Source organism: Tasmannia lanceolata, unplaced genomic scaffold (genome assembly GCF_043159265.1).
Source record: "Tasmannia lanceolata isolate RefF3 unplaced genomic scaffold, GAP_Taslan_0.1 ptg000011l, whole genome shotgun sequence".
In the NCBI taxonomy this organism is placed as follows: Eukaryota; Viridiplantae; Streptophyta; class Magnoliopsida; order Canellales; family Winteraceae; genus Tasmannia; species Tasmannia lanceolata.
In genome coordinates, this window is record NW_027518688.1 from 24844541 (window position 1) to 24988719 (window position 144179).

General features: G+C 38.4%; 5 protein-coding genes and 2 long non-coding RNA genes across 10 annotated transcripts; 2 read left to right on the plus strand and 5 right to left on the minus strand.

Annotated features, from left to right (window-relative positions):
- Nucleotides 1-31128: 31128 nt before the first annotated feature.
- Nucleotides 31129-33112, plus strand: LOC143886307 (phytoene synthase, chloroplastic-like). Its single transcript, XM_077390248.1, has 3 exons — nt 31129-31364; nt 31690-31882; nt 32659-33112. The coding sequence occupies exons 1-3, from the start codon at nt 31141-31143 to the stop codon at nt 32926-32928; spliced, it is 687 nt and encodes a 228-aa protein (XP_077246363.1). The 5' UTR covers nt 31129-31140; the 3' UTR covers nt 32929-33112.
- Nucleotides 33113-36738: 3626 nt separating this feature from the next.
- Nucleotides 36739-39792, minus strand: LOC143886761 (glutathione S-transferase F12-like). Its single transcript, XM_077390873.1, has 3 exons — nt 39552-39792; nt 39144-39192; nt 36739-37594 (listed from the first exon to the last, which is right to left on the minus strand). The coding sequence occupies exons 1-3, from the start codon at nt 39696-39698 to the stop codon at nt 37149-37151; spliced, it is 642 nt and encodes a 213-aa protein (XP_077246988.1). The 5' UTR covers nt 39699-39792; the 3' UTR covers nt 36739-37148.
- A 2406-nt stretch (nt 39793-42198) lies between these two features.
- On the minus strand, nt 42199-43473 carry LOC143886762 (uncharacterized). Of its 2 annotated transcripts, XR_013253912.1 has the most exons (4): nt 43126-43473; nt 42859-42913; nt 42700-42781; nt 42199-42595 (listed from the first exon to the last, which is right to left on the minus strand). It is a non-coding gene; the product is annotated as an uncharacterized LOC143886762 (long non-coding RNA). The 2 variants fall into 2 exon arrangements; XR_013253911.1 differs by having other exon boundaries at nt 42199-42781; nt 43126-43470.
- A 3283-nt stretch (nt 43474-46756) lies between these two features.
- Nucleotides 46757-66692, plus strand: LOC143886308 (uncharacterized protein At4g15970-like). Of its 2 annotated transcripts, XM_077390250.1 has the most exons (6): nt 46757-47122; nt 48992-49357; nt 64387-64868; nt 64976-65086; nt 65775-65865; nt 66212-66692. In XM_077390250.1, the coding sequence occupies exons 1-4, from the start codon at nt 46862-46864 to the stop codon at nt 64995-64997; spliced, it is 1131 nt and encodes a 376-aa protein (XP_077246365.1). In that variant the 5' UTR covers nt 46757-46861; the 3' UTR covers nt 64998-65086; nt 65775-65865; nt 66212-66692. The 2 variants fall into 2 exon arrangements, with proteins under 2 accessions (XP_077246365.1, XP_077246364.1); XM_077390249.1 differs by lacking the exon at nt 66212-66692 and having other exon boundaries at nt 65775-66155.
- A 935-nt stretch (nt 66693-67627) lies between these two features.
- LOC143886309 (uncharacterized) lies at nt 67628-68267 on the minus strand. Its single transcript, XR_013253735.1, has 2 exons — nt 68088-68267; nt 67628-67939 (listed from the first exon to the last, which is right to left on the minus strand). It is a non-coding gene; the product is annotated as an uncharacterized LOC143886309 (long non-coding RNA).
- Nucleotides 68268-70129: 1862 nt separating this feature from the next.
- ARC3 (GTP binding protein) lies at nt 70130-105559 on the minus strand. 2 transcript variants are annotated; one of them, XM_077390875.1, is made up of 16 exons: nt 105202-105559; nt 102367-102425; nt 99794-99858; nt 94027-94161; nt 91618-91666; nt 84839-84951; nt 84684-84755; nt 84233-84343; nt 78187-78368; nt 76867-77154; nt 76681-76763; nt 75719-76095; nt 74280-74435; nt 73762-73899; nt 71940-72106; nt 70130-70811 (listed from the first exon to the last, which is right to left on the minus strand). In XM_077390875.1, exons 1-16 carry the CDS (start codon nt 105522-105524, stop codon nt 70739-70741), a joined length of 2391 nt encoding a protein of 796 aa, XP_077246990.1. In that variant the 5' UTR covers nt 105525-105559; the 3' UTR covers nt 70130-70738. The 2 variants fall into 2 exon arrangements, with proteins under 2 accessions (XP_077246990.1, XP_077246991.1); XM_077390876.1 differs by having other exon boundaries at nt 74331-74435; nt 105202-105558.
- Nucleotides 105560-128372: 22813 nt separating this feature from the next.
- Nucleotides 128373-132873, minus strand: LOC143886764 (protein indeterminate-domain 4, chloroplastic-like). The gene is made up of 3 exons (XM_077390877.1): nt 132062-132873; nt 131475-131871; nt 128373-129908 (listed from the first exon to the last, which is right to left on the minus strand). Exons 1-3 carry the CDS (start codon nt 132204-132206, stop codon nt 128603-128605), a joined length of 1848 nt encoding a protein of 615 aa, XP_077246992.1. The 5' UTR covers nt 132207-132873; the 3' UTR covers nt 128373-128602.
- Between the last annotated feature and the right edge of the window lie 11306 nt (nt 132874-144179).

The window sequence follows — 144179 nt, forward strand, 5'->3', positions numbered from 1 at the left end:
AGTAGTGTCTACAGAGACTTGTGCCGAGTTAAGCTCTTGAAGAACTAACTTTCTATGCTTAGATGAAGCCATGAGTAAACCCCATACGGAAATATTAGCTTGAGTCTTTTTCAGCTGCTTCAACAAGCTCTCTTCTTCCTCATCTACACTGACCTTGCTCTGCCTCGGATTCTCCGCATTTCGCGCAACTTCTGCAGGATTTTCTACACATAATTCTTGGGGCTTGAATACACGCCCGCCGCGGGTCATGTGACGCATCTCGTCACAATGGTTATCCAACAACAATAACTCATCTTCTTCAAAATCTTCAGCCCTTAAGACATAAGGAGCTGCCCTTGCATTTCTAACACCGTCAATCTGAAATGTACCCATCTGAGACGAAGACGATTCAGCCAATTCATCATCGTCAAATGAAATTACATAAGGCTTCCTCCTTTCTAATGCTTCCAGCTCCCCATCATCAAACGTCATGACGTAGGCTTTTTCTGGGGTAATGGTACAAATGAGAGTTGAAGGATCAAGCGAAGGCTCATCAATAAAGATGGCATTGGTAGTAGAAGGAGGCATGGCATGATGGTTGGGAAGTGGGTTCTGAGTGACGTTTGGTCTCTCCACTGCCAATTCATTTTTGTCAATCATATTTTGAATGGCATGCTTCAAGGCCAAACAATTCTCAGTCAAATGCCCTGGACCTCTATGATATTCACAATATTGGTCCATCTTCCAGAATGTGGGTAAGGGATTGGGTGGAGGTTTGATATCCGGGAGCCGGATCTTCCTGTCTTTCATAAGCCTTTTGAATATCATTATTATAGGATATGGAAGAGGATCAAACTTTCTGTCAAATGTACCTCTCCTGGGTGCTCTGGCAGCTTCTGCAGCAACTCTGGCCACAGGCCTGGTGTAACTGACAGCATGAACTTCTTTGGGCTGGACCATAGGTCTTTTCCCATCTCGGATCTCTGTAGAAACCTTTGCTCTCAGACCCTTTGCTATAGCATCTTCTGTCTGAGTACCCGTCTTGATTAAGTGATCAAAACTCGGGTAATGCTGAGGAGCGAGAAAATGAAAGTATTGGGGAGACAAACTCTTCAGAACCAGCTTTATCTGCTCTGATTCAGTCATTCTCTGGCTTAGCTGGGCAGATTTGCGTCTCCAGCGCCTAATAAAGAAAGTGAAAGTCTCTTGAGGACCTTGCTTCAGCTGCTTTAGGTCCCTCTTCGTGACCTCTATGCCTTCTTCCATCGAGAATTGTTCTATCAATTTCTCAGAAATGTCTTCTAAAGTTCTCACTTCTTCGGGCTTCAACCTCAAGAACCATTTCTTAGCGATTCCTGTCAGAGAGATCGGAAACAACTGCGCCATCTGCTCACGGCTCAGACCGTACTGCTGGGACAAAATGATAAACCACCTCATGTGGTTACGCGGACACCCGGTTCCGTCATATTTGTCATAATCAGGAGCTTTGAAGTTGGGTGGCAGAGATACTGTCGAAGACAGTATCAGTTCAGAGACATCAAACTTCTTAGGCCCCTGGACCTTCATCTGCTCCATATCATGAGCCATCCTGCTAAACTTTTCGGACATTTCTTTCTCAAATTTTTCAAATTTCTCTTTTTCTTTATCAGCCCCCGGAGCACAATACTCTGCAGCATATTGGGCGTCATCTATATCAGCCTCAAAGGGCGAGATATCAGGCCTACGCGCTTCCGGAGATGCAGCGCGAGTATTCTGAAGTACCGGTCTAGAGGTGGAAGTCTTATCACTTATCTGGGTCTTCATATTGGCCATCTCTTCTTTCATACCCGCCATGTCCCGAGTAAGGTTTTTCATCATCTCTTGCATACTGAGCAGAAGGTCAGTCGAGTCAGTCATTTGGTTCACTTCAAAGGAACCGGAAGACTCTGGTGAAGGAGGTAAATGTACTGCGGATGACACAGGAGAATCAAAATGACGAACAAGTCTAGACACTGAAGTAGGTCTAGACCAGGCAGGTTTAGCTTGGGAGTCCTTTTTGGGAGCGATGGTTGCTATCTTTCAGAATCCTGATTGGAAGTTAACAAACTAGATTAAATGATTGACAAATGAAATAAGATAGTTTGCACCAATAGAGAGAAAAGAAAAACAAACATCCTTTGTATTGATTATATTGACAGGTTACAACACCAGCGATTGGTTACATGAAAAAAATGATGAAACCCTGAATTGCCAGCTGTCTATAACATGTATCAAGTAAAATTCTTTCTTTAAATTTTCATCTATAATGAAATCAGATTTACAATTTTTGACTCTGATTATATTCAAGTAAAACAAATGAAAACAATAAAAGAAATGACAATCTCGATCCAAAGATCCTTATGGTTCACCAATTCGAGCTCTTCGGAATGCAGGCTCTCCAAATACTCCTCCCTTTCGGAGCTTAAACATGAAAGCGGATCTCCTCTCCGCGATTTTGTTTCTCCAAGCAGCTACTATGGATGCAATGAGGTCAGGAGTAAGGTCTTCACAACAAGGTAGTGTAATGACCTTAGGAGGACACAAAATTCCAATAATCTGGGAAGGAAAACACAAAGGTGCATAGAAAGATGATTTTTCTAAACCCATAAGATGGACAAATGAGTACGGGCAAGTACTGGTAATAATTTGTGGACATGATTGACTCACCCAACGAATTTGATTTTCTCCTATGGTCTGCAACCAATGGTGCCATTCATTAAGCTGAGGTTGCTTAATCTTTACCTTCCAGGAATGGAAACTCTTAAGGGTGTATTCAATGCGGTTTGATGGTTGAAGGATAGTGAGTTTTTCACATAACCACACGTATAACAGTTTGGCACATCCAAAAAAGTTATCCTGCACCTTTCTACTAGCGATAAAATCTAACCCATAAAAGGTTTCAGCCAGCATAGTAGGGACAGGATTTCTCCCCTCATTTATCTGATCTATTATTGTCAACAAAGTGAAAGGAGCGGCACTAGAGTCTCTGCGAAGGACATGACGTGCAAAGACAGCAAATACTAAGGCGCTACGTCGACACTGCTGAAAACGGGAGTCAGTAGGATCGACGTTTTTAGAAAACAGTTCGATGAGGGCTTGAAATTGTACATTTTTCTCAGTTAAGCATGGCAAAGTTTTCACGATCTTATTTTCAAAAAGTTTGCAAAAAAGATCATGAGGGGAGTCTGTGCTTGAAGGTCGGATCCAGAGTCCCTCGGGAGGAAGCTCTAACAAGGCACACCAGTCTTCAAATATAGGACAGAGTTGAAAGGACCCGAATCGGAAGACATGGAAAACAGGATCCCAACATCTAGCAGCTGCTTGAAGAAACTTCCAATTTATACCGCGACTATTCAGATGAGCAAATGAACCGATGAAACGCTCAGCCACACTCCATTCTTCACACCTCAGCGGAAAAGATTTAATGGTCTCGGCTATCCACTTGTCTAACAGATTATTCGCCATGATCAGACCTGACACTCAGATAGAACAAGATTATAAGGGAGAGAAGATAACCTTTAAGTAAACAATAAGAATGAATTTGACAATCAAATATATGGGAAGGATACAATCTGGGACATGGAATTTTTCATCAAAGATGAGAGATCATCAAGAGATCAGACAATAGACCACGGCCATAAAATGACAAAAGTAGGTCGCAAACCGGATCTAAATCTGGCGATGAATATCATCAACTATGCGATCAAAAGGATCAGAATGATAGATCATGGTCATAGGGACAACGGACAAGCCATCAACCAGATCTAAGACATAACAGGTTGACAAATAAGGATCTAATCCTACTGAATGATGTATACATGGGAATCCAGATAAGGTAGACCGACTCCAAAGGATAGCAATCATGCTTAACATATTTTTGGATAAAATCCAGCAGCATAACGGCTATACAAGGAGGTCAAGGTCCAAACTAAGTAAACTGACTCTAAAGAGTAGCAGTCATGCTCGAAATGTTCTGCGAAAAAAAATCGACAGCATAACAGCTAAACAAGAAAGTCAAGAGAAGGCAAACTCACGGTTTTCCTAACTCTAAGAAATAGCGATTATGCTCAAAATATTCTGTGAAAAATTCGGCAGCATAACGACGCTAGACAAGGAAGTCAAGAAAAGGCAAACTCACGGTTTTCCTAACTCTAAGAAATAGCGGTTATGCTCAAAATATTCTGCGAAAAATTCGGCAGCCTAACGACGCTAGACAAGGAAGTCAAGAAAAGGCAAACTCGCGGTTTTCTTAACTCTAAGAAATAGCGGTTATGCTCAAAATATTCTGCGGAAAATTCGGCAGCATAACGACGCTAGACAAGGGATCCTCGTAACTCAATCAAAGATATATGAATAATGATTACCAGAGAAAGGCGATCAACTGAAAGACTGACCAAAGGTGAGAATATACAACAACAGGTCAAATCCTATAATGAAGAGATCAAGGACCAAACCTGGCCAAGGAAATGGCAGTAAAAAAGCCATTGACTAGATCTAAATCTGAATAACGAATGGATATAACCAATTGAAATGAATAAGGAACTCTACCTAAGAGGAGAACCCTAATATACATAATCAGTATATATAAGTATATACATATACACACAAATCCTAACCAGGGGCACCAGCCCTAATTCTAATCTAGCGGAGTCAAGAAAATGTCGACTCAAGACAGACTGATAAGTGTGCTAGGACCGTGTTGTAGCCATATAAAATGAGCTACCCTAGTCTATAAATGGGGCAAAGCTCCTAACTCTAGGCTCCACATGTGTGAGCAACACATGTTCGACCCTATATGAATGCAATACAGATGTATATAAACACAGGTATTTCCTAGTTGGATTTCACTAGGCCAGTAAGTATATACATAATATATAAAAACAAAGTAGGGCTCCGGACTCAATCTAAAAGGTACTATGCGTATGAAACATACTTAACATGTATAACACAAGTACGCCCCGTGTCATACATAGTATGCTTCATTGCTCATCGGCTGCTGTAGACAAAAGTACGCCCAATGTCTACGACTGCAGCTCTAGCGCATAGCTTGGAAATAGATTCAACAGTACCATCAGGGTGAAGACATCCCAGTCGGGTACGCATTGAATCTATCCCGTGGAGCCAAGAAGGAAAAACAATGAAAATAAATAACAAATATGATAATGCATGATGTGTAGTGTGTGAATCCCTCGTTTTAATTACGCACCTGTCTGGCGCCCCTGGATTCTAACGATAGAATTCCCATTTAAAATGATTTTAACTCAAATTTCTCCAAAGTTAGTAAAAATGGCATTTTTATAGAGTTAGGCAATGTTTCAAAAAAAAATCCCCAGCAGAGTCGCCAGCCTGTGGACCCCGATCCGAGATAGGCGACGAGGGAACGGAGTCCCTACACACCCTCTGGATCATCCACAATGTGAAGGAGAGCTCTACCAAGGAACTCTCAAAACGGATGCCACCCTCATAGCATAGCACGAGTGGCGATATAAAAAGAAAGAGATATGTCTCGATCCGGAACCGAGGTTCGAAACCGAGACATACCTGAAATAAACTCAGAGTCGCCATCCATGGATATGCCATGGAACCCTAAAATCAAATCCTCTGTGCAATGGATAACCAGAAATATATATGGGTTCGTGCCTGGTTACGAATGGGGAAGGTCTGAGAGCACCCCCAATTCGTCCGAGTGCAAGCACTTGGTCTCTTATGCCATTTTTATTAACTTCAAAGAAGTTTGGGTAAAAATCATCTGAAATGGGAACAATCCTCAAGAATCGTCTACCTAAGCATGCATTTCCTGAAGATAAAGATAATAAACACATATAAAATAAAATGAGAGATGTGCCACCTAAACATAGCTAGGTTATGAGTGACAAACCTAATGGGTGTCTAAGTTCTGATGTGCAAACACATGCAAGCTACAGCAAAAGGTATAGGATCAGTACAAGAAAGTAAGAAAACACATCAAACATATAATAACAACATAATAAATCCTAAGACTCTAAATTATTAGCCCGAGTCCTCGGATGGTCTGGTATTCATCCAAAGAAGCCTACGTATCCCCGCCTCCACGAGAATCAAGGCAACGTAGTTCTTCGCGCCTATTCTAAACTATGATGCCTAAGACACCTAGCCCTCTATCCTAGACTCGATCTAAAAGACCGGACTAGTTATTAAAGTTTCTTGTACGATTATTTAAATTCCAGTGAATTGTGGATTTTTAGGACACCCTATATGCCCTAACTAAATGCATGTTAGCCCTAGGCTAATGCAAGTAATTCCTACAACCTATGTGTAACTAGGCCGTATTTCCTAAGGAAAACCAAGGGTGGACTAGCGTATCCTACTCTAGTCATCAGTCGGCGATGTGAATCGCCAACTGACCGGACGGAGGCGCTCCTATAACTCTAGGACAAACCCCTAACTCTAAAACAAACACAAACAAGCACACAACAAATCCAAGACAAACTCCTAACTCTAAAACAAGCACACAACAAACAAACAAACAAACAACCTATCAAAAGACACGACCTAACTCTAAAACTCTCTATCTAGGAGAAACTCCTAACTCTAGAGGAAGATCTTTTGAAAATAAGATTTTAAAGGTTTTTGAAGAAGGTTTAAAACATTTATTTACAAAAAAAGTTTGGCTGGACTTGGGATGTAAATCCCAAGCTGCGCTACGTACCTCGTGTGAGAGGATCAAGCCAACGTAGTTCGAAACGAACTCTCAAAATAACAAACACTTACAGCAAATCAACTATTTTTTATGTTTTAAATTTCTAATGTTTTTGAATTTTTAAAATATTCAATGTTTTTGGATTTTAAAACTTTTTCCAATGTTTTTGAAATTTAAAGAGTTTTCCACCCTTTTGGTCAAAGACCTAAGGGAATATACAAAGCAAAACCCTAGGGCTAAACCCTAGGGCAAATAGGGGAAACCCCTAAGCAAATAACACTATCAAAAGCAAAGGTAAACGAATCAAAGATTCTCTAATAACACTCCTAAAAGGACAAATGAGTCAAAGACTCTCTAATAACACTATCTAAAGGACGAGCGAGTCAAGGACTCTCCAGCAAAATCATCCAAAGGACGAATGAGTCAAAGACTCTCTAAAAGGAAAGAGAACATGAGTCAAAGACTCTCTAAGAGAGAAAACACGAGTGAAAGACTCCACTGACAACAACTAAAGGATATACGAGTCAAAGACTCTTTAAAAGATGGAAACACGAGCCAAAGACTCCAAAAACACCGACTAAAGGATAAATGAGTCAAAGACTCTCTAAAAGAGAAAGATTGAGTCAGAACTCTTTAATAACAACACCTGAAAGACAAATGAGTCTAAGACTCTCCTACAACACTACTGAAAAGACAAATGAGTCAAAGACTCTCTAATAACGCCACCTAAAAGGCGAATGAGTCAAAGACTCTCTAATAACACCATCTAAAGGATGAATGAATCAAAGACTCTCTAATCAAGGCTGACTCCTATGCGAATGGACTATCGACTAAGGAGAAGCTTACAAGCAAAAGGAATAAGAGACCTTGTGCATATTTGGTAAAGGTAAAACACCCAGCCAGGCCGGACAGCTACCTAGCCCTAGGGTGCAACAAACGTGCAACCCAATACCCATAAGGGTAGGGGTATGAAGCCAAGCCGAGTAGGGTGTTCTTCCAAAACCAAACGGCGCACTCTAATAACACCATCTAAAGGATGAATGAGTCAAAGACTCTCTAATCAAAACCGACTCCTATGCGAATGGACTATCGACTAAGGAGAAACTTACAAGCAAAAGGAATAAGAGACCTTGTGCACATTTGGCAAAGGTAGAACACCCAACCGGGCCGGACAGCTACCTAGCCATCAGGGTGCAACAAATGTGCAACCAGATACCCATATAGGATAGGGGTATGAAGCCAAGCCGAGTAGGGTGTTCTCCCAAAAAACCAAACAACGCACAAAGAGGAGATCTAACGAGAGAATGAGACCAGGCGGGTCTCCTAAACACACACAAAGATGAGCTCTAAGCGACGAGGCTTGCCTCCAGAGGAGAACTGCCCAACGAGACAAAACGTGTCTCCTAGAAAGGACATCTCTAATAAGACCAATTGGTCTCCTAAAATAGGAAAAGAAACTACCATCTAAAGGAAGAATGAGTCAAAGACTCCCTAACAGTGCTATCCAAAGGACGAGTGAGCCAAAGGCTCTCTAATACTAGACTTAAAGGAAGAATGAGACAAAAACTCTCCAAAAACACCTGAAAGGAGAGTGCTTACGAGACTAAGTAAGTCTCCTAAGAAAGACTCCCAGTACATCCATCATTGTCCTGGCAATGATTAAAGACAAAGGCAACTAACAGACCTAGTTGGTCTCCAACTAGCGAGGGTATAAGCTGAGATACAACTTAGAGAAGAACTCTATAAATGAGGCAAGGCATGCCTCCTATGGGTACACCATCCATCAAGATCAAGGTGATCCCCCGAGATTAAGCTACAAATGAGGCGTGCCTCCAAAGGAGGATCGCCTAATGAGACAAAGTATGTCTCCTAGTACAGGTTCTAGTATCTAAAAAAAGTCTAAAAGAAATATAGAAGACTGCATTAGTCTAATCAAAATAGAGAAGAAAAAAGCTACCAGGTAATCTCAAATTTCCATTCAATTATTATAAAAACAAATCAAGTATTAGCAAAGTATGATTTACAACTAAAGAGTGCACAATCTGTAAGAACAGCAATCATAAGATGATAAACAACATTGAATTAGTCCAGACCAGCCGCTGGATAGCCTAATAAAGTAAAAACAATATCAAACACTTCAAAGCCAACCACAAACCCCAATACGGGGACTCAGCGAGATCAGATGATGCCAAAGTAATCATCTGATTTCAATACACATATAATATTCCTACAAACCGCCTTGAAATCAGACAGTACTCATGTCGATAAGATCGAATAGAGTAGTCATCTGATTTCCTCCTTCAATTAAACAATTTATTGAAATAAAATTAATTAGCCCAGACCAGCCGCTGGGTAGCCTAATGAAATAAAAGAAAGTATGATAAAGTTTCAAGATAATCTCACCTGAATAATCCATTCATCACCATCTTCAAAACCTAACTCAAAGCTTAGTATAAGAAGAGAATATATATAAAAAAGAAATCAAAAGATTATGATAATTCTAATTTATACAAATTGTAGTGCGTAACATGGGACATCAACTTGTGCAGATCCAAGTGCAAAAAGAACGGTGAGCCCCAAAACACAAAGACGGGTCCAATATGAGGCTAAGTAAGCCCCCTAAAGGGGGGGACTCTCTAAATGAGACCAGGCTTGTCTCCAAACAGGGACTCGGTAAATGAGGCAAAGCCTGCCTCCTATGGGCAAACTCTCTACCAAACTAAAAAGGACTCTTAGAAGGGAGGCTCTAAGTAACAAGGCTTGTCTCCGAGGGAGAAACACCTTAATGAGACAAGGCATGTCTCCTAGTGCAACTCATTATCGAGACCACAGTGATCTCCTAAACAAAAAGGTTCCTCTATCTAAAAGATATCTAAGAGACTTAGAAAGTCTTCTAAATAAAAGAGGGGGACGCTACTAGGACTGAGCTAGTCCCCTAAGGAAGGGCTCTTCTATCGAGACATAACCTGTCTTCAAGGAGGGAGTCAGAAACGGATCTACCATTGAACCAGATTACCTCTGCCTCCTAGCTCCTCAATGCGAGCTGGAATGGTTTGGGAAGAAAGAAAGGAATGAGAGCTGCTAGCAAGGATCCTTTTGACATAAGCTTCATTTTAGGCTTTGATTTGAAAAGAATCAAGGTGGGAGTCTCTAAAAAAATTAGGATTATCCTTCTCAATTGCACAATTCCCACCATTAGGGAGGGAGTCACAAGGAGAATTTAAAACTCTGAGACTACCAGCAGAGCCACAAGGTAAACAATTTAAGAAAGATTGCGGTTTTGCCTTAATAACAATGAGAGCTGAAATTTTAACAGAAGAATCAACCGATATCGAGAAGGGAGCGTCAAGGGGCTAAATTGCAGAGGTAAGAGAGGCATGTTCAAGGTTCGAGCCGTTTAAAGTAGTTTTTCCTTGTAAAACTCGATTTGGGAACCTTTTAATTTCATTAAAGGGGCAGGATTTAAGGAGATTAAAGAATTGCATGAGAGAGAAGGCTCAGAACTGCTCCTATTGCTAGAAGGATGGAAAACTAAAATTGCGGCCTTGGAAAGAGAGTAGTTCAAGGTCTTTTTGTATCTGATCAACTGCAATTGAATAGTTCCAGCGGAGCCTTTTGAGTGCTGTTTCCGAGGTGATAGCCCTTTGTTCAAGTTCCTTGTTAAGAGACTCCAGGTCACACCTGTCTTCAGAAAAGCTTACAAACTGCTCATTCATGTCTTGTTGCATTTTTTCCATCTGATTTTTTAAAGTCGAAATGATGAAGAGACAAGTGGAATGCTCGTTCCTGAGGCTCTGCAACTCATCTATCACTTGTTTCTGACTTTCCTCAAGCTCCTGAATAAGAGCTTCATAGTAGCACTCCATCTGGTTCATTTTTTTCGTCAGACCTATGCAACCGGCTTTTGACTCTTCTAAGTCACTTAAAAGTTCACAAATTTTTGCTCCCATCGCATCACTAGTACCCAGGTTATGTTCTACAAGGTCAAGCACTGGAGGAAATTGATCAGGTCTAGGTCTACCTGAAGAATGAACCATGACTTCTAAGGGATATAGATCTGCGTCAGAGCCCTCCAGCCCTTCTTTTGGGGTAAATTGCTCAGACTGTACAGACATAGGTCCAAGCTTTCTCACATCTGTTACTTCCACTGGTTCTACATTTAGTAGAGAAGTTACTTGTGAGGTTCCTTCTTTAAGATCCTGCAATACATATTCCAAAGCCTTGAGGTCCGGGTGAAGAAAACCCAAGTCTCTTTCATTGTACCCCAGGCTGGTCTTATTTTGAATTGCTCTCACTTTCTCCTCCATTACTAAAACACCCTGCACCCACCTTGTCTGCAAATCATGCAATAGGCAATTCAGATTGTTTCCATTAGCATTCCTCTCAAGCTGAACCTCTTCAGAACAACCTTCTATATACTCCTCAAAACATAGTTGGGAAGCTTCTGTAAAGGCCTGCCTTGCAAGGTTCTGATTTGTCTCAAACATAATTCCTCCTCAGCCGAATTTAACCAGATTTGATTAAAAGGTCATATTAACATCAAATCTATAAAATAATGCCATACTCTTAAAAGAAAACAAGGTAGATAATCTGAGACAGAAATATCAAAAATCCTTTGATGAAAACTTTGAATATACAAAGAAAATCTTTGTCATATACCATCGAAATGATTATCAAAACAAGAAATCATCATCAGTCATGAAACATTTCTACACAATAGTAATCACGAGTCATCAGAGAGTTCTCGGAGAAGAACACCATCATAGATAATTCGCAATCATCAACCAAACTGTAATCTCATGCTATCAGATATGCCTCAATAAGAAAATTACTACAGAACATAAAGAAATGAAGTGAAACACAAGAAAAGAAAACCTTACCTTCTCTTTTAGAACACTAGAATGAAAAGAGCTACTTCGAAAACACCAGAAACGATGACATTCGCCCACGAAATTTATTGAGATCATTTAAATTTCAATGAGACCAATTAGAATACACGAGCAGCTCAAATCTATTGAAAAATCCTCCGGATCTGAGATTCTCAACTCGAATTAGGGTTTAAAAGGGTTGATCAAAAGACTAAAAATAGAGATCAAGGATAAGAGGAGAGATCTGATAACAAATGGGGTACAGTGAGAGAGAAATCAACCGGATCTCCGACGATTTCATCGTAGAAGGAGATCGAAGAAGAAAAGGAAGAAGCTAAGGTTTCGGCCAAGGATTTTTAGATCCAGATCTATTCCCTCTCTCTTAATCTCTCTTCTCTCTTTCCCTCTCTAAAATTAGGGTTTGGTAGTGGTGTACAGAGTTTAGATCTGAGAGAGTGAAGAAGGATCTAAGAAATGAATGAGCTGACCTAATGATTTTTGCCGGATTTAAAGGAAATCCGCCGGTGTTAGGGTCGGAGATGATTTGCAGAAATGGGATGGAGGTGGAGATGAGGTGGCTGGGAGAGAAGGTTTGATGGAGGTGGATCTGCAGAGAGAAGGTTGGAGGTGTTACCGGAAAAAGAAGCTACCGGAGAAGGTAAAGGAGATGGCCGGCGGAAATGAAAAATTTGCAGAGTTGATGGAGATCCGATCGGAAAATCCGATCGGAGAAGACGCTTGGAGCCGGAATTGGCCGGTAGAGGAAGGTTGAAGGAGGTGGATCGGAGAGGAGGAAGAGGCGGAGGATGAGGCTGCCGGAGAATGATCAGATCCGATCGAAAAATCCGATCGGAGAGGATGATTGGTGAAGAGAAAAACCCGATTCCCTTTCTCTCTCTCTCTCTCTCTCTCTTTCTGTAGAAAAGAAAAAAAACGAAAATGAACAGTGATCTTGATTTTTCTGATTTTTTATATATATATAAAAAAAAATGTTGTTGATAATGGCACTACTCTTACGGATAAGGCGCGCGAATTTGTAAGCGCACCTCCGCCGCTTTGTCTTATTAGACAAAAGGCAAAACTTCAGCTATTTTACAAAAAGACACCCCCCTGTGTGGATAATTTGCCCCCCTTCTGCATTTACACAACGACACTGACTTGGTCCGTTCGCAGGGCAAACCAACTCGGATTTCGACGAAATTTTACAGGGACCTATGGGGGACCCTAACCTAGCTTAGGGTGCAATTTGAGGCCCTAACTCACTGGTTTGGCGAGGTTTCGCACCAGCGACACGAACTTGAGTCCGGTCAAAATGGGGTGTCTACAACCACACTTTGTGTAAATGGTTTCTAAAGAAACTCCAGTTTATATGCCATGGTTTAATAGCATATCAAGGGTCGCATGAGAGTGTTGTGTCTTTCTTCTTATTAGGCATACTAGGAATTAATCTTGAATAACACATCATGGGTAGTATTGTTCTAGTTAAGTAATGAACAGATACTTGTCATTTTATTTTTAGTACTAGGAACTATTCTTAGCAAGTATACATTCACCTCAGTTTGATATTGGCAGCCCTAATCCCTTCTAATAATGGCAGCCCTAACATTTGATAAGGGCAGCCCTCACACCCATTTTGATATGGGCAGCCCTCACCCATTTGATATTTGCAATTCTCACAACCCTTTTGATAATGACAACCCTTTTCACTTGTATTTTGGTAGTTATTACTTCAATATTTGTAGCTCTTTTACCACTTTGATGTTTACATCTTTTAGTTTCTAGGCCACCAATTTTGACCGAGCACTTGACTTGGGAGTAATCAAACCTGTTAGTGTTGGAATTGTGTTATGGAAAATGCATTAATTATGTCATCTTCTATTATTTGTAAAAAATGACAGCGGCTAAGAAAATTATACCAAATTTATAAAAACAAGAAAGACATGGTGAGTCTAAAGCAACTATTAAAATTAGGAAATGTTTACCTAATATATTATTCCCTTTATGATTCGTTACTTAGTAGAGATTTATAATCTACTTGCATATGAAAGTCACTTGATGTTTCTTAATGATATAATGCTATGTTTGCGATGCACTCATTATTTTGTGATCAATTTATTTGTATTGTGAATGTCTTGAGTAAAAAGGGAAGGTCAAGTAGTTTATTTATTTATTTCTTTCTTCCTTTATTATTTTGATTTGTGTTGAAAACAATATTAATACTGTGTTGTATAGGGCGATGAAGGCGCTAGCCCAAGCCCACCATAGGGGACTTGCTCAGTCCAAATAGCATTCCCCTCTTTCATTTACAAGACTTGCCCAGTCTTTTAGATGTATACCCTTGAACTTTAGAAACCCATTCATTGCCAGGGCGATGAAGGAGTCATCTAGAGCCCTCTTTTAGGAGACAAGCTATGTCTCGGCAGAAAATCAAACCTTTTGGAGATAAGCTCTGTCTCATTAGTGAGTCGCACATTAGGAGACTGCCTGAGTCTCTCAAGCTGTTGTACCCTCACTAGAAGACCAACTTGGTCTATTAGTTGCCTCTCCTTGCATCATTGCTAGGGCAATGACAAGGATATTTGGAACCCACCTCTCTTTTAGAAGACCTGCCTAGTCTTATTAGCACCTTTCCTTGTCTCCCCTTTCTCTAAAAAGACATGCTTTATCTAGATAGCACCCTCTCATATAGTTATCAGTTTAGAAAGTCTTTCCATTAGCCTTGGAATCTATCCTTAGCTAGAGAGTCAGTCCTATCATCATAGGGGTTGTTAGGATTCTGCCCAACCTCCCACCAAATCATGTGATTTTATCCGCTCTTGCAAGGTATAGGATGCTGTCCAACCCTTGCAAAGTTGTGTTTCCGTCATTTTTCACCTGCAAAGAATAGGATGCTGTCCAACCTTTGCAGGATATCAGAAGTCGGTCCTCCCCTTATGATGATAGGATTCTGTCCTCTTGTGTCAAAAAACATCAAAAACATCTGAAAAACCAAATATCTCAAAAATCTTGAGTCCCTAGGAGTAGTTAGGAAATCTTTTTCCGAACTACGTTGGCTTGATCCCTTTCAACAGGGTACGTAGTGCAGCTTGGGATCCACATCCCAAGTCCAGCCAAACCTTTAAAAATAAACATTTCAAACCTTTCAAAATTACAAAAATATTCAAACCCTTTTTCAAAAAGATCTTCCCCTAGAGTTAGGAGTCTGTCCTAGCTATTTAGGGTGTTTTAGAGTTAGGAGTCTGTCCTGATTTGTTGATATGGTGTGTCCTGTCGTGTGAGTGTCCCTAGAGTTAGGAGGCCTCGAGTCGATCGGTTAGACATGTAGTCGAACCGATGGCTAGACTAGGAAACATATAGTCAGCCCATGGTTTTCCTTAGGTTGCACAGCCTAGTTACACATAGGATGTAGGGCCCACCTGCATTAGCTTAAGGCTAACCAACTTGCATTAGTTAGGGCATATAGAGAGTCCTAAAAATTACAATTCACTTGAATTTAAGTAATCGTACAAAAAGCTTTAAAAATCAGTCGAGTCTAGTGGATTGAGTCTAGGATAGCGGTTCTAGATGGTTAGGCATAATAGTTTAGAATAAGGCATCGAACTACGTTGACTCCGATTCTTCCCGAGGCCGGGATACGTAGAGCAGCTGGGATGGACGGCCATCTTGGTCTGAGTCAGGTCGCATTAGAGTTAGGACTCATTTTGTCCAGTCATGTATAGAATTGAATTGTGTTGTATGTTTTGCAGTGTTTTCTTACTTTATTGCGCAGACCTTATACTTTTTTGGTGTGTCATGCATGTGTTTGTTCATCAGAACTTAGACACCCATTAGGCATGTCACTTATAACCTAGCTATGCTTAGGTGACACATGTTTCTTTTATTTTATCTTGTGTGCCTTTGATTTCATCTCCGAGACATGCATGATTAGATAGACGTCTTCTCGGAGATATTCATTCCCATTCCATATGATTTTCGCCCAAAACTCTTCAAAATTATTAAGTAAATGGCATAAGAGACCAGGTGTTTGCACTTGGGCGGATGAGGTGCTCTTTAGACCTTCCGAATTCGTAACTAGGCACGAACCTTATTTTATATCTCTGGTTATCCGTTGCAACAGAGCATAGTATGGGATCCAGGGCCCATTTGCCTTTTTCCTTGGATGGCGACTCTTCTTTGTTTAAGGTACGCCTCGAATCTGGGCTAGTCCCCGAATCGAGAGGTATCTCACCTTTGTATCGCCACTCATGCTGTGAGGGGCATTATTCTTTCGAGAGTTCCTTGGTAGAGCTCTCCATTCACGTGGATGATCCATAGAGACCTGAGCGCGTGGGGGGCATGTCCCCCACCGCCGCCCCTCTCTCGGATCGGGGTCCACAGGCTGGCGACTCTGCTGGGGATTATCTCTTTCGAGATATTGCCTAACTCTGTTAAAATGCCATTTGTTACTAATTTTGAAGAATTTTGAGCTAAAATCATTATAAATTAGAATTCAATCGCTTAGAATCCAGGGGCACCAAATAGGTGTTTAAAACAAGGGATTCACACACTGCACAGAGACATACATCATTTTGTTCTTTATTTTCTTTTATTGATTTTATTATAATTGGCTCCACGGGATAGAAACAATGCGTGCCACATGGGATGTCATTACCCTGTTGGTGCTGTTGTATCTATTTCCAAGCTATGCGCTCGTGCTGCACCCGTAAACACTCGGTGCACTTGTGTTTACAGCAGCCGATGAGCAATGAATCATACTATGTATAGCACTCGGTGCACTTGTGTTATACATACTAAGTATGGATCATATGCATAGTACCTGATTGAGTCCGGAGCTCTACTTTCCTTTTACATATATTATGTACATGAGTATATTTGCTAACCTAGTAAAAACCCAATTAGGACTTGCTTGTACTTATATATGTATTTTATTCATATAAGAGCGAACATGTGTTACTTACACATGTTGGAACCTAGATTTAGGAACCTTGTCCTGTGTATAGATTATTGTAACTCACCTTATGTGGTTACAATGCGGTCCTAGTACACTCACATGTCTGTCTTGAGTCAAGTATCTTGATTCTGTTTGGATATATTTAGGGCTGGTGCCCCTGGTTAGGATATATATGTATATATATATATATGTATTGATTTTTAGATTAGGGTTCTCCTCTCTCCCTTTAGTTAGGGATCCTTATTCATTTCAGTGGGTTATCTCCACTCATTATCCAGTCTCAGATCTAGTCTATGACTCTTATTTGTCCATTATCATCGTCATGATCTGTTATTCGATCTTTCGGTTATTGGATTAAACCCCGTGTCACATAGTTTTTAGCTATGGTCGAGTTTTCACCCTATTATCTTTTTCTAGTGACACTGTCATTTTGAGGTGTTGGTATTCTTTTCAAGAGTGCTGCACTACTGTTTCTTTTTACCCATATACCCTTTGTAGCACCGTTATGCTATTGAATTTTACCTAGAACCTTTTTGTGTATGACAGTTATTCTATAAAGTTGGTTAGATCATGAGTTTACTTTACCCTGACCCTCTTGTATAGCCGTTACGCTACCGGATTTTTATCCAAATCATTTTAAGCGTGACTGCTATTCTTTAGAGTTAGTTTGCCTTGTTATGATTCCCATATCAAGCTTCAGTTAGTTTAAAGTTCATTTCTAGTAAGAGCTTCTGATTTGATCAGTTGCGTTTATATTCTTTTAGTTTTCCTATGTAAGTGGCCTGTATATGTCATTTTCGTGGTTGCAATCTATTTGTTACCCTTTTTGGAGGATAACTATTCTTGTGTTGCATCATAGATTCAATTTGTGTATACGTTTGTTGTCTATTAATGGATTGGTTATATCTTTCCCATCTATATCTCGAGTGCATAGTCATTGCTGAGATCAAAACATATTTCGATTATGGGTGTTTATCATTCCTAATCTTTCTTAAAAAGAAAAGAAAAGAGAGTAGCCATATCTAAAGAAAACTCAAATGAGTGGATTGATGACTCTTTGAGACCCTGTGGGTGTAGGTCATGTTATCACTGTATATCTTCTTTTGACCTTCATCGACAGTCTCCTTTTGACATTCCAACTCAAAATATCAATGGATATGCTCAAGAATACTCATATCTCTATTTGTTTAGAATCTTTATCCCATGACTATTGATCTAGTGTGTGTGCTTCCAAGTTAAGAGTCTATGATTAGCGAAAGACCATTCTTTTTAAAGACTGACCATTTTCAATCATACTTGATCCAGGCAGTCTATTGTTTTACCCACATTGTCAACATAAGCCTTTTGTTGCCCCATTTAACCTAGACCTTGTGGAGTTGCATTTTCTGGGATTCCTACTTCGGGATTGAACTTTATAGTTATCATTATCATGAGGAAAGGTTTATCACCTATAAACTTTCAGTGTCAGTTCACTACCTTTGAAGAAGTGTTCTATGTCTTTAGATTTGTCTTTCATTGAGTGTACATCAACTTTCTTCTCTCTAAGTTGAAAAAGTTCAGTTATGTAGATGTAAAAAAAAAAAAAAAAAGAAAGAAGAGAAAGAGAGAAGTGTCATATCTGTCAGTCTTTCTTATATAGAATCAGCGTTCTGTTTTCTATCAGAACTGATGAAAAGCCCATTGAGGTGTGTCAAAAATCATCAATGAACGTACAGTCTTCAATTCTATAAAGTGGTTGATTTCGTATCTTTGATACTCTTTGATTAACTCTTAGATTTAATGTTTAAACAAATTAAGACACCCTTCTAGGATGAGAATGCAGACGAAATTCTCCTCAAGATCTGGAACATGGTCAAATGAGAGGAAGAGCGTCGAGCATAGCCACTCAAAGAGGAAATCGAAGCTATTGATAGTGGTATCGAAATCTAAAACTCGGGAAAGATGGATTGGCAAAACTTTATCTCCCGAAGAGAGCAAAGAATTGATAAACCTATTTAGAAGGGTTTGAGATGGTCTTGCTTGATCTTATAAGGATTAACCAGGTGAATGCCCTGTGTTGTGCAAATCAAGACTCTATTTGTTTGAGACGTTGGGTCAAAAAGCAAAATTCTAGATAGATGAGCATAAGACATCCAATAGAGTTGATGAAGGGTTAAAAGAAGACTTTCAGAAAATGAAGTCCTAGATTTGAGCCCTAAAAAGGACACCTGGGCTGTGTATTTTCATTATGATTCCGAGGTGGAATATTTTAAGAATAAGGGCATTTTTAATGTCTGAAAGCTGAAGAGAATATGAGAAAAAGATAAAGAGAAGGGGATGTGTCTCTATGTTAGTTTTTTTTGGAATATCAAGGACCCAGATGATGGAGTCGATGAGATATATTGAATATGAGAATCGTCTTCACCATTTGGAGACAAATGAGAATTATGGAATCTTGAACATAAATTCAAGATTCTGAGATGAGAATGGAGCACCGTGGTTGAAGTCTTGCCAGAAAAACGCCAGACTCCTCGACAAAAACATTCAAAGTCTTTGAACCTTAAGCAAAAGAGCTTGTATGTCAAACACACCAGGAGGCCATCCTTGGACGCTTGAGCTTTTATAGCCAAAATCCCAACGTATGAAAAACCATTTGCGAACTCTTTGGGCCAACAATTTAAAGCCAATGTTTCTTTTCAAACACATTATAAACCCGGGGCATTATGCACCCGAACTACGTCGGACCTGATCCCTAACTCTTCAGGGGTACGTAGGCAACCTGATCAATTCAGGTTCGGTCAAACCTTTGGGATAAAAGTTAAACTATCCCCTTCCAAAATTTTGAAGCTAAAAAGCTAAACCATTCTTTGTAAACCCCAAAGCGAACTACGCGGATCTGATCCTCCATTTTTGGGGTACGTAGGTAGTCTGGCAAGACCAGATTCGGTCCAAATCGTTTGAACTTTTGATATCTAACCCTTTTGAACCCGAGCCTACCTATAAAGTTCTTCTGGTGAAACGAGCAAAAGTTCTAGGCAATTGAAAACAAAAACAGAAAGAAATGAAAAGAACGAGAGTCTGAAGACCTACTAGGTTGAAAACCCGAAAGGGCGGCCTAGAGTCATGCGTTTGCTAAGTCAACAAGCAAAGGGGTTAGCTTCTGCGAAAGTGAGGGTAGCGGTCTGATGGGTTAAAAATTGAAGAGGCAATCCAGTCAAAGGCAAAGACTTCCCACAAAAAGTGGGCTGATAAGCATGGAAGGAGTTTCCTCGGTTATGAGGAACTCTGACGTTTGAATAGTATGAGAATTCCAGGCAAAAGCTGAGGCAAATGGTTTGCTAGACCAGAAACCTGGAATGCAATAATCATGAGTTCCCACCATATGAGATTCAAAGAGATGGAGAAACAATCACTACACAGGGCAGGATCTTAGAATCCAAGTAGTGTCAGTAAGATTTATTTTGACACCTTTTTAAACTAGGGGCATCAAAACTAAGCAATCCAAGGGAATAATAACCATGACGAAAATCCTGATGGAGGAAATTAGTGCCTTTTGACATGCTTTTCGAAATTATTTTAAGAGTGGCTAGCCTTACCATTTAAAAATACACATTTGATCTAAGGGTGAATCAAAATTGAGTCAAGTCCTTGAATATCGTAAGTCTTCTTTGAAAGAGTCTTTAGGAGTCTGTTCCTTCTCAATATTTGTCCTCTTTTTGAAGTTTAAAGTGTTTGGCACTAGAAAGAATGGGTGTACACCTTCCAAAGTGAAAAGTAAAATCCGAAGTAGATCCTGGTTTAGGAATTAAAGAAGGGCAGGAAACTTCTTTTTCAGACCTGTCCGAAAAATCAAAGCCTCAAGTAATATTTTCAGCAAAAGGAGCAATTCTTAGATTCAGTCTTTGTGGAGATGGTTTTACCATTATGCAAAAGAAAGAACCTTGTGTAAACCCAAATCTTTTCTACTTACCCTGGTTCTGCTGTCTTAAGACTTTACCATGGAAGCATATCATACTAGGGGCATCTTTTATGACTTACGTCATAAAAGATATCAAACATAATAATAAATGAGATAGCTATTCTCAGCAAATAGAAACCAGAGAAGCTTGAGCACAATCTTTGAGCCAGTCTCTTCAATCAAATTGTTTTCTTTTAAAGTCAAGTTTTCAGAAAATCTTATCCCTAGCGGAGTCTAGAATTTGCTCCTGCAATCGTCAAACCCTCAGCAAAATGCTTTTTCACTCATTTTAAAAGGGTCAATACTTGAAATTTTCTTCAAGTTTCTTGAGTTTTATCTTCAGCAAAGATCATGCATTTTCAATCATTCTTGGCAAAGAATGACTTATTCACCTTGTGAAATCGATCAAAGTTGGTCATTTCTTCAATCATTTCAATGAATTTTCCTTTCATTTTTTTTTAAAAATATTTATTTCTGCCAATGGCTCCGCGATTTGGAGTTTGGTCATTTCTTTCACCATTTGAAAGATTTTAAAAGCTGTTTTCGCCAATGGCTCCGTGATTTGGAATTTGGTCCTTTCTTTCACCATTTGAAAGATTTTAAAAGCTGTTTTCGCCAATGGCTCCGCGATTTGGAGTTTGGTCATTTCTTTCACCATTTGAAAGATTTTAAAAGCTATTTTCGCCAATGGCTCCGTGATTTGGAGTTTGGTCCTTTCTTTCACCATTTGAAAGATTTTAAAAGCTGTTTTCGCCAATGGCTCCGCGATTTGGAGTTTGGTCATTTCTTTCACCATTTGAAAGATTTTAAAAGCTGTTTTCGCCAATGGCTCCGTGATTTGGAGTTTGGTCTTTTCTTTCACCATTTGAAAGATTTTAAAAGCTGTTTTCGCCAATGGCTCCGCGATTTGGAGTTTGGTCATTTCTTTCACCATTTGAAAGATTTTAAAAGTTGTTTTCGCCAATGACTCCGTGATTTGGAGTTTGGTCTTTTCTTTCACCATTTGAAAGATTTTAAAAGCTGTTTTCGCCAATGGCTCCGTGATTTGGAGTTTGGTCCTTTCTTTCACCATTTGAAAGATTTTAAAAGCTGTTTTCGCCAATGGCTCCGCGATTTGGAGTTTGGTCATTTCTTTCACCATTTGAAAGATTTAAAAAAAATATATATATTTTCAAAGGTATTCAAGTCCGTTTTCACACGGCATTCAAGTATTTCAAGTCCGTTTTCACACGGCATTCAAGCATTCCAAGTCCGTTTTCACACGGCATCCAAATCATTCAAGTCTGTTTCTGCACGGCATTCAAATCCTTTTTCTTTCTCCAAATTTCACGATCATTTTCAATCAAATCTATCCTTTAATGTTTTGCAAGAGAGGCTATCTCATCCATATATCCATTATTGAGTTACGAGTTGGAGAGAGGCTATCTCACCAGCGTTTGCAGAGTCAGAGTCCGGTGAAAGACTATTTCACCGTGTTATCTTTGTAAATATCATTTTCAAAACCAAAAATCAAAATTTGATTTGCTTCTTTTTTCGGGTCGGCCAAAATGGTTTGTCTGTTCAGCTTTGACATTCGCGCGACAAGCACGCTCTGCCAAAGAGGGGCATCTGTAGACACCCCATTTTGACCGTACCCTAAACCTTCATGATTGAGTAAAACCCTATCAAACCAATGCTTTAGGACCCCAAATTTCGCCCCAAGGTAGGTTAGGGTCCCACCAAGGTCCTTGCAAAATTTCAGAAAAATCCGTCGAGGTTTGCCTAGCACACAAGCGTAGTTTGTGAGATAGTGTATATATAGTGTAGCAGAAGGGGAGTGATTTATCCTGTTCGGGGGTTGTTCAATTAGTGTCTTTTGCAGAAAGGGGTTGTCCCATACAACTAAAAGAGCACGAATTTATCCTTAATTTTTACTTAAACAATTCTTATAGATCACTCATTTTTCTTGTAAAAAACAAGTTAAATTCATAAGGAAGGGTTGTCCAAGTAACATAGGGGGATAATTAATTTAGGAAATTTTCTATAAATAGAGGGCATGGCCCTTATTTTGAAGACCTAGGATTTTGCTAGAGAGAGAGAGAGAGAGGAGAGAGAAAAAGGGGATCTTGGATTTTCACAAACCCTAGCCTTCTTCTCCGGCAAGATCTCATCGGAATCCGGTCGTTCCGCCGTAGATCCGACCGCCGGAGTTACTCTACACCATTATTACTACGTCCTCTTCCCTCTTTTACACACCAGAGCCCTAAATCTACACCCTTGAACCTTGGATATACACTTTAAACCCTAGAGAAAACCCTAAGTTCTCATCTTCTCTGAGATCCAAAGAAATGGAGAGAAGGAGAGAATAAGATCAGCAGAGAGATATTAAAAGAGAGTGAAGAGAAGGGCTAAGCTCCTTTGAAGAGGCCACTCAGTGTCTTAGTGGTTCAAAGCCTTGTAAAACAAGAAAGAGTTCAGCAGTAAGGTAAGATATCCATCCCAAATTCTAATTTTTTTATGGTTTTGATTAAAATCATCTTACTTCCGTTTTATATTGATAGTTCTTGATGCTTTAATATTTGAAAATTTGTACAATTTATATAGACTCGTTTACATATGTGCGCACTGTGTAACCACACTTTGTGTAAATGGTTTCTAAAGAAACTCCAGTTTATATGACATGGTTTAATAGCATATCAAGGGTCGCATGAGAGTGTTGTGTCTTTCTTCTTATTAGGCATACTAGGAATTAATCTTGAATAACACATCATGGGTAGTATTGTTCTAGTTAAGTAATGAACAGATACTTGTCATTTTATTTTTAGTACTAGGAACTATTCTTAGCAAGTATACATTCACCTCAGTTTGATATTGGCAGCCCTAATCCCTTCTAATAATGGCAGCCCTAACATTTGATAAGGGCAGCCCTCACACCCATTTTGATATGGGCAGCCCTCACCCATTTGATATTTGCAATTCTCACAACCCTTTTGATAATGACAACCCTTTTCACTTGTATTTTGGTAGTTATTACTTCAATATTTGTAGCTCTTTTACCACTTTGATGTTTACATCTTTTAGTTTCTAGGCCACCAATTTTGACCGAGCACTTGACTTGGGAGTAATCAAACCTGTTAGTGTTGGAATTGTGTTATGGAAAATGCATTAATTATGTCATCTTCTATTATTTGTAAAAAATGACAGCGGCTAAGAAAATTATACCAAATTTATAAAAACAAGAAAGACATGGTGAGTCTAAAGCAACTATTAAAATTAGGAAATGTTTACCTAATATATTATTCCCTTTATGATTCGTTACTTAGTAGAGATTTATAATCTACTTGCATATGAAAGTCACTTGATGTTTCTTAATGATATAATGCTATGTTTGCGATGCACTCATTATTTTGTGATCAATTTATTTGTATTGTGAATGTCTTGAGTAAAAAGGGAAGGTCAAGTAGTTTATTTATTTATTTCTTTCTTCCTTTATTATTTTGATTTGTGTTGAAAACAATATTAATACTGTGTTGTATAGGGCGATGAAGGCGCTAGCCCAAGCCCACCATAGGGGACTTGCTCAGTCCAAATAGCATTCCCCTCTTTCATTTACAAGACTTGCCCAGTCTTTTAGATGTATACCCTTGAACTTTAGAAACCCATTCATTGCCAGGGCGATGAAGGAGTCATCTAGAGCCCTCTTTTAGGAGACAAGCTATGTCTCGGCAGAAAATCAAACCTTTTGGAGATAAGCTCTGTCTCATTAGTGAGTCGCACATTAGGAGACTGCCTGAGTCTCTCAAGCTGTTGTACCCTCACTAGAAGACCAACTTGGTCTATTAGTTGCCTCTCCTTGCATCATTGCTAGGGCAATGACAAGGATATTTGGAACCCACCTCTCTTTTAGAAGACCTGCCTAGTCTTATTAGCACCTTTCCTTGTCTCCCCTTTCTCTAAAAAGACATGCTTTATCTAGATAGCACCCTCTCATATAGTTATCAGTTTAGAAAGTCTTTCCATTAGCCTTGGAATCTATCCTTAGCTAGAGAGTCAGTCCTATCATCATAGGGGTTGTTAGGATTCTGCCCAACCTCCCACCAAATCATGTGATTTTATCCGCTCTTGCAAGGTATAGGATGCTGTCCAACCCTTGCAAAGTTGTGTTTCCGTCATTTTTCACCTGCAAAGAATAGGATGCTGTCCAACCTTTGCAGGATATCAGAAGTCGGTCCTCCCCTTATGATGATAGGATTCTGTCCTCTTGTGTCAAAAAACATCAAAAACATCTGAAAAACCAAATATCTCAAAAATCTTGAGTCCCTAGGAGTAGTTAGGAAATCTTTTTCCGAACTACGTTGGCTTGATCCCTTTCAACAGGGTACGTAGTGCAGCTTGGGATCCACATCCCAAGTCCAGCCAAACCTTTAAAAATAAACATTTCAAACCTTTCAAAATTACAAAAATATTCAAACCCTTTTTCAAAAAGATCTTCCCCTAGAGTTAGGAGTCTGTCCTAGCTATTTAGGGTGTTTTAGAGTTAGGAGTCTGTCCTGATTTGTTGATATGGTGTGTCCTGTCGTGTGAGTGTCCCTAGAGTTAGGAGGCCTCGAGTCGATCGGTTAGACATGTAGTCGAACCGATGGCTAGACTAGGAAACATATAGTCAGCCCATGGTTTTCCTTAGGTTGCACAGCCTAGTTACACATAGGATGTAGGGCCCACCTGCATTAGCTTAAGGCTAACCAACTTGCATTAGTTAGGGCATATAGAGAGTCCTAAAAATTACAATTCACTTGAATTTAAGTAATCGTACAAAAAGCTTTAAAAATCAGTCGAGTCTAGTGGATTGAGTCTAGGATAGCGGTTCTAGATGGTTAGGCATAATAGTTTAGAATAAGGCATCGAACTACGTTGACTCCGATTCTTCCCGAGGCCGGGATACGTAGAGCAGCTGGGATGGACGGCCATCTTGGTCCGAGTCAGGTCGCATTAGAGTTAGGACTCATTTTGTCCAGTCATGTATAGAATTGAATTGTGTTGTATGTTTTGCAGTGTTTTCTTACTTTATTGCGCAGACCTTATACTTTTTTGGTGTGTCATGCATGTGTTTGTTCATCAGAACTTAGACACCCATTAGGCATGTCACTTATAACCTAGCTATGCTTAGGTGACACATGTTTCTTTTATTTTATCTTGTGTGCCTTTGATTTCATCTCCGAGACATGCATGATTAGATAGACGTCTTCTCGGAGATATTCATTCCCATTCCATATGATTTTCGCCCAAAACTCTTCAAAATTATTAAGTAAATGGCATAAGAGACCAGGTGTTTGCACTTGGGCGGATGAGGTGCTCTTTAGACCTTCCGAATTCGTAACCAGGCACGAACCTTATTTTATATCTCTGGTTATCCGTTGCAACAGAGCATAGTATGGGATCCAGGGCCCATTTGCCGTTTTCCTTGGATGGCGACTCTTCTTTGTTTAAGGTACGCCTCGAATCTGGGCTAGTCCCCGAATCGAGAGGTATCTCACCTTTGTATCGCCACTCATGCTGTGAGGGGCATTATTCTTTCGAGAGTTCCTTGGTAGAGCTCTCCATTCACGTGGATGATCCATAGAGACCTGAGCGCGTGGGGGGCATGTCCCCCACCGCCGCCCCTCTCTCGGATCGGGGTCCACAGTAGTCATTAATACTAGAGAGAGGTGGACCCAATGAAGACAAGAGGGGGATTATATCGGTGCAACCACCTTATAAAATCTCCCATGGAGAGTACAATTATAAGGTTTTAAATAACATCGGTTCTGAAACAACACAAGAAGATGATATTTACGTGGTTCGGCAATATGCCTACTCCACGGAGAGATCTCTGGTTTTTTCTTTCATATAAAATTCATACACATACATCATTCTTATATAGAGAATGTATACAATAATCATGCTCAATCACAATCAGATCCCAATCAAATCTGATCTTGCTCAATCAAATCCTCTAGCAAAGGCAACAATGGCATAACGGTAAAGAGGGTGAGATGGCAAGAGGCTGAATTGGAAACATGTAGAAATGGCAAGGGATACAAATGGCAAGAGCATCTCACGCTCCAACAGGTTCCTACCATAGTACAGGGTATTTAGTAGCTAAGAAGAAAGTTTCATTTATTTGAAACATTGTAAATGTGAAATTTCCTGTAACTAGGGGTGCAAGTTTGGCCATGTGAGCCCTGACCCACCCTGAGCCCGAACAGGGTCTGGGTTGGATTTTCCAACCCTAAGGGCGGGTCGGGGTTCATTTTTAAGGACCTGACTCAGGGTCTGGTCGGGTTCAGGGTTGATACCTCGGGTCAGCTCGACCCTGTTTTATATTATAGAATTGAACCATCTGTGCATATTTCTTTTGTTATTGTTTTCTATTACCTTGCATTTATGTTCCTTTAGATTATTATTATTAATTGTTTCTGGTGCCCGTCATGTTGTTGAATTCATATTGTCTTATTTTGTTCCCTTTCTTTGTTTATTGATCATTTTGTTCTATATGATATGTGGGTGCTTTATTTTTGCACTCTTAACAGGTATTTGCATTAGGGTCAATTAGGGCTGGCCCGGTCCAATCAGGGCCAATAGGGCGGGCCAGGGCCTCGCTGAGCCCTGCATGGCGGGCATTGGGTTGAGGTTTTTTGGCCCTGACTAAGGTTTAGGGCGGGTCAGGGCCCAAATAATGGGATCCAAGGTTGGGCTAGGGTTTTGAAAAACCCGGCCCAAGCCGACCCTGTTGCACCCCTACCTGTAACTATTAAACAACTTATAAACGTAAAATTCTTTAAACACCTTATACATGTAAATTTATCTATTGCTATTGATGTAAATTTCTTAATAACTATTAAGATCGAATTTTGTGATAAAACATGTCTTTTTTGTGTGAATAAAAATTTATTTAATATAATTGGAACCTTACATTTGTAATATTTTTAATAAGTTATATGCTATTTAATAACATTTATAGGATTTTAACTAACCTTAGAGGACATTAAAGCCTCTTAGGAAGCCATGAACTTCATCATTTCTAAAGCTATTATGACTATATTTTACAAATAATCATATTTAACTTCAAAAACATTTGCATATTTGAAATTTTTGTGGGGCCTGGGATGGGAAAGAGCAAAATAGTGACTGTTAGTTAAGCTAGGCTGGGTTCCCTAGGTTATTAAAATGAATCATACTCTAAACCAAGGAAAGAAGTTGCCTCAGACACAGACACAGAACATCATGACATGCTTATATGTTTATAGAATCAAAGACAACTAGGTTGTTGACCATCTAGCAAAATTTTCCATGGAGAGAAAGTGTTTGGATGATGATGCTTTGGCAAGTTCTTTGCCAGAGTTCAGGTTATGTAGTCTCTCTTACTTCTCTTATTCAAGTGGATGGATAGGAGCCACCTTCATCTATTGATATTTGCGGATATGTCTAAGAGATTCAGGACCTTCTTGAAGGATTCCTAACTCAATTTCAGCATGTTAGGATTTCTGGCTCGATGTCAGCATGTAATTTTTTAAGTATAAATGATTAAATAACACCATCTCTGATGGCTTAAGCTTCTGCGGTTATTGGTTGTTTCACATGGTCCTGGGGTTCAAACCCAGCAACTCTTTGATATTAAAAATTAACGTGTACGACCAACACAGAAAAGAGGGGCCGCATGTGAGGGGTAGTGTTGAAGCATAAATGATTAAATAACACTATCTCTAATGGCTTAATCTTTTTGAGTAATTGGTTCTTCCACAATAATATCAGATTATTTGAATATTAACCCTATGATATATTGATTATCATCTCGAGTAGTAAGTTTAAGCTTGTAAGGCCGTGAGAATTTGAGAGAGAGAGAGACTACAACCTACCTAGACTTGGATATATTACTACAAATAAGATTGCAACTATCTTGTTAAGATAGGGACCTAGGAGAAAGAAACTATAACTAAAAAAATCTAAATATCCATAAAGATCTGGGATCCTCACGATTCTGAAGATCCTAACACCCTCCCTCAAACCCAACAATTAGGGGTGTCAATGATCCATGACGGTATAATGGATCATCCAAATCTAAACTTAAACGGACAAGATCTAAACACATTACCAGGATCCATGGACACATTTTGGGACCTTATGGGATCCAAAATTATTACCAATCAGATCTAGGGAACTAACAAAAGTCTGTGGGATAGTCCTAAATCTGATTTTATTATATTATTTTACAAAAATTCCCTCTAATTTTTATAATTTTAAGTATTATTTTAGAGGTATTTTAGAAAAAATGTCACGCATTTTTTAGAACGATTCCTATTTTTGGTATGTTTTCATTCATTTCTCTCAATACTCAAGTCACCCTCTTCTCTCAAGAACACTCCAAATCCAATCAGACCAATAAGAGATTTGAATGGATCATGACTAAGACATTAGTGGACCCGATCCGAAGTGGATCCGTTGACACCCCTATCAAAGGTGAGGAATGAAACTTGAGCTTGTCACCAAACAATTGTGGCCCTAGCTAGCCAGAAGCGCGTAAAACAAGTAAAAATTTCTCCGAAGAAGAAAGAAAAAAGTTTCTTTGATTTTAGAAAAAAAACACGAACCCTACAAACAACCCCTTGCACATATGTATGTATAAACATCCCAACTCCTCCAAGAAGAAATCAATCTAGGCCATTGATCTAATCGAACAACCATTACTAATTCCCTAACAAATAGCTACCATTCCTAGGACTCAAAACCCACTCACGATCAACCACTTTGACAAAAACGTGAAGAGTTTTTTCTCTTTAGATTTGTATAGGTTGAATTCCTCCTCGCCACATGCAAAAGAGATGTGGGCTGCTTGGCTACGCCACATTGAAAATTATACTGTGGAAAGTCCCCTTAGGTGAAGCTATCAGCTACTTGATGTGCTCTAGGAAAAATGAACTTGTAAGTAATTCTAGCAGCATGGTATTTACTCAAGGGTAATCGACTTCAATATGTTTCATCCGAGCATGAAAACATGCAAGTTGCAATGATTTAGTCGCAGTGGATAGTGAGGCGAACTTCAAACAACAAACCCAATTCTCATATATGGAACTAGTAAAAAAAACCTTGCAATGCACGCAGCTCTATCTGATACAGTTTTGAGGTATCCTGTCGACATACAGCTATTTTGTTACTTCTTTTCATAGCTTTGAATACTTCGAAGTATATCAATTCCATCCATTGTATAATAATAATTTAGAAAATTGAGATGAAAATTTTTTACTACGTTTTCTCAACTGGAATCAATTATTTTTCATAGAGTTCAGGAGTTTTCAAAGAGTGCCCATCTGGGTTTCTCTTTGGAAAGGTCAAATAATTACCAATGGGTTGTGGATTCCAACATATGACACAAAGTTACAAATTTTAATGAAAACAGGTTTGCTCAGTATCATCGACCCGAAGTCCTTTTATTGTGCTGTTGTATCAGGGTAGGTTAGATATTTTATGGAATCCATCACTATTTTCTCAAAACTGCCGGACCAACAATTTGGAAAGACGTAGGACATGTGTAAAAATTTCATGAAAAAAAAAACTTTCTAACCATGAAAAAAATTTCATGGAATAAGTTTTTACCATGTGTAATAGAAAAAAAAAACATAGGGAAGAGAGAGATTGATTTGAGAGGTGGTGAGTGAGGAGAGCAGGGGATGGGGTTGAAAATGAGAGAAAACAAAAATCCTATCTTAAGCAGGGAATTTTTTTTTTCTTTGTTTAACAACCCCATCACATGTTCTCCTCACTTAACAGCTGTTGAAGCCGAAATCTGTTTCACGTGTTGATGGACGGTAGAGCTTAAATCTGTGATAAACCTGTGCTCACAGATAGCACGTTAGGGGTACCGGAGTGCCGACTCCAGGAGACCACTTGACGCTCAAGTCAGAAATTGACACATAGGAGAAGTAAGCAATGAAACTAGAAGGTTATTGATGCAGTGCCAACATGGCAGCCATGTCATGCCTAGGTGGTTTTGGTGGAGTTCCAAGGTGCAATCCATCATTAATGTTGCTGGCCCGTTTTGAACCTGCTTTTTGAGCTTCTAAATGGAAGAATTATGGAAAGTGGTAAACTACAAAGTTGTAGGTCTCTTTGAGATCTTTCCAACAAGTATTTGTGCTTGGAAATTGGATAAGAGAGTAGAAAGTTATGGCAGTTTTGGTGGACTGAATCTGTGGGTTCCCAAAACAGTCAAAGTTAGTGAGTTCCAATGCAATTAATGTTATGTTAGTTCCTAAGCTAGCTAGTGGATGATCTTGAACGAATTTGCTTTGGTTTTCTTTTATTTAAAGAGTTAGAAACCATCTTTAGAGGGGATTTTGGATGTTGATAAACTTATGTAATTGATGGAATATCAATTGGGTTGAGCTTTGCTCCCATTTTCTTCTTCTTCTCTAAGTTGTGTTTTTGTGTTCTAATTTTCTTCTTCTTCCCTCTTAAGAACCCGCATTAGGTGTGTTAGAATCATGAAATTGAATTAAGGCAGCATTTAGCTTATCTTAGAAAATCAGAATCCCAATGTTCATGAGCATTTCATTCATAGTATATATTCCCTACATTCCTTAGAGGAAAATGTCCTAATTTCATTATTTTCCATCATCCTTCGCAACTGTAATGCCCATAATGTAATTGACTTCTCATCAATTCTAAATTTCTTCTCTTTCAGCCATTCGAAGACATGATTGAAGGAATGAGGATGGACCTTGTGAAGTCAAGATACATGAACTTTGATGAGCTCTATCTATATTGTTACTACGTAGCTGGAACTGTTGGTTTAATGAGTGTGCCAGTGATGGGTATAGCTCCAGATTCACAGGCAACAACAGAAAGTGTCTACAATGCTGCCTTGGCATTAGGAATTGCAAATCAGCTCACCAATATTCTTAGGGATGTTGGAGAAGAGTAAGTGAAAATTCATTGAACTATCTTTCTACCTCTATTTGTCCTTATGCTCACCTAGCTAGTTAACAAACTTTTTTTTTTGAAGAAGGATAACTATATTCATAGCAAAAAAGATATTATAGATTCACGTCAATGGGGAGAGAGGACCCACCCTCAATGCCCCAGATTTAGTCAACTGATCCGCTAGATCGTTGGCACTCTGAGGAACATGAACAAAAGATAGAAAACTATCGTTAATCATAGAACTAGTCTCATCCAAAAAACGTAGTTATCTCAATAAAAAACTATTTCTTTTTATTCTTCTTATGGGTTTTTGTGTGTTCAGTGCTAGAAGAGGAAGGGTTTATCTGCCACAGGACGAGCTGGCACAGGCAGGGCTTTCGGATGATGATATATTCGCGGGGAGGGAGACGGACAAATGGAGGAGCTTTATGAAGAACCAAATTAAGAGGGCTAGGATGTTCTTCCAGGAAGCAGAGAAAGGACTAACAGAGCTTAATAAAGCCAGTAGATGGCCGGTAAATTCAAAATACACCTCTGTTTTTTCATGGAACTAACACACTGTAAACTGCACAAGAAAACTCCCCAAAAGCCATTAGAAATCTAAAGGTCTTTATTTACAGATAAAGCTTACTGTCCTATAAACCCAAAATTCTTTAGATTGTAGACTTGCAACCTTAAGTCATTTATTACCAAAGTGCCCTCACCTTTATGTTGCCAATTTCTAGCTCCATTTATAGTTGTAAATGTAACAAAGTTGTTTTTCACCATCTAGACATTATAGGGATGCAAACAAACATACATACATACCATAAAACCCGAAATGTAAGCTTACACATACATACCTACATACATATAGGCCACTGATATTGGCACTACCATGTTTTAATAATTGCACAAACTCAGCCTGTCTTTTCTTATCTAATTGGCTTCTGAAAGCTTTTTGGGAACTGTAAGAACTTTTGACTGTTGCTTAAATAATAAACGACAAGACGAGTTAGTGCAATTATCAAAACATGGTTGTGCAAATATCAGTAGCCTAAATACCCCCACTCAGACTGCAAGTTTTCAATCCTATTTATGAACTTATGTACCATTTGTTTATGAGATTGATCACACACCCATCAGATCTCAAATTTACAACCCAATTATACTTTTGGAGGATCGGAGACTTCCCCAATTCAACATATCTAAGGGGAGCACCAAGTAGGGCAAATAAAACAAGCTTTTTGTATAATATGAACACATATGATGGAATGACTAAAACAACATTTATGACCATCTCTTGCTACAGGTTTGGGCTTCCTTGCTTTTGTACGGCCAGATTTTAGATGAGATCGAAGCAAACGATTACGACAACTTCACAAACGATTGCCTATGCAAAATCTATGATGAGTCCTTCAAGAACACTGTCGAGCCTTGCAAAAGCAGGATCACAGTAAGAAGCAAAAACCAACATCATCACCATTATTATCATCATTTTCTGAAGAAGATTGCAACCCCTCTTCTTATATGCATTACATGGAAATATTCTCAAAGAAAAATAAGTAATTATATGTTGTAGTAAACTAGAATGAGAAAGGAATTTCTACCAGCATTTCTGGCAGTGTTCTATTCTTTATTTTTTACTTGTCCTCTTGGTTATGTGATTTTGAAGGGGGCAGTGAGAAATTGGTCCCATCAATCTAAAATTGTATGTGGGACTGTAAACATCTATTTTTCTTCTAAATCTTTTCTTTAAACATTAACAGATATGAATTCTGTATCTATAAACCCGTCACATGATTTAACAAAAAAAAAATCTTCTCCTCATGAATAAAAACTAGTCACTGGTCAACAGACCCATGTGTGAAACAACCGATTTCTCCAAAAGCTAACGCTGTTATTTAATCGTTTATACTTCAACAGTCTCTACTAGGACTTTTCTGATGAGTTGTTCAAGGGTGTTACAATTTCTAAAAAAAACTGTTAACAAACAATCAGAATTATAGGGGTGCAACTTGGGTCGGGCCAGTTTGAGTTTTTTGGTAAAAAATGAATTGGAATCAACCCGAACCCAACTCTATTTAAAGGTAAAAGCTCAACCTGGATTCCAAATAATCGACATGATCGGAAAAGTGTTTAGTTAAGTGAAGAATGCCATTATCAAAACAAGACAGAGGGATGTCACTTCCCTAAATAGATAATTGTGAAGGACCACATTCCATTCTCTCAACAAATCCTCAATTAAGCCTTATAAATGATCCCCAAGCAGCCTTTCTCCCCAAGCAGCCATTGCCCTGTGTACTGTCTTTTGACAATAGTAACAACTAATAAGTGATCATTGCAAGGCCCTTATCCAAATAGAGGAATTGTTGGGGCTCTACTATATCTTAGGCAAGGTGAGAAAATTCATGCACACACCCACAAGAGAACATTGGGTAACAGTCAAAAAGAATTTTGCACTACTTGAAAGACACCATGACTAATGATATTTTTCTTAGATCATCCTTTACCAATAATCTTCCAAGTTTTCATTGATGCTGATTGGGTCGATTGCCCTGATGATTGATATTCAACTTTGGGCTATTGTATCTACTTTCTCCCTAATCTCAATTATTGGAGCTGTTGTGAAAACCCCTTACGTGGTTCAGCAAAGCCTACATTCACAACAGATGCAACGGGAAAATCCACTATAGAAATAGGAGATTACAAGAGAAGATGTATTTTTTTATGACATAAGGTATCCCCACCCCATTTTAGGGCGGGACTAATCCCTATGGATGCACGCAATCACCCATAAACCATGGGCATCGGGTTTACTACAGGGTATTCGAACTCTTGTCACTAGGGAGCATACCCATGACTTTAAGCCAAAGAGCCACACCCATTCGGGTTAACAAGAGAAGATTAGTATCTCTCACCAAAACCCCAAGAAACAACCCTAATACACCGTTTTTCCCTTTTTGATCTCAACCCTCTTCTTAAAGAACAAAGAAACCAAAAATAAGCCCTAAAACCCCTTTTATATAAATCGGGCCAAAACTTACTCGAATCGGGCTGAGATCACTTAATTAAAACGGGCCATATCGTACTTTTAATAAAATGACCTATTTAGGCTGTGGCCCATCTAATCGACGGTTTGGATCATCCTATGGTGCGGGCCATATAGTACTTTTAATAAAGCGAGGAGTGCCCTCATCATTATACAGTAGTGCTTATAACATTTCCCTATAACAATCCTATTCTTAGTGGGAAAGCTATTGTTTTGGTCTTTTTATATCAAATCTCAAGGTTTTTGTCAGAAAGCCGCAATCGTCATGGCTACTAACGAGATCATCTCCAACTCACTGGAAATCTTATTTTGTTTCATGGGAGAAGAAAAGTGATTTGTGAGGTAATCTTGTATTTCAGTATTTTTATGTGGCCTCTTTATATTTTTGGTAAACCTAAAGTTTTGAGCAAAGAACTTGAGGAGAGGAAAAATGGTACAATATTATGTTGTCTTAGCGGATCCCTATCTTGGATTTGTCCTGTAGTTTTTTTTTTTCTTCACAGTAAAGGGTTTTTCATGAAAATTTGGTGCTATGGTTTGGTTTGTGCTGCGCTTATTATCTTTCTAGCGTTCTGATTTTGCATTGTTTATTTGTGGGTGATTTATTTTCCCAGCATTCTCGCATATTTGTGGGTTGTTTTGATTGTTTGATTCAAACACTTGTAGTAAGGCCTTGATTCCCAATAAGAAATTAGTTTTCCCTTTGTGCAAGAAGTCAAGAACGTGTCACCAATGAGCAACTTTATGTTCAGTTCCCTACAATTCACCAAGTTGTTGAGATCATGATTAAAGGACCCCATCCAACCAGATTCAAATATTTAAGGGCTTGTTTGGATGAGGCATAGACTCAGAGAGAAGTGGAATAAGAAGTCAATAAGGAAGAGACAAGCATTGGATTTGCCTGGAATTACCTCGGAGAATGGTGGTAAGTAGTGTTTGGTTGCACGGCATAGACCCAGAGTAGGGGAATAAGTAGGGGTGTCAATATTTAGAAAGGGAAGAGAGAGAAGGACGATAGAGAAAGAGAGAAAATATCATTCCTAAGATTTTTCAAGCAATATTCTACCTTTTTTGGGGGCAATTTTGTTTGAAAAATATAGAAAAAGCAGACATACAATAATTTCCTAGGAGACATCCCAAGGAGTCTCCGAGGAGTTCAATGCAATATTGGGAAACGAGGAATGACATCCCAAATTCCAACCGAATGATTTTTTGCAACCAAACACACCCGACAAGCTCACCATCGTGGATAGACCCTTTCACTTGAAGGAGTGTGTTAAATTATACATGAACAATAGACCTAGCAGATGAATTTTAAAAAAATAATCTCCGACCTTCCACAAGTGATCTGACGTTGTTATGGACATTTTTAGGGCCCGTTTGTTTTAGAGTCTGAGAATCAATTTTGAGTCCAAAACTGATTTTTGTGCCCAAAATTAAACACAAATTTGAATCCAATAATTAGTATTGGACTCAAAATCGATTCTCAAAATCCAAAACAAACAGCACCCTTTTTTAACTTAGAAGTCATCTTGGAACCCGGGGCAACTCCTTAAATTTTATTAATAAGAATAAAAGATACAAGAAGATGGCATAGAACCTTGCCTCTAACCCATAATTAGGGGTGTAAACGGATTGAATTTGAAGCGGATATGGCTATATCCGAATTCGATAAAAGTATACACTACTCGAATTCGGATTCGGATTCGAATTTGACGGATATTTAATATCTATTACCGAATTCAATTCCGGAGATATTGTTCGAATTCGTATATTATCCGTATTCATTTATCTGGTAAATTTGAACATTTTATTGCAGCACTTTATCTTTCTTCTCTTTCTTACTCCTCGAATAAAAATTGATCTGAGTCGTCCATTTATCATCAATTACCTTGATGGCCCTTTTGCTTTAGAATTCTCTAGAAGCTATGCCATCTTCTTTCAATCACCATCATCCATTTGTCTCTTTCATCCTACAACCCACATCTGTTGCTTCATAAAGAAGCCATGTTAAACTCCAAGAATGCCCTTAAAATGAGAGATTACTCCATTTCCAACCCAAAACACTTTTTGTTTTTGTTTTGTTTTTCAAAAAAGAAAATTTACTTTTCTTTTAGAAATAAAAGATAGTGTGCCATTACTAAAAATAAATTTTAATGATATTATTAACAATAAATAAAAAAGATGTACTTCTCGGATTCAGATGTTAAACGGATCGGATATACCATTTACTAGATTCGCATCCGCTAAGAGCCGGATATCTCATAAACGAACTCGGATAATATCCGCTTGAAACGGATTCAGATAATATTCGCTTTAAACGTATTCGAATGCGGACGGTAATCGAATTTTTGAATATCCATTTACACCCATACCCATAATAGAATGGAAATAGAACAGAAAACCCCTTACCCGAAAAAGAAAGCAACATTACTTATTACATTTATAGGGAATACAGTCGCATCTAGTGCCTCTTCTTGAATCTTTTGGAAGGCTGGCCCAATCCCAAAAAGCTGAGTTTGTGCTAGTGTCGCAGGCATAATTAGCCAAGCTGTCTACCACAAGATTACCTTCCTATACTTGGGTGACTTGCTTTTCATGAATTGTAAGTACAATACATTATAAGATAATATGACATTTATAACAAGAGATCCCATTTATTTTACCTTCACTTGAAGCAAAAACACTTATCACTTGGATTACTAACCCCACAAACTACATAGAAGTTAAAACAAGGTTAAACCCTTAAATTATGTCATTAGCTTCATCACTTTCTTCCAAGCAGGTCTGTTAGAAATGTCCTCCCACCAGGCATTCATATTTCCCCTCTCCCTCACTAGATGACCCATTCCGGCCTCGGTTGTCAATAAACTAATGGCAGGAAGGTGGCTTAAATCGGCCAGGGTGAAGAAGTCTCCAGCCAAATACTTGGTTTCTCCTAGTCGTTGCTCGTAAACATCGAGCACATTCCCAAGCTTTTGCTCGCAGCATCGGACCAAGTGCATGTCCCCTCCCTCGCCCATTCTTGGGAGGACGAGCAATTGGAGCACAATGGTGTACACCAATTCATTGAAGTTGTGGGCTTCCACTTCCAGCCATTGATCCACCAAAGCGCGATCCTCTAGGGTGATCCCCAGTAGGTTTGTCCCCTGGTTTGGATACTTAGCTGCATAGTATCTAATAATTGCCCTGGACTCTGAGAATTTCGAGTTCATCAACGCACACATGCACACAAAAGAAAATAAAGAGCCAGACAAATCAATAATTAATATCATTAAAACAAATCTCAATGGTGATTTCAATTTATTCTGGATTTAACTATTTAAAATATATTTTCTAAAAATTTTAAAAATGGTAAATAAGTTTTTTTTTAGGAAAGTGTTCCTAAGCTATAGCTTAGATAAGCTTATCTAAGCTATAGCTCTGGCCCCACATTTTTTGGGGATCCAAAGCATTCATTTGGGAGGCCCTCCTATGGATAGGGTGTGTACCAAAAATCAGCCCTATAGGATCATCCTAACCCTGCCATCTGTTGAGGGAAAAAATGGGCAGAAACATGGACACACAGTGTATGTCCATTTTCCACTCCACCTTTGATTGGGTTAGGATGATCCTATAGGGCTGATTTTTGGCATACACCCTATTCATGGAAGGGCCTTCCAAATGAATGCTTTGGATCCCTCAAAAAATGTGAGGCCACATGTGGTTTTGAGCTATAGCTTAGACAAGCTTAGATAAGCTTTTTTTTTAATTTTTTTCACATAAAATTGGTATAGACTATTAGATACTAAAATGAAAAGGACTAGAAATCCACGATAAGCTTAAACTAGGATCTCTACAAAAATTAAAGTTTAATCTGCATATAATCTAAATGAGTGTGGATATTGTAATTTCTATATTCTTGAAGAAACAAAGTGATATAGTTATTCCCATGCTAATTACAATATTTTTGGAATAAGTCTCATGTCTTTTCCCATTAAAGCATGAACACTGGTAATATAATTATCATAATTTAATTAAATTTATAATAACTGCAAATAGCTCTAAAATGATAATAAGTAATTTATTTGGAAAATTTGAATCATTTATTTTTTTGGTAGGTAAGCTAGGATTTAGCAGGGACCCCTACCGGTTTATTAAATGAAAAGAAAGACTATACATTTAAGAATGAAAATTGTCATCACTACCTCGAGATCCACTAGTAGATAAGGGAAAAAAAGGACTCAAATGACCAAGAAAATACTATTAGTGACCCATGAGCCATATACGCCCCTTTTCCACGTGGCTATAGTTAGAATGGAAATATGGGCCCATTTGGATACCTTAGATTTTGTATTTGGATTTGGAATTGAGTTTTCAGTACAAAATGAATAGATCTGCAAGCTCATGTTGAGGGAGACAGAGAGGGAAGGGGGTACTTTCTGCTGCAGGGGAGAGGTTGAGGAGCCAAGAGGATGAAGGAAACTGCCAGATCTGTGGATTTCCAATTTCTTATTTCCACAGTTTATTTCGAAATCTGATTATTTTTCACTGTCAGTCGCTGAATTGGAAATTCAAGGATTTGATTGGGATCCAAATGTCAACTCAAAAAGGGCTGCAAACGTGAGAATTCCAAATCAAAATCTTCTCGGCATTCAAACGTGCCCTATGTGACCAAATTACTGATCTTCTCACATATGTTCCATATTCAACTAATTAGTAGAAAGAAAAAAAAGCTAAAAAAAAAATAAAAAATAATTAATTACCGAAAAGCCTGAATTTTCCATCCTCCACGACAGGAACTTGTCCGAACGGCTGCAAAATTATCCAAATAAAAAAAATCAGATTTTTTTGAAAGACAATTAAGTAACAAGGTGATAGATTGTCATGATGAACAAAAATGGCACAGCATAGTCACATGAGGCGCGTTTGATGATCGACCCATTTGTAAGATTGAGACATGTAAAGAATCAATGGCTCGGATTAAACTTAATTAGAAATGGTGACACTTCCATTGCACTTAATCAAGCGATATGATCATCCAATGAGAGTGGGACCAGAGACACCTAATCAATGTGTGATTTTTAGACCGTATCGGGATGACCCAGATCACGGATCGATCATCGGACGCTTCAAATCGCGTCAAGATACAACTCCAACTAAAGATTAATCACCTGTAAAGTAAGAAACTCTGGTCTCTTTTGCTCCCCATTCACCAAATCCACCTCTACCACTTCAAACTCTACATCTTTCTCAAAGAGGCAAGCCATTACCCTCTGAGGGCAAGCTGCTCTAACAGGGCCATACACTTTCACTGCCATTTCGGTTAAAAAACGACACTCCTTGAAGGACAAAAACTCAGAAATTAAGAAGGAAAGAGACCAAAATGAGTGTTGTTAGGGACAAAGACCAGGGTGGCCAAACTCTCCCTTTTATAGGATCGAGAAAACATGTATATGGTAGCTGTCGCGTGCATTCATCTACCGGAGGCTGAAACGAGAGCGCAAAGTTTCAAAGCTATTCATTTGCATGGGTAATCATGGGCCATGTGGCCAAAAGATGTTGATACGTACACTTATCCTCCTCATGCAGTTGTCACGGAAACAGTCTTATATTAAATACTAGGGATATGCTAGGCAATTTCGAGGAAAGCCGTTTCACGGCTGGCTATTGCATGTGAGAACAGCCACCTCAGATGAACTTAATGAATAAGACAAAATCTGCCCCAAAGTCAACTTGTCTGGCTGTTCTCACATTTAAAAGCCAGCCGCGAAATGTCTTTCTACCAAATTGCCTAGCAAATCCCTATATATTTAGGGGGATTTGCTGGGGACTTTTGCATAAAGGCACCTCTCATAAATTAAATGAATAAGACAAAATCCGCTCAAAAGTGAGCCTGTGTGGCTGGTCTCTCATGCAAAAGCCAGCCGTGAAATTCCTTTATGCATAAGTCGCTAGCAAATCCCAACCTAAGGAGATTGAAACAAGACGAAACAAGGGGACAGACAAGATCGACGGGACCAAGATCCATGCCGATCCTGCTTTTCCATGCCCAACAACTGCCACGGCATCTTCCTTTTCACATTATCATTTCTCAACCTTTGAATCTTAATCCTACGGTAGATTCTGCTCCGTACAGAAAAAACTGATCTATAAGACCTAATTAGTAAGGAGATAGTATACGAGTCAAACCAAAAACCCTTGGCCCTGTTTGGTTGCAAAACAAATGGAAGACAGCTGGCATTTTCCGGGATATAGAATGCCAAATGTTGTTTGGTTGTCAAATTTGAGCTTAAATTCTACTTGACTTCAAGTCATTGAGGAGACATCATCATTAGCCTTTTCCCTAGGTGGCACCTATGTGGCGTGATTGTCCCCTCTACTAATCTTCCAATGTAAAACCTCCATTCTGGTGGATTTTAAAGGGAGAAGAGTGGAATTTGTCTTGTCTTGTGGAATCATTACATCTCTCTCTCTCTCTCTCTCTCTCTCTCTCTCTCTCTCTCTCTCTCTCTCTCTCTCTCTCTCTTCTACCATCTATTTTGGTAATGACACCCCTACATTTTTCACATGTTTGACGCCCAACCAAACACTACCACTTTTCCCCTATTATCCTCTAGACAACTCTACACACCTCGCATCCTTGTCACCTCCCACTTGACTACTACTTCCACTACGCTCCGAGCGAACCAAACACGCCCTTAAAGTATTATTTCGACGAGCCTCCTTACTAAGGGTTTCTAGTTTGACTCGTATACTATTTCTTTACAAAGATGTATAAATCTGTGTTTTTGTACGAAACAAAAGCTATCGTAGGATTAAGATCCAAAAGTTGAGAAATGATAATGTGAAAAGGAAGATTCTGTGGCGGTTGTTGGGCGTAGAAAGCAGAAGAAAGTTTCATTTATCTATACCATATAATGGGAAAACTTAGGTGGACCTTGAGTTATTTGAAACATTGCAAATGTGAAATTTCCTGTAACTAGGGGTGCAAGTTTGGCCCTGTGAGCCCTGACCCACCCTGACCTGCCCTGAGCCCGAACAGGGTCTGGGTTGGATTTTCCAACCCTAAGGGCAGGTCGGGGTTCATTTTTAAGGACCTGACCCAGGGTCGGGTCGGGTCGGGTTCAGGGTTGATGCCTCGGGTCAGCCCGACCCTGTTTTATATTATAGAATTGAACCATCTGTGCATATTTCTTTTGTTAATGTTTTCTATTACCTTGGATTGATGTTCCTTTAGATTATTATTATTAATTGTTTCTGGTGCCCGTCATGTTGTTGAATTCATATTGTCTTATTTTGTTCCCTTTCTTTGTTTATTGATCATTTTGTTCTATATGATATGTGGCTGCTTTATTTTTGCACTCTTAACAGGTATTTGCACTAGGGTCAATTAGGGCCGGCCCGGCCCAATCAGGGCCAATAGGGCGGGTCAGGGCCCAAATAATAGGATCTAAGGTTGGGCTAGGGTTTTGAAAAACCCGGCCCAACCCGACCCTGTTGCAGCCCTACCTGTAACTATTAAACAACTTATAAAGGTAAAATTCTTTAAACACCTTCTACATGTAAATTTATCTATTGCTATTGATGTAAATTTCTTAATAACTATTAAGAATTTTGTGATAAAACATGTCTTTTTTGCGTGAATAAAAATTTATTTAATATAATTGGAACCTTACATTTGTAATATTTTTAATAAGTTATATGCTATTTAATAACATTTATAGGATTTTAACTAACCTTAGAGGACATTAAAGCCTCTTAGGAAGCCATTAACTTCATCATTTCTAAACCCAATTCGCAGTGGATAGTGAGGCGAACTTCAAACAACAAACCCAATTCTCATATATGAAACTAGTAAAAAAAACCTTGCAATGCACGGAGCGACAAAGAAAAGATAGAAAAATAATTCTTACATGATTGAACCATATCCAAGTTATGCATAGAACATCTATTTAAACATTAATGTAAAGAGGTTTTCAAGAAATTAAAGCTTGTTCTTAATGAAGTTGAAGTACTAATATCCATGGGAAACAGTTGAAGGTCATTGCATGTTGAAGTCATGGCTTGAAGTTCTTCATCATGTATCAAGTGAAGAACAAGAAGAAAAACTTGTAAGAGACATACCCTGTATTGCCACAAAGAAAGTGAGTCGATCATATCCCTGAAATACTGTAAGCACCTTAGTTTCATGGCAACCTCGCTGTGAGGTTTTCCACTGTGTGGCAAATCCAGGAATAAGACATTAATGTAAAGAGCCAAAGATGGAAGAAATCAAATGTCCAAAGAGCATAAGAAAATCAAACTTTGTAGGAATAAGACCTATTTCCAACAAGTCACATATGAAGACATCATTGCCCCTTCTCAACAGCATGCAAAATTCCCTTTGCACCACAGTTACAAACTGCAATAACGTTGAAATCAGAATTAGGTTAAGAATAAAGATAAAAAGATAATCCTAAATAAGTGTGTTTAATGTACCTGATCAGTTCAATCCCTATGCTATAACCTTATCAAAACCAACATCTCTAAGCACCTGGCCAAGATTCATATTTACATTAGGTGGCCAAAATTCATATTTACTGTGATCAATTAAGGACACCACATATGAAATCAGAGGTGGATTCAGGAACTTTTCCAGAAAAGAAAATATGCCTGATGAAATAAAAATTTGAAGAAACAATTATGTGATTGTAATCTTGAATAGAAATTCTCTAAAAGAAAACAATCTACAACACTCTCAATTACCCTTCTTCTCCGAATCTGAGAAATTGAGCTCAGATCTGCATGAATCAGATGTTTTTTTCTCCTGTAGTTGTAGTTATAGTGAATTTTGTGTTGATCGAATCGCATCTAGGGCATTTCAGTGCCTGATTCGGACAAAATCTCCAATCACCGCCGGTAAAGATCCGGCCGAAATCGATCCGAGATCTTGCATTCCGGTGAGTGAAAATTCAGGTGAAAAAATGAAGTAGAAATGAGGGGAAATAGAGAAGGAGAGGAGGAATTCCGATATCTTAAATCGACTCCCTATTATATGTGTCTTTCGGAGAAGAAGGGCTTGACTGGAAGGCAGGGATCTTGAGGGCAAAAGAGGTATTTCAAACTTAAAAGGGTGGGAATTTGAGGGCATATGAGGTATTTTACTATTTTAGCAGATTTTACACAAAATAATAAAAATAAAAAATGCTCCGACTGTCCTCCAAACTTATTATAGTAGATAGTAGCTAAGGCATGATAAATTTGCACCCCTTTAGGATAATTCACACCCTTTTAACGTGAATGTACTTTCCTCCCAGCTTATTATAGTAGATAGTAGCTAAGGCATGATAAATTCACACCCTTTTAGGATAATTCACACTCTTTTAACGTGATTGTACGTTAAAAAGTGTTAGTCTCTCACATACCCTCCTTTACAAGGGTGCGAATTATCCTACAGGGGTGTGCGAATTTATCATCGCCCTTATTCTTTAGAGCACCAAATCAAACGAGTAGGGTCTAAGAAAAGCACCATTGTTGGTGCTCGAGCATTGATTGTCTGGCGAGTCTGCCCAGTCGGCATTATAGAAAGCACATATGGCGAGTCTTGATGAAGCATTAAAAGTGAGGCCGAGATCCATAGTACCCTTTAACCATAGATTGTTTTTCATGGAATATTAGTTTATAATGGGGTGAACGAATGGTAGGGATGATGCCGAGGGGTCGCTAAAAAAATAGGGAAAAAAATAAATCATATTTTAGCTAGAGTTTTTTCCCCTTTTCCTGCATACCCTCACCCATCACTCACGCTTTCTTGGGTAGGGGTGTGTTACGTACTTGGTCACTGGACCGAGTATTGGGGACAGTAGAGTCCAAATGGCCTAGGATATTCTCTGCAGATGGATACCTAAGGTCTCTACTAGTGCCCTTTTGCTTGGTCTTACCTATTTTGATCGAGTAAAATCAAGAAAGGAAGAGCAAACAAGAAAACAGTTCTTTCGAGGGACCAATTGCTTATAGCATTGATAAGATAATTCTCCCCATTCTCAATACATCAAGACTCTTTTATTAACAAACAACACTACACCACACACTCCTAACGACTAACTATCTCCCTGTAACTTAGGGATACACTACCTCCACAATCCCATAAAGATAAACCAACTCCTTTAGACTAGGACTACCCAACCATGTAACAACATCACTTCTAATAACTAACACACACTCCACCGACTCTCTTTATACACCCTAGAACACTGCCACACCATCCTAGAATATTGTCACATCAGCGCATGTGCCATGCAGCCCAAGCACACGAACACAGTAGGGTGCAACTTGGGTCGGGTTGGGGCCAACCCGAACCCAACCCGAGGAGCCATTTACTCAAGCTGAACCCACACCCGACTTGAGTTCCAACCTGATTACGTTCAACCCGACTTGAAGAAGCCTTTTTTTTTCAAATCGAACCCAACCTGACCTGAGTTCAACCCAACCCAACTTGAGTTTGTAACCATACTAAAAAAACAAAAGGATAACAAATGTCTGCTTTCACTCGTGTCGGTTGCCCAAGTCTTCAACCCAAACCTGACCCGAACATGCACCCGGCTGTTTTTTTGGGTTGAACCCGACCCGAGTTGCTCCTGTTAGAAAAGTTGATGTGCAAATCTGTAATTTAGGATTCGAGAATACCTTATAACAAATTAATCTCACAACTTGAAGACAGAGATCAATAATACTATTTTCTGCAATAATAATCTGTAAAGGAAAAAGAAATCGTTAGATCACTTATCGAGCTGAGGCACGAAGAATCTTCGCTATCCTTAAGGCAAATCTCGCCCCCACTATGATGAATCAACGGTGCAGATGGGCGTCTCGGCGTATGCCTCCAGGATACAACAACTATCGCTCCAGGGGTGTGCACTCACGCAGCCCGGATGCCTAAGAACTCGCTTATATTTGCCAAAAGCCTTGAGCAGAAAATCAGAGAGAAAACCAGAGAAGAGAAAGAGCGGAAGAAGAATCCGTGAATGATATCTTTCTGTTTTCTCTAAAACCGATTTATATAGAAAGGTAATCGACACGTTAGGGTGAAACGTCGCACTCTTTAAGTGCGTGAGAGACGTTTTCCAAACGGTCACTAAACCACGATTAAGGAATCTCAAACGGTAAAAAAAAGAGTTAATACAAAAATAAATAAATTTTGACCGTTAAAAGGAAAAAATAAATAAAAGAAAAGAAAAGCCTTAGGTCCACGCGCGCGGCCGGGCGGGCGCGTGTGTGGTAAGATCAAAAGCCCACTGGACCCAAGTGGGCGATCCGTGCGCGTAGGATCCCCATGACCTCTTGCTTATTCACAAGATTAAGAGAGTGAAAGTATATATATGGCCACTCTCATCCTCTCACACTTCTCATCTAGGACTAAAGTTTTCTCATGACTTTAGTCTTTTTGGAGGGAAGCCCAAAGCATACATGTAATGACTAAAAACACCCCATTGTAAGTTTGAATTACAAAAAGACTTTTTTCACATAAAAAATCAACAGCTCCCTGTATTCTCAGGCCCCACCCTCTCTCACCTGTGGGCAAACTAATATTTTATGGAAAAAAAAAATTCGTTGGTTGCCAACACATGGCCTTAAGGTACCAAAGTATCCTCCCATACATGTTTGAAGTGTGGTTATCATATTTTTAATCAGTTTGATTAAAAATGAGGAAATTATATATTAGCCCCTTTTTCTTCCTCGGGCCACCCGCTTGTAGTGTAAAAGGGTAATTATAACCATGGTTTTAAATTTCGACCGAAATCCGAAATTTCGGTGGAGACCGACACCGAAATCAATGAAAACCGAAATGGTCATTTATTTCAGCCAAAATTTTGGTTTTTCCGAAATTTGACCCAAAAAATTTGTTTTTTAAATATTAATTTAATATTTTACCTAAATTTCGACTGCAATTTAATATTGAATAAAATATTGGTTTCGAGTTTTGTACCAGATTTCGACCGAAATTTCAGGGTCCGAAACCGGTACCGAAACCGAAATTTTAAACCTTGGTTATAACTTTAAAATACACTAGAGATGTCTGGGCCAAGAAGAAAAGGGAACGTGATTGGATCCTTGGATCCAAAGGCAGTCAATTATCTTATAAACAGGATCAAGACCATGTGGACTGCCACATAACATTCCTCGAGATCAACGGTCTCAATTGAAAAGATGATCCTGATCGCTAGCATTTATTCCAACTCTGACGATTACTCGCTATTCATTCTCCTATTTAATTAACATAACTGCCGCCCTGTTGTAGGTCCCACAATACGAACAGTCCTAATCAACGACAAGGTAGGGCCCACTTCATAAATCCTTGTTCCATTCTCTTTCTCTCTCTCTCTATCTCTCTCTCCAGTTACTTTCCAGATCGGTCCTTATCAATTCAGAATCCTACTAGGACTGAAAACCCCCAAATCGGGCTTAAAAAACCCTTAAAACCCTAACTCCTTTTTTTTTTTCCATGAAGAAACCTTCACGACATTTTTCCCGGCGAGGGATACGTTATTCGATGATCGGAAACCCTGAAACCATGCCGGATTCCGGCAACCTTCGCCGGATTCCGATTGCTCTTCTCTTTCTTGCCGCCATATCCTTCCCTTGCCTCGTCCTCTTTCACGCCTCTAATCACATCAATATCCTTCCTCAAGCTAATACCAATTCTTCAGAGAATCACCTTCCGATCGAATTCAATGACATCTTCATGATCGAGACCTCCGATTTGGTAAGTTATGGTTTAAAAACCCCCATTGCCTTTTCAGTTTTCATGATCTTGTTGAGAATCGCTTAAAATTCGGTTTAAAAACCCTAACTTAGGGTTAGGGTAATAGCAATTTGCTTGTGATTGCCTGAAGTTGCTGTAGAAGCCTTGTTTTCCTATTCTGTGATTTCGGCCCATTATAGCAATTTCGGCGCATTATAGCAAGCTTTCTTATTGAAATCGTTAGTCGGAACTAGGGTGGCGTATTGCGCACCTATGATGAATGCGATAGTTCATGGTCCAGTTTTGTCATTTTCTATTGTAATCTGTTTGTTTATGTTTCTGATTCTCTCAGCAGCAAAGTAAGTTGACTCTGAGGGAGACTCTATTTTTTGGGAAATGACCAAAAGGACCTTGCCTGGACTCTTGTTCTCTTTTTAAAATAGTATCCTCTATTTGAAGATCACTGTTATGCTAGTTTAGTTTCGTGGGTACTTCTCCTTGCAATAAAAAGGTTTTATTTTTTATTTTTCTTTTTTTTTAATTGTCGTTTGAGTTTGTTGAAATTTCTGAAGTTCTGAAAATTGTATAATTATGATTGGACATGTGTTACTACATGTTGCGACTATCAATGTTTTCTGAAAAAAGAAATGACAAACAAGAATTTGAATATGCCATTTTTTTTAAAAAAAACAAGAATTTGAATACAGATAACGACTAAAGACAAATAGTATAAAAAGGGCGGCCCAGTGCACGAGGCTCCCTCCATTGCGGGGTCGGTCTGGGGAGGGGCTAGATGTACGCAGCCTTACCCCTGCTTTGCAGAGAGGCTGTTTCCGTGACTCGAACCCATGACCACCAGGTCACAATCGAGCAACCTTACCGTTGTGCCAAGGCTCGCCCTCCGTAGTATATAGTCATAAAAGTGGTAGTAACTGGGTAATTGGCTATAGTCATAAAAATATATACTATATGGCTAGATTTAATACTAGTGATCTTTTACAGAAAGTGACATTTCTGCTGTGGAAATCTCATCCTCGCCATCTCTCCGGCCTAAGAGTCTCTTCTCGATCCTATCACTTGGTATTGGTACCATCAAGATAACCTTTAATTCAATCTATTTTGTTCTTTTATGTATTTGTTTTGTAATTTATAATTCTACACATTTTAAAGATTTTATAAGCATGAATGTGAATCATTAATAAGTTAGATTTCTATCTTTTATTAACTACAACTATGTATTTTCAGTATTTTGTTACAAACCCAAGTGGGTTCGTAATGGAATTGATCTTCTTAGAGGGAAGATAAGCCACTTGATCCACTTCGAGGGAAGGATCAGTCCTCCTTTATTCAAAAAGACACAATTTCTAGGATAATTTTCTTCGTTCCATTGTAGAGAAGCTAATGAGTGTTTATATAAAACACTCAAGGGATAAACATAGAAAGAACAATGGAAATAATTAAATAAAGACTAGTCTAATCTTGACTACTATCTAAATCAATCCTAGTTGGTTAATCTGCCCTACCTGCCTAATATATCATCCAAATTCTAATGATCGGATCTTCAGATCTGATATATTCTAACTTTGAACAAATTTATTCCATTCTAGTGGGACCCATTTAGACACATAACACAGTTTGAGTTCTATAGTATTAAGTTGTATAGACACTTCCCAGATGCTCCTGCTTCTTGAAGTTCCGTGTACACTGCTGCGTCATTGTACCAATGGGCAAAGGATTGTCTGTTAGTATTTTTGTCGCTGTAAGCATTCTATCATATCTTTGTGGATTTTTTTCCTTATGGAAGTCACTATTTTAAGATTTAATCTTAGTTGTGGATGTTGAATAATGAATTTATATGTTCAGTTTTATTTAGTTTCGTAATTTTTGTAGGATAATGAAGATGTTAGGCTGGAGAAAGTTTTGAAGGAAGCGTCAATGGAGAACAAAACAGTAATATTGACCACTGTGAATGAAGCCTGGACAGCTCCAAATTCTGTTCTTGACCTCTTTCTTGAGAGTTTCCGAATTGGTGATCACACACGTAAGCTTTTGAACCATTTGGTAATAATCGCATTGGACCAAAAGGCATATGTCCGATGCTTGTCTGCACATACCCATTGCTTTGCTCTTACCACTGAGGGACTTGATTTTTCCGGTGAGAAGTATTTCATGACTCCCGACTATTTGAAAATGATGTGGAGAAGGATTGACTTCCTACGCACTGTTCTAGAAATGGGTTACAACTTCATTTTCACGGTACACTTATATCTTTCTGCATGTTTTAGCTTGAGTAATTCATTTTGCCTATGAAATAATTAGCTGCTAGTTGTTTTATGCAAACCATGTTATACATCTTTTCCTTTTCTAACTTTGACACACACTTATACATATATATATATATTAATATATATATATATATATATATATAGAGAGAGAGAGAGAGAGAGAGAGAGAGAGAATTGTTCCTGCGCAGCTGCTCAGATAGCTTATCTCAGCAGCTGCTTCAAAAACTCATATGGCCCCACATTTTTGGCGTGATCTAAAGCATTCATTTGGAGGGCCCTTCCATGGATAAGGTGTGTACAAAAAATGAGCCCTTTAGGATCATCCTAACCCTGTCATTTGTGGAGGGAAAAAATGGTCAGAAACAGTGTCCGTTCATTTTCCCCTCCACCTTTGATTGGGTTAGGATGATCCTATAGGGCTGATTTTTGGTACACATCCTATCCATGGAAGGGCCTTTCAAATGAATGCTTTGGATCTTCCCAAAAATGTGGGCCACATGAGTTTTTGAAGTATCTGAGCAGCTGCGCATGAACACTATTCTCATATATATATATATATATATATATATGAGAGAACATTTCCTACACACTTGTGTAGGTAAGTTACCTACACACTAGCTTAAAATACAGTGGGGGCCCACATTGTTTGGGTGATCCAAACAATTCATTTGAATGGTCCTCACATAGATAGGGTGTCCACAAAAAATCAGATCCATAGAATCATCCCAACCCTACGATTTGTGGAGGTAAAATGGACGTGTATCTTCACAAATTAGTCCATTTTTTGCCTCCATAGTTTGAATGGTTAGGATGATCCTATGGATCTGATTTTTTGTGGACACCCTATCTATGTGAATTGTTTGGATCACCCAAACAATGTGGGCCCCCACTGTATTTTAAGCTAGTGTGTAGGTAACTTACCTACACAAGTGTGTAGGAAATGTTCTCTCTCTCTCTCTCTTTATATATATATATATATATATATATATATATATATATATATATATATGAGAGAACGGTTCCTACACATATGTGTAGAGAGTTCTCTACACACTAACTTAAAATACAGTGGGGGCCCACATTGTTTGGGTGATCCAAGCCATCCATTTTAAAGGCCCTCACATAGATAGGGTGTCTATAAAAAATCAGATCCATAGTATCATCCCAACCCTACGATTTGTGGAGGTAAAATGGATGTCTTTAAACCTTCACAAATTAGTCCAATTTTTGCCTCCACAGTTCGAATGGTTAGGATGATCCTATGGATCTGATTTTTTGTGGACACCCTATCTATGTGAGGGCCTTAAAAATGAATGGTTTAGATCACCCAAATAATGTGGCCCCCACTGTATTTTAAGCTAGTGTGTAGATAACTTATCTACACATGTGTGTAGGAACAGTTCTCTCTCTCTCTCTCTCTATATATATATATATATATATATATATATATATATATATAGAGAGAGAGAGAGAGAGAGAGAGAGAGAGTGTGTGTGTTGGTGAGCTTAAAGCTCACCAAACTTATGGTGCGCTTAAGCGCCCAATCACATGGGTCCCACAATTTCTGTGGTGATCCAAACCATTCATTTGCAAGGCCCTATCATAGATAGGGTGTGTACCAAAATTAGCTCCATAGGATCATCCTAACCCGTCCATTTGTGGAGGGCAAAAATGGGCAGATTTGTGGACAAACAATGTCTGTCCATTCTGACCTCCACAAATGGATGGGTTAGGGTGATCCTATGGAGCTGATTTTTGGTACACACCCCATCTATGTAAGGGCCTTTCAAATGAATGCTTTGGATCATCCTAACAAAGTGGGCCCCCATGTGATTGGGCGCTTAAGCGCACAATAAGTTCGGTGAGCTTAAGAGCTCACCAACACTTTCCTCATATATATATATATATATATAGGGGTGCAAGTTTGGCCCTGACCCTCCCTGAGCCCGAACAGGGTCAGGGCTGGATTTTCCAACCCTGAGGGCGGGTCAGGGTTCATTTTTTTAGACCCTGACTCAGGTCGGGTCGGGTTCTGGGTTAATGCCTCGGGTACCCTGACCCGGCCCGACCCTAAGTTTTTTATTATAGAATTGAACCATCTGTGCATGTTTCTTTTGCTAATGTTTTCTATTATCTTGGATTGATGTTTCTTTAGATTATTATTATTAATTGTCTCTGTTGCCCGTCATGTTGTTGAATTCATAGTCTTATTTTGTTCCCTTTCTCTGTTTATTGATCATTTTGTTCTATATGATAAGTGGTTGCTTTATTTTTGGCACTCTTAATAGGTATTTGCACTAGGGTCAATTAGGCCCAGCCCTGCCCAATCAGGGCCAATCAGGGCGGGCCGGGCCAGCACCGAGCCCTGTAGGGCGGGCAATGGGTTGAGGTTTTTCGGCCCTGACTCAGGGTCAGGGCGGGTTAGGGCCGAGATAATGGGATCCAGGGTTGGGCTAGGGTTTTGAAAAACCCGACCCAACTCGACCCTGTTGAAACAGGGTGGGGGCCCACATTTTTTGGGGGTCCAAAGCATTCACTTGGAAGGCCCTTCCATGGATAAGGTGTGGCCCAAAAATCAGCCCCATTGGATCTTCCTAACCCTGCCATTTGTGGAGGGGAAAAATGGGGAGAAACGTGGACACACAGTGTCTATCCATCCCCCCCCCCCCCCCACCACCTTTGATTGGGTTAGGACGATCCAATGGGACTGATTTTTGGGCCACACCCTATCCATGGAAGGGCCTTCCAAGTGAATGGTTTTGATCCCCACAAAAATGTGGCCCCCACCCTATTTCTGCACTCGTGTGCAGGTAACTTACCTGCACACGTTTGCAGGAACCCTTTTCTCTATGGAGGACACACGCGCGCGCACACACACACACTAGTAAAAAACCCTGTGCGATACACGGGCCGACAAAGAACTGTACGGACCACATCATAGGTCGATCCAAACCGTCCATGTGATGGAACACAACATCAATAGGTTGTGCCCGTAAAATCATTTCCATATGCTGATCCTAGCCCTCCAATCTATAGAGGTTTCCATAATTAAAAAAGCATAAAGGAGGGGGGTAGGATTGAAATTATGTGGCTTTAATGGGTGCCTTTGTTAAAAAGCATAAAGGAGGGGGTAGGATTGAAAATATGTGGGTTGAATGGGTGCCTTTGTTATAAAAAGTCAAAAAAAGTGACGTGTGATTCTCATAGAATTTTGGGAAAAATTCAAATAATTCTCTCCTTTTCTATATATATATATATATATATAAGTAAAGTGTTCCTGCGCAGCTGCTCAGATAGCTTATCTGAGCACCTGCTTCAAAAACTCATGTGGCCCCACATTTTTGGGGTGATCCAAAGCATTCATTTGGAAGGCCCCTTCATGGATAGGGTGTGTACCAAAAATGAGCCATTTAGGATCATCCTAACCCTGCCATTTGTGGAGGGAAAAATGGTCAGAAACAGTGTCTGTCCATTTTCCCCTCCGCCTTTGACTGGGTTAGGATGATCCTATAGGCTGATTTTTGGTACACACCCTATCCATGGAAGGGCCTTTCAAATGAATGCTTTGTATCACCTAAAAAATGTGGGCCATATGAGTTTTTGAAGCAGCTACTCAGATAAGCTATCTGAGCAGCTGCGCAGGAACACTACTCTCTCTCTCTCTCTCTATATATATATATATATATATATAGGGGGCGAGGTTTCTGAGCTATAGCTCATATAGCTTATCTGAGCAAGCCACTATAAATACACCATCTCCCATGTTGTTTGACTCATTCATTCCATAAAACCTCACATAGATAGGGTGTTCCTAACAAACCATCTCCATACAATCATCCTAACCATTCGATCTGTACAAGCACAAAATAGACCCATTTTCTAGACGTCCATTTAAAACCTCCACAAATCAACGCTTACCATGATCCTATGGAGATGATTTCTTAGGGACACCCTATCTATGTTAGGTCCTATAGAATCAATATGTAACATAACCTAAACAACATAGCTACCTACCCTATTTATATGAGCTTGCTCAGATAAGCTATCCGAGGTATCGCTCAGAAACCTTTATATATGTGCGTATATATATATATATATATATATATATATATATATATATATATATATATATATAGAATTTTCAAATAATTCAAAAAATCCTTTCCTTTTCTCTTCTCCTATATAGTAGTAGATATATAGGGAAAAGTGAGTATGAGTAGCCCCTCATATAAGCTTATATGAGGTGACGGCTAGAAACACGGTGGGCCCACATTTTTTGGGTGATCCAAACCATTCATTTGATAGGCATTGACATAGATAGGGTGTGCCCAAAAACTCAGCTCCATAGGATCATTCCAACCTTTTGAACTGGGGAGGTGAAAATGGGCAGTTATAAATTTGCCCAAAATTTTCCATTTTTCTCCTCCACAGTTCGAAGGGTTGGGATGATCCTATGCAGCTGATTTTTTGGGTACACCCTATCTATGTCAAGGCCTATCAAATGAATGGTTTGGATCACCCAAAAAATGTGGGCCCACCGTGTTTTTAGCCGTCACATCATATAAGCTTATATGCTATGAAGCACGGGTACCGGTGCGGGTACGTGATTTTCCAAAAAAAACCGGGTGCGGGTACGCCGAATATAATAATATATTTTAATATTTTATTGTATATTTATAAAGATTAAAAAATAATAATTGGAGAGCAATCAAATAATAGTATCATCACCAAAATGGAAAATTCTAATATTACTCTTAATTTCATAAGCGATTAAGTTCCATATTTCATAACATGAGGCATCAATACATCATTCATTAGAAAAAAAAGTCTGTCGCCAGTGTGTTGACCAGTGCCTGATAAGATGAATAATTTTTAGAGACCAAATTATAAGATTTTTTTATACCGGACTTTTGGGATTTAATAATGTTTGGGCATGATAGATTTTATAAATTTTTAAAATTTGAAAAATACCCAACCGTTTGGAAGTTAAGAAAGTTAAAATTTTGACCCGACCCTTTTTCTTCAGATTTTGTACTAGAACAGGAGAGTTGACTTTTTATCCTTTTAGATTTGGGTCTTGAAACTATTTTTAATAAATCCAAATGAGGGGTATTCCGTTATGTACATGTAAATCTTAAGTAAATGGACAATGACATTTACTTAAATAGTTTACATGTAAATGTAAATACTGAGTACATGAGAGAGAAGAAGCACAGGAACGATTTACACCGGACAGGAGAAGCAGGAGGTGTTGGCTGCGCACCCGACACGCACCCAGCAACCAAAATTGGGGTTTTTTCATACAAAAAATTGGGGTACGTACCCTGGATGTACCTGGGGCGTACCCGAACGTACCCGCACCCAATACGTGTCTAGTATGGGTACGGGAGCCTCGGTAGAGTACCCGTGCTTCCTAGCTTATATGAGGGGCTGCTGACAAACACCTTTCCCATATATATATAGTAAAGGGTTCCTGCGCTTGAGCGTAGATATGTAGAAAACAAGGGTAGGGCCACATTGTTGGCGTGATCCTAAGCATTCATTTGAAAGGCTCCATAATGGATGGGCTGTGTACCAAAAATCAGTTTCATTGGATCATCATAGGGTGTCCATTTGTGGGGGTGAAAATGGACAGATACTGTTTGTCCACTAATCTGCCCATTTTTTCACCCAACAAATGAACAGCCTAAGATGATCCAATGGAGCTGATTTTTGGTGGACACCCTATCCATGAAAGGGCCTTCCAAATGAATGCTTTGGATCCCCCCAACAATGTGGCCCCACCCTTGTTTCTTCACTCGAGCGCATGAACCCTTTATATATATATATATATATATATAGAGGAAAGTGAAGCTACACCGCCGGTGTAGCTAACTTAGCTACACCGCCGGCTTAAAATACAATGGGCCCATCCAAACCATTCATTTGATTGGCCCTCACATAGATAGGGTGTCCACCAAAAATCAGCTCCATAGGATTATCCCAACCCTTCAAACTGTGGAGGCAAAAATGGACAAATTTGTGAAGGTTTTTTACATGTTCATTTTTGCCTCCACAAATCGTAGGGTTGGGATGATCCTATGGAGCTGATTTTTGGTGGACACCCTATCTATGTGAGGGCCAATCAAATGAATTCTTTGGATCACCAAAACAATGTGGGCCCATTGTATTTTAAGCCGGCGGTGTAGCTAAGTTAGTTACACCGGCGGTGTAGCTTCACTTTCCTCATATATATATATATATATATATATATATATATATATAGAGAGAGAGAGAGAGAGAGAGAGAGAGAGAGAGAGAGAGAAATTATATGGTGTAAGGCCTTACAACAATAAGGCCTTTGTACGGTGGAAGTACCACCCTTGAGCCTTGACATTTGATCCAACAGCAGCTCCTCAAAAAGTGAGCTGCTGTGCTGCTGTTGGATCAAATATTAAGGGCGGTACCCCTACCGTATATATGTGTGTGTGTGTGTGTGTATATATCTACTACTATATAGCAGAAGAGAAAAGGAGAGAATTTTGTCCATTTAACACGTCAATGTGGATCATTTTTACTGTTTTTTGCCCTCCCAACATATCTGTACATACTATCTATGTGAGGGTAAAAAATGTATGAATGTTCAGAATTATTTGCAAAATCTATGGCATTAACACCTCGCTGGTGATTTCGAATCTTGATTTGCTAGCCACCTTCTCCAAACACTATGTCTCGCCCATCATTTGCAATTTTATGTATTCAGAGATTTGTCTTATTAGATGTGATGAAAAACTGCACGGAAATACTTCTTGAAAGGTTGCTAGCAATAATTCGTAAAGAAAGAAGCTAGCAATAATAATCATTACGTAGTAAAGTTTGGGAGGGAAATTACGGACAACGGGTACCTGGATATGACAATTACGGAAAAAACTACAAAGAAGAGGTATCAAAATATGACAATCACGAAAAAACTACTTTTCCTTATTAATTTTGTGAAGATATTATGAATTCCGCACATCTGTAAAAATATTTACAAATTTTGGGCACCTTCAGATTATGGAAACCTCTATAGATTGGAGGGCTAGGATCAGCCTATGGAAATGATCAGGCACAACCTATTGATGTTGTGTTCCATCACATGGACGGTTTGGATCAACCTATGATGTGGTCCGTACAGTTCTTTGTCGGCCCGTGCATTTCACGGGGTTTTTTACTAGTGTATATATATATATATATATATATCTCGGTAATAGTTTTTGTGAGCTAGAGCTCATATAAGCTTATATGAGCTAGAGCTCACAAACATAGGGGGCCACATTGTTTGGATGATCCAAAGCATTCATTTGATAGGCCCTCATATAGATAGGTTGTGGCCAAAAAATCAGCTCCATGGGATCATCCTAATCCTTCAAACTGTGGAGATTTTAACCTCCACAAATGGAAGGGTTAGGATGATCCCATGGAGCTGATTTTTTGGCCACACCCTATCTATATGAGGGCCTATCAAATGAATGCTTTGGATCATCCAAACAATGTGGCCCCCCTATGTTTGTGAGCTCTAGCTCATATAAGCTTATATGAGCTCTAGCTCACAAACACTTTGACACGGGCAGAAGCGTGAGGAAAGGCGAAGATCACCGTCTTCAACCTGGTTGAAGAAGAACACCGTCTCTCTTCGATAAAAGTCCTTGAATCCACAAGGAAATAAGGTGTAATCCTTGAATCCACGAAGCAAACTGAAAATCATTCCATGGAAGATCCCCTTTTTACATACACAGTACATCAATATATATAGAAAAGAAACTAGAATCCTATTTTAACTCTAACTCTATCTCTAAGGATAAGGATAAACTCTATCCCTAATCCACAATCATCTCATGCTAACTAGTTTAAGAGATATAACGTCGTACAGCACATACCATGAGATAAAACACGACATGAAGAAAATATCGTAAAGCTTAATTGTAATTAACTTATAAGATGGAACTAGTAATAAAATTAAAATAAAATCTATTAAGACACCTGCTCAAAATTATAATTTCAAATAAGTGATACTAATAAGTGAGAACCATGCGATTTAATTCAAAGTTTGTGACACATGTTTAAAACAGTATAGTTTGTTTGACCAACAAAAGTATTTATGAAGTATTTGAGTACGAGTATCGATATCATGTTGTGTCAAACATGATATGTTAGGCCTACACAAGTACCAGTGTATCAGAGTTCATAGCGTCTCGAAACTACCTTGAGATTTCTTACCATCACCTCAACGGCGCTACAAAAGAGAAGAGTATCATCCGCATATTGCAACTGAGCAATCTCTATGGTGGTGGGGTTAGTTACGAACCCCCCAACCCCTCCTCTTTTAGATTATCTAGCATGCAACTCAATGCTTCAGCCACATTTGTAAACAAAAAAGGGGAGAGCGGTTCTCCTTGTCTTATATAAAACTTGACATTTAGTATATACCTTCATCTATATAATGCATAATTTATATTCTTATTGCTTATTGTCTGTCCCTTGTGTTACTGTGTAGGGGCCAACCCACTTGTGGCCCCTCTTTTGGGTTTGCCATACGCGTGGGTTCAAAAATATCAAGGAGTTGTTGTGTTTTGAACCCATGACCTAGAGCTATTAGCTCATGGAGGACCTAGAGCTATTACCTCATGGAAGGTCCTGGGTTCAAAAATCAACAACTCCTTGATATTAAAAATCCATATGTACGGCCAGCCCAAAAAAGAGGGGCGACATGTGAGGGGGAGTGTTGAAGCATAAATGATGAAATAACACCAACTCTAACAGCTTATGCTGTTGTTGTAATTGGTTGTTTCACAATGTAGATACGGAGTCCCACTCATGTGATAGAGAACCATAATATTGTTGTATACAACTATCTCACTTATGATGACCATATAAGTGAGCTATGTCTACTCAACCCTAGTTGGGATGCTTTATTGGTTTACACATAACCAGAGAATCAGTTATTAAAATTTTATCTGTAACATTTGATCCTTTGTTGTGTTACCAAAGGACACAGTCTCGATCCAATAAGAAAAGCCCGTGCAACCTTCCATTTTGGAGGGAGAGATCCAACAGTCTGGAGCTGGTGACCAATAAATTAATGATAAGCTAAAACGTTACCAATTGTGATGTCATATTATTATTTAGGCTACTGATACTGACACTACCATGTTTAAATAATTGCACTAACTCATCTTGTCTCCTATTACTTAAACAGTTAAACAGCTGTCAAAGGTTATCACAGCTCCCAAAAAGTTCTCACAAGCCAATTAAAAAAGAAAAGACAAGCTGACTTTATGCAGTTATAAGAACATGGTAGTGCCACTATCAGTAGCCATTATTTACTGTCCAAACTCCCGACATGGCTAAAACATTAACAATGATACCCTAAATGTGTTGTCTGTGATCTTAAACTTCTACTTTCCTTAAAGATTAGAAAATTTAGATGGAAGTACTTCTGTGTTGATCTTGTGGTTTTGAGCAACTTTTTGAGTGACTCCACATGCCTTGTGGTTCAATATCTCTGTGAATAAGTTGGCCTCCCTATGAACATGCCAAATATGATACATAAAAGGCTTACATAAAAGGCTATTATATATATATATATTTGGATCATCCTAAAAATGTGGGCCCACATGTGATTGGGCACTCGAGCGTACCATAAGGTTGGTACACTCGAGCGTACAATCCTTTTCCTCACACACACACACACACACACACATATATATATATATATATATATATATATATATATATATATATATATATATATATATATATATATAGAGAAAGAACATTTCCTACACACTTGTGTACGTAAGTTACCTACACACTGGTTCGACTCTTCATCTCTGAAGATGAGCTCTTCGTCGATTGGTGGTAATCTCGGGTTTTTCTCTGAGCTGAGCTTTCGCAATGATCGGTCTCAACTTTCGGTAGACCATACCTTGTTCATAAGTACTCAACTGGGCTTGGTCTTCGCAGGGTCAGAGGATCAATATCGAGATGCAATTAAGGTAGTGGAAGAAAGAGATGGTAGTAGGATTTCTTGCTCTCATGGGACTGATGTTTCGAGTGCGAGCCGCACGGATAGGGAATTACTTCGATTAAAATCTTCTATAAACTATGATTCGGGTTCTAGTGGGAAGCGCTTTCGCTCGAAAAAGAAAGGTCGATTCTCTGGTGGTGGTTTGGGGAAGCCGCATCCTAGTTAAGTGTTATTATGAAGATTCTATCTTGGAATGTAAATGGTCTAGGGTCCCAGGAGAAAAGATTACAAATCAAAGAATTGTTAAATGTATGGAAGCCAGAGGTAGTTTGCATCCAGGAAACTAAATTGGAATCCATTAACAGACTGGATATTAGGAGTTTGGGTTTTAAAAAAGAATGGGATTTTGTGTATTTAGCATCTAAAGGGGCATCAGGAGGTTTGCTGTTAGCTTGGGATAGCGGATCCTGGTCACGACAGGGGGTGTGGCCTGGAGTCTTCACCTTATCAGTTTCTCTTCAAAAGGTTGTGGATAAATCTGACTGGCTTTTCTCTGGAGTGTATGGTCCGCTGTCAGCTGTCGATAAAAGTCTGTTTTGGGCAGAATTGGCCATGGTTAGAGCATGGTGTTCCCATCCCTGGTGTATTGGGGGTGATTTCAATGAAATTACAGCAATTGGGGAGAGGGTAGGCTGTTCGCGAGTCACTAAAAACATGGAGGCTTTCTCCGTCTTTATTGCAGACAATGAACTAGTTGATCTCCCCTTGAGCGGTGCTTCCTTTTCCTGGGCTAGAGGGCCACACAGAAGTAGACTGGATAGATTCTTGATTTCGGGACAGTGGTTGGAACTTGTTCCAGAGGTATTCCAGAGAGCGCTTCCCCACATGGTGTCCGATCACTGTCCCCTCCTATTAGATCCTAGAATGGAATCGTGGGGGCCTTCCCCTTTTCGATTCGAAATTGCTTGGTTGGAATTCCCACAGATGGCGGAGAAATTGCGGGGATGGTGGTCTGCTTGTCATGTGGTAGGCCCAGCAGATATAGTTATTGGTCACAAATTGCGACAAGTCAAGGCAAAATTGAAGGAGTGGGTCAAAGAAAGAAAGCTGCTTGATCACGGGCGTAAACGCTGGTTGGAGAATCGAATGCTAGAATTAAACGCATTGGGGGAGAGCGGTCTTGCTTCGGATCAGGACTGGGTGGAATTGGGTCGGGTGAGCATTGAGCATAATCGCTTACTGCTTCAGGAAGAAATTACGTGGCGTCAAAAATCTCGCGTAAAGTGGATTGCAGAGGGAGATAAAAACACTGCCTACTTCCATGCTATGGCTAGTGCACATAGGCGTAGGAACCGAATTGAATCTCTGGTTGTGGCCGGGGAGAGTGTCTCTAATAAGGAGAAGATTTCAGCAGAAATTCTTAACTTTTTCCAGGCTCTGTACTCTTCAGATGGTACCCTTCGCCCTATTCCGCAAGAGGTGGAGTTTGCCGGACTGACTTTGGGGGATGCTGCTTCCTTAGAAGTGCCTTTTTCTGAGTCGGAAGTGAAGAAAGGCATATTCTCCTTGGGTAAAGATAAAGCGCCTGGTCCGGATGGTTTATGTCTGGCCTTTTTCCAAGTTTGTTGGGAAGTGGTGAAATTGGATCTTATGTGTTTTTTCCAAGAATTTTTTGACGGGCTTGCTTTGGACAAAGGAACTGGGGCAACCTTCATTACTCTAATTCCAAAAGTCGAGGGGGCATCCAAGGTCTCAGATTTTCGCCCGATAAGTCTCGTCGGGTGTCTATACAAAGTATTGGCAAAGGTACTGGCAGACCGGCTCAAATCAGTCCTTCCCTCCATAATATCTGATAGTCAAAGTGCTTTTGTTCATAAAAGACAAAGTCTGGATTGCTCCCTTATAGCCAATGAAGCTATCGATGCATACAGGCGGAGTGGTCAAGGTGGAGTTGTGTGTAAACTTGACATGGAAAAGGCATATGATCGGGTCGAGTGGGAGGCTCTGGATTATAGTCTCGGAAAAATGGGTTTTGGGTCAAGGTGGAGAGGATGGATTAGATCTTGTGTCTCCTCCGCTTGGTTCTCTGTTCTCATCAATGGCTCTCCCAAAGGTTTTTTTAAGTCATCCAGGGGGCTCAGGCAAGGGGATCCTCTATCTCCATTTCTTTTTGTCATTATAGCGGAATCTCTATCCCGGCTTATGCGCAAAGGTAGGAAGCTGAGTCTTTTTGAAGGGTTCTTGATAGGGAGTCGTAAAGTGGAGGTGTCGCTCCTTCAGTTCGCCGATGACACGTTGCTATTCTGCGCTCCAGTTGCATCTCAGATACTGAATCTCAAAGCTATATTGAGGTGCTATGAGCTGATAACGGGCCAAAGATCAAACTTTTCTAAATCTGGTTTATATGTAATCAATGTTGTCGCATCTGAAGCCGCAGTTTTTGCAAGAATCCTGGGGTGCCCTCTTCAATCTCTGCGTACTTCCTATCTGGGCCTTCCCTTGGGGGTGGGTAGACCGAATAAGCTTTTCTGGAACCCAATCATCCATCGAGTGGAGCGGCAACTGGACTCCTGGAAACGAAATTTGATTTCGAAAGGAGGGAGAGTAGTGCTCATCAAAGCAGTATTATCGAATATTCCAATTTATTTTCTTTCCCTCTTCAAATGCCCTGTAAGTGTTGCTCTCCGAATTGAACAAATTCAAAGACAGTTTTTGTGGGGAGGCTCTCGTATCTCTGGTGGCATTCCCCTGGTTAACTGGAGCTCTGTGTGCCTCCCCTTAAAAAATGGAGGTTTAGGGATTCGAAGAATCAGAGAGTTTAACTCGGCGTTAATGGGTAAGTGGCTGTGGCGGTGTGGGTCCGAACCCTCGGCTTTATGGGTATCAGTAGTCGGGAGTAAATATGGGATGAAGGAAGGACATTGGTGCACTGCTGATAATTTTCGATTCAAAGGTCTCACTGTCTGGCGGGATATATTGAAGGTAGAGGATCAGTTCTCCAAAGGAATTCGGTATAAAGTTCATGTCGGGGACAGAATTCGATTTTGGACCGACCCGTGGTGTTCAGCAGCCCCCCTTATCTCAATGTTCCCTGATCTCTATCGCGTTTCCTCTCAAAAAGCGGGGTGGGTGGCGGATTGCTTTGAAAGGATCAACTCAGATGTGGTTTGGAAACCGCAGTTCCGTCGCCATTTTTTTGATAGAGAGTTGCCCTCAGTTCTTCAGTTAATGGCCTTGCTCGAAGGATGTTATATTAAGAAGAGTGGGATTGACTTCCGTATTTGGCATGGATGCTCATCTGGTGTCTTCTCTGTTCAATCGTTTTACCGTCAGCTGGTGCGCAGTGAAGTAGAGGCTCCTTTTGCATCGATCTGGCGGTTTCCTTCCCCCCCAAGGATATCCTTCTTTGCGTGGTCTGTTTGTCGCGGACGTATCCAGACAATCGATTTCCTGAGGTCAAGAGGAATGATCTTGGTCAACCACTGCCCTTTATGCTACTCGGCGGGTGAATCCATAAATCATCTATTGATTCACTGCCAGTTTGCTCGAGATATCTGGGGTTCTGTTTTCTCTCGTTTTGGAGTATCTTGGGCTCTTCCCTTCTCTATTTCTGACTTCATTACTAGTTGGGAATGGTGCCCCTGGAAAAGAAAGGGTAAGCTGCTGTGGAAACTGTGCTTGGTGGCTGCTTGGTGGTTCATCTGGAAGGAATGCAACTCACGAGTGTTTGAGGGCGTCGCGAAATCCTCTTCTTCGGTATTTATATCTATCATCTCTGCGGTTATCTCCTGGGCCCGAAGCCTTCCTTTGTTCCATTTCGTCTCTCCGTATGCTCTATGGGAAGGATGGCTGTCTATTAGCAATGAGGGGGTTTCCAAACCTAAAACTTCTCAACGCTGGATCCCTCCTCCTGATGGATGGATAAAGCTGAATTTTGACAGATCCTCTCTTGGTAATCCTGGGGTCGCAGGCATTGGGGGATTATGTCGTAATTCCAAGGGGGATGTTCTCTGGGCTTTCTCGGGCCCTATTGGAGTGGCGGATTCGTCAGAAGCGGAAGTAAGAGCTGCCCATTGTGGGCTTAAACTGTTGGATCCGTCTGTCTTTCATAAGGTGATAGTGGAAGGGGACTCATCTAATGTTATTCTCTGGCTTCGGGGGGAAGTCTCTCCTCCTTGGCGGTTTCTATCTCTTTTCGATGAACTCAATGATTTAAATCTTCTCTCGGCTTTATCCTTTAGGCACGTGAGACGGTCAGCTAATTCAGAGGCTGACTCTCTCGCTAGGAGTGGTGTCTTTCGCCCAAGCTTGGAACAGTTTGATTATTTACCTCCTTGATATTGTATTTTGTTTTTCTTTATGTAGCTTGTTCGAACCAGCTCGGTTCTTAATATATTCTCTTACCGCTTCAAAAAAAAAAAAAGTTACCTACACACTACCTTAAAATACAGTGGGGGCCCACATTGTTTGGGTGATCCAAACAATTCATTTGAATGGTCCTCACATAGATAGGGTGTCCACAAAAAATCAGATCCATAGGATCATCCCAACCCTACGATTTGTGGAGGTAAAATGGACGTGTATAAACCTTCACAAATTAGTCCATTTTTTGCCTCCATAGTTTGAATGGTTAGGATGATCCTATGGATCTGATTTTTTGTGGACACCCTATCTATGTAAGGACCATTCAAATGAATGGTTTGGATCACCCAAACAATGTGGGCCCCACTGTATTTTAAGGTAGTGTGTAGGTAACTTACCTACACAAGTGTGTAGGAAATGTTCTCTCATATATATATATATATATATATATATATATGAGAAAAGAAAAATATTGTTCTTTGAGGAGTTTTCTCATTACTTGTCAGGATTTTGTATATTAGCCTTTTCCATTTCCTTTCCATTCTCCCCCATTAGCGGCTTTGTCATAAGAATGAATCTCTCTAGTGTGATTTACATGTGCTAACCTTATAGTTGTTGTTGCTTATGGTTTTGGTTTGTATTTTCTGCAGGATGCTGATATCATGTGGTTTCGGGATCCATTTCCACATTTTTATCTCGATGGAGATTTGCAAATAGCATGTGATCACTTCGTGGGAAATGCTACTGATTTACAGAATATGCCCAATGGAGGATTTACCTATGTAAAGTCTAACAATCGAGCTATAGAGTTTTACAAGTTTTGGTACTCATCAAGAGAGGTCCATCCTGGGTATCATGACCAGGATGTGCTCAATTTTATTAAGTATGATCCATTTATTAGTGAAATAGGACTAAAAATGCGATTTTTGGATACTGCTTACTTCGGTGGCTTCTGTGAGCCAAGCAGAGATTTGAATAAAGTCTGTACAATGCATGCAAATTGTTGTTTTGGCTTAGATAACAAACTTCATGATCTAAGAATCATGCTTGATGATTGGAGAAGGTTTATGTCTTTGCCACCAAGTCTAAAAATATCACAGCTATCCTATTGGAGTGTGCCACAGAACTGCAGGTAGGATAGGAAACTTCATATTTACTATTATTAGTATTGTTATCCTAGAACTTACAACTTTTACTTGTCAGATTCTTCTAATATCTTTTGTGGCCATTGCCTTTCAGTCTTGCGTCACGCCATCATTAGAATTTGCTCTTATACAATTTTGCATGCGGAGGGGACAGACATATCATTTGTATATATTTCAGGCTTTTTCTGCTACCGATTTTGTAAAGGTAACTACTTGCTGTTTGAACTTTATTGTTGTTAAAGTATAAAAGATTAAATTACGCCATTTCCAACAGCTTAAGCTTTTGGAGTAATTGGTTGTTTCACATGGTATAAGAGCAAATGTCAGTGTTTCAAACCTCCTTGATATTAAAAATACGCATGTAATGGCCAAACCAAAAAGAGGGGCCACATGTGCCACGTGTAGGCCAACCCTAAAAAGAGGGGCCACATGTGCCATGTGTAGGCCAACCCTAAAAAGAAGGGCCACATGTGAGGGGGAGTGTTAAAGTATAAAAGATTAAATAGTGCGATCCTCTAACAGCTTAAGCTTTTGGAGTTATTGGTTGTTTCACAATTGTCATTGAGATAATGTGTGTTCAAGATATGATAGCTATGATCAGAATAAAAAAAATTGAGTATGTTGGTTTCTTCCTGGGATTTGTTGGAAGAATCGAGGTTACTGAATAGATTACATCAGTGGCCATTGAACCAAAGAAATGAACATTCTATTTGAAATATTATAAGTGTCTAATCTTTTGAAGGGAGTGCCAGCTTCATAGAATGTGGCCATTATTACACTTTTGCAGTTTCTTCTATTCAACTGCAAAGAGAGTTATCTTTTGCTTTGTCTATTGAGAATTTATTTGTACATTGAGATTTATAAATATGAATTGTTATATTTCTATTTTGCAGATAACAAACCATTTATTCATTTGTTCAGCTGCCATCTTGACGCGGATTGATGTACCTTTCTGTCCATAGATGCATGTCCATAGTTACAATGGTAAATATTTGAGCAAAATTCAGCTGACATTCTTTATTCAATCTCCTTTCCACAGAGAATGTCAGACCTCAATTTTTATTATTAAAAAACACATACAACTCACAATGATTTATACTTTATAGAACTATTTCTTTCCGTCCTGTTCATACTTCATACTGTGAAGGATTATTTGCAGAATACCAGGGCTCTCAAGTTAAAAGTGGTAAATATTTGAGCAAAATTATTTTTGTGCTTATCATCCAATCACCTTTTTAGGCAGCAAATTAATCTCAGGTTGTTTGTTACTTGAAGTTGCATTTTCGAGGATATGCATCTTTCTGTTTAATCATGATCAGTCTTTTTGCAGAATATGAAATTTTCAGGACCTCGAAAATGGTGAGTTCTTGTGAGATGTTGGTATTCTCAGCGTTTAACATCTTAGCGTTTCGGACTCATAAGACCACACTGCCAACCTTCTCAGAGAATTACTTTGTTTTATAATCATCTGCTCCTTAAATGTAAACCCAAACTGTAGAAACCGATCCAAAGAAAGCATGGATTGCCACGTTAAATTACAGAATTGTTTACATCCATTTAGAACAGATGCCTTAGCAAACAATATCAACACAAGGATTTCATATTGGGATGCATAACTACTAATTACAAATTTTCTTGTTGATGGAAAGGATCCTGGGTTTATACTTATTTCCTAGCATATCAAGAAATGCATGGTGCCAATGAGGCAAATATGTTGTCAAACACTTCTATCCTTTGAAAATGAGAAGGAAATATACAAGAGAATCACCTTTTGTTGTAGCTGTTTGTGAATGAAGTATACCTATCTCCATGTATGCAATTACACGAGATAAAAATGAAAAAATATATTAAAAAAAACCATACATGTAATGTGAAAATGTATAAAATAATTACCTTAAAATGGTAAAGGAGAAAAGTAAAAAAATACTACTGATTGGAAACCCATTCCCAATAATCAAAAACAATTCTAGGCGGACAAGCGCAATCCAAGTTAATCTAGAGGGCCATGGTCCAAGCCCCACATTTTTTTATTGTTTACCATTCAAAAAAGAAGAAGTTATTGTTGATTGTTTGCAGTATTCATCTTGCAGCCAAGTTCCTTTATTGTTAGCAATGGATTTCCATCCAAAGCTTAATGGTGTTTTTAGATAGCCTCAAGACATTATTTGCTTATATATAGGGGTATTAATCATTATTTGCAAATGAGATTGGAACTCAAGGGGCTTGAAATGCAGTCTTTTTATAAAGAAAGAGAAGAAGAGAAACAAAAGGGTGTGGAAATATAATTTCTCCCAATCTAAAGTAACTTTATTTTGCAAATAAGGTCTTATTTTGGTTGTATCCAAAGAGACCCTAAAACAATGGCCTCAACAATGCAAGCCAAGATACATATGACCAACATAAACAATACTAAAAGGTCAGAGATATGAGATAGAAATCTATTCTAGTAGGGCTGTGCTTGGCTTTGGCAATGATTATAATTCTCGTTTAATATACCCTGCAGAAATGAGAGAATCAGAGTCCTACGGACTGACTCCGCCAAGCAGAAATCTAATTCTTCCACTTCATTTTGACTATGTAAGTCTCTCGTTTTGATTGTTTGGTATAACTTTTGACACCAACTAGAACAATCTCAACAAAACAATCCTCCCCAAGAGGCCAAGATCTTCCTCAAGAGCTCTTATACATCTCATCTCTTCAACAATATAAAGCGATATTTGCAAACCAAAAGAATAGCAATTATGGATAAACTTAAGCGTTCCAATTTAATACCATTGATTGATGACAATACGCATAGACAAAACCAATTCATTGACAGCATAAAAATAAGATACATGAAAAATAGAAAATACAATAGAAAACTCACATGGGTCTTAGAGAAATTGGTGTGAGAAACAGTTTACATTAGGCAGGATTAATTAAGGGAGTCAATCAAGGAAATTTGCGTATAGATCTGAGATAATCTTCAAGCGCTTGGATTTGCTCCTTTGAAGGAGGTTTTTCATTGTTCTTTATGGATCTATGCACATCATATGTTGTTGAAGCCAAGAAGAGAAGCCTGTTCAAGAAATAGAAGAAAAATAAATAGAACATAAAGAGGGAGAGTGAAGGATAAGAGGGTGTAAGCGCAGGATAAGAGGAGAGTATGAAATGAAGATGGTATGTATGATTATACAGTATGGAGATTGGAAACGAAAGAGGAGTACCCAGATGCCCCAAGCACCATGTACTTGCCAAAAAGCCTCATGGTTGTTCTAGTTGTGCCCTTTTGCTCCCCTCCACAGCATAGAGAACCAGAGGATATAAAATCAGTTTTCTTTGGGATTTGCTAGTGTCCATGGCAAAATGTATTTCGCGGATGGGCTGTTGCATGTGAGAGCAGCCACATAGGCTCACTTTACGCGGATTTTGTCTTCATTCACGAGGTGGCTGCTCTCATATGCAACAGCCCATCTGCGAAATGCGTTGTGATGGACGCTAGCAAATCCCTCTTTCTTTTTTCTAAAGAGTTTGGATTGCTGGAATCAGGAATCGGAATTGCCATCCTATTCCGACTCATATTCAGATTCTCCTATAAAAGGAATGGAAGAAAATTACAATAAAAATTTAATTAAAAAAATTATAATAAAATTTTTATTCCAGCAGGGCAGAATCATAATACCACCCGGCTGGGCGGGAAACGAATTCTATCAATTTTCCCCTCTTTAATTCCACCTCAATGTCAATTCCACTCTTTGATTCTATTAATTTTTTTGTTGGGTACTTTTTTTCAACCAAATGTCGGAGTCGGGTGGAATCAGAATAGGATGCCATTCTAGCGTCCGAACCTGACAATCCAAGTGCAAATCTTGTAAGAGCACCAAAATAATGGTAAAACATGATGTGGTTGTGAATAGATTTTTTTGGGTAGCAATCCTTTAAAACTAGGATCTAAAGGTTTAAAGACGAGACCTTTTACCAACAAGGCAGCCAAGAGGTTGGTTAAAATACGATGTGATTGTTCTAATAAAAAGTTGTCATTCTTCATTCTTGCCTTAGCTACTCAAAGCGAGAGATGCTTGTCAAACAACCAATCAAATACTCAAAGCTTAAGTTGTTGGAGATGCATAACTTGAACTTTTATACTTCAGACTCCCCCTCACGTGTGGCCCCGCGCTTGAGGGTTGGCCTACACGTGGCACATTACATGTGAATTTTTTATATCAAGGAGTTTTGAACCCAGGGCAATAGCTCCGAGTGAAACAACCAATTACTCCTACAGGGGCCACATGTAGGCCCACGTGTAGGCCAAACCTAAAAAGAGGGGCCGCACCGTGACGGGGAGTGTTAAGTACGCCTTCTCCAATGGGCTTAAGCTTTTGGAGTAATTGGTCGTTTCACAATGGCAGCATATTCCTGAATCCTTTTGGTATAAATTCTCACATTCTACAGTGTCATGCTCTAAAAATCAGTGGTCCAATGGATACGACAATTCTTAAAAATCACATCAATTGGACAATCCCAACTACCAGATAGTTACTAAACTAGGGAATTGGGTGCAAAAGGAAACAAACTAAGAGGGTGTCAGTACCATTTTTCATACTGATAAACATCCCTTATATTCATCTTCTAGTTATTTATGGGACCCCACTAATTGATAATCGGGGCCACCTTTATGCAATGAGACTTCCTATTTAAGGCTCAAACTTTTGAGAGGAATGATTTAGGAGGCGACCTTATTGAATTGTAATACAATGAGGCACCCCCCCCCCCCCCCCCCCCTAATGACCTTTGCCTGATCTGAACCGTCCAATTGATAGGCCTTGCTTTGGATATCCTTAACCCAATCTTTGCATTCAATAATATATAGTTTTTGTAAAATATAAACGGGGTAAAAAGCTACATAAAAGAAATGATTATCATTAACGTGGAGAGATTTTTGGTCCATAGGAGATCCAAACCAAGGGCTATTAAATGAATGGTCCAGATCAAACGAAGGTGGATCCCACCTGCAGTTTGTGTGCCTACCCATATTGTTTCTTTAGATATAAACAGGTGGGGCTAGAGTAACAAGTTATAACATTTACTCTGGTAAAAGATAGGGAAATGATATCTGCACTCCCTTTGATGATGGCACTCTTGACATTTTTGGGACTTGTATCAACCCTTTAATAGCTAATTACAAACGTGCAAATATAGGATTTCCCATTATTAAAGCAAGAAGTGTGGATATCATTTTCCCAACAATATTGAAGGTACACTGATAAGATGAAGCCCTAAGCATTCATACAAACCTTACAGAAGATTTAAATCAATACAAAAAAATATGGACCTTTTCAGGATTTGCCATATTTGCAGACTAATTTAACTTAACTTTGCCTAAGAGAAACAGTTTCTACACACAAGTGTAGATAAGTTATCTACACACTAGCTTAAAATAGAGTGGGGGGTCCACATTCTCTGGGTGATCCAAAGCATTCATTTGATGGGTGAGATAGTGCATGCCCAAAAAATCAGCTTCATAGGATCATCCTAACCCTTCGAACCGTAGAGGCAAAAAATGGACAGATTTGTAAAAGTTTATACACGTCCATTTTACCTCCACAAATCGTAGGGTTGGGATGATGCGCTGATTTTTTGTGGACATCCTATCTGTGTGAGGGCCAATCAAATGAATGGTTTGGATCACCCAAACAATATGCCCTCGACTGTATTTTAAGCTAGTGTGTAGATAACTTAACTACACTTGTCTGTAGAAACCGTTTTCTCATGTTATAAACAGTTAAATATAAAATAATAATCATAGGCCTTGGACAGATGATGTGAAATTGCTATGGAATATGAACATTTCTAGTGATTCCTAAGCAATAGATGAGTATTAATCGGTAACAGATTCTGAGTCCAACTTGTTACGACTTATAAGAACACCTTCATCCCAAATCTCAGCCCACCTGTGAAAAAAAAAAAATTGATTAGTATGGAATATCAGATGCCGACCCCAACTAGTTTGGGACAAAAGCTTAGTTGAGTTGAATGGAACATCAGAATTCAGAAACTAAGGCAAGGATATTACTAGTAGGGGTGCAACTTAGGTCGGGTCGGGTTGGGTAGGGTCGAATTGAAATTAACCCGAACCCAACCCGATTTTATGGTAAAAGTTCCCAAAAGTCGAACACGAGTTACACCCAAACAATGTGGGCCCCCACTGTATTTTAAGGTAGTGTGTAGGTAACTTACCTACACAAGTGTGTAGGAAATGTTCTCTCTCTCTCTCTCTCTCTCTCTCTCTCTCTCTCTCTATATATATATATATATATATATATATATATATATATATATATATGAGGAAAGTGTTGGTGAGCTTAAGCGCCCAATCACATTGGGGCCTACTTTGTTAGGATGATCCAAAGCATTCATTTGAAAGGCCCTTACATAGATGGGGTGTGTACCAAAAATCAGCTCCATAGGATCATCCTAACCCATCCATTTGTGGAGGCCAAAATGGACAGACATTATTTGTCCACAAATCTGCCCATTTTTGTCCTCCACAAATGGAGGGGTTAGGATGATCCTATGGAGCTGATTTTTGGTACACACCCTATCTATGATAGGGCCTTGCAAATGAATGGTTTGGATCACCACAGAAAATGTGGGACCCATGTGATTGGGGCGCTTAAGCTCACCATAAGTTTGGTGAGCTTAAGCTCACCACCACTTTCCTCTCTCTCTCTCTCTCTCTCTATATATATATATTTTTTAAGGTTTATATCTTGAAAAAATGATAAAATAAAATAACTTAAAAATATATTATTTAAGAAAAAATAAAAAATATCGTGATATTATCGCAATATTATTGCGGTAAATAATTAAAATGAAAATATCACTATATTTTTTAAAATATCGGGATCTTGTCGTTTTATGAGAATGTAGCGATAAAATTGCTATATTTTGCAAATATCGGAGATATTTGTGACATAGCCATCATCGAATGGTATAAAAGATAGATCTCACAGAGATATGCACGTATAAGCGTGCTCACACACAAAATAAAAAGAGCTTAGTCAATTGTATGAACATACCTTGTTCCGTCAACATCTATACAAAGGCTTTCGCCATGGCGCCAACCATCTTGAAAGTTGCCAAAAAAGATATTGCCAAACTTCGAATAGAATCTCCCTTCACCATTGGCCTTTCCCTTCCAGAAGTTGGCGAACCAACGATCCCCCGTGTGAAAATAGAACCAACCCTACATGATACTTTCATGTGAGGTTCACTAAAGAGTTTTTAATTAAAATAATAGATATCTAATGCTCAAACACTGAATATTGTTTACAAATGGAGGGTATTCCCTTATTTACATGTAAATCTTAACTAAATGGACAAGAAAAATAGTAAAGACATTTTGATGTAGGCAGGGAGGAGAAATTAGAAGAAGAAGAAAGAAGAAGAATTAGAAGAAAAAGAGAAGAAGTTAGGGAGGAGAAGAAGAAATTAGGGAGGAAGAAGCACTCAAAGCTTAACTCAATTCAATTAATCATCGAAGGTAAACAAAAGAGTTGCAGCTTTGCCTATAAATAGGCAATTAACAAACTATAAAAGAAAGAAACTTGCTTAATTAAGAGTTTCTAAGAAACTAAAACACCCTAAAGACTAAAATAACCCTAATAAATCAAATATGCCCCAAAATAACCCTAATAACACTAAAAATAACAAAAAGATCCCTAAGGGGCACAAATAACAATAAAAAGATCTCTACGGGGCTCCTCGAGGGCGGCCCCGCCGAGAATAAACGCGCAAGGGATGTCGATCTCCATCATTTCCCCCCTGCTGAAAAGAACTCAATTCAATTAATCATCAAAGTTAAACAAAAGAGTTGTAGCTTTGCCTATAAATAGGCAATTAACAAACCATAAAAGAAAGAAACCTGCTTAATTAAGAGTTTCTAAAAAACTAAAACACCCTAAAGACTAAAATAACCCTAATAAATCAAATATGCCCTCAAATACCCCTACTAACACTAAAAATAACAAAAAGATCCCTAAGGGGCACAAATAACAATAAAAAGATCTCTACAGGGCTCCTCAAGGGCAGCCCCGCCGAGAATAAACGCGCAAGGGACGTCGATCTCCATCACATTTACTCAAATGGCTTTACATGTAAATACTTAGAAGAGGAAGAGGAGGTCCACCAAGAAGAGAAGAGGACTACCAAGAGACAAGGAGGGTAGATAGGAAACATTTGTGGGAATCGCGTTTCCCATAGAGTGGGAATCGCGTTTCCCACGATTCCGAATCAGGATTCCCATTTTTTGGGGAATCGTCTCGATTCCCGATTCCGAATCAAGACTGGGGAATCGTGATCCCTGCTTCCCTGTAACAAACATTAGTGCCTTTACGAGTGTAGCATATAAATTATTGGAGATTAATTGTCATTTTTCAATGGTTGAATATGTACCATTTATGTTTGCTATTGAAACATCTCACGAGAAATAATTGTGAGGCAATGTAATTAGATACTTTTCACTTGTGCATCAGGATTCTTTGTTAACAGATTAAGTGCAAATAATCATGACTTTCTGTTGCATAAAGGTACAAGGCCAGCTAGGAAATGTGTGTATATGGACTTTCCAAATCTCAAGAGGGAAATTGGCATGACATTACTAGACCTTAGAAATATGCAAACAGCACAAACACACAGTTACTAGCAACTTCGGGTATTTTATCATTAGAGACATCCAGAAGATAAAATTAACAAGATATGTTTTCTTCTTCTTCTTTTGAATGGCAAGATTCGTTAAGTAAACAAGAAGACCAAATGTGGATGCACACTTGTTGGAAGACTTAGAACCAGAAGTGCTAGTCAATTAAGTACCTCATACACATCTAATAGAGTAACGCATACCTTTCCGTGCATTAGGTCGTCCCTCCATGATCCTTGGAATACATCCCCATTACTGTAGTAGAATGCACCCAAACCTGATCTCTTACCATAACGCCACATGCCATCATAAAAGCTTCCATCTGCAAGAGTTAGGCGACCCTGCAGCAAAAGTATAATAAGGACCGGCATATCAGTGGAAGAGTAATTGGTTCTACTTGTGGTGCCCAAAAGATATGTAATGTACTTGTCTTATGAAAAGGGATGTAAACCATTTATTGTTGCGATCATTGTTTAAAAATGAGGATGCGAGCCAAAACATGGACAACACAAATCCTATTCAACTCGGCCCAGCAAGGCCGAATACTCAGTTAAAGCAACCGAGTACTTGGTTGATGCAGTCATGACTTGGGAGAGTCAAAAGAGTTTTGAACTTTTGATTGACTTGGTACGGCAAACTGCGGACTCGGCCAAGGTAAAAGGGAGACGATTCAGGAGAGTCGATGATTGGTGCGGGGAGTTTTGTTGCAATTGTAAAATACCTTTCCTTCTGGAAGATTGGTGCGGGGAGTTTTGTTGCAATTGTAAAATACCTTTCCTTCTGGAAGACCACCTTGGCAACGCCCCCTATAAATTCCTCCTCTGTATTGCATCTCCATCGTAGGGCTCCACTTTTTATGTGAATCTCTTTCAGCTTCCTGTAAAGAATTTTAAATTAGCATGTAAATTTGCTCGCGTGCTTGTGCAGCCAGTGTGTAAGCGAAAGGAACTAAAAGAATTAACCATTGTCTTCGATAATTATTAAATTTAAAAGCTGGCTAATAACATATTCTGGTTCAGCAAATTTTTCTGAAAACATCCATAGAAAAGCATATTTTTCAAAGAAAAAAATAGGTTGAACTCGACAATCAACATAAACAATCAGAATATAGGAGGAACTTCAGATTCCGGAAATGGTGGATAGAGAGAAGATATGAATACAAGGTAGGCTAGGTTCTTACAAATGCTATGATTCTTAACATCTATAAGCAAGGTTGAGCAGAGTCTTCAAAAAAACTATTAACCAATTTATTTAAGTAAACTAAATAGAACAAAATTAGTATCAATAAAATTGTCATCTTTCAAAAAAAAAAAAAAAAAAATTAGCACAATTATGCTAAGAATCAACACCAAAAATATAAGCTAATAACCAATGGGAAGCCAAAGATATGAAGTAGAGGAAAAAGAAGAAACAAGGAACAATCACACTAATGAGTGATTTGACTCCTATATAGCTTTGATTGACTAAACATAATATAATTTTGAGAGGGACAATATGAGGGCAGTTTAGTCTTCTAAGAAACTTAAAAAAGATTATAAGATTATAATTAATAATGTAATCTTTTGAAAAATGGCTTTGAAAAACACTACTCAAATCCTAGTGGTATTATACATAGAAAACAGATGGCTATCTTCTTTTCTTACTAAAATAGCTTTGAGATATCTTTCAATTCCCAAAGTGCATATCCTCTTCGAACAACATGTCAAGTTAGAAGTCAGGTCCTCTTCATGTTAGGCATTCACAGAAGATCACAATGCACATGAAACAAGTAAGGCAAAGCCTATACCGAAATCTGCAGTAGATAATAGTTGGTCGACAGCCACTAGTCTATGGTCATTTATTTCAAGTTTTCAACAATTAAATGTCAATAACTAGTTGACTTATCTTTTATTTTTTTTCTTTCTACTTATTTTTCTTCATTTTTCTGGTTGGACGTGTTTTCCTTTCGATAACAAGTTTGGAATTTTTACCCAACTTTTGGGTGAGATGATTTGAGGAAAGTTCCTAATTAATACAAATTGGTCTGGTGCCCCAAGAATGTTCAATCTGCCTGGGCCAATTTCCACTACTACCATGACCACCGTCTAAGTGGAAATTCTATTATGATGAATGTATCACATGTGTTGTCAAAAGTCATTGGAAAAAAAAAAAGAACTTTACCAGCATGGATGCTGCACGGACAGAAAGCAATCCTTGTTTCCTAGATACATCCACGTGTCTCCTCTTTAAAAGTGTGGATGCCGCACTGTAAATATCCAATGCATCCCAAGATGGCATATTTCGACCACCCGTGTACTCTCCAGTTGTATCATCCAAAGTGTTTTGCTCAGCAGACTGTGGAAGATTTGACAACTGAGGACCAACCGTGGACTGCCGAGAAAATTTTACACCAACTGGAAGTGTGTAAGCATTTATCTTATCCATCTTGGCTGTAGCTCCAAATGCAGTTGCCCGTTCTTTGGCCCATTTCTGTGCAATATCGAATCCTGGCCCGAAATTCCAGCTATTGAGTGACTCCCTTTCAAAAGAAGGTTCTCCTGTACAACACAACAATCTTCTTCACCATCATTGATGAAAAATGAAATAAAAGAAGATTCTCAACAGTTAACGGTTAGATCATAAGGCATCAGTAAATCCATCAACATACATTAATTGGAAAAATTAAAACTTCCAAATTATGGAAATGATATCAGCACAACCATATTTTGATATGAGAAATGTTATCAGCACTATTGTATTTTGATTAGGGCACTCCTCACTTTATCAAAAGTACGGTATGGCCCGCACCATAAGATTATCCAAACCATCCATTAGATGGGCCACAGCCTAAATAGGTTGTGCCCCAAAAATTATTTCCATAGGTTGATCCTAACCCTCCGATCTAAATGTTAGAGGGTTAGGATTAACCCTCTAAAAATTGCACAACCACTTGTCTTTTGATGTTTAAAGAGCTGTCAAAAGGTTATTACATTTCCCAAAAAAGCTCTCACGAGCCAATTAAAGAAGAAAGGATAGCTGGGTTTGTGCAAATATCAAAATATAGTTGTGCTGATAACATTTCCACCAAATTATTAGGTTCAATGATACGTGACAGAAAGAACCAGCCCACATGGTATACACACCTTGATGAGAAGCAGAGGAAACCGACTCATGACTGGCCTCTGAGAATTCGAATCCAATTCTTTTACCTTCGCCATTAGACTTCCTGCAACAATAGAATGATACAAGGTCTAACACAGATTTTCACATTCCATCAGACGATGGAAGATTCTCTTAAGGGTAAGCAAGAAGTAGCCAACGAAAAGTACCCCAAATCATGGATTTCATCATAATTGTTGCTAAACAATGTTTCCATTTCTTCAGAGTACACATCAAGACTTTGATCGGCACCATCTGAGGGATTTAAACCCAGGGCGTTAACATGATCTGATGCGCTCAAGACCTCTTCTGAAGGACATGGATCTACAATGGACTGAGTTGACGGATGGTCTTTAGCTTCTGGATCATCTCCACCCCAAAAAGAGAATACAAAAGGGAAGCGCAGAGCTAGACCAGACAAAAAGCTCTTCTTCTGAGGAACACTTTGTCCATTACATCTAGCAGCCACAAAAAATTATTGATTTCAAAGACTGTTCAACCAAGTCCACATTCAATGCATAGGCAAACAATTTGCAGTCAAGTAAAAAGATTACCACATACTATTGTAAGATTTGATAAATATAGTAGCGATAAATAGTGATATCTGCAGCCAGGAAGAATGTTCATCTCTGAAATCCAGCAGATGAAACTTCGAACAGCAATAAAAAACAATGAACATCCATCCTTGGATGTTCCTGAGTTGCAAACTTTTATAGAATTTACACGTAGGTGGGGCTTAATGGATATATGAGTTTACCAATGGAGGTTTTGAATGAAACTATAACATACATTCATAATGAAACATAATAGTGTTAAAGAAGACATTAAACGTGACATGACCAATTCATATGAATGACCTATAGGCTATAGGAAAGAGAATAAGTTAGTGGTTCAAAAATTGGACTCAGATGAGAAATTGGCCATGGTAAAAGGAACTCAACTTGAGAGAGTAAATGATTGATGAGGTCAATTTTTCATTTACTCGGGCGAGTCAAAGGAGTTTTGAATGACTTGGAAGGGGCAAGCTCGGATTTGAACGAGAACTAAGACAAGGTAAAAGGGAGTCGACACGGGTGGGTCAATGATTGACAATGGGAGTATAAAAAGTAATGCATTCCTCTTGTATTAAGAATTGACCTCAAGAAAGGGTAAAGGGAAAGCAAAGTAAATAATTACAATGAAACCTACCTTACTAGGGGGACATAACAATAGCATGCATTCATAGCCCAACCATGCTAATGGTGTCCATGAAATCATTGGACATCACACAACCAATTCACATGAATGAGTTATAGAAAAGGGTTAGGTCATAATAACTTAATGAAAAAGGGTTTAATCCATAAAGAAAGATAAATAACAATAGCACAATTCCTCTTCAAAAAATATAATAATAATAACAATAAAATAAGAATAGCACAATGCCATCACTGACCAATTGCTAAATAGGCTCTAAGTTAAGATTATTTAGAGTTTTAATAAGAATTTCTTACCCTACGACTAGAATTGTTGTTACTATTAAATTTGGCTCCAAATCAGGTTCATGAATTCTGGAAAGGATTATTTCTTTTGTGCATTCTGTGCTCTGACGAAAGGCATGAATGAAGGAATGTAGATCACTACTGTCCATTAGATTTGCACTTGCAAAGGTGCAGATGATCATCCCATTCAAGTCCTGTACATCAACAAATGCCATTAGCAGGGGCAGCTCATCTACAAACAGCCAAGCAAAATGTAAAATCTAAGTGTTTATTGTGTGCTGACAAAAAATATGTAGTCCATGTGAATTCAAAATAAGCCATTTTCATGTTAAAAACAAGTAAAATGTGGGACTCATGTGATTGAGCTCACCAACAGTTTCCTCATATATATATATATATATACTCAAATGCCAAAGCTTTTTTTAGAGTGAGTAATGGCCCAAGAGAAGAATGATGTTGACACCCACCACAAACAAAGCATACATGCACCAATAGAGAAACCAAGCATAGAGCATTTCATATATATAATCTGCTAGAAGAAAGTAATGTGCGGTCATTTGTAAGTTATATTTACCATATGAGCACTTATATTTTCCTTCTTGGTACTATAAATAAGATTTAGCATCCCATAAAATTTGGTCCGATAACATGGTATCAAATTTGGCAACCTTTCAATAGACATAGAAGGCGGTAGGCCACCCTTCTAGCATGCAGACATAGGTAATTAGGCACAGGCACATGCACATGCATTCAGCTAGTGCATAAACAGATGAAATAAGGTATTGAGCATTGGGCACATGACTCCATGGAAGGAGGTGAGCTAAACGTTTGATTTCTCTTGAAGTTTCAACCTCTGTTACAAGTGTCTGCATGTGTTCATAGGTAAGAGGGCTGAGAATTGTGATACACACTAGTTTAGAGATATGAATGAAAGATATATTTGAGAGCAATTACAGAATTTAAAAAATGTACAAGCAAACAGGTCTAAGGAGTTCTAGAAGACTGAGGTTCCTATCTAACAGTGTTACAACTTCATATCATAGGAGATATAAAAGGGTAACTTTTGATGGTACTGGTAAGGGGTGTTGTATCCATGGAAAGCTAATAGATATCTTTCCTCCATACTCATCTACATACTGTATATAATATTTTAATTTCTAGCAAAGAGAATGAATGAATCACATGAGAAATCTTCAAAGGACTATAAGTTGATTTGAGGTGGTAAAATTTGGAGATTGTAGAGTTTTGGGGGTGTAGAACTAGAAATCTTACGATTTCTTATCTTGCCCTTCCTATTGAGTAGGCTCCCCCAAAGGCTCTATGGGCTCTGGTTGTTGAAAGAGTGGAGGAAAAGTTAGCCATTTAGAAGAGAAGCTATCTACCAGTGCACAGGAGATAACAATACTCAAAAGTTTTTCATGTAATTCACCAGTCTTTTTAATGTCTTTTCCAAAAGATCAAAGAGGCATCAAAGGGATTTCCTTTGGGAAGGATGAAAGAAGGGAAAGAAATAAATGATCCCATTTTTGTTGGAGGTTTGTAAACCCAAGAATAATTGTGGACTTGACACAGGCAATCACAGAGGATAGGAGTATGGCCTTGCTTGGTAAATAGTTTTGGACGTTGGTGAAGAAAGAGTGTCTCTTTGGTGCAAGATCAACCTTGATAAACATAGCGTAGGGGTGGGGCGATGAGAATGTAGATCGCCTTCTAGGGTTTAGGTTCAGGGGATTTGAGGTCAACTTTGTGCCTCATGTTACATTTTATAAAGGTATCTGTTTTTAGGTGGGCAGGTCCGATAGGGTATTGGTTTTTTTTGGAGGATACATGATTAGGTATCGTTCCATGCATTCTCATATCTTTATTTCATAAGAAGATGAGAATAAAAAAAATGTCAATTAACAAGAAAAAGAAAATACATCTAGAGGCTGACACGACCCACGAAAGGAAAGGAAAGGAAGATAAAGAGGATAAATGAAAACGTAAAAACAACTACAAAAAGAGAGAGAGAGAGAGAGAGAAATGGCAACAAAAGGGGTAATTCTTTGCTAATGCCAAGCTCATCCTATCAACGACCCTCCCTAGCAAGAGAATCCACCCCTCATTAGCGCTTCTTGGGACATTCTTGAGAGAGGAGAGGGGATAAATCTCTACACAAATCTAACACTTCAATACCGCCAATCACTAAATGTCATCTCCTCAAACTAGCTCTTGACACCCAAATGATTACGTCAAAGGAATCACCCTCCACCAAGTCACCAACAAAGACCCTGCCAAAGTTTACCTTGAAATTGCCCAGCTTCCTTTGAGTCTTTAACACCAAATGGACCAGAGTATACCTTAATGGCCACACCCAAAGCATTATGAAAAATACAACCAATGTCTCCTCTACATAAATGTAACACTTCACTAATGTCATTCACTAAACGCCATATCCTCGAACTAGCTCTTGATGCCCAAACGATTATGTCAAATGAATCACTCTCCACCCACAGAGACCTTTCCATATCTACCTTGAAATTGCCCTGCTTCCTTCGAGCACACCAATTGGACAAGATAATACCTTAACAACCACATCCAAAGCAATACCAAAAAAAAAAAAAAAAAAAAACTACCAATGTCAGTTGATCCCAAGTTGCTACAAGAACTCCATCCATGTTGAGTTTGAGAGCACCTTGTCGTAACGGAGTCTAACTAGTTAATATCAACGAAAAAAAATGATTCTTGATTTCTAATGATGTCACTCACATAGGCTCCAAAATTCCTTTCTCACATAACCTTTTGGATGATGTCCACCTTGATCTTGCAAATCAATTGTCATATGTCATCTTACACTCCTTGAATATTCTTTTATGGGAAAAGGGTGGTTTCATAGTGCGTTTCTAGCAGGAATATCAAATATAAGTTCAAGCTTCTTTGGCTTCGTTTGTTAGAAGTTGTGTTTGTAAGTTTCCCGTTTGGGTGTGATAGGAGAATTTGGACATACAAGCCTCACGTAGGGGTGCAACTCGGGTCCGGTTGGGTCGGGTTGAGGCCGACCCGACCTGACAAACTCATTTTTCAAACCCAATCCCGGCCCGACCCGAGGAACCCATTTTTCCAACCCGAACCCAACCTTAGTTTTAAGCTTTAAAAAATAAAAAATTATAAAAATTGTCGGGTTTCACTCGGGTCGGGTTGCCAAACACGAACCCGACTCGGGTTGGGAAAAGCCAATCCGAACCCAACCCGAACTCAACCCGACCCGAGTTGAACCCCTAGCCTCAAGGTAGATTTTCAGTGAACTCCCCCCTTAAAGCTTGTGATGTGCTACCAGCCTATTCTCTCCTCCTGCTGTATGGGGAGCTTCAGCTCCACCTTCAGTACAAGTGTTTTGTTGAATGGCAATAACGGGCATGTTGAGCTCGTGTGACATGCTAAAAGAGAAGTTTAGACTTGCGAATAGATGCACCATGAAGAATAAAGCGGCAAAGAAGTCCTTGGCCCATCAGTCCTCAGCTCACCTTTTTTTACACCACTAGGTGACGATGTCGGTGTGGTCAGCTATATTCAAATGAGATGAGGTATCTTTGATGCTTCCACAAGGACCAAAATTATGCTTGAGCACTAAGTAAAAGCAATGGCCTAACATCCAGTGAAATGTTCGTTGGGAAAGAACTAGCCAAGTTCTCTTTTGCTTAAGATAATAAAGTCATCTCTGTAGTATCTATGTTGCACATGCTTGTAACAGAAGTGGGACAAGAGACGCACTTTTTCATAGGTTCCTTTTTTCTTTTGTGACAGTCAAGTCAGCTGAGACAGATTGAAATTTGTTACACTCAATGGGACTAGATCCCTGACATCCCTCCCACAAGAGGATATTCCCTGCCCTTGGCTAACGAGGGCACTCCTTAGCTTCTTTCACAAGATGGTAAGATCCACATTTCTTGATCACTTTCACGTCTTACAGACCAAAGAGATCGGCAAAGCTCGATTATGTATAACAACCCTTTTCTTTTCCACTTTCCAATGTTGGGTGGGTATGAATGTCCGTTGCTTCCCCCAATAAATGATCCATGTAGACGAACCCAACTAGTGTCAGGATTAGACCTTGTCAATTTGAGCCAGGTAGACTCTTTCACCTTCTTCATGAAAATTTTCTGAAGGATCCATTAGCCGACCCCAACTAGTTTGGGACAAAGGCTTAGTTGAGTTGAGTTGAGATGAGCGTCCGTTGTTTCCCCCAATAAATGACATGAGAAAATTGTTTTACGTCAAAATTAACTCAAAGAGAAAAATTGCAAAGCCCTGTGACCCACATTCAAAAATCAAGCTTTGACAAGTTTATTTTCTGGCTTTTTCTTTTTCGAGGTTCCCCTACTTTTCTTGCTTCTACTCCTTTCTCTGCTTTTTTGTTTGCTTAGTCGTGTTCCTTTCTTTTCTTTCGTTGGCAGTAGGGGTGTAAACGGATCGAATTCGGAGCGGATATGGCTATATCCGAATTCGATTACAATATACACTATCCGAATTCGGATTCGGATTCGGATTCTACGGATATTTAATATTTATTACCGAATTCGTATCCGCCGGATATTGTTCGAATTCGGATATTATCCGTATCCGTTTATCCGGTAAATTCGAACATTTTATTGCAGCACTTTATATTTTTTCTCCTTCTTACTCGAATGAATTTTCCAAACCCTAAAACTAGACCTCTACATTCTCTTCACAAAATTAACTCTCAAACCCTAAAACATATGAGATCCTCTTCTTCCTTTTAAAACAAAGGCAGAGAGAGAGAGGGAGGCGGTGGGGATGGATGATAGTGTTGGTAGTGGTCTTTGGGTTTTTCCTTCTTTTTTTTGTATATGATTAAATGGATTTGGGCTATTTTTGTTTTTTTTTTTTTCCTAAAAAGAAAATTCACTTTTCTTTTAGAAACAAAATATAGTGTGCCATTACTAAAAATAAATATTAATGATATTATTAATAATAAATAAAAATCATTTACTTCTCGGATTCGGATGTTAAACGGATCGGATATACCATTTACCAGATTCGCATCCGCTATGAGCCGGATATCTCATAAACGGATTCGGATAATATCCGCTTGAAACGGATTCGGATAATATTCACTTTAAACGGATTCGGATGCGGACGGTAATCGAATTTCCGAATATCCATTTACACCCCTAGTTGGCAGTGTCTTCTGAAATGTTTGCTGGCAGTAGTAATGAGGTAGTAATGGTTTGACAGGTGAGAATACATTGTCCAACCCGGTTTCAGAGTAATTTTTTCCTCTCAAATCTGAACGACAAGAACACTATGAAATTGCACATAAAATAATGTGAGCTTGTTAGCAGGGGATTTTCAGTATAAAAAGCACATACACGTAGTAAGACGAAAGGTAATATTTATGTAGAAAAATAATTCATTGTAATGTATCTTCAATAAATAATATATCATTGTGCTAATACTATTATGTAAAAGATGCATTCCTACATAGTCTTACTACTAATAAGTAACCACCAATTAGTGCATGTGTCACTAAATGTGTGTAGTGCACATTTTCACAGTTCTTGTCAGCTGCCGTAACCACCTCTTATAGTTCCACCATATATACACCTTGATAATCTTGGTCAAGGTTTTAAATTTTGGTTTCGGTTTCGGACATAGCCGAAACCGAAGTTCTGGCCGAAATTACAGAAATTTCGGTAATTTTGGCCGACATTTTGGAAAAAAATTAAAAATTTACATTTTCCCAAAATTTTGGATTCTTGCCGAAATTTCGGATTTAGGTGGTTTCAGTGTCGGTTCCAACCGAAATTTCGGTATTTCGGCCGAAATTTAAAATCATGATCTTGGTTAATAGGAACATGCTCCGAATCATGCACAAGTAAATTTAAATCGGTTTCAGGATATGATCAAGAAAAACTAGTGGCTTTTTTTCCTTCCAGTATAAATTTGTAATCTAAGCAAACAGTTTGCAGATAATTAAAACATAAGTAGAGAACAGTATGAAGGTAAACCTTTATGACGAAAAAAATATGATAGCATCATTAAGAACAGAAAACTGTACCTTCACACCACCACTAAAGAAAGGACAATCGAAGACAGCTCGAGCAATTGACAATTTGATGTTGTTAGCAGCTCCAAATCCAACTTTTGCTTCTCTGTGGATTTCCAACAGCTGTAAATAATATTGTTAGTCTTCGAATAGTACAATGACGGATATGCCATCAGGAAGAAAGAAACACATAGACAACATAATGAAAGCAAGGAAAGGTGTAATGTTTGATCAAGAAATGATATTTCAGGACACCTTTCAACATCTAGAGGGAATTCTATAAAAAGACAAGGTTGAATGTCATTGTAGATATAAAAAGATGGCTAATGATAGTCGTGGAAGTGGATTGCTTTTAAAACATGAATATACTAACAGGGAGAGAAAAGCTCTGACTTTCCAATGTAATGAGATTGACATTGGTAATAATTCAATCAAATAAAGTAGAATGCGGTGACAAACTTACAGTTAGAACTTCTGGAACATTGACTTCCTTAAATGTATCATGTGGTGCATCAAGGAATTTTGCGTGCATATCCTGCAAATTTCAAAACTATAACAAAGTTATATAAAGTGCTTACAAGATCTGAGAGTTAGAAAATACAAGGCCAGCTGACTTACAGATGTGAGAACAGAAACAGCATTAATGGCCAACAAGACAGCATTATTTGCACTTCTCAAAGCCTCAGCAAGAGTTACCGCTTCTTTTTTAAGTAAAGAATCAGTTTCAACAACTGCTGGTCAAAATAAAGTGTTACTTGGGGCACCAAAAAAGTTTCATTTAACAAGGCAAACAAAGCAACAAAATGAGTAGGGATTCAATTAATTTACCAACGTTCACAAAGCTCAGAAAACAATTGATGTAGGACCAATAGGGAAGGTCCTAATTCTTGATAAAAACTAATATCCAATACTAGTTCTGGTTGCTCTGATATCAAAATATGATGCATAACTTATAAAAGAAAGCCAAATTGACATTAATTTATGTAAAACTCCATCAAAGTGAGGTTAAATTAGTGTTTAGGTGAACTTTCTACAAATCGATCAGATATAGCCATTCTATAGGCCTTGAAATTGAGAATTACGATTGATCTTGTCAAATCAAGTTGAAATCAGTCCAATCCGATTGTTGGTTCTTGAGATCAACCTAATCCATAAATTTGATGGTTGAGGTTAACCTAAACCGCCCATCCAATTTACGATCGAATCCGCTCAAAATGATCTTCACAATGATAATAGTAAGACCAGACTATCCACGAGAACTTTTGAATTGTAAAAACACAGTTACAGATGAAATTTAATTTTTTTGACAGTAAGAAGAGAAAGAAGTCACCTTTCAAAAAGAGAAGAAGAGAAAGAAGTAGATATTACCTCCAGATAGAAAAAGAAAAGAAAGATGTTCCAAGACATCACACCTTTAGTTGGATTAGAGCATCATACCCAAAACCCATTAAAGAGAAATACTAGATGATATTTCAAAGCAAAGCTTCTTTTCATTCATAGTGACATAAAATGTTTAGCCCTAAGTCTTTACATACATACATGTGTGTGTGTGTGTGACACACATATACATATACATACATACATTGAATTGATATATTTTTTTTAAACTCTAGGACTCTAGGCTTTAAGCCCTTGGGCCTTTGAGCCTTTGTCCCATGGGTTTTGGAGTCCAATGGGCTTGATTAAACTACATTGTTAGAAACGGAGAGTAAGGTAAGAGACGAAGAAGAGGAATGGAGAGATGGGTAGTCTCCATAATGGGGACATCAACAATGGGCGTGAATTCAAGGTTTACAAGCGCAGACGTAGACGTGCACGAGACTGATGGTGGAGACTCTAGCATGGGCCACATACATGGGCGTCGTCTTCTTTTTTAATTATTTATCTTCTATTTTCGTCATTTTATTTGTAGCCTACTTTTTAGATAACAAATCTCATCTGTTTGGTGTGTTTTTTGTATTATTAGAAAGGTTTTTCAATTACCTATCTAATGGGCCCAAGATCACATGGTTTGGAAGTGATTTGAGTAAGTTATGAGTGTTTTAAGGAAGTGGTATAAGGTCTATTACGGGATTACTATTTTAGGTATGTTTTTAACTTAGTTTACTTTGGATTAGATGAATGGTTGAGATTAGTTAATTAGGTTTTAAGTTATCTTCTAGGGTTTCCTTTCTTATAAATACATCTTATGAAAGCAATATAAAGGACTTTTGAATATTAAATAGAATTGACGTTCTTTTGTGAGAGCTATTGTGTCTTGGACTTCTTCTTCTCTTCTCCTCTTGGTGGCTTGGAGCTATTCTTCTCAATCCCCTCTCATTTTCTCACTTCTATTTTCCTCTCAAATCAGCCATAAACAAGTAAATCATTAGTTCTTCAATTTTTTGTGTTCTTGAATCATAAAATACAAAACCCAAAATCCAAATATCTCCTACATCGTTTGAGATCTCATCTTGAAATTTTGAAGGACTTTATTTGGGACTAAACCTCAGTCAAAGTATCCAAGATCCATAGCTTTAAACCCCTTTTGCAGCCAATTGAAAATTCGCACCCTTTTCAACCCTAGAACCTTAGAAGCACGAAGCGGGGGCGGGAGCGGGGGAGTATGGGGGTCTAGAAGAATCTAAGGTTGGGAGCGCCTCTGTAATATTTTCTTTGTAAAGGTTAAGAATGGCTGTGATAAGAAAATTGGTTTTTAAGTTAGACTACTCTCAGTCATTCACACAAAAGTGGATGGCTGAGATTATAATAATAGATGAGATTCATTTACTTTAGTAATTCTCAATTGCCTTTAATACATTATTATTAAGCATGTTTAAAAAAAATAATGAGTGCCCTTATCAAATTAATGGAGTGCCAAATATCATTCTTAAAGAGAAAAGATATTGGGAAATCAAGATGGGAAGTGACATATTCGCCCCCTTTTTTATTAGGGACAACCCCCTCTAGTGCAAAAGTGTAGTCATAAATACACTGTGCAAAATTAATGGAGTTCCAAGTAAAAAAGGGGCTAATATATCATTTCCCAATCAAAGAATTAAAGAATAGTATTTCTGTTCTAAACTTTTCCATAGATATTCCTGCATCCCAAACAGCCACGCAATAAAAAAAAATTCATAAAAACTTTGCAAACTTTATTTTTCCTTTCCAAACTTTTAAGACATTCCAGTATACAAAGTTCCAAAAAACAATTTCAACGAGGGGGCTTTTTGTTTTTACCAAAACACCCTTTTCTAGAAATTTCTATTCTTCATTCCTGTAGAGGGTAAAATGTTATTATTAGACATTTAGCTGGCCTTTTAGGAAAAGTAAAAAATGAAAGAATAAAAAAACCCTAAGCTAAAAGGCCGACGCCATTAACGCTGTTGGGAAGAGGCGAGAAATGGAAGGGCTTTTCGCATGCAGCGGGGCGAAATCGCCTTTGTGCAATCTATGTTTTGGAGCAAAACATCTGTTAGCCTGCAAAACATCTTAAAAAATCAGAGATTTTGACATCCATCAGGTTAGATTCTTCACAGATCATCCACATCTTTTGTTATTAGTTATTGTTTCTATATTTTTTTTTTGAAAAATCTTTCATAATCTATGTTCTTTTTCTCTCTGTGTTTCTTTTCTTTTCTTTTTTTATCATTTATGTGTTTCTTTTATTTTCTGAGAATTTGGGGGCACGATCCTTAGCCGATCCTTAGTGAGGAGCGCGGAATCGCGGTTCTCACATGGGAGCGGCACCCATGTGCACGATTCCTGCTTCTAAGCCTAGAACACATTTTCTTGGAAATTGATGGTGCAATGACCATCAAAACTGAACCCTAGGCCAGAAATTGGTTTTCTTTTGATCTTTTCGATCATAACCTACGAACCACCAGCCCTAAATCTCAAAATTACAGATCTGTCCAAATGACCAAAATACCCTTTTGGCCTAAATTGGACCGATTTGAACCCGTTTTGTTGGTGCAGAAATTTATTACCGTTTTTCATTGGATTATTGCTGATTTCTCATCAAAATAAGGTTTAATTCATACGTTTTTGGAATTGTTTTAATTATTTTACTGGGTCTCACACCTAAAACCCTGTTTTAGCCTAATTTTGCCCTTAACTAGTTACCCAAAAGGTCTTGTTTTAGCCTAATTTTGCCCTTAACTAGTTACCCGAAAGGTCTTCTAACTGCAGAGTACATTGTGCAAGGTTTATTTAATTGCTAATTGTTATTTTTCCATCTCTTATTGCTGTTTTAAGCCTTGATACAGCTAATGTCCGCAAAATAAATTCACAATAAATCAGCCTTAGTGGTTCTCGTAGGTGCCTCCGGCCTTTAGATTCAACCCTAAGAGTTCCTATAGCCTTTAATCCCATTAGGAGTGTAGGATTTTTCCCTTATTTTGGTATTGTCCTGCATCACTCCACTAAGGAGCTCCCATGTAATATGGTGTGTATATATAGGCCCAACTAGTGCAACATATGTGTAAAGACTACAATACCCCTCACAATACATGTAATGACTAAACTACCCTACAACACTCCCCTTCAAGCTGAAGTGTATATACTATGAAACTCCAGCTTGCTACAAAGAAAACTACAACAACAGTTAAAATACTCATACAACAAAAAAAGCAATAATCTCATACGCACAGCCAGCTTGGTACAACATTCCCCCTCAAGCTGCTAGTGTGGTGAATACATAATAAAAACATAATAAAAAGAAGACAACATCCACCATGAATACAACGGCGAGATCAACAACCATAAGAAGAATGGCGGCTACCCCTGAACCGGCACTACGACGAGAGCGATCACATCAGGGCCTCCCCCTGAATCAGAGCAACGGTGAAGAGCGAGATCAACGATCGAATAGAAGCGTCTCGGCAAGAAAAACAACAATGATCCTCGAACAAAATAGGCACACCAAAGGTACGCACGACAAACAACGGCGAAGTACCACGAGCAGAGACATCAGCTGAGCAACGCAATGCCAATAGAAGAAGAAGAACCACCGGAAAGGTGAGATAACCAACCAACGATGGGGGACACCATCGTCTGGAAAGACAAGGCTGATGGCGGACAATACGTCACCTGAAGAGATAACCAACCAACGACAGGGGAACACCATCGTCTGGAGAGACAAGGCGGACGACGGACAGCACGCTGCCTGAAGAGACAAGGCCGAAAGCCACGTTAACGACCGAGCATATAGCCGAACAATGAGAAGTGGATTGGAACGCAAACCACGATGAATGCGTAGAACTATGCAAGAGAACTACACACATGTGTAGAAGGAACCGACCAAGAACACGAAGAAGGAACAACGAACAATGCGAAGAGGAAACCAAACACCCAGAATGGAAAACGACATCAACGAAAGAAACAAGACAGACGAGGAAGAACAACCACCAACCAGACAACAACAAGAACGGCGAAGAACATAAAGGGAACCGCCAACAACACTCCCCCTCGGGTACATCAGCCTGGAGATGACAACATGACAAGAAAAGACAACAAGAAGACAACACTCCATCCTTGGAACTACATGATAACACTCCCCCTCAAGTTGAGGCCGAAGGTCTTCAACTTGCAACAAAAAGAAGAACTTCAAGGAACAACATCCCTCTTGGACATTTAATCGAGCAGTTTGCCTGCACCTTGGAGATCAACACAAACGCCATAGAATATAGAGAGAGAGAAAACAAAGATTAGGATGGAGTGGGTGGGGGGAGGAGACTCAAAAAGAGAGAAAGAAAGGATTTAAACCATAAAGAAAGGGATTAAAGAACTCAACAACGGACGAAGAACAAAAAAAGAAAGAGATTTATGGAGAAAGAACCAAAAAAAAAGAATAATAAAAGATGCTATGGATGGAGAAAAGAAAGGAAAAGAATGGATCTTTCCATGGTTTTTTTTTATGGATGGATCTACAAATGGTATTTACAAAAGAGGTTTGGGTTTATGGACTCACAAGAAGGGGTTTGGGGTGTGAATTTAGGGTTTGGGAATGCCAAAAGGGATTTGGGAAGAGAGAAGATAGGGTTTGGAGTTTTGGAATCCCAAAAAAAGGAGAAAAACAGCGAGCAAGAGATATATTGAGAGAGAGAGAGAGAATGGCGTGAGAGATAGATGGATGGAGATAGGATAGACTCATCTTCATTCCTTTTGTTGAGGATCAGACCTGGAGCTCTGATACCATGTTAGAAATGAAGAATAAGGTAAGAGAGGAAGAATAAGAGGAATGGAGAGATGGAGAGTCTCCACTAAGGAGCTCCCATGTAATATGATGTATATATAGGCCCAACTAGGGCAATGTGTACAAAGACTACAGTACCCATCACAATACATGTAATGACTAAACTACCCTACAACACTCTTCAACATACATACTACATGAGCTCCCATGAAATGTATGAAACACACCAGAGCCACTAGTCCAATGGTTGGTAGAATGGGACGTTTTGGTATTTCATTTCAGAAAAGACGCTACTATCGGAGATTCTTTAATATTTGAAAATTAAAAATAGAAATTTATTTAAAATATAAGAAAACATTATCCAACCAAATTTAACAAACACACTTTTTATTACCTACGACAATTTTGTAAAGTTGTTTAGGATTAAAATTAGAAGCCTTTGGCTGTTGAGAATCGCCCTTTGAAAGTAGAAAAAACACAAAATATTGTTAATATATCAACTATAATGAAAATGGAGGAGATATGTAGAATGAATTGAGAAAGATGGTGTGTAGAAGTAAAGAAAATGAGGGCTTGATGAGTTTATATAGGATTATTTTCTCTGGGAGGCAAAAAGATGAAAAATACCATTCAAATGGCTATACAATGGCAGAAAAAGATACAAATACAGATACAATAGTAAAAAATAAAAAAAGGAGCCGTTGGGGGGAGGGGGTTGCAAAATTGTGATTTAAAAAAGTCATTTTGAGACGAAATGTTTCGTCCAAAATAGGGCGGTACGGGCAAAATGGACCGAAACGCACCCGATTGGAAAGAATTTCCGACCCCCATGCTTCAGTGTTTACTTTCATTTTGTTTTTCGAACGAAATGAATCATTCTGTCCGATTCAGACGAAACAGAACAGATTTCACAACTTAGCCCTGCATATAATATAATATCAAATGACATGGATTAAGATATGCAATTGAATTTGCATCCCCAATGATAGGGAAGATCCTTAACGAACCAAGGCTAAAATGAAAACCACTATATCATTAAATTAATTCAATGCTAGGTATTTGTTTCCCTTAAATGGACCTCTCAAACTGCAAAATAACATGCAGTTTTAGCTAAAGCACAACCTGACATCAATTTATCTAGTCAATTGATCTAATTACCAACCAATTGAAAGAAGGCATAAAAAGGAAAGATCTAAATGACAAATGTGATAGGAACACCCACCGATGCAAAAATTTGTGCACTCCCGAAGGTTCTTTACCAAGTCCACTACCTGTAAACCCAATCGTCATTTGAAGTATAATTCAAACTTGAAAGTGGATGCAGTAACAGAAATACCCAGAAAAATTAGATGAACAAAGGCCATTCACTTACCAAACTTGGAAGCTGGAAATATCAGTGATTAAATATACACTATATAACCACGGTTAAATCCAACGGAATGGAACCTACTTGTTGATTAAAAACTAGGACATCTGTTGAAGAGCCCAATGTCAAATTATAGCAACTTTAAATGAATCCAGAACTAAAACAAATATTGTTGGGTTACATGTGAGAGTTGAATGCTGGTAGAAGCAATCCACTGGGCATCATAAGTGTGCCCAGTTATAATTCTTTTTCCTTTTAAACAACAACAGAGTTGATGACTGAAAGAAAAACACGCAAAAATTCCCAATTATCCAAAATTACTAGAAACCATCTTGACTTTATCATAAATGCCACCTAATGACAAAATCTTCTGGATGGCCATATAACCATGGTTTTAAATTTCGATTTCGGTACCGGTTTCGGACCCCACTGAAAACGAAATTTCGACAAAAAATTCGGCCGAAATCCGGCGAAACGATAAAACATTATTTATTCGATACCAAATTTCGGCCGAAATTTGGTAATTTAGTTTGAAATTTCGGTAAAATATTAAAATAATTAAAAAAGAAACAGGTTTTTTGGTGAAATTTCGGAAAAAATGAAATTTCGACTGAAATTTCAAAATTTCGGACATCTCATCCATCAGCCAATCTACTGGCAGAAGTCCTTTTTTGAAATTGCCAATGGTAGGAATCCCTACCAAATTTTGGAAAAGTTAGCAAAGATGCCTACCAAAATTGGGAAAAGAAAGCAAAGATGCATAAGTTATGGCTACACTATCCGAGCAATACATGACCCAAGTGCGCAAGAAACTAGATGACAGCAATGCTAAGTATAAAGTCGAAGCCAATAAACATCATCGACTAAAAACCTTCATGGAAGAAAATGTAATTATGGTTTACCTAAGGAAGGAACAGTCCCCAATTGGTTCCTTCACTAAGTTGAAGCTCAAGATGATTAGGCCATGCAAAATTTTGAAGAAAATCAACGAAAAATACCTACAAAATTGCCCTACCAAATGGAGTGGACATGGTTTTAAAAATAATTCAATTTTGGATGCTACCGAAATGAAATCCACTTGGATTCGGAGAAATTTCAAGATTTCGCCCAAAATTTCGGAATTTCACATGAAATTTCGAAATATGGGAAACATTCAACTTTTCAGATTAAAATATCAACATTTCGACAAAAACATGACAAAAATCAACTCCGCTCCCAGAAAAAAGAAGAACCACGAGATTCCTTTAAGAGATTTCTAAAAGGACAAAAAAAAAAAAAAAAGAAAAAACAGCGGTGAAGAATCTTGCTTGGATTTCGACAGTGATTTCGTACCGTAATATTTCCCTGATTTTACAAGATTTCGGCCAAAATTTCGTACCAAATGTTTCAGTGTCATTGATGATCAAAACTGAAACAAAAATTAAAATTTAAAACCTTGGGAGTGAAAACTTCCAATATCTTCAATGCTGCTGATATTTTTGAATATCACCCTTATGAACTGCTAAAGTCGAAGATGAGCTCCCTCCAATCAGGAGGAAATGATGCAACTCAAGACCTTGATAATTATCCTCAATCCTAAGGGGTGTTCTAAATCAACTTAGATGCTAGGAAAGATAATGGTATTTTTGAAATTATCAAAAGGAGTGAATCGGGAAAGAGTAGAAAGGGTCCTCTCTCGTTTTTCTTCACATTGTGATATCCCATGAGTCCACCTCGGTTTTTAAGGATTACCTTTTATTATGCTTTGAAGCTTTGAAAGCATGCATTGAAGTGAAGACTTGAAAGATTTACTGTCTTCTTCTGACATGTAATGGATAATATTAATTTGATTTTCAATTAAAATTGTTTACCCCATGATCCCCATTTGCTCCTTTTGGTACTGAACTACTGATCATACCCAAATTTAGAATTCCAATTTGGATCCACTCTGTGTCAATAATTTATGCATGTAAATGAGTTATTTCTCAAAGTATTTATCACCTACAAACAATCAAGTACATACTTCCACTACTTAGGGTAAATTTAGCAGCAATTCATAATAAAATTCATTTTTCAAAGTATTTATCACCTACAATCAAGTCCAAAACGGTAAACTTAGCAGCAGTTCATAATAAAATTCGAATGTGATGAAAAAAAATAGAGTGACAACAAATGACTTTGATAAGTTTATGTTTTCTATTTCATTTCTTTTATATGGCAAAAGCAGCATGTGAATTCATAGCTACAAAGTACAACAGAGTACATTCATCAACTAATTCATATTACCTCTTGTTGGCGCCTTTGTCCCTCGAAACTGAAAGGCTTCAGAACAATAGCAGCAGCCAATCCACCAGCTGATTTTACCGCACTAAGAAACTCTACTGCTGTAATATGATCTAAGCCATATCCGGCACTAGCCACCTACAACAAAAAATGACGAGGTAACTGACCATGAAATGAGAAGGAACTCTAACATAAGAGCCTGATACCTATTTTTTTAAGCAAATCTTTCAATTTTTTCTGTAAAGTTATGCTGCATTGTTGTTAGAATGTTGTGTTGTTATATTGCACAAGGTTTTAAATTTCAGTTTCGGTCACCAAGGAAATAGAAAGTTAGAAACGTTTCGGTCGGAAATTTTGGTGAAAATCATGTAACATCACGGAAACAAATGGAAACATATGCAAATGATAGAATTTTAAGATGAAACTTTGGGAAATGCTAGAATAAAAACAAATACACACTCAAAAGCATCATATAAGCAGACAGTCATCCATAATGGTATGACATTCTACATGTAGTGACATGAGCTACTACATGAGCAACCACAATAATTCAATACATACCACATTTTACATGTAATTCATATAAATATGCATGCATGATCCATATATTACATTTCACATGCAATTCGTATACATATAAATATGTAACACGTATTAATATAGTATACGTAAATGAACACCATGGTCTGGCAACGAAGCATTTTCATGCAAACCCAAAAAAGTGTCTTTTTGCTCTATTAAAATAATATTCATAGAATTAGAATGAATCATCATTCATGAGACTCAGGTGAATCCTCAAAATTCAAAATGTTTATCGGAATCGATGCATAACATACCATGTAGGCACAGAAAGGAAAAAAGTCCTTACATGAAGTGTTAGAAGTGAGTAATATGCCTAAGGGCAATTTAGTCTTTGTACTCTCTCTCTCTATATAACTACATAAGTGAGGGAAAGCTCTCTCCAACTCACCAATTCTATCCAATCTCTTCTCTTCTCAACAGGGTATCAGAGCCCTAGGGTTTTGGTGCCCTCGAGACCACCATTGGAAGTTCCTCCGTGCTCTCTCTCTCTCTCTCTCTCTCTCTCTCTCTCTCTCTCCACCGGAAAACCTCCACCGTGACCCTCTCCACCTCCATCTTCACCGCTCCACTGCCGTAACCCATCTCCCCAATCCACGTTGTTGTAAGCCACTTCCTCACCCACCTCACTCTATTTCCCACACCCACCCGCTGCCAAAACCCATTTCCCCAAATCACTCCCCCCCCTAAAAAAAAAACTGCCTTAAGCCACTTCCTCACCCACCCGCTGCCGTAAACCCCTCTCCACTCCATACACTGTCGCGGCTCCGCTTTTCGTCTCCTAGCCTTCGGTCTCATTTTTCGTTAGTGCTTATATGTCTCTTTCTCCTATATACCTCCATCCGAGCCACGATGCACGCCACATGTTTGCTGAAATGTCTGAGTGAGAGAGAGTGCCTCCAATTTCATCTTCTAGCCTCTATTCTCCTCCTGCGTAGTTCTCATATGTCTTGTTCTGCTATGTCTCTTCATCAGAGCTGCGATATCATGGCCGAGCTCGTTATGTGATTCTTCACCTCTCTATTGGCTATCCTCTGCCGCCGTTGTGGTTGAGAGTGGCTCTCTATTTCTGTCATCATGGATCCTTATATTAGTTCGACCCATACTGTGGAGGCTTCTTTCCCACAGCTGACAACTTCTCCGTCTAGTTACTCTTATTCTGTGGCGGATTCATTCTCACAGATGCCTTTCGTCGCACTCAACGGGTCCACTTCATCCATCCCAGATATCTTTTCTCGTGCGCCTCACTCTATGCGGAGCTGTGGGTCTTGTGACCCTTCTCTCAAGGATCCTATTCTTGGCCCGTACGTTGGTGGTGACCGTTGAGGCCGTGGTCGTGGTCGTGATCGTGATTCTGGAGGCGGTCGTGTCGCTTAACTCGCTTGCGGGTGTGGGCACCCTCTCCACACTCATTGTCAGGTAGAAGGCCATACTGTGGGTACGTGCTATGCATTACATCCGGAACTCCGTCTGGTCTGGTCTGCTCACATCACCTCTGTTCGCCCTTCTTGGTGCCTCTATTTCCTCCTCCGCCTGTCCAGACACCCATGATGACCATGTCCGCGTCTCCAAGGCCGAATATGATGAGTTATTACTCTTGCGTACGCATCGCCAGCCACCTGCTGCGCCTTCTGCCCAGCTAGTAGTTCACCTACTTCACTTCTTACTACCTCTGGCTATTGGATTATTGATTCCGGGGCATCCAACCGTATGAAGGGTAATATTGCTTCATTTAGTTCGTTTTAGCCCTTTCATCCAGCCTCTATTGTTACTCTAGCCGATGGAACCATTGCACCCATCTCTGGTATTGGCACTATTTCCCCTCACTCTGGTCTTACCTTGTCTTCGGTACTTTGTGTTCCTAAGTCACCATTTAATTTACTTTATGTTAGCCAACTTACGAAGAGTCTTAACTGTTTTGTCTCTTTCTTCCCCTCTCATTGTATTTTTCAGGATCTTTCGACTGGAAAGACAATTGCTTCGGGTCATGCGGTGAATAGTCTCTATCACCTTGACTATGACCTATGAAGCACGGGTATGAGTACGGGGTGCGGGTACGACACGACACGGATACGTGGGTACGTGATTTGCCAAAAAAACTGGGTGAGGGTACGTTCGGGTACGCCGAATATAATAATATATTTTATTATTTTATTATATATTTATAAAAATTAAAAAAAAATAATTGTAGAGCAATCAAATAACAATAGCATCACCAAAATGGAAAATTCTAATATTACTCTTCATTTCATAAGTGATTAAGTTCCATATTTCAGAACATGAGGCATCAATACATCATTCATTAGAAAAAAAAGTCTGTCACCAGTGTGTTGACCATTGTGTTGACCAGTGCCTGACAAGATGAATAATTTTTAGAAACCAAATTATGAGATTTTTTTTACCGGACTTTTGGGATTTCATAATGTTTGGACACGATAGATTTTATGAATTTTTAAAATTTGAAAAATACCCCACCGTTTGGAAGTTAAGAAAGTTAAAATTTTGACCCGACCATTTTTCTTTGAATTTTGTACTAGAACTGGAGAGTTGACTTTTTTTCCTTTTAGATTTGGGTGTTGAAACTATTTTTAATAAATCCAAAAGGGGGGTATTCCGTTATTTACATGTAAATCTTAAGTAAATGGACAATAAAACATTTACTTAAATGGTTTACATGTAAACTGTACTACAGAGTACAGGAAAGTAGAGAGAAGTACAGGAGAGGAAAGAGAAGAAGCAAGACGTGTAGGGTACGCGTGGTGCGCACCCGACACGTACCCAACCACCAAAACTATTTCTTTCTTTCTTTTTAAATGGGGTACGTACCCCGGACGTACCCGGGGCGTACCCGGACGTACCCCACCCCATACGTGTCGGGTGCGGGTGCGGGAGCCCCGGGAGAGTACCCGTGCTTCCTAGACTATGACCCTCCTCATGCCGTGTTGCATAGTTCTGTTGATGCCTATCAGTGGCATTGCATCTCGGCCACCCCTCCATTCAGGACTGCAACAGTCCTCTGTTCTTTCTGGCCCTCTTCAGTTCTTTCACGTCTCAAGTCCATTTGAGCTATAGTACATTCTGATGTCAGGGGTCCTTCCCGGGCTATGTATCTCCTTGGTTATCGATACTTCATCATTTTTTTTATGATTTCCCCCGTATGACCTGGCTCTTTCTTCTTAAGGATCGCTCTTAGGTGTTTACTGCTTTTCATACTTTCCATGCTGAAGTTATTACCTAATATAATTGCAGTCTTAAGTGTTTGCACACCGATAATGCTCGGAATACTTTTCTGCCTCTAATGGCTTTCAAATTTTCTTATCCACTCATGGCATTGTCCATCAGTCCTCTGGTGCTTACACCTCTCAGCAGAATGGTGTAGCCGAGCGGAAATTCAAGTACTTGCTTGATATAGCTCGCACCATTCTCTTTCAAATGAGGGTCCCTAAAGCCTATTGGAGCGATGCCATCCTTAGCTCTTGTTTCTTGGCTAATGGGCTTCCCTCCTCTATCCTTAATGGTAGATCTCCTTTTTCGGTCTTACATCCTCACCATGATCCATATCCTCTCACTCTACAGGTCTTTGGTTGTGTTTGCTTTGTTCACAACCTTACTCTAGGTCTGGATAAATTAGACCCTTGGGCGGAGCGCTGTGTCTTTCTAGGCTACTCTCGTACCCAGAAAGGTTATAAGTGTTACAGTTCTACGCTTCGGCGGCTCTTTGTTTCAGCCGATGTCACCTTCTTTGAGTCTGTCTCTTAGTCTCACTCGAAGGGGAGTGTACTGTTGGTGATTCTGTTCTTTGTCTTTATTCATGCTGTCTTCTCTTTGATGTATTTCACCATTCTTCAGTGTTTGGTTTCTTCTTCTTCGCATTGTCAGTCGTTTCCTCTTCGTGTTCTTGGCGTAGTTTTATGCATTATTGTCCGCTATATGCCCGGTTATTAGCGTTGCTTTCGGCCGTATCTGCCCCGGACAACATGCTTCCAACCGTCGCTGGTCGATGTTCTCTTCAGGCGACGATGTTCATGCCGTCGACTTTGTCTCCAGATGATAGTTTCCCCATAGTTGGTTAGTTATCTTCGAGCGATGGTGCCCCCGTCAACCTTGTCTTCAGACAATGGTGTCCCCATCGTTGGTGGTTGTCTTCAGGCGACGATGTTCATGTTATCAACCTTGTCTCAAACGATAGTTTCCCTAGCGATGGTTGGTTATCTTCAGGCGAGAGCGTCCCCGTCGACCTTATCTCTCCAGATGACTGTGTCTCCCGTCCTTGGTTGGTTATGATCACCTTTCCGGTGGTTGTTCTTCTTCTCTTGGCGTTGTACTACTCTGTTGATGTCTCAGCCAACCAGCGCTGCTCCTCTGTTGCTCGTGCGCGTCTTTGGTGCTTATTTTGCTCGATGGATTACTGCTAATTCCCTGCTGAGGTGTCACCGTTAGATCCTTCGTGGTTTGCAAATTTATTTGTCTGGCTTTCATTCAGCCGGCCTGTTTTGATCATTCTCCTTGTCATTCTGATTCAGAGGGAGCCGCTCACTCTTGTAGCCATTGCTATCTTTATGTTATACTTTTCATTATGTATTCACTACACCAACTTGAGGAGTGTTGTACCAAGCTGGCTGCGTGTATGAGATTATTGTACCTTTTTCTTGTATGGTTAATTTTTTTTAGTTGTTTGTGGTAGTTTCTTTGTAGCAAGTTGGAGTTCCATAGTATATACACTCCAGCTTGAGGGGGAGTGTTGAATACATTGTAAGGGTAGTTTAGGCAGTAACTCTGTATTAGAGGGTATTTTAGTCATTGTACCATGGTTGCCCTATTTGGGCCTATATATACATCATTCACATGAGGAGCTCCCCAGTAGAGACTCTCCATCTTTCCATTTCTCTTCTTCTTCCTCTCTTATAACCCTAGCCTCATTTCTAACAAACAAATAAACTAAAGCAAATAATAAAAGGGAATGCACTTAAAGAAACAGGCAAGAGGAAACTACTGCAAAGAGATCAAACTAAATCGCCCATGATAATGTTAATGAGACTTAGTTATGGTCACGAAAAAGAAGAATGAATACTCTGCTAATGATATATCCTTTTACACTGCAATGTCAAGAAAGCATTATAATGCCATGATTCTACCTAAAGCATAAAGGAGCAGAAACTAGCTACATAGATAGGGTAAGGAATGTACAAACAAGGACAATAGCTTGAGGACATGGCTGCATGACTAGAGGACCTTTGACATTCCTTAGTACCATATCTGAAAAAGAAAGTTAAAGAAACATAAATACTCTTATTGACTTTCCAATGTCATGTATAAAACTCTGCACCCAGATAAGTAAAAAGTTGATGAGACAGCTTAAGTCCCAAAAAGACCATGGCATACCGACAACAGCTTATAACCATGCATGAGACAATGATAAATTGATAAGACAAGGAGTACATTACTCATTATGAATGACTACCATTAAACTAATACTATTTCAAGATATCATTATCTATAGTAGAGAAAATTAAGGGGGCCTCGTTGCACATAAATATATAAGCAAAGCTCTTGAACAAACAAAATACCATGGGGATCTCCCTTTGCCATTTCATCTAAAAGATAGGTTCATCATTGGTGGTGACCAAGAAAATTGCTTTTGGCAGGATGAGTGGTATAGGGAATCTCCTTTAGCAAACCTATTTCCAGAACATCTTCACAAGGACATAGATAGAATCGAAACACAATGTCCAGCAATTACCTACATCCTACAGACTCAAGTCCGACCAAGAGTTTCATTATTCAGGAAAAAATTTAGAGCAGACTTTTAGAGGAGTTTTAACTACTATTTAAAAACTCCCCGAGTTGACGATTGACCCTCCCAAGTCAACTCAATTTTAGCTTGGCAGAGTTCTCGTCTGAGTTGGGCCTGCCAAGTCAATCAAAAACTCCTTACATTTGCCCGAGGATTGACCCAGTCGAGTCGACTCGGTTTTAACGAGTTCTCAGAGTTTTTAAACACTGGTTTTAGCCCTTCAGCATGATTTGGATATTAGTTTTTCCATGCATGGACGTCATGACTCAAGACACAATGGTGTTGGAACTGGAGTCAAATAGGACTTTATAAATTCTTTCTGTTATTCTTTTTAGTAATAGCAACTTATCCCATATCCTCTATTCCGAAGATCAGTGCATATCCCTAAAGCTCCATTTTATGTGGGTAGCAGTCAAATGAAAACTTTTAAATAGGTATTGGGGAGATTGCATTGATGATACCTAGTAGCCCCCTGAGAAGCCTACGCCTATATCCTAGTCCAGTCTTGTTGGACTGTACAGGTTTGACCTTTTCTCCTTCTGCATTTTAATGTCTTTATTGATTTCACCTCTATTTAAATGTGGACAACTTATGTCGCAAGTGATGTCGACCAATTGGACATGTTTGATAGGGATAAAAAGGACATTATAGGCCCACCAAAGGATAGTGAGAGGATGTCATGAGAATCATGGTCGATGTTTTTTAGAGTGCCCGTCAATTTGGGCATCATACTTAGCACTAACTTTATTGAGGCTTTATGAATCGCACCATCTTCGTAATTTTCAAGTGACAAGCAATAACAAAAATAAAGGTGATGATGGTGGCGGTGGCAGTTTTTTTTTTTTTTTTTTTTGAATGGCTGGCAGTGGTAGTTTATAGGACAGGTTTATAGAAAAGAGAGGAAATTGGCATTGATCCAATGAACCACAATTATTAGGACTTTCTGCACAATCCCATCCGATTTTACTCTTTCCAAAGCAAGAGCACAATTCACTGTTGTAGACATCTAAACAAGCACCCTTTTAGTTAAAATTTTAATTGGGTGTGGTGGAATGGCATCAGCACCCAATTACTTACAGATCAAATCAAGTAGCTGGTTTGGCTGGCGTGGGATTGCATCAGCATCAAGTTTTTCAGTGATTAGACAAAGGACTACATGATGTAGTACAGAATTATAGATAGAAGGAGGAGATTGAGAAGAGAGGAGAGGAGAGAAGAATGAAGAATAATAAATCAGGGAGAAAGTTAGGGTTAGTTTACCTTGTAATCTTATTTATATAAAAACAATAAAAAAATACTGATTACGCCCTTCTAGAGGCTATAATTCCAACTATGTCCCCACCATAATACAATATCTCCATGCTCCTCCTTAAGTAGAGCATAGATATCTATCATGCCCAACTTGTTAAGTACTGGTTTTAGCTTCATCCCTACTACACCTTTTGTAATAATGTCAGCCAATTGATCTCTAGTCTTCACAAATGGTAAATAAATTTCTTGGGAAGCTACCCTTTCTATGATGAAGTGTTTGTCCACCTCCATATGCTTAGTTTATGTTACGGGATTATGAGCTATGTTGACTACAGCCTTGTTATCACAGTAGAGTCTCATTGGATCATTGGTAACAAACCCAATCTAAGACAATAATCTCTCCAGCCACAAGAAATGATGTCAGTTGTCAAAGCTTTCTGTATGGTTAGATAAAATAAGGTCACATAGTGTATCATATTTTGTTAGATTAAATGCACAAACGTCTTCATGGTTATTCTTTCTTAGTTCTGTTTACTATTTATTGTCACAAATTATCAAAATCATGTTAAGAGTTTATATCATGGAGATATTTGAAATAGAAAAATCCATAACAAATTAATAATCAATTAACCTAAATGAACTTTATGTCTACGAATTGGATGAGTTTGATCAATTGTATGTGTTTCTAAGAGGATTGACAAAGGATGAAAGGGAAAAACCTTCCCCAAGAGTCCTTTGTAGTAATTGCACCTTTACTGAATCTCTCATATGTATAGTCCTGCAATACAATTAAATGTCAAAAACAGATCTGAGAAAGATCTAAAACAAAATCGTCACTGTCCCACATGAAAGATCCCCAGAATACTCTAAATAGACATGTCCCAATACTGAAAGAATTCAAATTATATTCAAGAATTTCCTTAAATTTATCAACAAAGGAATTCTCAGACTCAAGAACAGAATATACCATACAAATTAGGAACTTGCATGTTTTGAAGGCAACAGTTGAAGACTGAACACATTCATTACCATATTTTCTTCCATTCACAAGTTAACAAGGATAACAGTTCGACACAGGTTTAAAAGTCTATTACATGGACTGAAAGCTAAAAGCTTTTCTGCATAAAAGAAACAACGTCTGTACATTAAAAAGTTTATGGATTAAATACATCCACATTAGAGAACATGAAGAATTAAAGCTAACTAAGAATCTATTACAAATTGTCAACAATCAATCATAGTCGATACGAAGATAAATACTTCAATAGCATAAAATTTTATAGTTTCATCATTATGCAGCATCAGTTGCAAGAATTTTGATGCTTGACCAATTTTTTTAAAATAATAATGCAATAAAACAAACAAAACAAAAAATACAAGGAGACCGAGAAAGTCTCGAAAAAAGCATAAGCTAACAAAATGAAAAGAAAAAATAAAATTACAAAAGGCAGCCCAATCCTCAGGAGGAAATTCATCAGAAACCATACTCACATCTCTAGCGACACTCGAATATGCAAGCTTATTAGCATCAAAAGTGGAAGATCGCCAAACATGTAAGAGCTCAATGTTATGGCCTCCGATCAAATTGCAGATCTCCTCAATTGCATCTGCAAACCTCCACGGAAACATGTAGAAGATTCAAGGGATGCTCCTGCACCAACTCCCTACCAAGATTGGTAGAAACAAAAATTATAGATCTTGGACTATTAGCTCCAACAATGCCAGGCTTACATTTAGGGATGCCTACTCTTTACTCGTTGACAAAGAAATTTTATTAATTGGTTTAGAGATCCAAACAACAAAGCCTCCTTTCGTGCTAATGGAACTCTTTCTTGCAATTTTCCCCTCTATTGTATTTGGAGTTCTTGAATGAGGGAGGTTCCAATTTTTTATACAAATGAGATGGGAAACTTGGATTTGGTTTCCTCCACTCATGGCATATATGATCCTCACAATAATCGTTAATAGGTAATCCTTCTAGTAACTAGGGTAACCCATAAGGTGGTATTGCATCCAGCTCTTATGACATCCCATGACATGATAGATGAGAGGATTTGCTTCTTTTCTAGTCCTCATTGGATTTTCCATCCCCAAAAGCAATCTTTGGGGCTTTTGCCGTCCCATATGATATATAGCTTTTCAGATATTTTTGCAGCCACATCACCCATAAAGACCCGGAATCTTGAATGACGTCCCACAACTGCTTCATATGTTTTGGTGTTCCAATCATTGAAGTTATGAATTCCAAGACCATCTTCTTTCAATTGACTAATATCATTCCAATTAACAGCATGCCTCCTCATGTATGCAAGAAACCTGGTTTCCCAATCAGTTATTTTGTTTGGATTTTATCTACAAGAGAGACATTTCTTTAGTAATCCAAATAGAAGAATGTCAGACACAAAGATAATCCACTAAAATTTCTTCCATTTCCATCTCATTGATGGATGACCCATTGCGTATTTTAATCAAATGTGCTCATATGGATATTCTGCTCTAACATTTAGAGATCTAAATTCCCAGTTTTGAATGAACATAGTCTAACACAACTTTGGAAGCTTCTAATCTACATTAAGAGAGAACATGAGATCACCAGAAAATACTTATTGGGGCATCACTGTGCCACCACCGATGATAATTAGAAGTTCTTATCTTATTATTTCCTGTCTTTTTTCTTCATTGCAATTAAGTCACGAAGGATATGGGGAAGAGATAGGGTGAAAAGAATCCAATTGCTCTAAATATAGCCACGAGATGTCCGTTAACGAGAACGGAAGTGGGAGCTTTGATCCACTTGAACAATCCATTGGACCCATTGATTTGTGAACCCAATACACTTGGTAATTACAAAAGGGGTATCTCCGTCAATGTTATCAAATATCCCCTTCATATCCACCTTAAGATACACACTAGTTACAAGAGGAGTATCTCTGTCAATCCAATCAAATGCCTCCTTCATAACCACCATAAGATATACTACTTTTCTTATGTTTTACATGAAATTTGTGTCTGAGATCATAATTCCTTTTTTGAAAACCAATTAATTAATTAGTCATAACTTCTTTCAACCCATTAGCAAGGATCATTTTGATAATCTTATGTAAGAAGTCGTTTCTACCAATATATTCAATCTGCATCTTTGTTTCCAAAACAAACCATACAGGTAGAACTATATCATTTGATGAGTTAATCTACCAATTACATATGTTATCAATACGTTCACTTCCAGACACTACACTAAATTACATAAAATTCCTCTAATTTACTAGTGGAAGCATAAAAATTCATCTCCAGTTCTAAATCCAATCAGTCTGAGTGTAAAAATAGAAAGATGTTATGACAAACATGGAAAGAGATACGAATATTATATTCTAACCTAACCTAATTACTAATTTAATCTATCTAGGTTACCGCATTTAACACACTTCCCTAATCTACCACTGAGATCTCACATATTCTAACAGTCTCAGTAAACTCATCATAAAAGTTCACTAGATAAACGCAATTCGAACCAAAAAACAAATCAGAAACAACAGAGAAGAGAAAAATCTCACCAAAACCTAAGAGGACAAGATTCAAATGAAGATTCGAGGCAGAAATCGAGAACCGCGTCCTTTCTACTGCCAATCCCAATCACCTCCACAGAACTCGAATCTCGCCATAAATCCTCGCAATCTGATTCTCGATTGAGAGATCCGTTAGATGAAGAATTATACTCTGATTTTGAAGAAATTTGGAGAGGAATCGAAATTCTGTGAGATTTTTTGAAGAATTTTCTGCGATTGGGGAAATCGCCATGAAAGACGAGTTTTGAAGAAGAACGGCGCGAGGAGGTGGTGGAAATAGTGAATGAGATTGGTGGAAGAAGAAGATCCATGGATAATGGCGTTAGTTTGAGAAAATCTTAGCCTTTTTTTTGTTTTTTGTAGGTAGAGTGGGCTAGTTATATCCGCGCGACCTTGTTTTGATAATGGGACGAACTCTCCTTGTTTTACTTTCTTTAAAACGAGATATCATTTATTGGGATTAGGGTTCAGATTGAGGAAGTTGAACTCGAGTCGGGTCAGGTTCGGGTTCGGGTTGAGGAAGTTGGACTCGAGTCGGGTCTTGTTGGGGTTCGAGTTGAGGTGTCGGGTTGACCTGCCCCGCATCAAAACCCGTAATTTTTTAAAAAAAAATTACAGTTTTCTGTTTTGTTTTTTAAAACATAAAAACCTAAAGGGGAAAGATATCACCATAACCGACCCGAATTTGGTCGGGTTCGGATTGAGATATTAATGTTTTGATTTGGGTCAGGTTAGCCTTATTGGGTTGAGTCGGGAAGGTTCGGGTTCGGGTTGATGGTTTAGAGTTTCGGGTTGGGTTTGGATAGGCTCAACCCAACCCGGCCCAAGTTGCACCCTTAGATATCAAAGGCTACCCTATATTAAAATATAGTCGCACGGGTACCACTCTCTGTGGCCTGAATGCGCGAATGGAATTAGGTGTGGCCCCGCACCCATTCCTTAGTCCCCCGCCTTTTGATGAATGTTTGGCATCCATGAAAAAGTATTCATGGAATATATTTTTTTTACGTATCCCCACATTTCCATGAAAATCTCTTCCATTGGGGATGTTTGCCAACCATGAAAAAAATCATGGAATATTTGTTTACCTAAGCCATGTTTGGGAGCTATGAAAAATTTTCCATAGAATATTAGTATATATAGTGACGAGCGAGAGGTAAGGGTGAGAATTGGAAGGGCATTGAGGAAAGGGTGACAAGTGGCTGAAAATAGGGAAAAGAAAAAACTCTACTCAAAAGAGTTTTTCTTAAACAAGCCCATTGGGGGTTTCTCTCCAAAGGGATAGAAATACTTGGATAAGCTGTACTTTGGCTTTGCTATCCTCCTTGGAGGGGAGTGATAAGATATATATGGGGGTCGGTTTATCACTCCCCTAATTCCATCTTAAATAAACCCCGTAGATTTGGCTTTATAGTATACCCTACCCATAGGGGCAGTTATAGTCTCAATGTCCCACGTGCAATGAGGTTAAGAGAATAGTATTGTTTGCAATTAAGCATCAATTTTGGTGGCATCCAACCTCCAAGGCCACCTTCAAATTGACATTCTATAGTGATGAACACTTTTATCTCTTGGGAAATTAAAAAATCTAAAATCACGCCCCTTTTTTTACTAAGTTGATGAACAAGGTGTAAGCATGCTATTTTTAACAAGGGTTGTCGTTTTGCTCATTTCAAAATTAAGAACCCAAACACTCCCAAATCCCATTCTCTCCTCTAAAATCCTTCTCCATATAGTTATATCTCTTCAAAAACTTCAAATCTCACCTTAGATTTGTCATCTCCTCAAGAAATCTCTGTCAATTTTCCTTGTCTACAGCTTGATTTTCCATAAAAAATGTCGAAATTCATTGATAGATTCGCCCTGATGTCTCTTTTCATCCCATTTCCCTCTATAAAAATTGGCCTAAGCATCCTCTTTAAACACAACATTCTCACACGAGAAACCATAGCAACAAGCTTCCTTTCTCTCTTCAAGCATTTTTTTCCCCTTCATTCTTTCTTTTCTGCATTCTTTCACCATTTAAAGCAAGGGGAACAATCGGACGACATCCCAAAGGTGCTCATACAAAGGTCACACGACTCATACCACCATCTCCTTTTCTTTTCACCCCAAGCGTGAAGCACACGGTTCGACTGTGGGACCCGATCCCGCGAGGGGGGCGCGGCGCGTGACCCGCCTCTCTTGGTCTCTCGTACCCACGCGAATGGTGTGTGCCGTTTTTTATTATTGATTTAATTCATCTTTTTCTTGAACTTGGGATCACTAAAGCAATCCGAATTTCACGCAAAAGAGAATGACAGAGTCGCCACCTAGATGAGAGATCTAGGACCCATAATTAACCAAAAATCTAAATTCGTTACCTGATTACGAGAATGAAAGGTATGAGGAGTTACCACCAAATGCACCATTCTTGCCTGATAATCCGGTCTTCAATTCCAAAAGTTAACTCTCTTGAATTCCTTTTAAATGGCTCATTTAACTCTATATTAATGTGCGAACTATATGACATGCATCATAAGATCTAATTTCAATGCATTTCCTAATGTGTATCTTGATTTTCTTAATTCGTTTGGATTCAATCTATGTTAATGTTATCCTAAAATTCTAATTTGAGGGAAATCCTATATATTTAGTTAAAAATTTATAAAAAAACTAATATGCAAAACCCCACCATTTGTGGTGGGCCGACTCGTGCTCGATATGTCATTCAAAGCATCCAAAGCTGCCTACGTATCCAAGCCTCACTGGAATCAGAGTCGATCATAGTTCAGTGCCTGAACTAAGCTACATGCCTAAGACATCCAGGACACCAATCTAGACCGGAAGGACTTTTTCAACAGTTTAAGAGAGATTATTTAGTTCAAGTTGAGTAGATTTTATTATCCTAGGACTCCATCTAAGATGTTATATGGTCATATCTAAGTGCAAGACATTTCTTAGACTAATGTAGGTGAACCTACATCCTAGGTAACTAGGCTTGTCCTATAGGAAAAATGGGTAATTAGTGTAACTAGATCTATGTCTCAATTGCTAATAATAGCAATCGGTTGTGATGAGGCTAAACTCCCTAACTCTAGGACACCCTAAAACCTAAGACGCAACGGGACGTAAGTGTTCCTAATTGGTTCTAAAGGTCCTTCGAAGAGATACCGTTATCCAACGGTTCCAAAAGCATGGATCAAATGATTTTGATTTATTAAGTTAATGATTTTCAATTTTTCAAAGATTTTCAATTCCTAACATCTAAGGAATACCAAAGGCTCTAGGGCTTGACGAATTTCAGCCTTGAGTTGCATTCATGAAAGGGAATCGTGCTTTCTACCCTTGCATAATTTGACACGTAAGTTATATTATGTTATTGCATGTTATATTTCTCAGAATTTTCATGGACAGTGGACTTCGGAGCCAACAACATATTATAATTTAAATGCTCAAATTATTAAGGATTAATCGCAATTAAGATACGTTATGAACGCAATCTTGGCGATTAAACTATCATAGCATTGCAAATCAGCAAACAAAATCAATGACTCCTAGGGTTTCTTTTTCGATAGTTTAAGGATTGAATACATGATAGAGAATTAGATGTCTTTGGAAATTTTGATAACAATTTGAATTTATTTTGATTTTCTTTAGTATTTTAAAGAAATTCAGTTCAGATTAGAGATTTACACATTAACTTATATCAAATCCATTCGGATTAAGCCGAAATTTTTACAGTAGTTTTCTCTTGACCAGAAAAGATTACTGTAAAATTGTCATGGATTATAAATATGTTTTGCTATCAGTTTTCCATTGTTGAAGAGTTCTGTCCAGATTATAGATTTACAGAGCAACTCATAGCAAATCTAATCTAAATAAGTTCAAATTTTTATAGTAACTTGATCTAGACCAGAGAAGATTACTGTACAATTTCTATGAATTTTAAATGTGATTTACTATTAATTTTTCCACGTTGAAGATTTCTGTCCAGATTATAAATTTACACATAAACCCATAGACAATCTAATCGAAATAAAATGACAATTTTAAAGTAGCTTTCTCTGGACCAGAGAGAATTACTGTAAACATTTCATGAATTTTAATGATGATTTACTATTAATTTTCGATTTTAAAAATATCTGTCCAGATTATGAATTTACAAAGAAATACATGGTAAATCTAATCCAAATCAATCTTAACTTTGTGACAACATGTAATTCTAGTAGTAAATCTTTATTAAATATTTTTAGAATTTTTCATGGTAATTTACGATTTGTTTCTGATTTAATATGGCATGCTTGATTTGGCATAAAAAATCATAAACAAATATCTAACAGCAGCCAAAAATCTTGAAAACTTCACAGGAGATTAGATCAAGTCTTAGTTAATTCTCATCCAAATTTTATCTCTGGAAACTTTATATATTTTTCGAAAATTAGTTTTTTTCAAAAATAACCATAGGATTAAATAATTTTTTAAACCCCTTAAATAAAATCCAAAATTCTTCAAAAAATTCGTACTGTTTCACAACCTTAAAATTATTTTATGTTTAAATTTGCATTAATTTTTGATCTGTTTTGACATCTTTTTAAATTCAATCTTTAGAATTTTACCCCTTTAAAGGTAAAGTTCAAATGGTCAAATCATGGTCAAAACGAAGTCAAAATTCCTGAAAATTCCAGATTTCTTTGCGTTTTAATACACAAAAGACTTAGAGATTGAAATATTGAAGAAATTTCAAAGGTTTATTAAAGTTACTTTGTAAAATGGATTTAAACCCTCTTAATTTCAAAAATTGGATTTTAATATTAAAAAATAGATTTTCCAAGAAAAAATTTAGATTATGAAATAACCTAAATTTGATCTTATCTCCTCAAAATTTCACATGCAAATAATTTCATATTCATAGCTTTTCAAAGAAAATCACAAATTTAATCCTAGCATGCTTCTAGTTTAAACTACATGAAAACAGATTTTACAAGACCAACCTTGCTAGCTCTCCTTGTCTCTAGGGTAAGTAATCATTAGATATACGCTTTGACTTACCCTTTTAATCGTAAAGAAAACCCTGAAGAATAATAATATAGCCTCCAATATTGAATATGTTGAATATATGAAAGCACTATGTGTAGAACCAAATGGAAGAGATGAACACCAAAGCAACAAAAGAGATGAATGAATTCCAAGGAGGAAGAAAGAGATGGATGAATTTTCTAGAGAGAGGCCAAAGGTTGTGCTTGCTTTGTTTTTAAAGAAAAGATTAGGGTTGAGAGAAGATTAGTAGTTTCCAATGTGAGAGCTCATTTCTTTAGCTTATTTCCAATTTGTGCTTTGACTTTCTCATTCTTTGATTTTCATATTGAACTTATTTCTAAACCTTATTTCTTGCAAGCTAAGCAATGCTAAATTATACAATAGAGATTCTTCAAGATCAATTTAGAAGCCTTCTCACATAGGAAACTAGCTTTTATGAATGAATTTCGTCCAAAGAGGGCTGCCCAACATTTGAGCTCAATTTTTATTTATTTAGAGGCTGATTCAAGAAAAGTCATAAACTACAAAGTTGTAGATCTTTTTGAGACGTTCAAAAAAATATAATTACGAATTTTTTGAACTAGAAGGTAAAAATTTATGGTCGTTTTAGTAATCTGACCATACAAGCCCTTTCTAATTATAATTCTTCTTTTCTTTATTATTTTTTCAAAACAAATATGATGTCACCGACCACCTCATCCCATGTTGGACGTTTTTGCATATGACCTCCTCATGTGAGGCACCCACTTATGTGGCCGACTCACATGGGTGGGTCCATATGGACCCCCACCTTGTGGGCTTTAGCCCAATGGGCCTTCTCACATGGGTTTTTTTCATAAAAATTTAATAAAAAAATTTTAAATTCAATATTTTATGGATGGACCTAACCCATGTGACCTTTATGGTGCACCCTTAACATATGGTTGAACCATCCCCTTTAAAGAAACAAATTTTTTGGACCAAAACACCCTTATTTGACCATCACCCACCAAAATGCGACTAAAATACCCTCAAATTGGTTCATTTTTTAAAGGGGAAAGTTAAAAATGGAAAGTTTTCGTGGTCAAACCTCAAAAATAAAAAGTTTTTAAGTTTGCTTCTTTTGGTGGGTAATATCAAACAGGATCATTTGGCATTCCCTGAAAATGCCCTCAACACTCAAAATTTCCAAATCAAGCGAAACCTCTGAGAGGTCTAAATTCAGCAGGTTTTTCAAAATTCATCGAATCACTCAAGATTTTTCAGACATAACCCAGGGGTCAAATGAAACACATTGGAAATTACCAAATTACCCCTGTGGTGCAAAAATTGATAAAATTAGAAAAAATCCTGAGAAATTTCAAAAATAGCAGGTTTTCTTACTTGATTGGAAACTTGAATTCTCTTCTTCCGAAGACTAATGGAACCCCTAGAGACCTTCATGATTGCGAATTAACTTTAAAACACCTAAAATGAGGTGAAATTTACTATAAAATGTAAGAATGCCTAACCTAATGCAGATGACTGAAACAGACCAAACAAATCTTTCGCTTTTTAAAGCGTAGCAAAATGGGGGTGTCTACATCGACATTCGTCTCTGTAAATAGGGAAGGCCTAAACCCTTGATTTTATTTTAATATTTATGCTCCTATTCATGATTTGCTTAAATCGATTCACCGCCTTGCTTATAATTCATGGGTGTCAATTTTCTTTAGATTCGTTGTCTTGATTTCATCATCTTTTTCGGATCTGCTTACTGATGCAGTTGGAAACTGTCAAGAACGTGCAGCGTGGAAATAGTTTCCTATGCTTAACTTTTATTTTTGTCACTTTATTTGTAGCCTATATTTTAGGCATCAAATCTTGCTCGTTTGCCTTGATTTTGGTGTAAATAGAAAGGTTTTTCGATTACCTATCTAATGAGCCCAAGATTACTCGATTTGGGTGTGATTTGAGAAAGTTATGGGGTGTTTTTAGAATGTGGTAAGGTTAATTACGTGATTACTATTTTAGGTAAGTTTTAGTCAAGTTTTAGGTTTTATTTATGTCATTTTAGATGAACAGCTATGATTAGTTACTTGGGTATTAAGCTAGTTTTTAGGGTTTCTTTTTCTTATAAATATATGTTATGTAGGCATTGTAATGGACTTTGATTATTGAATGAAATTTGCCTTTAGGCTTCAGAGTTCTTTTGAGAACTTTTGGTTGCTTGGATTAGCACCTGCAGGAGTATTTTCTAGTTTTGCTCTGAGAAACTTGACTTCGACATGATTGAAGTAAATCGCATCCCCTTCGACAGTGATCGAAGTATTTTGTTCCCTACGACGGCGTAAGAAGGGCCCATTTTTATTTATTTTATCAATCTTGCATCTGCTGCTGCGCAACGAAGAGCGTCCAGATTTTTGGATTGCATCAGTTGGTATCAGTGCTGATTCCTTCCTCGGGTTGAAGAAGGAGTTTGGTAGCGACATTTGCGTGGATTCGCAATGACTACAGATTATCTTCGGTCACTTCAAAGGAGAGTTATCGAACGCCAAGATTTGAAGGTAACGCCATATTTAAGATCATTTTATTATTATTTAGAGCAAGAAATCATAAATTGGGAGTCACCACTAATCTATGATGAATATTCGGATGATGGATATTTAATTATTCCTAAAAGTTTGAGTGAAGAAGCATTGTCCTTTGATGGTGATAAAGTGATCAGCAATTCACTTGAAGCGATGGTTGTTGTGTCCTATGAAATTACGAATGAAGAACTTAAAGAAATTGGGCCAAACAGCAGGGTGATTGAAGTGTAGGGTATATGTTGAAATATTATGTCGATTTCTTCATCAAATTATGTCGATCAATTTTTATCAAATCCTACATCGAGACTTACCATGGATATTTATGAATTCAAGCATGTTCAACATCAAGGGAGATTATCTTTTCGTTTTGGAGATTATATGGTGTGGCTTTTCTGCAACAGTTTCAGTTGATGATTGTTCTTCGATGCTTCAAAACTCGAGGACGAGTTTTTCTAAACCAGGGGAGAATGATGCAGTTGGAAACTGTCAAGAATGTGCAGCGTGGAAATAGTTTCCTATGCTTAACTTCTATTTTTGTCACTTTATTTGTAGCCTATATTTGAGGCATCAAATCTTGCCCGTTTGGCTTGATTTTGGTGTAATTAGAAAGGTTTTTCGATTACCTATCTCATGAGCCCAAGATCACTCGATTTGGGTGTGATTTGATAAAGTTATGGGGTGTTTTTAGTATGTAGTAAGGTTTATTATAGGATTACTATTTTAGGTAAGTTTTAGTCAAGTTTTAGGTTTTATTTATGTTATTTTAGATGAACAGGTATGATTAGTTACTTGGGTATTAAGTTAGTTTTTAGGGTTTCTTTTTTTATAAATATATGTTATGTAAGCATTCTAATGGACTTTGATTATTGAATGAAATTTTCCTTTTGGCGTTCGAGTTCTTTTGAGAACATTTGGTTGCTTGGATTAGCACCTGCAGGAGTATTTTCTAGTTTCGTTCTAAGAAACTTGACTTCAACGGGATCGAAGTAAATCGCATCCCCTTCGACGGTGATTGAAGTATTCTATTCCCTGCTACGGTATTCGAAGGGCCCCTTTTTAATTTATTTTATCAATTTTGCATCCGCTGCTGCGTAACGAAGAGCGCCTAGATTTTTGGACTGCATCACTTACATTGATTTATAACCATATTCATGATTCATTTGTACTGATTTATCCATATTTGTTTGTATTAATTTTACCATATCTTGAGATCTGTTTCACTGATTTATCCCCTATTTATCATTCATTTACACTAACTTTATTCAAATTTTCTGTATTGATTCTGTCACCTTATTTAGATTCCTATCTGTTGATTTTGTTATCACTGGATTTCTATATTTAACTTCCTGGCACAATTATTTCCAGCTGTATGTAAGAGGCATGAGATTTTAAATTTGAGACGGTGCCTTGTTTTTCAATTGCAGATTGTCCATCTCTTGTTTCTTTGTTATATATATCAACTAGTTTTGAAATTCGTCACACCATTGACATCATCATTTATTCGTATTGTTACATTTCAGTTTTCACTTCGTTACTAAGTTAGTAGAGTAAATATATTTGATTAAATCTGACCTCTAAACTTGCTTATTCAACGTAAAGTCTTGAACTTCAAGCTAACAACCTAGCATTTACAATCAAACTAAATTGATTCAATTCATATAAACACAACATAGTTGTCTTGAACTTGTCAATCTAGGATCATTTATAACATAACTTCAATAAGCAAATTCAAAATTTTCAAATTCTCCCTTTACTACTACTTTCAAGCTAAAATTTTCGAACTTAAAATTCTCCCTCACCTGTTACTAATTTCAAATTCAAACACTGAAGGTTTTAAATTTTTATTAGTCTTCACGAGGTTAGAAAGAAATCCAATACACATTTCAAGATAATTGCTTTGGACTGAAATATACCAAAGAGAACACACTCTAGAAACTATAGCTATAATTTTTACCGTAAAATTCATTGAAAACTGAACATTAGACTATGGAATAAAGGGTAACCTAGCAATTAACTCTTTGAAAATTTAGCAAAAAATTATGAAAGCTACACCATTGGTAAGAAGAGCTTGAAAGTAAATTGAAATACATTTTATAAATTAAGAAACCCAATTATAAGTTTCATAGTTCAATACTTAATATAAAAATATTCTTAAGTTTATTAAAAGTTTCTTAAATGATTAAATGCGTAAACATAACACAAAGTAGCGGTCAAATGAAACATTAATTTCCAATCGATAAAAATAACAAAATTATAACCTAATTAACATTAGATGTTAGGTTTTGTCTTATTCCTAACCTTTCGGATAACTAATAGTTGGGGATTAGTAATCTCAAAAGTTTTCTAGTTTGACTAGGAAAAACTTTGTAATGGGAGCGTCCGAGGCCTTTTTGCTAGCACCCGTAGAAATCATAATGTTGATAAGGAAACATAGTAATAGGAGATTGAAGCACATGCTTATAAGGTAATTAAAATGGATCACGTGTACTTTTGAGTCAGAAGTCCTAAATAGAGTAACCACCGAAGGTGTCACGATCAATTTTGAGAAAATACTTGCATATCTCATAAAGTCGAAGACAAAATGTCATAAGTGATGACTTTCGCCCAACCAATCTCCATTAAAATCTAAGGGGGAAGGAAAGAACGAATGGTAAAAAAGATGCACTGTATCACGGGAAAATAAAAAGGCCCATCTTGTTGGCTCGTTGGCCAAGGAAGGGGAATATTTTGTGGAATGCGATCTTGTTAGAAGTAATTTGAATTTTTTGGAAAGAGAGGAATGCATGGGTGTTTAGAGGCTTTGTAAATCCCTGTATTTTCCTTTTATAATGGTCATTACTCTTACAATCGCTTGGCTGACAACATGGCCTAGTTTCTGATTTGTCTCAGCTCACGAATTATGACAAGGTTGGTCATTGGTATGTAACAGTACAAGGTCGGGGATTCCTCTGGTATGGGAGCCTCCTCCCTATGGGTTCCTGAAGTTTTACTTTGATGGTTGGTTCGAGTATGGGAAATCGAGGACTGACATGAATTGGTGGTGTCTTAAGAGTTGAGGTTGGTAACACGATTTGGGATTTTTCAGGCCCTATTGTTGTCGCTAATTCCAATGAGGGCCGTGCACCAAGGAATAAGGATGTTGGAGCAAGATTGCTTTGACAAATTTATAGTGGAGGGTGACTCCTTAAATGTGATAAAGTGGATGGAGAGTAGATCATCTCCTCCTTGGAGGTTTGCTTGAAGGATTGATGAAATTTCCGACTAGGTGGCAGGTAATGCTATTTCATATCATCATGTAAGGAGATCGGCAAATTTTGTGGCCGATAGGCTAGCAAGGGATGGTTGCTCAAAGTCAGATTTGGAAGTCTTTGATTTTCTTACTCCTTGATGTACATTCTTATTGTGATTTTCTTCTTCTCTCTTATATTGATCATCGCAATCGTTGAGGGTTTCCCGTGTTTCTTGTTAGACCGAAAATCGGTAACAGGTACGACAGTGATGTAAGAGCTGAGCTAGGTGACCAGAGTGAAGTGGAGTGAAGGGACTGAGTCCTGCTGAGAGAGCTGAGTCCTGCACAGAGGCAAGCGAGGTCAGAAGACCAACCCGAGTTTTACTCCGGACAGGCCCTTCGACACTCAAGTCAGTTTATGAGCAGGAGTGTAGAGCTAGTCTTAAGAGTTTAGGGTGGAGAGAAGGTTTTTCATTACCCATTGGTTTGAGCTTTGAACCCCCTTTTATAGAGGGAAACTCGATGACATGTCCAGGACAGGTGGCGGCCTACTACAGGCTGGAGTTCACCTACTCCAGGACAGGTGGCGGCCTGCTACAGGCTGGAGTTCACCTACTCCAGGACAGGTGTCGGCCTGTGATAGGCTTGAGTTCACCTACTCCAGGACAGGTGTCAGCCTGTGATAGGCTGCTGTTTTCACACCCCATCAGTTGCCCCCCAGTTCTCCAAGTCACTACAGTGACTTGGGGAAGTGTGGTGAATTACATTCCTGAATGGGTGGAATCTGTTCGGAGATTTACTGGAGACGAGTCCGGAAATGAGTCCGGAATTGAGTCCGAAAATGAGTCCAGAACGGAATTGAGTCCGGAATTGAGTCTGGAATTGAGTCTGGAATTGAGTCCGGAAATGAGTCCGGAATTGAGTCCGGAAATGAGTCCGGAATTGAGTCCGGAATTGAGTTCGGAATTTGTTAGTCCGGCCTGAAAATGAATCCGGCTTGGGCCGGACAGGCTTCTAACGACGCGCCATATCCAGTCCGGAAATGAGTCTGGAATTGAGTCCGGAAATGAGTCCGGAATTGAGTCCGGAATTGAGTCCGAAATTGAGTCCGGAAATGAGTCCGGAATTTGCTAGTCCGGCCTGAAAATGAGTCCGGCTTGGGCCGGACAGGCTTCTAACGCTGCTCCAGTCCGGAAATGAGTCCGGAATTGAGTCCGGAAGTTGCTAGTCCGGCCTGAAAATGAGTCCGGCTTGGGCCGGACAGGCTTCTAACGACGCGCCATATCCAGTCCGGAAATGAGTTCGGAATTTGCTAGTTCGGCCTGAAAATGAGTCCGGCTTGGGCCGGACAGGCTTCTAACAACGCGTCATATCCAGTCCGGAAATGAGTCCGGAATTGAGTTCGGAAATGAGTCCGGAATTGAGTCCGGAATTAGTCCGGAAATGAGTCCGGAATTGAGTCCGGAATTTGCTAGTCCGGCCTGAAAATGAGTCCGGCTTGGGCCGGACAGGCTTCTAACGACGTGCCATATCCAGTCCGGAAATGAGTCCGGAATTGAGTTCGGAATTGAGTCCGGAAATGAGTCCGGAATTGAGTTTTGTCCTGTAGCGCTTTGCGCTATATCCAGTTCGGCTTGAGATGAACTGAATTTTGTCCTGTAGCGCTTTGCGCTATATCCAGTTCGGCTTTAGATGAACTGACTTTTGTCCTGTAGCGCTTGCGCTATATCTAGTTCGGCTTGAGATGAACTGAATTTTGTCCTGTAGCGCTTTGCGCTATATCCAGTTCGGCTTGAGATAAACTGACTTTTGTCCTGTAGCGCTTTGCGCTATATCCAGTTCGGCTTGAGATGATTAGTGCGACCAAGCCATCAGTTCGGCCCGGAATATCAGTGCGGCCAAGCCGTCAGTTCGGCCTGAAATATCAGTGCGGTCATCTAGCGGGCGCGTCATATTCTATCCGTCTTGGGCCGGACTCATTTTTGTCGCGTAGTGAACGCGCGATATCCTGTCCGGCTTGAGGAACGGATGAACCTTCTTCAGGTTGAGTTTTACCCACGCGTTATATTAGTCTGGCTGGAGATGACCAAGTTTTATTGAACTTGGGTTTTTGCAAGGGTTTGGTTCTCTGCTCGGGCCCGTTTTTGACTAGAAGTGCGCTTCCGATATTTGTGGAGACGAGCCGAGGCGAACCAAACAACGAGTACCCAAGTTTTTTAGTAAACTGGGTTTCCAAGAAGCGAGTACCCGAGTTTTAATGAACTGGGTTTCCAGATAATAAGTACCCGAGTTTTAGTGAACTGGGTTTCCAAGCGGCGTTGGTTTTTGCACCCGGGTTGGTTCCGGACCAGGAGTACGCTCCCGATCTTTGCGGAGACGAGCCGTGGCGAACCAAGCAGCAAGTACCCAGTTTTAGTGAACTGGGTTTCCAAGTAATGAGTTCCCGAGTTTTAGCGAACTGGGTTTCCAGGCGGCTTTGGTTTTTGCTGTCCGGCTTGTTCCTAACCAGGAGTGGGCTCCCGGTTTTTGTGGAGACGAGCCGCAACGAACCAAGCGGCAAGTACCCTAGTTTTAATGAACTGGGTTTCTCAGCAACGAGTACCCAGTTTTAACGAACTGGGTTTCCATGCGGCTTTGGTTTTTGCTGTCCGGCTTGTTCCTAACTAGGAGTGGGCTCCCGGTTTTTGTGGAGACGAGCCGCAGCTAACCAAGCAGCAAGTACCCTAGTTTTAATGAACTGGGTTTCTCAGCAACGAGTACCCAGTTTTAACGAACTAGGTTTTCATGCGGCTTTGGTTTTTGCTGTCCGGCTTGTTCCTAACTAGGAGTGGGCTCCCGATTTTTGTGGAGACGAGCCGCAGCGAACCAAGCGGCAAGTACCCTAGTTTTAATGAACTGGGTTTCTCAACAACGGGTACCCAGTTTTAGCGAACTGGGTTTCTCAGCAACGAGTACCCAGTTTTAACGAACTGGGTTTCCAGGCAGCTTTGGTTTTTGCATCCGGGCTGGTTCCGGACCAGGAGTACGCTCCCGATCTTTGCAGAGACGAGTCGCAGCGAACCAAGCGGCAAGTACCCTAGTTTTAATGAATTGGGTTTCTCAGCAACGAGTACCCAGTTTTAGCGAACTGGGTTTCTCAGCAACGAGTACCCAGTTTTAGCGAACTGGGTTTCCAGGCGGCTTTGGTTTTTGCTGTCCGGCTTGTTCCGGCCCAGGAGTGAGCTCCCGGCCTTTGCGGAGAGCGGGACTGCGATCATCGGCGGAGGTGAGGCTCCCGTATACGCATGCCTGGCCCCGGAGTGATGGACTTGCCTTGAGCGGTGAGTCCGGTCTTCATCGTGGCGTGCTGCCTCCCCTCTGTGAATATTCGACCTTTCCTGTACAGGTCGTGAAGCTTCTGGGGAGGTTGGGGAGGCGCTTGGAGTAGCTGCTGATATTGACCGACGAGGGCCGTCATCTGCTGAAAAAGGGCTTGAACTTGATCCGGAGTATGTGCAGGATTGAGGTGTTCTGAGCGAGCAGGGCTCTGTTCAGCTGTAGCAGAGGCTGCCACCACCAGCGAGGCAGCACCGCTTGATCAGTCCGTGCAGCTGGTACCCGCGCATTCTTGCGCCCTGCCATTTTTGTGAGAGATCTGAACAGCTTTTAGTTCTGGGGTCCCACGGATGGCGCCAATCTGTTAGACCGAAAATCGGTAACAGGTACGACAGTGACGTAAGAGCTGAGCTAGGTGACCAGAGTGAAGTGGAGTGAAGGGACTGAGTCTTGCTGAGAGAGCTGAGTCCTGCACAGAGGCAAGCGAGGTCAGAAGACCAACCCGGGTTTTACTCCGGACAGGCCCTTCGACACTCAAGTCAGTTTATGAGCAGGAGTGTAGAGCTAGTCTTAAGAGTTTAGGGTGGAGAGAAGGTTTTTCATTACCCATTGGTTTGAGCTTTGAACCCCCTTTTATAGAGGGAAACTCGATGACTTGTCCAGGACAGGTGGCGGCCTGCTACAGGCTGGAGTTCACCTACTCCAGGACAGGTGGCGGCCTGCTACAGGCTGGAGTTCACCTACTCCAGGACAGGTGTCGGCCTGTGATAGGCTTGAGTTCACCTACTCCAGGACAGGTGTCGGCCTGTGATAGGCTGCTGTTTTCGCACCCCATCATTTCTCTCTTTCATTAATACAATTATTTGCCATTTAAAAATAAAAATAAAAGGCCCATTTGGTGCTTCAATATTGTGCATGCATAAGTGCATAACATTCATAATCTCTGCATAAAATTGAAATTGTGATATAGGACTTGAGCTTTAACCATGTAGAGAATCAGGTATACATTCCCAAAAGGGTTCATTCTCTGATTATGAGATTTGAAAGGTTCTAGGTACCAAACTTGTCCATTAATCGAAATCGATATCTTCTTTCACAGAGCTTAATTACCTTACAAATCATAGTTCATTTGACCTCTCTTTTGAATTTTCCCTCTTTATTATTATCTCCTTGTTGATCAAATCAAGGAACGTGGAGAAGGGGAATAGATGAGAAATCCAGGAAATATTAAAAGAAAAGCATGACGAGAATACTCAATTCATGATGCTAGAAGGTGCAAAAATCAATAAGTTGGGCCAGCAAACACCAAAACCTCATGGCCTTTGCAAGAGAAATTACTACCATTCCCCAGGTGCCAGTCACTACAGAGGAATATCCCGAAAAGTAGATGTTTTCATGAATAAATCTCTCTAGATCTTGCCCACACCGTTGAATGCTCCACTCATACTGATAAAGTTGTGGTTTCAAACCTACTTTATAATATTTATAAAAAAAAGGTGAATACTTTTAAAAATATTAAGTGCTCCAAACAAATATTTATTATTCTAAATATTTCTAAAATAAAATAATTGGCCAAATAAATTATAAGAATAAGCATAAGTAAAAATCTAACTATATATTTAAAAAATCTAAAAAATAATTTTACTTAACATTTAAAAAAAAAAATACTATATGGTCCATATAAAAATTTATAATTCAAAATAATTACAAAATAGATTAATTGACAAAATAAATAATAAATATTTTAAAAATAAGTAATAAGTAAAAATATAGATAAATATTTATAAAAACTAAAACAAATATTACCTATTTATCCTAAAACTTATTTTACCCATTCTAGATATTTATAAAAATAGTAACCAGATGCCTACCCACTCATGTATGTTATCTACTTATCCTAAAACTTATATTATCCACTAGCCAATACCAACTTATCATTTATGTATCCACTTACACAGTTATACTAAAGTTATGTTAATTAATCCAAAATTTTGTGTAACACAACCCTAAAACTTATGTTATTTATTATATTGATATTGTCTATTTTAATGTTTTTAATTGAAATAATCATTTATACACTTCTGCTTGAAACAGCTACTAAAAAACATGCCAAACAACCAATTAGACATCATACTGGTATACTTGACAACATAGTCCAAATCTAATAAATCACATTAAATATCAAATCATTGCTTTTAGTTGAAGTAAATATAAAACAATTATTAGAAATATAAGGAAACATAAGGGCGATGATTTTCGCCACTTTTAACATGAATTGTGGACAGACTTTATCGCATAATCCTTTTGGGGGGAGGCATCATCTCCCAAACATGAAGGGTGGGGGGAAGTAATCATCTCCCAAACATAAGGGGTGGGGAATCATCTCCCAAACATAAATATATGACTAAAAAATTATGTTTCACCATGAGAATCTGAAGGGGAGTGATATTTACGCCCCTTTTGATCACCAGGAACACCCATTGCCATTGTACTTTGCAATCAAAGCCATTGGATTTTTTTGACATCAAGTACATTAGCCCCCTTTTTGTCATTGATACACTGACGCTGGGTGTCCCTGGTGATCAAAAGGGGCGTAAATATCATTTCCCGAATCTGAATCATCAGATTCATGTTAATATATGCTCAATAAAGTCAATATATATTGCCAATTTTGGCCGAGATGTATTGTTTCTGCCGCCTTCGAGCAATATGCTAACTGATACCAATACTTGACACCATGTATACAGTGATAACCCCTTATTAGAGAATTATTGGTTTACTTCTCAAAGCTTTAGAAGAAAAGGTTCAATTTGCAACTATGCACGGATAAAAAATTGTGGCCTACCTACTCAACGGTGTAATCAATGAGACTCACCCATTGCTTTCATTGATGGGAACCGATTACCTTAAATTTGTTTTCACAAACTACTAACCTTTCTTTATTAAGACAGGATTATCAGTTATTCAAATCATGTACGAACAGATTACAAGATGTAAATATGATGAAAAGGAAATGTATAGATCTATTGAAAGATTAGCTAGCCCGGTAATCTAAATAAATAAACAAAATGCCCTATGACGACAGTAGACGGCACATAAAATCATTTAAAATGTTTAAAATTATTGATGTCAATTTAAGGTCCCACATGAGCTTAATCAGATAAATCTGACTGGTGACCATAAATCCAGTTAAATCAAATGATCATTACCCCTTGATCCACTAAGCCTTGTTTAGGATTCTGCCAAGGAAAGATAAATTGTTGATTTTGGTAGTCCTTTATCTTATGGGTGAGACGTCTATTCCGCATGGGAGCAAAACTATATATGTAGGTCACCTCAAGGTTTTCTACAAGTTCAATGGTCTAGATTACACATAAATGTCCTCATGTGGGACTAAAAATTTGTTGCCTATGCTTACTCCTCATTGCGGGGGTCTTGAAATCGAAGTGGGAGACTGTTTAGAACCAGTTATATAATCAGCAAGATAGTTGAAAATTTATTGGAAAAATAATCCTATATTCTTTTATCCCCTATGTTAAACTTAAAAAATCTAGAATGATTCAGAATTAAATGCAGATTTGGCAAACAATTCCTTAATTTCCCATATATTATTTGTAAATCTCAATAGAAATTCGAAAAAAAAATTGTAATCTAGTAAATACACGCACTTAGCGTTGATTTCATGTTTTGTATTGTGTTTTATGTAGAGAAATAACAAATAGGTATAATAAAAAATAAATGCATAGTAAATAGGAAAAAAAGCTTGGACTTTTAACAAGAATTTCCTAATTTGTTCCAAACATTTACTGTTTTTTTTTTCGAGCATTCGCCTCGCTGATTCATTTTCTAATCCAAACTTTTCAACTATAATTGCCGATATGATCCACATGGGCTCATTTCTTTATTCCAACTCATAGGAGAAGAATGACATATATATGAACCCTATTACAAATACTAGTAAAAGCAACCATTATTTATTCATATTTGTGCGTGTACGTACGTATATGTATGTGACACTTTCATACATTCTAAGGTTCTATGATTTGATTATGAGTGAACCAATTTCCTTGAAAGTGTGATTTCATGTTCCACTCTTCGAATGCTTACAACAGATAAGCCAAATGCATTAAGACAAAGCTAAAAACAAAGTAATGCATTCATTAATCACCATTGCCAGTTCTCAGCTTTGGCAATTTTTTAATGTGCTATTGACACTTACGATGAAAACTACTGCTCCCATCTTGGCTATAGCGTACATGTATTATATACTAATCTATGCTCTTGTAGTACTAATTACCGGCCAACTCTAATTTAATTAGGTCTCTTAGTTGCCTCAAAGCACATACACGGGGTTTTTATGCATATGAATCAATGTAGTTAAGTTAGAGCGTGACCCAGTCCTTCTCCACATGGGGTTCTCTCATTTTTGCCTTGGGGAGAATGCCTTGAAAGAATCTTGTTCGGCAGGGGGCAAGGAGACCCATTTCTGCCTGTTTCTCAAGATTCCAAGAAAAACAGTGCGAGAGAATGAGTTTTTGGCTGATTTTTCGAAGCCACATGGATTTGATTCGGACAGTTCTTGTTCTTCCCTTTCCTTTAGTTCCATCCACTTTTCCATTGGGAAAAAGAGAATGGTCATTTAGGCTACGTTTCTATCAACGTAAAAATGGGTGTAAAATAAATTTTACACTTTACACCAGTTTCAATTAAGGGTCCAGTTCTTTTGACGTAAAATGGGTTCAAAACATAATTTATACCCAATTCTAGTAAAGAGAGAACATTTCCTACACACTTGTGTAGGTAAGTTACCTACACACTACCTTAAAATACAGTGGGGGCCCACATTGTTTGGGTGATCCAAACAATTCATTTGAATGGTCCTCACATAGATAGGATGTCCACAAAAAATCAGATCCATAGGATCATCCTAACCATTCAAACTATGGAGGCAAAAAATGGACTAATTTGTGAAGGTTTATACACGTCCATTTTACCTCCACAAATCGTAGGGTTGGGATGATCCTATGGATCTGATTTTTTGTGGACACCCTATCTATGTGAGGACCATTCAAATGAATTGTTTGGATCACCCAAACAATGTGGGCCCCCACTGTATCTTAAGGTAGTGTGTAGGTAACTTACCTACACAAGTGTGTAGGTAAGTTACATAGATAGGGTGTCCACAAAAAATCAGATCCATAGGATCATCCCAACCCTACGATTTGTGGAGGTAAAATGGACGTGTATAAACCTTCACAAATTAGTCCATTTTTTGCCTCCATAGTTTGAATGGTTAGGATGATCCTATGGATCTGATTTTTTGTGGACACCCTATCTATGTGAGAACCATTCAAATGAATTGTTTGGATCACCCAAACAATGTGGGCCCCCACTGTATTTTAAGGTAGTGTGTAGGTAACTTACCTACACAAGTGTGTAGGAAATGTTCTCTCTTCTAGTAAATTTTATTTTATAGCCTAAGTGAAAAAATGGGCAATTTTATGTCTTATGAATTCAAGGCAAAGTAGTATATCATATCACACAATAGTGTAGAAATTAGGGATTTGATTAATCTCAATTGATATACATTATGCATAAGCAATGCTTATATAAAGCACTTATAGATAAACATGATAGAAGATAAGGATAAGCATAAGCTTTTAGAGAAATTGATCGTTTTCACATGGTATTAGAGCTATTGTCTCATGGCAAGTCCTGGGTTCAAAACCCAACAACTCCTTGAAATTAAAAAAAATCCTTGTGTAAAGCCATCCCAGAAAAGAGCGGCCATGTTTGATGGGGAGTGTTGGAGTATAAATGATTATATACCACCAACTATAACCGCTTAATCTTTTAGACTAATTGGTTGTTTCGCATGGTAGCTATTGCCTCACAGTAGGTCTGGGTTCAAAACCCAACTACTCCTTCATATTAAAAATCCATGTGTACGGTTAATCCCTAAAAGGAGGGCCATACGTGAGGGGGAGTGTTGGAGTATAAATGATTGGTTAAAACCAACTCTAACAGTTTAAGTTTTTAGAGTAATTGGCTGTTTCACAGAATGTTACAGTTAAGTGGGGGCCTACCTAGGTATGAGACTAGGTAGGCGGGACCCAGCATGTTATGAGATAGGTTTAAAGGGCCTAGCTAACACGTTCCATCATACAATGTTACGAACCCAAATCAGTCCACAACATGGTTGATCTTCTTAGAAGGAAGATCAGCCTCTTGACCCACTTCGAGCGTAGGGTCGGTCCTCTTTTGTGCTAAAAATTTTCTAGGGAAGTTTTTTTCATTTATTTGAAAAAGACTACTTACATGTTAAATAGAAAACACACTTTGGAGCCACTCACTGCTTCCACTAAAACTCTGATCCAAACCAATCTAGAGACCATAACCCCTATCTCTAAGACTCCCACCCATACCAAACAACTAGATAGCAAACTCACAAGATACACAAATCTAAACTAATTTATTCTACCCAAGTGGGGCTCATCTAGACACGTAACATTCCACCCGCCTTAAATCAACCTTGTCGTCAAGGTTGGAGATTAATCCAATTGGTGAAAAGTGAAATCTTTTTATGGAGTACTTTTCAAAATTCTTCTTTCTTCTCTTTTTTCCTCTTCTTTCTCCCTTTCTTCTTGCGATTAGTCACCATTCCATACCTCATCATCAAGGGTTGAGACAACTCCATTTTTAAACTAATCTCATCATGTCGTTCATCAAAACTCCTTTGAAATAATTTTTGGAATGACCGGGATGTTGATGTACGAATGGGTATAGATGAGGACCCTCACAATGGAATTGACAAATTTGAGCAAAATGGTAGATTTTTCATAGACAACCTTGCTGGAATTGACAACGTTGATAATCATCAACCCCTTTCTTTTGTATCCTTTTCCATTTCTCTTCTATCTGATTTCTTCCGATCATCTTCTTTTCTCCCCTTTTTTTCTATTTCTTTTCTTTTTTCGTCATACAAGCCTTCTCGATGGTGCTCTCGTTGAATTTTTCATTCAGCTCCTTAAAACATGGGAGCTCTTCTATCTTCATGCCAAACAATAGTATTATCTTATTAAACTTGGCATTAATAGAAGCTAGATACCTTTTTATCTCCCTCATTGTCTCATCCTACTTATCCATTGTTTCTTTGATTTTCTTTGACATGAGGCTGGATCGACCCAGGACTGTGATACCAAATGCTGCGAGCCCAAATTAGTTCGCTACGTGATTGATCTTAGAGGGAGATCATCCTCTTGTTGTGAAACAACCAGTTACTCCATAAGCTTAAGCGGTTGGAGATGACGTTATTTAATCATTTATACTACAACAACCCCCCTCATGTGTGACCTCTTTTTGTGTTGGCTGTACATGAGGATTTTTAATATCAAGGAGTTGTTGGGTTTTGAACCTAGGACTTGTTGTTAGACAATAGCTCTGATACCATGTTAAGCAACCAATTACTCCAAAAGCTTAAGCTATTAAAGATGGTGCTATTTAATCATTTATACTTCAGCAGTTTTGATAGATGGCGGCCCTGCGGACGGCTAGATCGGCCTTCCACTAGAGAAAGTGGTTTCATTGGTTTGTGGTCAGCAGGTCGATCCAATCGACTGCTCTGATACCATTGTAGAAATAAGGGATTTGATTAATCTCAGTTGATTTACATTACACATAATCAGTCCTTATATAAATCACTTACAGAATGATAGAAGATAAGGTTAAGCATGAGAAGGGATTTGCTAGGGACCATCGCAGAAAGGCATTTCGCGGCTGAGCAGCCACATAGGCTCACTTTTCAGCAGATTTTGTCCTATTCATTTAATTCACTGCTCTCTCATTCACCAGCTGGCTGCGAAATGCCTTTCTGCGATGGTCCTTAACATAATCCTAATCTAAACTACCTACCATGTATTAGATTTAAAGCAAGATCTACTTAGATCTGAGTTACAAAGATAAAAGAATATACATGGATGGATTTATAATGTATGTAAAGATGCATGATTGCATGCATCCATGTGTACAAATTCAACATGCACATAAACTTATAAAAGAGAAAATTGGACGACAAGAATCTTTAAATTCATGTAAAATATCGTGATATGGTGCAGAAATCATCGAAATGTCGACAAAGGAAAAGACAAAAGACTTACTATTTTTCTCGTGAATGAACATGCAGGTATTTCCCAAAAGCATCGATTTTATCAAATTATCAGAAAAAGGAAAGAAATCAATGGCGTCATGATTATGTGAGCAAAAAAAAAAAAACTGAATTATTGAATTTTACAAACTAAGAAACGTATTCAGGTAACAAAAATGCCACTAGACTTTCAGAATAATTACCATAACGACATCCCATATGCCTTTCTTATGCAATACACAAAAAAGCCCATAAATTAAAAGAGAGAGAGAGAGAGAGAGAGAGAGAGTTTCAGAGCTTATATTGTCACCCAATGTTTTGATAATTACCACCCATTTATTCTATTTAGTAAGGTTGGTGTAGGTTAAAGGTTTGGAACCTTAGAGGGCTCATGTTAGCGAAACATGGAAGCAAAACACGACATAGGAATTAATGGATAAGTACAGATAATGAAGAAGGTAAGTTCAGACAAAGAGGGCCTGGTCGTGTAGTTCTCCAACAAATGAAAGGGAAAAATACAAAGAATAAAACTAAACAAATGAGAGAAAGATTAGCAAAATCTAATTAGCGTGTTATGTAAGACAGTCAACGTGGTAAGGCCCAGCAAGGAAAGAAGAAGAAGACGAAGAACGTGGAATGTTTCAATAGAATGTCAACCAAGCAATGAAAATTTTCACACTTTAATATTTTTCTAAGTAGTTGGTGGGTGTCAAAAGCGAATTTTCAGGAGAAAATAAAGAATATAGGTAAAGAACATTCACGTAAAGAAATAAGACTCTCTCTCTCTCTCTCAAGATATATATTCAGTACACATAAAAATAGAGAAGAAAGGTTTTTTCTTTTTCTTTTTCATAGTCTTCCTTTTTAGGAATAACTAGAAAGGAGAAGAAAGCAAGCAAGAAAATGGGAGAAAAAGGAGAATATTATTGAGCTTATGACTAGCTTATAAAGAGAAAATTACCTAAAGGAAACTCCAAAAGAGATAAAAGCCACAAGGCAACATATATGTATGGAAACCTATTGTACTAATTATTAAACAATAACAACACATCTCCCTCTCAACAAATTTACCAAGTTGAGTGACATACCTAGAAAGTAAAAACCCTTTTTCTTCTCATTTCCTCCAATTCACTCTCATTGTAAACTCCCACCGCCAAAAGGCCGATTCGCGGCCACTGCAGCCGACTTCATTTCCGAATCCAAAGCGCCCATGTCTATGCCAGGATGTTGCTCTCTTTGCGACATGCCTACACCCATGCTTCTCACCATTCCTCCAACTCCTAAGAAATCTCTAGTCAGTCTATCTGATCCACCCATGAGATTTTGATGCAGCTTTGCTTCGTCCATGTTACGCAAATTCGAATTATGGTGGTGGTGTTGTTGTTCCATAGTGATCCTTCCAGAATTGAATCCGCCACCGCCGCCAAATCCAGCATCTTGTTCTTGTCCACCACTAGTGCCATTCCCTCCAAATGTTGAAACTCCTCCAGACCCACCTCCAAATAAGGCTGAGCCCCCATTTGCAAGAGAATTCATGAGGTCTTGTAGATGGGTCTCATTTTCAAGCTGTGATCTTAAGCTTTGATCTCCCCCACCACTGCTAAAATTAGCCCTAAAATTAGGAGACATGTGTGGCCTATCTGCTTTTGAACTATTCGATGAGGAGCTCCCGAATCCTCTCAACAAAGAGACATTTCCACTTGTGGTTGCACCCATTTGAGCTGCTTTCTGAAGCAATGCAGTGGCAGACATCTGTGGGAGGACGGCATCGTTTTGCAATGAAGAATTATAAAGAGAAGAGACGCCGGAGCCCATGTGATCACCCATGATATTACCTGAAAAGAGCGTTGTTGCCCCCTCGCTTCCGCCATTTGCATTGCTAAACTGATCAGACATCAGTAGGCCTGAAGATGATAAATGGCTATTGGTGTTATTGCCATTGTTGCTATTATTGATACTGCTGGTGGTTGTACCACTATTGGAAAAGAAGCTAAGGTTGAAGAGATTGGCGGCGGCCGCAGCTGCGGCAGAAGAGTTGGTGTTATTGTTTTGGAGATCAGGAAGTTGCATTAGGCCATGGAAGGGTTTGGTTTGCATTAGGCCGTGGTGGGATTGCGATTCTTCGTGGTAGTCTTGGCTCGAGGCCGGAAGGTAGAAGGCAGACGATGGTGCCTGTGGTTGACGGAATGAGGACTGATTGGGGTGAGAGATGAGGTGATCAAATTGCGATCCACCGCCACCACCGAGCCTAAGGAGATCTGTAGATGGGTGGGTTTGGTCTTGTAATGAGGAGATTTGGGAACCCACTTGCGATAAACCTAAGCCCATGTTACTACTTCCATATAAGTGGTTTCCTATGGTGGTTAGGCCAGTAGGTAGCCTTGCACTCTCTTGAGCCAGTGCATCACAGAAGGCCCTGTGGGTGATGAAGCTGTCCCTCCTGCAAAAATTAAAAAAATCAGAAGGCAATGCATGAATTTTGCTTCATTGGCTTTAAATAGAGACTAAAATTGAAGTAAGGAGAGGTGAAGAAAAAAGTTTGAAGATAAATTGCAAGTAAAAATGGATAAATCCAATATATAAGACAGTTTCTTATATCATTGAGTTTCTTCATTTTCCATATTTTTGCCAAGATATACAGCTGAGAAAAATGTTAATAAGCAGAAAGAAATGCAGTAAAGCAAGAATTTTCATCACCCAAGAAACACAAAAAATGTATGAGCTTAATTTTCTTTACCACCAAGAAACACGATTTAAGTACTATGCATGAAATTATGTCTTACTTCACATCCATAAGAAAGGTGAAGAAGATGGAAAGTAAACTATCATGAAGTTGAAAAGAAGAATGGAAGAAAACCTATTCCTTGTACTGGTCAATTAAAGCAATAAAATAATTTTACAAAAAGGAAGGGAAGATAAAAAGGTGAATACATCTGGCAACAACAAGAAAGAAAATCAAAAGGTAGGGAAAGGAAAGTAAGTAATTATCACCATTCACCAAAAACAAAAATAGAAACACATAACTTTTAGGAAATTATTTCAGTTCCCAAAGAACAAGAATTGACAGAAGAGAATTTGGTTTGAATTTGAATTTTGAAAATGATGAATTAATAAACAAAGGTCTGCCTCTTCAATTAATGTAACAAGGGAATTTTTGAAAGAAGAGTGAATGCTATCAACCAACAAGCCAAATTCAAGGAATTTGTATATATATTCAATTAGTATGAAACCCATGAAATATTCATTTTCCCATGCAAGAATTTTGCTACAAACATGAAAATCATCAATCAGAAACCCCATTTCTAGGCCTTTTCTTCAATTAATGCACATTCTTTGGGAATTGTTTGTTTTCTAATCAAGGGCTTAATTTTCTGCACATTGAAAAAGTTCATCAATTGAGAAACTTATTGAGAGAGAGAGAGAGAGAGAGAGAGAGAGAGAGAGAGAGAGAGAGAGAGAGAGAGCATCTACCTCCTAATCCTAACGTTTTCATGAAAAAGGAAACCTGCAACACACCAGACTGTTCACATCTAGCCAACACACAAGAGAACAAACCTGGTAGACCGCCTTACATGGCAGCACGTGAATAGGAGAGAGAGGAAGGGCAAAGGGGCGGTGGTTCCAAGGTGAGAGAAAAATGACTGTTATTGTTTTTTTTTTTTTAAATCTCTATGACCATGGCAGTTTCAGAGATTATTCACGTGGGAGCAGTTCTACTGTTTTTTCCTTACACGTAGTAGCCTACTCCTCAAACCAAAGAAAGAAGAAAAAACAAACCCAAAATCAAACTACAAAGGAAAACAAAACAAAAAAAACAAAAGAAAACCCCAAAAAATTAAACTCTGTCTGTCCAACTTTCATATCTCCAAAGGAATCTAACCATAACAAACCTATCAATATTCACTCACAAAACCCACATCCTAATTTCTTTATCCATTCTAAAAAACCCATCTTCTTATCAATTGTATTGGATTCAAGTAGTAATAGTAGAATTATAATTGATTACCTTGAGAAAAGGGTTCCACAGTCACATCTATATTCTCTAGTACCACATGTTTTTGAATGGGCTTTCCAATCTGACTGAACTGCATATCTTTTGGAGCACTTATCACACTTCCACTTCTTCTCACCATGCTTTCTACAAAAATGTTTCTTAATGCCTGTTAAGTCTCCAAGTGCTCTAGAGGGGTCATGGTGGACACATGTGGGCTCTGGACAAAGATAGACCCTTCTCTTCACTTCTTTTGTACTCTTCTGCCTTAGCTTCCATGGCAGATTATGCCCTCTCCTATGCAGTTGTAGATTTTGCTCCCTTTGAAATCCCTTGTTGCAGACCTCACATATGAACCTGTTTGTGGCCATTAGGGTTTTGGGAGACAGTGCAATCACCTCTGCATCTGGATCTGTGGGAAAAGAATCATGCAAGGAAGATCTATTATTAAAAAGTGAAAAGGAAAATTAACAAAAAAAACCCAATTAGGGTTTAGAGAGAATGAATGAGAATATTTTTTTTCCAAAATAAAAAATAAAAAAAGTGGACTAGAACATATATGATATATCCATATATCTATGTATGTAGATATAGCTACTTGCTTGGTGTTCCTGGGAGATTCCTCTTTTTTTTCTGAGGTGGAGCAGTTGATGAAGTGGGTGTGGAAGAGGATTGCTGTTGTTTTATTTGGTTCTGATCTTCCTCTCTGATTCCGAACAACGCCGATGAAGATGATGCGGCCGCCATCTTTAACAACTCCTTTATCTTCTTCTTCTTCTTCTCTTCCTAGTGAGTAATCTAAATCACCAAAAATTCTCACAACACAACATGAAATCTCAGCCTCTTCTACAGCTCTAGCCCCTCCACTAAGAAGAAAGAACCAAAAATAAATAAAATTGGGGTTCTAGTATATGGGTATTCCCTAATACTCCCCACCCAAAAAAAAAAATTCCAACTCAAACTAGCTAGCAAGCAAAGCACAGAGAAGAAACAAACAAGAAACAAAAATCCTAAACTACAGTCACACTCAAAACTTAAACAAGAGAAGAGAAGATAAACAAACAACCAAAAAAAAAAGAGAACCAATCCAAAGAACCTCTTTCCTTTCTCCTCTTCTTCCTCCCTTACTCTCTTCTCATTCTTGTTGGGTATTGAAATTGAAATATTTCTTCTACTTTTCTGATTCCTCTCATTTACTTGTTTCCTACAACTTTTTCCTAATTTTTGCTCTACCTTTCACACCACAAATAAAATACAAAAATCAATATTAATTGAAAGGAGAATGAGGTGTGTTTCTGTTCATGCTCCTCTCACGCACCCTATTGTGTCGTTATTCGGCGATGGATTGGGGCCACCGACCTGTAGGCCTTACCCTCTCCCCATCTTCTTCTCTAATATCGTATCTTATCTCACATGTCAAGACAAACCTCACTTCATCACCTCCCAACAGTTAAAAAGAACCAAGAAAAAGAAAAATAGAATACTTACACTTGTTAATTTTCTTCTCTTTTGCCCATTTTAACCTTCCCTTCTCCCATAATTTCATTCCCAAACCCTACCTCTCCTACATTTTCTTTTTCAATTTTGCTCTTTTCTATATTTAGAAATTATATTACTTTTGACAATATTTCTTTTGTTGATAATGACTTTACTTGAGGGAGGTTTTAAATGTGAGGTTATATGATGGAATGCCCATTTCTCAAGGAAAAGTATGGTCGGGTACATGTACTAAGGCCCCTATTTGGATTGCAAGAAAAATATTTCTTCTGAAAAAATTTTCCTAGGATTTTTTTTTTTTCATTTCCATGATTCAGAGGGAATTGATAAGGTTATGGGTTGTTTTGATGGATAACATTATAAATTGAAAGGAATAAGTGTTGAGGGGAAGAAAATTTCCAAGAATTTTCTTTTCCAAGATTTTTCCCGAAAATTCCTGCAGTCCAAACAGGGAATAAGTATGGCCCACTTGTTCTATGATCGAAACCATTCATCTTTTATGTCTTGCTATAGATGGGCCATGCATTAAGATCCACTCTCATCGGACAATTCCAACCCTTCGATTACTGATGTGAATATAGACTATTGCTTCTTTGTTTTCTAACTATCCGTTTCACAATTAGAAATTGGAAGGTTGGAATTGCGTAATGAGAGTGACTTTCGATGCATGCCCCATCCATAACAATGCCTAACAGATGAAGGGTTTGGATAATAGAACAAGTCTGCCTGCAAATTTACTTGGCTATTTCGTATTGTTTGAAAATCAGAAGCATGTGATATTTTTGTTTGTTTTTCAGAGAGCATATAAAAATAACATTTGATTGTCAAATTATATTTATGCATACTGATCAGGGAGAATAATATTGGTGACTCAATATTCCCTCGTCTGTCCATCAGGTATTGGCCATTAGATTTCGTGGTTGTAGATACATGAGCCAAATGGCACATGTCACGGTCCAGCCCGAGAACACGAGCTAGCTAGGCATGTGACAACGGCTGCATACCCATGAGGTCAAATCCCATAAGCTTGAAGGGCTAACTACGATCTTTACATAAGCATTTAGAGAAATCAAAATTTTTTCAAAAGAAATAAATAAATATGTCCAGTAAAATTTAATTGTCAATAAAACTCCAACCATAGGTTTGTTTTTATAATGCATAGATGAAATACTAGGTTCAACTAGACTAATTGGTGTCTAGCCCCTAATCATTTAATCCTCATAAAGTAAAAGAGTGAGCTTGACAGCTAATCAAGTAACCAACTCAAATCAAGTACTTATATTCAAGGTTTAAAATTTCGATTTCAGTACCGGTTTCGGACCCTGAAAATTCGAAATTTCGACCTAAATTTCGAAATTTCGGTTAAATGTTAAATTAATTTAAAAAAAGCAGATTTTATGGGTCAAATTTCGGAAAAACCGAAATTTCGGCTGAAATTCCGAAATTTCTACCGAAATAAATGACCATTTCGGGTTTTAGTGGTTTCGGTGTCGGTCTCCATTTCGGATTTCGGTCGAAATTTAAAACCATGCTTATATTATACATATAATAAGAAAAGAACTCTGAAACATTTTAGAAAATGACCTTCATAAATCAAAGTTTTCGTCAGTAAATCAAATCACATAACATTCTTTCACAAAACATTATCCTTGGTTATTGACTCCGGAAACCTCAAAAACACATATAATTCATCAGCTAGGGGCCCATACAGCACTCCTTGGGGATTGAATTTAACCACCAAAGGAGTCTTAGTGAAGTCATTCTCTACTTCTTTCTCGACGAAGTTTCCCATAAAGATCTAGCCAGTAGGTTCCTTCCTAATTCGGATCATGTCATTGATGTCTTCACGAAACCGGTAACTCCTAAGCACTTCCTTCTACTTAGATAGAAGCTTACGATGGGTTCCCCCACTGTTTTGAAGGCATATTAAGGATAATGGTCACACTTTTGTGTGTGTGTGGCGGGGTGGGGGGGTATTTATTGAAGTATAAATACTAGTTCATTGTACGTTTTTTGTGCATATCAATACAAGCTCTGTCCAAATAAAAAGTTTACATATAATTAAACAGCTTATTATGTTTTTTTTAACCGTTTTTCAAATTTTGGTTGGTTAAAAAAAGAAAAAATTAAGGAGAAAACACTTTGGAGTGTTATTTGTCTATTTCTTTGAAAATTATAATCATAAGTCCATGTTTGGCAACCCTGACATTTTTCATCATGGAATAATAGCTTACCAAGCGTTGAGAGAGGGGTAAGGAGAGTGGGAAAGGAGGAGAATTGAGAAGGCATGAGCGAGGAGATGGTGTGAATTGGTTGAAAAATAGGGAAAACAAATTTTGAGTAGTGTTTTTCTTTTCCCCTTGGTGTGATCATACCAACACAAATGCACTAGATCATTAAGTGTGCTTTGGTGGGAGCATAGTTTGCAAAACATGATTCTGCGATAAAATGGGACGGCAAAAATTGAAGTTTAATATGTTTTTGGTTCAAAAAAATGTAGTAAAAAATGAAAAAAACAAAAAAAAAGGCATTTAAAATTTTGTAATTTACAAAATATAGTGGGGATAAAATTGGAAAGTTGGCAAAAAAACGCGTTTAATACATTAAAAGTGCGTTTTAAATGTGCTTAAACCGTTTTCCAAAAAATAAGAGTTTTTTTTTTACGTAAAATTTTTAAACGGAGTTTTAAATGCCGAAAAAAAAAAAAAAAAAAAGTAGAGTTTTTCTTTTCCCTATTATTCCAGCTACTTCTCACACCCCCTCCTCACCCATGCCCTTTCAACTCTATACGTCTTCCAACCTGCTTGCCCATCTAGCCCATCACTTGATAAGCTAATATTTCGTGGAAAAAACTTCCATGGTTACATTGCCTAAATTTCAAACGGAATGTGTGTGTAAGAGAGAGAGAGAGAGAGAGCAAGTTTCCTATAAGCACACAAAATCCAACACGAAACTGTCCGTGGAGCATCTCCCAGAGTAGTATTTCTCACTCTTTTAATTTTTTTTACTATATTTCTCTCCCCTTCCTTTTTACTATCGTCACCCCCTTTAACATGGTAAAGAAAACCATCCTCTTTACTTATCCTATTTTTAGCTTCAGTTATGCTTTAATGGCTTCAGTCAACACCTTGATCGAACTTGGTCTCCTCTGAGACTCGAACTTAACACCTTGAGGTGACAACGCAGAAGTCTTGAGCATTCAACAATGGCGGCAATCATTAATATTTACAAAAATACCCCCACCAACATTTTGCTAAAAATAGTTTGTATCTGAAAATTTACAATTATTGCTATGCATGGCTCTAACCGACTTGGTTTTTAAAATATAGACCGAGTCTCGGTGTATTAACCTTGTCGACGGTTGGATCCATGGCTAGATCATCCATATTAATTGTCCCACTCAAAAGATACCTCCTGTTTTTTTTTGGGAGTGATAAATCGACTCCCAAATATGATAAATCGACTCCCCATGTGTCTTTCTCTCTCCTATCGGTTAGAGAGAGAAAGAGGAGAGAGATAGACACATGGGGAGTCGATTTATCATTTTGGGGGGTCGATTTATCACTGCCCTTTTTTTTTATGGGTAAGCTGGGATTTAACGGGACCCCTACAGATTTATTAGATGAAGAGAGAGATGATACAATTAAAGCATGAAACCATCCCTAACTCGTAACATGCAAGAGGGGGAGAACAAAGGCTCAGCATATATGTGTGACAAACAGTACTGAGCCGAAGTGATCTAAATGCTCAATGCTTATGAATTACTTAATCAACTAATTTGGTAGGGGTATGATGGCCGGGCTCTTAGTGAGCTTCTTAACCAATTTTTCTAGTGAACTTCCTGCCTTGATTCATTTGATTTCTCAAGTTCTTGATTATCTTAATCACTATTATCCTCATGCTCGACTAGGATCAGGTAGAGTTGATTGCATTCCTCCGCCCATGATACCTTCTATTTTTTGTGATTCCTTAATTAGGACACCTCTTATGCCTGCCATAGCTGAAAATTACATTGATCTAGTGATCTTGACCATTGGATCAAACACCAGGGTAAAAAGAGCCCACTCCTCAAATGGTTATGATCATTGGATTGGTTTGATTTTTGAGCTATAACCCATTCAAGAGGCTGCTTAGAATTGGATGGTTAGGATCGCTAGCCAATTATGTGGAAGAGCTGCTATACGCTAGGATTTGGTGTATATAAATTCAAATTTAGAAGAAGTAACATTTGACTAGGGCTATGTTGGATATGCTTGACAACAGTCTAAGCGTTACTCAGTCAACTTATTAAAAGCATTTAGGCAATTAAATATTTATTTAATATTTGAGTGAACCTGGTCTATATGGAGTACGTGTCTAATCAATTTGGTAAAAGCAATTTTGCATCCCCTTTTTTTTTTTTTTTTTTTTTTTTTTTTTTATATTAGGAGAGAAGTTTCCCTCCTATGAATTATCTACTACAATATAGCGGGAGGAAAAAGAAATTTCTTTTCTTTTTATTTGAGATCTACAGTACTCTTTTACCATTAACCCCTTTGCTGCTATCTAACATCTATATTTATGAGAAATTATTTGAGGGTAAAATCATCAATATATTCCTGATATTTTACGTCTTTATTGATGTCTATGCTTTTCTCACAATTTCTTTGTCTTATTCATACGAAAAGTACCGACACAAGGTAACTGTCTATGACAATTACAGAAAAAACTACCAAGAAGAGGTATAGACATATGACAATGACGACAAAACTACTTGATATTTCACATTTCGGACAACTTGCAAAATATTGACAGATTCCGGGCACCTGAAGAGGAACAACAATTATGGAAACCTCTATCGATTGGAGGGCTAGGATTAGCCTATGAAAATGTTTTTACGGGCACAACCGATTGATGTTGTGTTCCATCACATGGATGGTTTGGATCAACCTATAACCCTTTATAGATCGGAGGGTTAGGATCAACCTATGAAAATTCTTTTCGGGGCACAACCTATTTAGGCAGTGGCCCATCTAATGGACGGTTTGGATCATCTTATGGTACGGCCCATACCATACATTTAATAAAGCGAGGAGTGTGATCATAAAAATACGATGAGTAGTGCCATTATAAAATATGGTAGTTAAGACATTAGCACTATATATATAATTTGTAACCATCGTTGTTACTTGGATGTTCCCACGCTATTCAAGAAATACAAAATGATTTATGCCTTTGTTTGGATTGCCACAGTCAGGCAATGGAACCAGTATGTGATTCTGTGCCTTATCAAAATATGGTAGTGAGCATGGTTTAAAATTTCGGTTTTGGTACCGGTTTCGGACCGCTAAAATTTTGAAATTTCGACGGAAATTTCAAATTTTCGGTCGAAATCCGGTACCACAAAGAAAAGAATATTTTATTAGATATAAAATTTCGGCCACCCATTCAACCCACATATTTTCAATCTTACGCCCTCCTTTATGCTTTTTAACAAAGGCACCCATTAAAGCCACATAATTTCAATCCTACCCCCCTCCATTATGCTTTTTTAATTATGAAAACATCTATAGATTGGAAGGCTAGGATCAACCTATGGAAATGATTTTACGGGCACAACCTATTAATGTTGTGTTCCATCACATGGACGTTTTGATCAACCTATGATGTGGTCCGTATAGTTCTTTGTCTGTAGTTTTTTACTAGTAAGGAATAAGACAAATTCATCTGGTCTCTCCTCTCCTGAAAAAGAGGGGCCTCAAAATGGGATATTAAGAAATTGCCTAGACGCCTAATAAAATATAATACTTGGGTTTAAAAAAAAAGAAATGCTAAATTCCAAAGTACGGAATTTCGGTTAGACATTTTTTTAAACCTGGAATTTATCTAAGAACCCGGGGCGGCAACTTAAATTTTATTAATTAGAAATAAAAGGTTACGAGGGGAGGACATAAGACCTTGCCTCTAACCATTATTTGTAGTGCTTTTGCTCTTTTTCCTTAGCAGGTAATGAAAAAATCGATAAGTTTAGGAAGAACGCATTTGGTAAACCTAACCAACCCCTATTTCTTCAAATTCGAACTTTCGGGTAGTGCCATTCTCATTCTTCTTTTTCACAAGTGCGGGAATGTTGCCGAACAAAGAAAGAAAAATATTTCTGAAATTTTCTAACTTATTTACGCACGAAAAAAGATAAACGTACAATTCAATTTTTCCCTATTTATGATAATATCCCCCTAAATTACCCATAATCATATCATTCCCCTTTAAATTGTGGAAAGAAAAAAGTATCCCAAGAAAAAAATTCCATTGGAAATGTTTTTTCTTTCAATCCAAATAGGGGGTTAGTAAATTCCACTGCATTAGCAGAAAATTCACTTATAATCATTAAACAACTAGTCATGCAAAACATTACACCTAAGAAAAATAGTATCCAAACATTCCTTTCCATATTTCAAACTGTACGAAATTCCAAAAGCATTTTCAAGTCTCTAGTTTTTCAACATTCTTATAGAAGTTATTATTAAATCTTCGTGTATATAAAACTTCGTTACTAGGTTATATCTAAAATTGGACATGATTCAGAAGTGTCACACTGTTCAATTAATGACCTTTTTTCCTTTTAAATTATACTGTAACTTTCACCGTTCGGCCAAGACGTGGTCCATTGATTAGACCGTCCTATTGTTGGTGGAGATGGCTTATACACCAAACTTCAATGTATCTTTCATGTACAAGTTCGTTGGTGCATAGAGATGTTAACATACCATGGAGTTAAAAATATAATATTTTATAGTTGGGAAAATGATATTTCCACCCCCTATTAATAATATAGATTGTATGCTGAAAAATTCAATCATTTTCTTTCTGTCGACAAATCACTACCATCTAAACTGTGGGCTCCACCGTCGGGTTAGCCATGATCCGAAAAGTGCAGTGCAGTTAGACGATCTTAACCGTCGGATCAAATATTTACATTGCGTGCCGAATATATTATTGTTTCCCATTCTTTTTATCTTAAGCATCTATTTGGAAGCAACAGATGTAACGGCCAGGATCAGCCGATTGGTGCATTGCTCGGCCATGGTGCGGCCGGACCGACCTGTGTCACGTGTAGGACAGGACCACTAGTGTAGTGGTCCAAAGTGTTATCCATCAGTTTCCTTTAAAAAAATAAGGTCATTATCAAACGGACAGTATCCCTATGGTTTTCATCCGTAGAAACTTGATCCTTTCCCAACAAAAGAAAGAGAGGTAAAGCCCTGGAAGAAGTAGGCCCATCAACCAAATGAAACAGATTTCTCCATGAAATGAAGTTATGTCCCTTGCAAGATGCTTTTCTTAAATGCAATTTGTCATGTTTTTAGGTCTACCTATATGTGAAGATGGAATATGTGTAGTGTATTTCCTTTAATCTGCTTAAATTTAATGCAGCTAATGGAAAAAGACAAAGAAATTTACTATCATGAAGACAAGAAAGCTTAATTCAAACAAAATTATTTGTTTTAATTATTTTTTGGCTTGTTATTTGAAATGTTAGCTTGATATTTTTTTATCTTGCAAGCAAAAAAAAGTAACCAATAAAAAAGAAAAAAAAGAAAAGAAAAAGAGGAACTCAGTTAAGATATACATATGAAATGGCTCAAGGTCTATTACTTAGGAGGGTAAGCTCATTGGAGATGAGAGAGTTTCAAGAAAGATATTTGTTCCATTTCTTGCAAAGGAGGAGAAGACCCTAACTCTAGAAAGGGATTCTGGTGATTTTACTAGGTATCATATTTTTGGGTCTAGGGATATAGCTCATTGTAGAGGAGAGAGATTCTAAGAAAGACATTTGTTTCATTGGTTACAAAGGAGGAGAAGAACCTAACTTTAGAAAGGGATTCTGGAGATTTTTCTATCTATCATGTTAGTAGACCCTAGCTCTAGAAAGGGGTTTTACTGGGTTTCATGTTTTTAGGTTTAGGGGCATTACTTAATTTAGAGAGAGAGAGAGAGAGAGAGAGAGAGAGAGAGAAATTTGTTTTATTGCTTGCAAAGGAGGTTAAAACCCTAATTCTAGCTAGAAAGGGATTTTGGTGATTTTAATGGGTCCCAAGTTCTTGAGTTTGGGGATAGAGCTCATTTTAGAGAGAGAGAGAGAGAGAGAGAGAGAGATATGAAGAAGGGGTACTATTTGGTCGCAGCCATTTCATGGGTAGGTCCCTAAAAGTGTTATAAATGAAATTTTCTGACTGTAGTCAAGTGTGAAAGAGACCATGTTGTAGGTTTGTGAATCCCAACTTCATGTGCTCTCGTTTCTTTCCGAGGTGTCCACTTCATGTGTTCCTCAAAGGGAGATATTCGGCTGCAGACATATAAAAGAGACGAGATGCTACCGATTGTGAAGAAAGTTGAACTTTTCTACATTAGAACAGTTAAATGGACGCTCCTTAACTGTTGATATGTTGGGTGGACCTCATGAGTATGAGCATGCATTAATCCAAAATTCTTTCGCAGAATTTATCTATGTTAAGTATAAATAATTAAATAACACCAACTCTAATGGCTTAGGTTTTTGGAGTAATTGGTAGTTTCACATGGTATGGTAGCAATTGTCCGTCCTAAGTTCCAAACCCAACAACTCCTTGATATTAAAAATATTGTACGTACTCGTAAAAAAGAGGGGCAAAACGTGAAGGGCAGTGTTGAAATATAAATTATTAAATAACACAACTCTAAGCCTTGTTGATTTTGGATTTTGAGAGATGATTTTGTGTCCAAAACTGTACATTGCAATCAAAATTAAATGCAATTCGGACACTTTTATATAAGCACTGATTATGATTAATGTAATCGATGAAGATTAGTAAGTAAAATCTCGTTCCTTATTAGAATTTACCATTGAAGAAGTAGTTTAGTAGTTCATCTGGCTAATTCAATGCCACGTCGGTCCCATCCTTCATCTAGCTAATTTAGTTCCTCACAGTACAAGTCTTCAACATTGCTAGGTTTCCTAAATGCTGCTTGTTTCCATTTTTGGGGGAATCTGGATGCAGAAACTCTCTAGTTTAGTCCCTCACAACCCTTTCAAGTTCCTAAGGCATTGGGGCCCAATTGAATTGATAATTGCAAGATGGTGATCCGTTATTACACATTGAATTGGGTGCGACATCTCAATTTAATTAAGTGACTAGTCTAATAATACATAGCATTTCAATGTATTTCTCTAGTAGTTAGTGTAATTCTTACAGAGACATCCAGAGATTTTAGAAACCTCTACATTATAGGAATCTCTATATATAGGAATCCTATGGAGATGATTTATGGGGTATGGATTATTTATGTTGTGGCCCATCAAAAGAACGGTTTGAATCATCCCAAGAAGTGGGCCCTACTATACTTCCTTAAAAATACTGGACTACATGCGCACACGTCATATAAAACCTCGAGATATCCAACCCCTCAACAAAAATTACATTCTTAGAATTTGATTCTTCTTTTAACCTTACCGAGAAAAGCTAGTATGGATCTTAGGAAGATTTCTACACCCATTTTAGATCTTTTACTCTGTATTACAATGGAGTTTTCTCGACCCACTTGTGAATTGCTGCTCAATTTTTTCTGAATTCCAATAAAAACATTTCTGATGGAAAATTTATTCTTGGCAAATTTGTTCTTTCCATGATTTAGAGTAAAATGACATAATTATGGTTAGTTTAGAGGGGTATTGTAGGTTCCTGTGCATAAAAATTGAGTAGGGTTAGTTCAAGATATCTTCTTTCTCGTGTAAACAATTGTAGGAAATTTTAGATGTTTTTTCTTTCCACTGAAACCCAAACAGTGCCTTAGGCTCTGTTCACTTGTGTTCCCGGGAAAGCAAATCGCTGGAAAACAGCCTCTTTTTTCCTTGACAAGACCTTAACAAGACTGAATTCTGGTGTTCACTTGCTTTCCTGAGAAAGTAACAAGCCTAGGTGGAAAATGTCAAATAATGATATGAAAATTGTCAAAAATGATGTGGAAATGTCTCTTTTCTCACAAGTGTGGGAAACCAAATCCCACTATTTTGGTCGGATTTGCTTTTCCGAGAAAGCTAGTGAAAAAAGGTGGGCAAGCAATTTCTAGGGAAACCTTTTCCTGCACAGTTCCTGCGCACGTTAACAGGCGTGGGAAACCTTTTCCTACACAGTTTCCCTGGATTTCTTTTCCTAATGCCATGTCAGATTCCCGAGAAACCTTTTCTTTTACTTTCCCGGGAAAACAAGTGAACAGAGCCTTAGAGACTTCTAACAAACAACTCTTTTACTTTTTTAAAGAATTCTACTAAGTTATAAAACTATTCTTATGACAAAAGATCAAAATATTTTTGTAGATGTGACAAATTATTCGATTAAAAATTCTTATGGTTACAAATGTCATTGGCACAAATGAATTATTGGCAAGAAATAATTTTCAAAGTGGGATTAGCAAAATGCCGGGCACTTTTGAGTATTTTGAATTAGGTAGGATATTGCACTCACATTTGTATAGTAGGGCCTCTGCAATTAGTAAGTTCGTTTAAGATGATGATTAAAGTTTTCGACCCAACTCCTCATCTAATTAGGCCCTGTTAGTTTTGGATTTTATGTCCAAAACTGATTATTGGACTCATAATTAAATTTAATTATGAGTCCAATAATCAGTTTTGGAGTCAAAATAAATTAGCAAAATCCTAAACGAACAGGGCATTAACGGTTAGTAAGTAACTTACTGCACCCATCTCCTCCTACCATGCAAGTGAGTATGGTTTGCAACCACATTTATCTTCTAGTTTGAGTAGAAAGCTTCTATGATTTAGATTTAATTATCATTTACTACATATAATCTTATCAATTGCATATAATCTTATCAACAGCATAAGTAAAGGGCAATCTTTGCAAAAACCCATCAACAACGAACGGCACCCCAATGGATCCATGTCACTCAACTGAATTTATCATTCCTTTAAATCAGCATTTTTTTTTCGTGCCATCTTAAATGGAGTTAGGGTGTGTGGATCCAAGGTGGCGTGCCCCATTGGGACCTGGGTAGACCTCACTGTTAAAAGGTAGTCATTAAGGGGAGGAGGGTGCCCAAGTACTTATAAGCCTGTCCATACCCATTCACTTTTCCGATGTGGGATATTTTGCTTTCACGTGGAACCACCAACAATCTCCCTCTCCACAAGGAAGCAACATGGACAATCTAGCCCCTCCACACGGGAGCAACACAAGGAACTATGAA

Bases quoted from the DNA above. Each gene is read 5' to 3' on its own strand.
- LOC143886308 (XM_077390250.1), top strand. From the start codon at position 46,862: ATGAAGAAACCTTCACGACATTTTTCCCGGCGAGGGATACGTTATTCG. The intron at 49,358-64,386 runs GTACACTTATAT...TATTTTCTGCAG, and splicing joins GTTACAACTTCATTTTCACG to GATGCTGATATCATGTGGTT. The intron at 64,869-64,975 runs GTAGGATAGGAA...ATTGCCTTTCAG, and splicing joins AGTGTGCCACAGAACTGCAG to TCTTGCGTCACGCCATCATT.
- LOC143886307 (XM_077390248.1), top strand. From the start codon at position 31,141: ATGATTGAAGGAATGAGGATGGACCTTGTGAAGTCAAGATACATGAAC. The intron at 31,365-31,689 runs GTAAGTGAAAAT...TTGTGTGTTCAG, and splicing joins CTTAGGGATGTTGGAGAAGA to TGCTAGAAGAGGAAGGGTTT. The intron at 31,883-32,658 runs GTAAATTCAAAA...CTCTTGCTACAG, and splicing joins ATAAAGCCAGTAGATGGCCG to GTTTGGGCTTCCTTGCTTTT.
- LOC143886761 (XM_077390873.1), bottom strand. From the start codon at position 39,698: ATGGCAGTGAAAGTGTATGGCCCTGTTAGAGCAGCTTGCCCTCAGAGG. The intron at 39,193-39,551 runs GTGATTAATCTT...ATAATTTTGCAG, and splicing joins CAGAGTTTCTTACTTTACAG to CCGTTCGGACAAGTTCCTGT. The intron at 37,595-39,143 runs GTAATTAATTAT...CGAAATTCTCAG, and splicing joins TGGAAAATTCAGGCTTTTCG to AGTCCAGGGCAATTATTAGA.
- LOC143886764 (XM_077390877.1), bottom strand. From the start codon at position 132,206: ATGGCGGCCGCATCATCTTCATCGGCGTTGTTCGGAATCAGAGAGGAA. The intron at 131,872-132,061 runs GCAAGTAGCTAT...CTTTTCCCACAG, and splicing joins GAATCTCCCAGGAACACCAA to ATCCAGATGCAGAGGTGATT. The intron at 129,909-131,474 runs GTAATCAATTAT...TAATTTTTGCAG, and splicing joins TGTGGAACCCTTTTCTCAAG to GAGGGACAGCTTCATCACCC.
- ARC3 (XM_077390875.1), bottom strand. From the start codon at position 105,524: ATGGATCTTCTTCTTCCACCAATCTCATTCACTATTTCCACCACCTCC. The intron at 78,369-84,232 runs GTACAGTTTTCT...GTTGATGTACAG, and splicing joins TCTTTAGTGGTGGTGTGAAG to GACTTGAATGGGATGATCAT. The intron at 72,107-73,761 runs GTATGCGTTACT...AGTATCATGTAG, and splicing joins ACGACCTAATGCACGGAAAG to GGTTGGTTCTATTTTCACAC.